The following is a 114,226-nucleotide window of genomic DNA, read 5'->3' as shown; positions in this document are numbered from 1 at the left end:
CTGTGATAATATTTTTTAAATTGCCAAAGTTGATTTGGGTGATTTAGTGAAAATTTACACACAGAGAAATATGCTGAGTAGAGAAGCCTAATTGTAAAATTACTTGTTTCTCAAACAAAATAATAAACAACACAATTCCAATCAAAATAATAGTAGAATTTGGGGAGAACATTATGAAAACATCCATAAATTCATAAGGAAGATTATCAAAGAAAAGATGGGAAAAACATCTTTTCAAAAAAAGTTATATATAAGGGGAGGCGAGTCAAAATAAATGTTAAATTATAACATAAGAGCTTTTGGCCATTAAATCCATGCCAATAAATCCAGTGAATATCTTTTGGTTCTCATCTAACATTCCTTCTGAGTATATTTCTTGAAATTTCCTTTCCTTCCACTGGATTTCACCTTACAACTTTCTGGCTTTCTCCCTTTCCTATGCTGCTTTTCAATTTCCTTTGCACTCCCATATTACACTACCCAGCAATGAAATGTTGGCATTCCACTGAGTTTAGTCTGTGGTAGCCATCTTCCAAGATGGCCCCAATGATTCCTGCCTCCTGTGTAATCCACTCCCACATCAAATCAGGGCTGACTTATGTGATCAATAAAATATGGAACAAGTGACAATGTGTGATTTCCAAGGTCATAAAAGACATTGCAGGGCTTCCCTGGTGGCGCAGTGGTTGAGAGTCCGCCTGCCGATGCAGGGGACACGGGTTCGTGCCCCGATCCCGGAAGATCCCACATGCCGCGGAGCGGCTGGGCCCGCGAGCCATGGCCGCGGAGCCTGTGTGTCCGGAGCCTGTGCTCCTCAACGGGAGAGGCCACAGCAGTGAGAGGCCCGCGTACAGCAAAAAAAAAAAAAAGACATTGCAGTTTCTGCCTTGACCTCTTGGATCACTTGCTCTAAGACGGTGCAACCACTGTGTTGTAAGGACACCCAAGCAGCTCTCATAGGTCCTCGTAGGTAGGAACTGAGGCCTCCTGCCAACCACCAGGACCAACTTCCCTAGTTGCTCTCCTTGCCTCCTCTCTGGCACCCTCCAATCACTTCTCTGCATCACAGTGCAAATATAATCATGTCAACTCTTTGCTAAAGACTTTTGAAGTTTTATACTGCTGAGGATAAAAATCAATATTGGAAATGTCCCTGCCTATCTCTCCAGCCTTATCTTGCACTGTTCTCTTCCTAAAAGCGGTGCTCCAGCAACACTGACCAACCTTTAGACACTTATGTTCCCGCTGCCTGTGATACCACCCATCCTTTTACTTTTGCCTACTTAAGTCACCTCATCCTTTAGATCCCAACTGAAGCACTGCTTCCCTAATCCCCTCAGCCCTTTGCTGAAAGCTCTCATAGAAATTTATTCATCTCCTGCTTAACTTTTAATTCACTTTTGAGCTATATAATTTGTATGATCAATTTTTTTTTTTTTTTTTTTTGCCGTAAGCGGGCCTCTCACTGTTGTGGCCTCTCCCGTTGCGGAGCACAGGCTCCGGATGCGCAGGCCCAGCGGCCATGGCTCACGGGCCCAGCCGCTCCGCGGCATATGGGATCCTCCCAGACCGGGGCACGAACCCGTATCCCCTGCATCGGCAGGCGGACTCTCAACCACTGCGCCACCAGGGAGGCCCGATCAATTGTTTTAATGTTTGCCTTTCTTCCTAAATTCTAAGCTACATTGAAAGTAGGGACAATGTTTTGGGGGTTTTGCCTATTATTGAAATCACAGCACCTATTGTGGTGTCCTCCTACATAGCAGGCACTCAAAAATATTGTTTGAATAATTTAATAATTTAAAATATAGGGCCGGCACATGAATGAGAAGCTCATTGGTGACAGTCCAAAAAAACCTTATTATCTATAAGGATTCTTATATGATAATTGAGGCATTATAAAACAATAAAGGGAAGGAGGAATTGTTCATTTAATTATACTGAAGTAATGATCAACAATTTAAAAAGTAACAGCTAACAAACAACTTAGAGTAGACACTAAAAATAAATACCAGAGAGACAAAAGATTAAATTTAAATATCTATACCTAAATACATTTATATGCCTACCCACATAAGACCAGATAAAAACTAAGAGGAAACAGAATTAAATATTTTTTACACTGATATTTATCATGTACCAAGATTTATTATGGTATCATAGTGAGAATTTAGCTTTCTAAGCCTGGAAATCACAAAGGATAAGACTGACAGATTTGACTAGTGAACATATCAAACTTCCATATATTTAACACCTAAAACAAATAAAAAGAAAAACTTTTCTAGCTAATGAAAAGAGTTAATGTCTACTATGTATATAATAAAGTAGAACATTAATATCCACACTCCTGGGCACAACTTACTATTCCATCCATAGGGAAAGAGTTAAGCACATTATAGTAACAGCAACAACCACTACCATTTACTGAGTACCTACCATGTACCTCACGTACATTGTCTCATTTAACCTCACAAATCCATCCATAAATGGAATTCTATAAAGCTATAAGAAGTATATTTTTGACATAGAATTATGTTCATAATATATGAAATGGAAAATATAAAACAGTAGGTTCCCATTTCAATGAGGAAAGAAATACATAAGTAACCTATTAAGATAAAGAGCTAACAATATAAATCCAAACAATGTGATGTAAATTTAAGACAACCCTCAGAATGGGAGAAAATATTTGCAAATGAAGCAACTGACAAAGGATTAATCTCCAAAATATACAAGCAGCTCATGCAGCTCAATGTCAAAAAAACAAACAACCCAATCCAAAAATAGGCAGAAGACCTAAATAGACATTTCTCCAAAGAAGACACAGGGAGGGGGAAGGGTAAGCTGGGACGAAGTAAGAGAGTAGCATTGACATATATACACTAGCTATCTGTTTTACATAGCTAGTGGGAAGCAGCTGCATAGCACAGGGAGATCAGCTCAGTGCTTTGTGACCACCTAGAGGGGTGGGATAGGGAGGGTGGGAGGGAGACGCAAGAGGGAGGGGATATATGTATACATGTAGCTGATTCACTTTGCTATACAGCAGAAACTAACATAACACTATAAAGCAATTATACTCCAATAAAGATGTTAAAAACCCCACAAATTTATGTAAAATATATAAATACTGGGTGATGTGTTTATAGAATGTAATTTTTTTCTTCATGTTTATCTTTATTTTCCAATTTTCTATAAGAAGTGATTTCAAATTTTATGCATGCTGCAACTTAACTAAGCTCTGTTTTCTTTTATTATTATCAACATCATCACCATTACTATCTTCAATGACTTTGAACATTTGATATTTGCAAAATATTGACTTTCTTATTTGACAAGTAATACCTTTCCACATTATAGGTTTATTGTAGGCAAATAGACAGTGACAAATACAGTTTTATGAATGTGCACATAGTAAAGGCTATAAATAAATACAACTTGTCCTAATACCCCATAAGATATCATTTTTACTATCATAAGCCAGTGAATTTGTTAAATTTGCTTGCTTATATGGAACTTTGAAAAAATTTTCCATGACAATATAGGAAATGGTCCCAAACTGAAAACCCCTAAGATGAAAGACAAAGTTCACAGGAAAACGTGTCAACTGGGTTTTTTTTTTCCCAGTACAGATGTTTTTAGACTTTCTCCATTCATATCCCAAATTCCCACTCCTAAGCCTTCCTCTACTTCCTATAAATGTTCCACCTTTCTTTAGTCCTACTTGGAAAACATGGGATCTAATCAGTTGTTAATTATTGTCTTTGCTGGTGACTCTTACATCTAAATCATTGGTCATAAAGTCTTTTCTTCTGAGTTGCTGCTCTCCCCTCAACCTCAGTATGACCATCCATTATGTCTAAAATTAATGTCTAAAACAAAACTCATTAAAGTAAAAGCTATTCCTATTTTCCAATTTCATTATTTTCATTTATTCACCAAGAGAGTACTGTGAACTGTGCTAGAAAGGATGATAAAGGCAGTCCCTAATCTCAAAGAGATCCCAATTTAAAGGTGAAGACATCTGTACATGCATAAATGTTTAGTAGCAGTAAGAACAAAGTACTATGAAAGCACAGAGAATGTAGCAATACTGTTTAGAGAAATGAAGAAAATATCAGAGAAGAGATAACATATGAGTGTCTTTAAAGGATAAAGTAGGAATTCACCAAATAGAATTGGGAGGACCTCCCAGAGCAATATAACAGAATGTCAAAGGCATGGTATATTTTTAAAATACGGAAAAGTTCATTGTTGGAGGGCACTGTGGCAAGAGAAGAAAATTTAAAAATAGGTTGGGGCCAGCCTGCAAGGGACCTTATATCCCAAGTTAGGAATTTGAATTTAATCCCAGACGCAGGAGAAAGCCAATGAAAGTTTTCAAAAAAGGAATTAACATAATCGGATTTTTTTAAAAAATAGAAGGTAACTCTGGTGACAGTGCGAAAGTTGGATTAGAGATCAGGAAAGTTGGATTGGAAACCAGATAAAAGGTTCTGCAAGAGTCTAGGAAGTGGTGATGGAGACTGCCCACAATCAGGGCAGAAGGAACAGAGAGGAGGGGCCCTTTCAGTAGGCAGTTAGGAATTCGGGACTCAGGAGTGGGGACTGAACAGACAGATCCTGGAGACAGACAGCTGCCATACAGATAACTGAAAGCAGTACTGGTGAGATTTCCTAGGGGCTGTGTCTGTAGAGAAAGCATGTGGAGTAAGAGGGTCAATGAGGGAAGCCTGAGAAACATCGTCATTTCACTGTCAAGCAAAGGAAGAGGAAAACCCAGCAAAGCAGGTGGAGAAGGAGCAGTAGGAAGGAAACCAGGAACCAACGGGGTTGTGAAAGCCAAGGGACAAAAGGGTTTGGAGAAATGGGAGGTGGTCAACAGTTTCAACAGGTAAGAGAAGTCAAATAGGATCAAGAATGAAAATGTGGGCTTCCCTGGTGGCGCAGTGGTTGAGAGTCCGCCTGCCGATGCAGGGGATACGGGTTCGTGCCCCGGTCTGGGAAGATCCCACATGCCGCGGAGAGGCTGGGCCCGTGAGCCATGGCCGCTGGGCCTGTGCGTCTGGAGCCTGTGCTCCGCAATGGGGGAGGCCACAACAGTGAGGGGCCCGCGTACAGAAAAAAAAAAAAAAAAAAAGAATGAAAATGTGCCATGGCGTATAGCAATGACTCTTCCAAGAAGTATGGTGAACTAGGATTGAAATAAGTTGGCAGCTGTAGGAAAGGTAAAATGGCAGGGAAGAGTAATTAGAAGGAGGGATGCTTGTAGGAGGAGATTCTTCCCTCAAAGAAAAGGGAGAGGTGACAGTACAGAAGAGAGGAGATGATTAGTGGAATAAGGTCCTAAAAGGGGTAGAGAAGGGAGAGAGGAACAGGATGGAAGCCACCCATACATGGCAGAAGCACAAGACAGGAGCCTGGGTCCCTGATGACAGCAGAGATGCTTTATCAGCCTTAGACAATTACCTCCAATCTTTATGTGGGAAAGAAATAAACTTCTAACTTGCTGTTTAGTGTATCTTGTCATTTGCAGACAAATGTAATCCTAACTGATATAGGAGAGAAGGGTGTTGAAAAAATAAGCAAGCACCTCTCAAAAGCATGAAATAGCACCGTATATACAGAAGACAAGACCAATCTGGCATTACTAGACTACCAAGTGGGAGAGAGGGAGGGGGAGGAAAGGAAGCCATGTTTTTAATCACTTGACCATGTTATCCTTCATGCAATTACATACAATGTATTGAAGGCCCAAGTGTGAGGAGTTGAGACTGGATCCTGTAGATAAAAAATAGCCACACAAAAGGGTGTTAAGCAAAGGAATGATATGTTCCACATTTTGGCTTTGAATAGATTCCTCGAGTATCAGACTGGAAGGGGATCATGAGAAGGCAAAACAGCATGCTGTGAGAGTGCTGAGAAACCTCTTCTATAGTCCTAGGGAGAGATTATGATGCCTGCATGGGTGCAGTGATGGTAGGGTTAATACTTAGGAATTAAACACTTAGGAATTAAATAATTCCTAAGGAATTATTAGGAAATACTTAGGAATTAAATCATTAGGAATTGGTGACTAATGACATGGGCAAGCAAATCAGGATGAAGCTTAGGTCTCTACCTTGCATTGTTTTTCTCCATCGCCACTGTTAGTGCTTCAATTCAGGCATGACATGACCTCATGTATTCATTTAACAAATATTTATTTAGTGCCTTTTATATGTCAGGTCCTGAAGATACAATGGTGAACAAGCTAGAAATGGTCTTTGTCCTTGTAGATCTTCGTTAGGGATACCAGTGCTGAAAGCTTCGTAAGTGCTATCTCATTTCATCCTCAGAGCACCCTAAGATATTAGTATTATGATTGTCTCCATTTTTCAGGTGAGGTAACCCAGTCTTATAAAGTTTAATCATTTGCTCAAGATCACATGGCTAGTCGATAAGTGGTAGTGTCAGGAATCAGAGCCAGATCCATCTTACTTCAAAGCCATGTTTTTAATCACTTCACTAGGTTATTTCTCATGCAATTACATATAATGTATTAAATAGTATGACAAGCAATACAATGGTTTGGATCATTGCAGCCTCCTAACTAGGACACTCTTTCAGCATTGGCATGTTCTGGCCAAAATAGTTTTTCTAAAATGCAAATTGGGGAGGATGATGGTGTCTTCCCTGATTAAGGGCACTCTGAGGAGGAAGATGAGGTTTTGAATGGAAGGTGATGCACTCAGGTCTTAGAAATATTGATTTTGAGATGGCTGTGAAATATCCAAATGGAGATATCCAGCAGTCATTTGATAGATGAATCTGAAGTTTAGGGGGAATCAGGTTGGAGATAAAGCACTTGGCATCACTAGTTCTTAGAAGTCAGCTGAAGTCAAGGCAATTACTGGGACTCTTTAGGGGCTCCTAGAAGTGAGAGGAGCAGCCTGCTGAGAAAAGGGCAGTTGGGTAGAGGCTAGAAGAGAATGGAGTAGATTTGAAATAATTACTTAAGAAAAAGGAGACAGACTCAGTCAAGGATAGTCAAAGGTATAGTTAAGTTGTATTTAGAGTTACGGAGAACAAATTTATAGGGATATCAATCTGAGCGGTGGGAGGATTTTCTACCATAGCAATCACTAACTCAAGAATAGGAAAACTTGCCAAAATTTCATTATTTTACTAGTTTCTTTCTTTTCTCCCAGTGTGAGTTCCTGAATTGACTTGCTAATGAACACTTGACCTGTCAGGTTCTATTTAAGTCCATCTCCCCTTTGGACTTTGAAATTTTCAAAAAGTCCTTGGAGACTTGGAAAACCTTTTTTAAAAATCGTTTTTATTCCTAGCAACTTGCAAAGCATTGTGTGTATACTTGTTTAATCTGCAGGTTGGACTATAAGGTCTCTAAGGGCAGGAACTGTCTCACGCACAGTATGTCCTCATTAAACGTTTGTGAGATTGGAAAGACTTTAATCTGTAAACCTCAATGTAGAAACTAACCAACTGTCTATTACTATCAAGCAGTGATTTTTAAGTTTTCAGACTTGGAATAAACAATCGCTCCCATCAAACTTTCATTCTCTGTTTTTCATCAAGAGGTAATTAGGATGCCTCCACCCTAGTATGTGCCATTTTGTCTTTGGAGTTTGGGTAGGCCCTGCTAGCAGCTCTTTAGGCTCTGTGACCATGGATGAGTTACTAAGCATTTCTTGGCTTCCTGAATCCTTGTTAGTAAAACTCAAGAGATTGGACCTGATGACTGCTGATGTCCCTTTTCAGTCTAAAATCCAGAGATTCCATGACCCCTGGAAGACCTTTAAACCACACCTGAGAACCACTGCCTTATAAAATGCAGTTAAAACACGGGCTCCATGTTTTACCATCGGAAAATGGGCAAATAAATCTCTCTCCCTATAAAACTGGGTTATAATCTACAACGCATATTACTTCTAAAATGAAGACACTGACACTTTATTTTTAATTATTGATTTGACCACTGGTTAGAACATTTTATCAGATGCACATTTGTGTTTCAATGTAGGTTTACCCAAAAATCAAATAAAAGGGCACTTTGGTAATAAAAAGAGAAGAAAGCTGGAAAAATATGAAACATCATCTTAGATCTCATGTGCACTTTGGTAACACTTTCCTTTTTTTTTTTTTTTTTCAGATGAGAAATCAAAGAGTGTGACTCAAGATTATAGAAGTACTAAATGGCAAGGCTGGCACTAGAAACCAAGGCTCCTAATCATATACTTTTTTTTTTTAAACAACCAAATTGGTCAAAAATCCCTGAAAGACAAAAACAGCTGAAGCTGAAATGCCAGTTGGTTGAGTTTAAACAGAGGCCCCACTTTGTTCTTTCTAGGTTCGATAATAAACAATTCTAGTGATTAGCATGAAGGGCTGGCAGATGAAACATTCTGACTCCTAAAAAAAAAAAAATTTGTATTTTTGCACCACAGTTAGTAAATCAATTGTAAAAATTAAAGTAAACAGAAAACAAGGAGAATTAGCAAACCCAGAACACAATTTTCCTTCACTCTTTTGGAAGACAGATTGAAAAAAACAAAACAAAATCCCCATGGCTCCCTTCATTAGCAGCCAGGGTGGTGAGTCCCTTTGTAAATCCCACATATAAAGGCTCAGGGCTACCTGCAGAGCCTAGGAGTACCAATCACATTAGTGAAGACACCAGATGACCAAAGGAAGCCATGAGGGTCTGGGAAAGCTAGTAAACAAAAGGCAGCATTCCAAATGAATGCCATTGCTAGAGCCTGCATTGTAAAATGCCTGGATTTAAGAACCCTAAAGCAGATTAGCTTAAGACAACAAAAGATTCAAGTAAGATACAAAGAACTCATTTTGACACATTAAGAAATTGTCTTCATTAGATCATCAGGTACTTAAGAGTAATTATTAAAAAAAATAATTCCACTTAAATTGCGTTTGAGGCAGTGAGGCCTAGAAGAACAGGGTTCAAAAAATGGTTCTTGAATACGTGTTCATGACCAAAATTCATGAACCAGACACATGGGCCTTTTCCCTTTTACTCTTCCTGACATTTTAAAGGGCTATAATGACTTTAAAATTTGTTGTACACATAATTTCAATTTTACCACTCTACTTACGAATGCTACTTTAAATACCAACTAGAAAAGCTCAAATCTCTCCAACTGTAAGTGACTTTTCTTCCATGGTGTTACCTCATTTACAAAGAAAATACGTAACAATTTTGGGGTATGAATGGTCAATAAGAAGCAAAATATTAGGCCATGGTACAATTTCCTGAATATTTTCCATCACTTTACATGCTTGTTTCACTTTTGTTGCAAAGTTTAAACTCAGATGCAATTTAGATACTTAAATTTGAAAATGTGGAAGGCAAACTTCCATGTGGAGAAGGCTGAGATTTGCTGTTATTTGTTTTCTTATTGGACAGGGGGGCAATTAAGAAATTATGTTAAATATATTTAATAACTTCCACTATTGTTTGCTATTTTATTCACTAAAGAATCCATATTGCTAAGACTAATAACACTGATGTAAAATAGAAACAATTACTTATTGAAAGTCCTGTAAAAAGACATGGCCACATATGTGTAAGATTAGACAAAATGGCCTTCCACTCAACATTTTCAGGTGTTCAGACCATCAATCAGTCTGAAATTGTACAAATGTATTTAGAGACCCCCTTTATCAGTAGCAGATAAGCAGATGGGCAAAAGTGGTTCTGATAATTTAAACAGTCCTAAAATCCTACAGCCAAAATTGAGATATAATAATGATAACTTTTCCCTGTAAATTTTATTTTTTGAAAATTAACTTCTCATCATCGGTTTTATTTGATTATAATAGTCAACCCCTCACCAAAAACAAAAACAGCTCAGCTCCCACTTTCCCACTTTCCCTTTGAGAGGCGCTCCCAGTGTTTTGTCAGACCCTAATAGGGTCATAAGCAAAGCTGCACAGACGCAGAAGGAAACAGTTTACACCTAATGGGCTGGTATCACCTGAAGCTTTTAGGCCAGGTGAAAACTTTTAACTTCATTTGTGTTCAAGTGTAAAAACATTGGAAAAGGTCCATGAGTCTGAATTCCGAAAAGCTTTTTGGCTTCCCCACTCTTCTAGGTTTAAATGTTATGTAATCATCATAATAAAATTATAGTAAGGTTTAAAATTCTTATAATATTTATACAAATAAATAATCAGCCAACCACCCTTATATGACAGAGGAAAAAAGAAGTAGGGAGATAAAGGGACTTGTGGTTGAGCCACATTGCAAGTTGGTTGTAGTAGATGAGGACCCTGTCAAGTCAGAGACAGTGTATTTTCTCAGATGGCTCCTTATTTGCTGCCTGCATACATGGAGAGTCTCCTTCATTTTCTCATCTATGCCTTCCCTCTCTCCTTGATACTCAGGAGGTAGGACCAAGAAGGCCTGACCTGTGCTGCTCCTAAAGCAATAAAGAAAGGCAGTGTGGTGAGTGATAAATCTGATTCAAATCATGCTCTGCTATAATACTTTACAATCATGTGGCTTGAGGCTAGTTATCTGCAAAATGGGAATAATATCTCCTACTTCATAGGGTTAAAACAGAGAAGATAATATATGCAAAGCACCTGGCATATATCAGGCATATAATGTTAATACCCTTCCTTATATAAATCCCTAACCATAGGAAGAATAATGCTTCAGAGTTCTTTCATGCATGTATATTATCTCAGTTAATCTCTGTATGATCACCACATTCATAAATAGCCAAATTTATGGATGCCCTCAAATGAATGTCCTCTGACTCCAGAACTAATGTTTTTTTCTATTGTGCTGCTATGTGAGGGGTTGTGCTGGTGGAGACCACATTACATTCCTTTATCATCAGCTCCTGCAGGTGGGATAAGGAGCATGGGCTGAACTGAGAGAGATCTTAGAAGCAAGCAAAGGAAGTAAAAAAAATACAATCTAACAAACCCATGCCACTTAGGGTAGTTGCCAGAAGGATATACTGCCCTTGAAGTTCATCAATAAAGTATCTTTTATTGGTAAAAAAGGCAATGAGAACAAAAGTAAAACCCAATTGTAATGTCCTAGGTTCCAGATCTTTATAAGAACGTGATTATTTTAGGTTGGCCAAAGAAAAGCTCATGAAAATAATAGACCTTGCCTAAAATCTTGCCTAGGTCTCAGGTTGAGAAAGATTTCCTAATTGTCATTAGATATAACCAACAACTAAAGTAACCAAAAATTTCTAAACAACACCTCAGAACTATACAGGGAACATGGATACACTTTACTTCATTTAATCCTCACAGTAACATTCTAAGATACATACTATATTCATTAAATACAGACTCTGAAAGATTGAGTAATTTGTTTGAGAAAATTTGCAGCCCTGAGATTCAAACCAACAACCTTTAAACCCTATATGTCATGCTCTTCAAGCTAAGTCACACTGTGTTCTCTATAGCAACAGAAGAGAATATATGAAATGGCCCAAATTGTTATCAAAATTGTTAATTAAAACTCAAGAGAGAACTAACAAATTTTAGCTGGTTAAGCATGAGCTAACTTACACAAACTGTGAAAATCCCTATTTAGAGAATTCTGAGGTTAGAATGACATCCATAAGGAATTGCTTTAGATTTTAAAACAATTTTAAAAGTTATTCCTGGTTTACTACAGAAGTCAGACTAAAATAAAAAGGGGGGGGGGATTCCCACCTCACTCTTATATGACTACACAATTAAGTACATTTTGGTTCTACTAGTTGCATTTTTTTAAACATCAAATTTTCTAATAAGATAAATTTAAAACAACCCAGAATGACAATTTTTCATCAAGGAATATGATCTTCACTCTCCCTCATAACCTTTCATTCTATTACCTACCCTGAGAAAATCTTTGTTGAGAGGTAATACATATGGAACTTCCTAATGGACTCGAGGAATGTAGAGCAATGGCCTAGCTGGAAGGCAAAGTGCTCTTTATTTTTGATATAAAGTAAAGAAACTATGGAGAATCCTAGGAAGAAAAAGCATGGAGAAAAGTGATCACAGCTATGGATGGAGGCAACCAAGAGCCAAGTGAGGTGGAATGAATCAGTCCTGCTGACCTGGGGGCCCAGAGAGGTTCTGAAGGTCATTCTGCAGGTCAGATGGTGATGGTGGTAGAATGAGAAATCAGGAGGCACAGTGAGGAAGAACAGAATGGATGTTCCCTTTTGTTTCAGCAGCTGCTGCAGCATGGGCTATACTTGACCTGAATGCAAAATAGAAAACCTAGTTGGATTGACTACTGATTTTCCTGATGAAACCAGTGTGGCCACTGAGACACCTTTAAGCTCAGAATCCTTTAGATGAGTTTTTCACAAAGTCTAGTTCAAGGACTACAACAGAATCACCTGAAGAACATGTTTACTCTGTACATTCCTTATCTTCTCCCTCTGAGATTTACAAGTCACTGGTTCTAGGGAAGGACTGAGGAATCTGAATTTGAACACCCCAGAAAGCACTGCCAAATTTAGCAAATAGGCAACCCTAACCCCACATGATTCTATGACATTTGAGTTTGAAAACAACTTATTTGAATACGAAAATAGATCAAAAGTGTGTATGACTGTTAAACAGGATGCTTACTTGTAACAGTTAGCCAAATACATTGAAAAGAAAATTTAAAACTTTGCTGCCTGATCTTAGGGCTGGATATTAGACTGCTTTGTGCTTCAATCTCCTCCTTTGGAAAATGGAAACAAATTAGTGATGGAGCCTGCTAAGCCCCTTGCCATTCTGTGGTTATGCTCAGATGAGGTACCTGAGGGCAGAAGAGAGTTAGAAAAGGCCATTTTGCCAGGACAACAAAAACTCGCCCCAGGGATAATCATCAGGTCCACCCGGCCCACCATTTCTTGGATGCCGGGGCATTTGACCTTTACCATTTCCTCTCAGGCTGGCCCTAGCAGGGAACAAGAGTATTAAAAATAAAAATTATAAACACTGTTTATCCACTAGGTTTTTAACTATAATACCTAAAAAAAAAATCAATCAATTGTAACACTGAAAACAAATAAAAGAATCCCAACAGTGTCCTGGGAAGTATTGTTCTCATAAAACTTCATAAACATCATTGGGATAAAATATTATGCTTAGGATCCAAAGGAAAAAACTCAACTCCTCTAGGTTTTGTATTCCACTTTTCCTTCCAAAATGGCTTCTAACCAAACTTTAGGTAATAACTGGATTCTGCATTAGATGAAGGGTATATTTCTAAAGAACACTGTGGAATGTTCAACTATGAAATAAGAGGCATCAAGTCTGTGGCATTCTGAGGTAAAGGAGGCTGCAAATGATACTCCTATTTCATGGAAAAGTTCAACAGAAAAATTGCAATATTATTAAATACCAATTATTAAAGTATTTCATTAGAGAAAGAAAGCCAGAAAGAAGGGGAATCCTCAGAAAGTGGTCCAGGAGCATAGGAGGGTGGAGGTGGGAATAAAAAGACATACTGGAGAGTCTGCAAAGATAAATCTTGACCACCCACAGTATCCTGGTGGTTAGTAAATGCCAGTGTGCCTCAGAAATCATGGTACTGCTGCCTGTGACATCTTGCTCGCCACAGTTGGTGTATGCCATAAAGGGAAACAAATGGAAAAATTAGTCACATTAAGTTGAGCTCATGCACACAAATAAGTATAATCTGACTCAGTGTAAGGGGTACCCAGCAGAATTTGTTTGCTTACTTGAGATTGCTGGCCGTTATCACTGTCATAAGGTCCTGTCAGTTTACTACTAACAGGTATGTGGGAGCTTGGGTCAAACAACATCTGATGTCATTCCCAGTGCTGAGGGCTTTATTTTGTTTGTTTCTATATAATGATGTTCTTGGACTGTGAGAGCAGCCAGGGTCTTTCCTTATTATAGTGACACAAGTCACTTTACAGAAGGAAGGAAGACACCTGATTGACACAACCAGGCATGGCAAAGGGAGCATGTGAACTTTCAACAAAAGAGGAAGCTTTGTACCAGATGTGAAGAAGTTAAGTTTATTTTTCCATTTAGCTTGTTTATTTAAGTAAGAAGGAAGGAGACAGTGCCTGCTTCCCATTCCAAACTGCTCATGGAATGACTTCTCTTTTTTTTTCTTAATAAATGAACAAAGTTGGCTATTGCAGTTTCCAGAGGGATCTGGAAAGAAGCCAAGTCACTAATGATTACACTTCATCTATAGCTAGTTTAACCTTTGAAACCTGCCAATCTACAGAGAAGATCAAGAGGGGAGGTCAAGGCAGCCTTGCTCATCTAGCATTCTCTGTTTAGATGGAAAACGATTTATTAACGAAATTATTTTAGGAAATGCAAAGCACATTATAGAGACTTTATTCAAGGTCTCACAAGATTCATTTGAACATCTAACAGCTGAGAAACTCTCAAGTCTTAGTCTATTATCCCTTTTAATCACTGTGTACAAGAAGCAGAGTGATAGAGCTTTTACATTTAAAACAAAATATCCAGAGAAAAACATCTTTTGTCCTTGATTCACCTATCTTTCCACAGTAATTTGGTCTGGCACATCATTTGTTTCTAAACTGAAGATCTTCTTGGTATATATGCAAAGACATGCTATCTTTTTCACAAATTGTTGAAACATTCCTCTTAATGCTGAAGTATGATATGCTACTAATAAATAATATAAAATATGCCACAAAACAATCATTAGTATTTCAATCATGTATTCATTATCAAAAAGGCCAGGCTACAAAATATTAAGTGACCTTCCTTTATTATCTGTTTACATATCCATCTTTTAAAAAGCTGACCTCCTCTCCTTCCCCCATAGTATCACCTCATCCCACTTCTGGCAGGAAAAAAAAAGAACATCATCACTAAGATTAATGGAGCATCAGTAAAGTATTTTAGGTACAAATGACCCACTTTTATGTACTGCCAGAACAACTCAGCAAGGGTTTAGGAAGGAGAAAACCTGAAGTTCTTTTCCATTGAATTTATGTAGCTGGTGGTGCTGAATTGATTGTTTTCCTTTAATGGCAGGGTCAGAAAGACAGAGAGAAACATAACTGGCTATATTTTATTAATTAGTAAAATGGTTTTTTTTTCTTCAAATGTTCTATGTCATTGAGATGAATTATCTCCAGTTTTAATTAAAGCCCTCTCAAAGGTTAACTCATCCTGCTAAAAGAGAGGGCAAGAGTGGCATAACAGAATGATTTTTCTTTCAGAAAGACAAAACACAAAATATTCTCTTTATAAAGGAAGGAGAAAAGGTATTCCATCTATTCCCCAGATTTCTATTTCTTAGAATTGTTTCTTAAACATATGTATTCAAGAAAATCATCACTTTGGTTTATCAGCTTCAAAAACTCAAACTGAAAATAGACTGGTAATACATCAAATTTTAGATCCTGCCTGAAAGTCAAGAATCCCAAATTTTGAACTTAAATCTATTCATCTAAGTATGACTATCAACTGTGAATTAAAATAAAACTCACTTAGTCTTGGCTATGAACTCTCACAAAGATCTGAATCTGGTCCTACAATTACTACAGTTACTACAAAACTTACAATTGCTAACATCAGCTAATATTTAATGCTCAGTTTAAAGATTTTTTTTTGCCATGCAATCTAGTAGTTTTTTATTTAAAACCATGGTGTAGTTACCATTTTACAGCATTAGTGTTGGGGTCCCAGGAAAGGTAGGGAAGAAGTGTCTACAGTGAGATGGTCACTGCAGATCTATTCTTAAGGCTGGGATATAACAGCCTGCCACTGGTGATACACATTCACAGAGCCTCTAAAACAATACATTATACACAGTATCAATATTTGATACAATTAGTAAGTAAACACATGCATATGTGCATGTGTATGCCTGTGTATACATGTGGGTATGTGCATGTGTGTGTACACAGTAATGCCTCCTTCCAGACATCAGACTTCTGGGAATCCTCTCCACTTAGCCTAGAACCAGTCACGTAACCAGAAATAAGAGAAAAATAAAAATTTACAGCAATGTAATGAAAGCAATGTAACTGGTTTGTATTGTAGGTACAGGCGACCCTCAGGTATAAAGTCAAAGAGCAGTTTACCAGCCACATGATGCACAGATTCCAAGGAGAAGTAATAACTTATCTGAAGGGAAGAGACTCCATATCTATTAAAAGTAGACAGTAAAAATAAAAATATGGCTGCTCAGGCCATTTAGTGTAGAGGCAAACAACCCTACACTAAACATTTCAACAGTCACTGAGGACATCATTGTATTTCAGTGCAGCACAACTGTAGGTCTTTATAATCAGGACCCTGAGTAAGTTAATGTGCATTATTTAAAAGACAGAGTATTAAGTAATGTATTTTAAGGAAGATCTTTCACTGAAACATTTTTTTTTAAGTTTAAAGCCTTCAGTTATCTGGAAAATAAAGTTATCTGAAACAATTTTACTATTGTAATATTTTATGCAATGTATTTTGTCTCTAACTTTCAAAGGTTTTTCTGAATACTGATTTGTCAGGCTCAGAGAGGTTTCAAGAAAGGTAAATATCTTAAAGAGTATCACTATTTACACTATTTAAAGAGTATCACTTATTGTATAAGTGATACAATAAGTATCACTTATTGTATAATAAGGAGTTGATTTTTTTTAAGGATACCTTTAAATAAGGAGTTGGTTTTTTTAAGGATACCTTTTCAGATTATAGAATTATTTGCCCTGTTAAAAACTGTGTTATTAATCTGTTATACAAGTTTTACATTGTACTGCAGGGTCTCTTCTACATTACTATAACAAGATGCCATTCCTAGCTTGTAATAAGTTATCACTTGTACTATTATTATGTTATTTTAAAATCTGACGCACAAACTCTGGTATTAAGGCCTCTGAAGAGATCTGCATGAGGAACAGGAGGAGTTGCTTAAAGCAGAAATTCCTGATTCATTAATTACTTGTTGAGTATCACAATGTCATGGATGTAATCCAACGGTCCTGGAGGATGCTTAGAAGGCAACAGAATAAGAAGATTTCAGAGTAGCCGAAATCTTTAACTCTCTTTCTTTGAAAATCTTCTGTCACAAGTCAGAAGGATAATGTCTCTTTTCACCCAATGAGAAAGCTGTTCTCACACGAGCATAATTAATCTTCTGACACCATAACAAAGAAATTCCTTAAAAGGATTTCTCCGATTTCCTCTCAAGACAGAAGATTGTCTTTATCCATCATCTGTTCTTCCTGATCCCTTCTTTTTGAATATCCACATCAGCAGAATTGTCCATCAGAAAGGACAGCAGGAGGGAAATCTCTGCATGATTGATAGGGCCCCAATGCTCCACAGGCCTATTTAAGTGTGAGCATCTATTGTTGCAAACTTACTTTACAGCAGTTAAACAAATATAATAGTCACCAATTCAACCATTGTGCAGCTTAGACTTGACTAAAACTAGTAAGTGAAGTTTACTAATGACAAGGCACTGATTTTGAAGCCAGATAAAACTTTGCAGTTAGCCTGATGTCTACTTACAGAAAAGAAAACTCTCAAAGTTATGCAACAGCATACATATATTAGAAAGTGTTATATACTATACTGTATGTAGATGGACATTCCCATTAAAAAACAAGAAAACTCTGATGCTTCTTATCCTAACAGTCACTCAGTACTTCTTACCTACATCATGGTTATCTGGAAAGAACTCCCCCCAAATTGCATGTGTCATCATCCAAGAAAATCAAGTGTGGCAAAGAAAAAAGTACTACAGAAAACGTCCTTAAATTTTTTTTTCAGACTCATCTCAGTAAAGTTTTTTCAAAGAGAGATGTAGGTATGTCTATGTGTTCTTACTCCCATCTGTGAAAGAAAACCAAAGGCCATTTGAGGCTCCTTGTGAGTACCTGTTACTTCCTTGAGTAGAACTAATGAACCAAAGTACCATGGGTCAGTTCCAAGTAGAGGAGGAGCAAGGCATCCTGGGCAAAGGCCCTACCAAGGACAATGCAAGCCTGGCTCCACTTACAAAGCGACCTACGTGAAATGGAAACAGATCTAGAAATCTCACTAAGCTGTAAGAGGACACCCAATATCAACAGCAGAGGTTACGGCATGCTCTGTGTTCTTTATAGATGCTGCCAAGAAAGGCCACTTAAGCCCAGACACCAGGACACACTGACACCATGTGTTCTGTTTGCACCACAGTGACCTTGACTACTCAGTTCTGGACGCACCCTGTGAAAATATTTGTTTATCCTTCCAATCCCCAAACAGTGAGGCCAGCCCATAGGCCAGGGACTCGGCTCACTGATGCTCCCCTGGGCATGGCTAGAAGGACAGGCTGCCACTGCCTGACCCACCATGAGGCTTCTTCTCCAGCTGACCTGCCTCATCCAGCGAAGGACAACAACTGACAGGTGGCCCAAAGCCAGGACCCACGTGTTCTGCAAAGAGCGGCTTAGTTTCAGTTTTTCTTAAATTATAGGGTTATGTTCAGGACTGGTTATCCTTTTGAAGATCTAGGAAAAAAGAGCTCTATCCAGGATAAAGACCTAGGAAAATCCTTGTGGATAAAGACTCTAAACAATTGGAATATAGAATGCAGCCCAGAGTCTGAATGTAGAGAAGCTGGAAGTCAACAGAGAATGAGCTGGTAGTAAAAGTCACCCAGGAGAGAGGGCCAGATTGGAAAGGCAGGCAAGCAGCCCAGAGGGGACTCTGAAACGTTCCCTCACCAGCCGAGGACCCACAGATCTCTCAAGGGCTCACATCACCAAGAGCTAGCTCCACTTTGTTGGTCAGTAGTTCTTTGGTGAACAACTTGTCTTTGCAACAAGATTGTGTGTGTTGGAGAGGAGATTGGGGGCAGGGAGGGTAGCCAAGAATCAATCCCCATCACTTTGTTTGCCAATTATATATTGTACAGAATCTTGTCAAGATCAATAAACACTAACTGGTTAGAATGGAACTTGAGTAACAGGCCATTAGTGGTGCCCAAGGCCAGGTGTGTAGGATGCAGGACCGGGACAGGAAAATCTTCCCATACACTCTGGGTGAAAAAGCAATGAGGTCCTTGAGTTTAAGTCCAAGTTCAAGATAGAGAAAACAAACTAGTGGTTACCAAAGGGTCAAGGGAAGGCACAGGGAAAATTAGGGGTAGAGAATTAAGAGATACAAACTACTATGCATAAAATAAATAAGAAATAAGGATATAGTGTATAGCACAGGGAATTTTAGCCATTATCTTGTAATAACTTTTAATGGAGTATAATCTCTAAGATACTGAATCACTATGTTGTACACCTGAAACTAATATAATATTATAAATCAACTATACTTCAATTTTTAAAAGCCCAAGTTCAATAGGAATATCCTCTTTCCTATAATGAACCTTGGAGTTAAATCCTTGATAAGAAAACCTACCAGTGTATATGGTAAATCTCTGTGCCTTCCTCTTAATTTTCCCATGAACCTAAAACTGCTCTAAAAAAATAAAGTCTTAAAAAAAAGAGTCCCAAACAAAATAAAACCCACCAGTGTTCACAAAAACTAAAGGGAAAACAAACATTTCATTCTTTTGCCCTTCAGAGATATCTTTGTAAGATGAGGATCAGTTGTAATGTGGTCCATTACAAATATTTAAGACTAACGTTCACAGAACTGCCTTTAGATTAAGACATGCATTGACTGGATCCAAGCTCTCCCACTTCCAAGGGTGCACACAATTCAGTCTCTCTTAGCCTCAGTTACCTCATCTGTAAAGTAGGAATAATAATGGTGTCTATACCTTACAGGGTGTTGTTGTGAGGATTAAATGTAAAACCTGATGCTTGGCAAACACTCAATACAAAACAATGGATTATTTTACATTCTCTGTTGCACTTTTTCTCCCCTCATTCACACAACTCTCTAGGTGGGCACACCCAGCTCTACTTCTGGGAGTTTATCTTCACACATACACACACACACACACACACACACACACACGCACACACGCGCGCGATATAGTAACCTTTAGTGCTAAGGAAGGAGCAGACCCAATAGATTGAGCTAAATGGACACTTTGGAGCTGTTGAGAGAAAGGAATGAGGAAATTAGGCAGAACAAGCAAAGAACAGAGCAGGCCAGGGTGACACGGGGGCCAGCAACAATTTCTCAGGATTCTTTTTTTTAAGAATCAATTTTATTTACTTATTTACTTTTGGTTGTGTTGGGTCTTCGTCACTGCACACAGGCTTTCTCTAGTTGAGTCCAGCGGGGGTTACTCTTTGTTGCGGTGCGTAGGCTTCTCATTGTGGTGGCTTTTCTTGTTGTGGAGCACAGGCTCTAGGCGCGCAGGCTTCAGTAGTTGTGGCGCACAGGCTTAGTTGCTCCGTGACATGTGGGATCTTCCCAGACCAGGGGTCGAACCCATGTCCCCTGAATTGGCAGGCGGATTCTTTAACCACTGTGCCACCAGGGAAGTCCCAATTTCTCAGGATTCTGAACTACTGCGGGCCTGTGTGAGCCTCATTCTGCTTTATCCAGCTCAGCTTCACCACCTGGTTTCCTGGTTATCTTGGCACTGTTTTCAGGTTGGGGTCTTACTGAGATACACAAAGCACATTCTGTACTTGTTTTTATTTCCACTCAATTCAATGAATACTTATGTTGTTCCTATTTTGTTCCTATTCATTGTTCCTAAGTTCAATTAATACTTATTTTGTTATTTTGTTCCTAGTAGTTGCCAAGCATCATGACAGATGCCGAGGATACACCTGGGAATAAAACAGTACCATCCAGCAGTTCACAGCTCAGGGTGACTGACGTGACAATTACATACAGTATTAGAGAGAACATGCATAGTTTTCGAGAAGCCTGGAGTGAGGGTGGAGGCGGCACGTGGTTAGGATTTCAAAGATGAGCAGGAGTTTGCATGACAGAGAAGGGGGGGTTTCACATAAAGGAACTGTGGGGTGAAAGAAGTAGGTGTCACATCGTATGTGTGTCCGAGTGGTGGAGCGCATGAAGGCAAAATGCCAAGAAGTTAGGCTAGAGAGTGAAGCTAGGCCAATAAAGGCAATTAGGCTTGTAAAGAAAAAACATTTAACAGATACAGGGCATCCTTAAAGATTGTAGGCAAAAGAGTGACACAGTCAAATTTGTTTTTCAAAAAGTTAATTCATGGAACCAAATGGAAGACATTGGAATGGGAACAGGAAGAGGAACAGTCAAAAAGTAGAGAGCTTGGTAAGATTAGAATGGTCTGGCAGGAGACAGTTAAGGGCTAACAAGGAGAGTGGAGATGAGATGTCATTTATTCAAGACTTATGTAGGATGCTGAATTGATCGGGTTCAGTGCCTTACTGGACACAGAACGTGAGGAGGGGAGAAGCCCTGGATAACTGGGAAATTTCTAATTTGAGCACTGGGGTAAATATCATGCCATTAATTTGGAGGGGTGGTAAAGGAAGAGTTGCCCTGTTTCTGTGTGTGTGAATTTGTAGAATAACATGCCTGAAGGCCTTTTATTTTTCTTATTTAACATCACACTGCAGATTAATTTATTGATTAGTTTTTGTTTTTGTATTTTTATGGGTTTAATGTGAATTCAGTTTTTTTAATTTTTAAAATTGTATATATTTGAAATATAACATTGTGTAAATATAAGGTGTACAATATGTTAATTTGATACCTTTATAGACTCATATGATTGCCTGAAGGCTTTTTGTTTGCCCTGTGTCACTAACACCTGGACTCCCCAGGAGAGAATTTAAGAATAGATTGAAACTTGAGGAAAATAACATTTCTCAATTTGTCATTAATAAGGTATTCCTTTACTTCTACATCCTTTCCAAGGGAATCCTATGACACCCACTATTAATTCTAATTTTAACGGTTGCCCCAGAAATTCAAAGTTTCATGGTTTATTTTATAAAATGAATGGCTCAATGGGTTTTGTGGCTAGACAAGTCTGTTAGGATGAGACAACTAGGCAAAAAAAGAAAAAAAGAAGAGCAGACATCTGCCAAAAGGCTATATGTGCCAAATGGGAAATGAGAGGACGTTTGGAGAAAGAGGAAGAAGGAACAACAGGCCAGCTGATACCTTCGTTTTACTGCTAGGGAAGTTTCTAAACTCTGATCATTGCTTAATGATCAGTTTCAGACATTAGAGGTCCAGGCCAAACATGGGTACTTTTCAGAAGGTAGCAGCAGGCTTAGCTACATCAGATTAAGAGATGATTTGTATTAACAATTAACTAAGGTGTTACAAATGTAAACAAAATGAATGACATTTTAATGAAAAGCACTTTGGTTTATTCACTACACTACAAGATTACCCAGCACATCCATTTTGATAAAAAGAATATAAAATTACTACTGAGAGTGGGGAAGGATTGTGGACCAGATGTTTGGAGCTCCAGCATTCAGATATCTTGGACCATGAGGTGTCTTTAGGAATGGAAGGCATAGTCGTAGAGCAAGAGATGGAAAGAGACTGGGACCATCTCAGGCCTAGATGATCTCCCCTGGGAGTTCCTAAAAAGTGAGAGAGAAATAAATTCTATTTTATTTAAGCCACTATTTCTTAGCTCTTTGTTGCTCATTGTCAAACCTAATTCCAGCAGAAACAACACCTTTTAACATTCTTCCTATATTATCTTAGGGGCTTTTTTTTTTTTTTGGTTTAGTTTTTGTGTATGTGTGTATAATGTCTCTCACAAAAAATTAGGTATTATATTGTACACATGGCTCTTTTAAAAATCAATTTATGATGTTACTCTAAAAAATAATCTATGACAATCTTTGAAGATTATCATAGAATTCTACCATATGAATGTACCATCATTTATACAACCATTTCTCTGTTTCAGGACATTTAGTAAGTAGTTTTACTTATCAGTGGACTCTCTCAATTTATTAAGTTTATTGAGGACCAAAAATTATATGGCTATATCTTCACCATAAGCCAGCACAATAAATATTCTCTGCCATATAGTGTTGAGCTGTGTGGCCATTATTTCACTCAATTCAATTTCTGTCTAAGTTGGATTCAAGCACAGAAGAGAGGTACAGAGAGAAATGAGGCAGATATTTAGTTATTTATCCACCAAAGATGAAGAACAGCACATACTGCTGCCAACCTATATAAACTTATGATAATATTTTATCAAAAAGTCTCAGAATAGAAGGTTCACCCCCTCAAAAACATTTTCATTATAAGCTCCTTTATGACAGCTTCCCTAGCCTAACTGGGCAGAAATAGATAAAACTTAGAACTTGTCTACTAATTAGGTGACATTAGGAAGCTCAAAAACTATAAAATTATGTCCAAACTTGACATAAAGATCAATAAAACAAACCCTTACCAATATTTTTATTCAAAATCATTCTCAAATCCCAGTGAGCGTCCTAAGAGTGATGAAAAGTTAGTCTTGTGTATTAAGTCACCAGAATCTACAACTCTACCACGATGTAGTGACAAGTGCTATTGAGAACTGTGACCCTAGGAGCCCCGAGGAGTCCTCATATGCACCAACTAGCTTCTGTCAGGTATGGTCTCCTTCTAGAGCAGGAACATGGACTAATTCCCCTTGGACACATTTTCAATAGTAAGAGCTAAAACAAAAATTTTCTTCTGGTTGATTTTTATACAAAAATTGCCAGTTACCTGGCACGAAAACAGAAATATAGATCAATGGAACAGGATAGAAAGCCCAGAGATGAACCCATGCACATGTGGTCACTTTATTTTTGATAAAGGAGGCAAGAATATACAATGGAGAAAAGACAGCCTCTTCAATAAGTGGTGCTGGGAAAAGTGGACAGCTACCTGTAAAACAGTGAAATTAGAACACTCCCTAACACCATACACAAAAGTAAACTCAAAATGGATTAAAGACCTAAATGTAAGGCTAGACACTATAAAACTCTTAGAAAAAAACATAGGCAGAACAATCCATGACATAAATCACAGCAAGATCCTTTTTGACGCATCTCCTAGAGAAGTGGAAATAAAACCAAAAATAAACAAATGGGACCTAATGAAACTTAAAAGCCTTTGCACAGCAAAGGAGAACATAAACGAGATGAAAAGACAACCCTCAGAACGGGAGAAAATATTTGCAAATGAAGCAACTGACAAAGGACTAATCTCCAAAATTTACAAGCAGCTCGTGCAGCTCCATATCAAAAAACCAAACAACCCAATCCAAAAATGGGCAGAAGACCTAAACAGACATTTCTCCAAAGAAGGTATACAGATTGCCAACAAATACATGAAAGGATGCTCAACATCACTAATCATTAGAGAAATGCAAATCACAACTACAATGAGGTATCACCTCACACCAGTCAGAATGGCCATCATCAAAAAATCTACAAACAATAAATGCTGGAGAGGGTGTGCAGAAAAGGGAACCCTCTTGCACTGTTGATGGGAATATAAATTGATACAGCCACTACGGAGAAGAGTATGGAGGTTCCTCAAAAAACTAAAAATAGAACCACAATATGTCCCAGCAATCCCACTACTGGGCATATACCCTGAGAAAACCATAATTCAAAAAGAGTCATGTACCACAATGTTCATTGCAGCTCTATTTACAATAGCCAGGACATGGAAGCAACCTAAGTGTCCATCAACAGATGAATGGATAAAGAAGATGTGGCACGTATATACAATGGAATATTACTCAGCCATAAAAAGAAATGAAATTGAGTTATTTGTAGTGAGGTGGATGGACCTAGAATCTGTCATACAGAGTGAAGTAAGTCAGAAAGAGAAAAACAAATACCGTATGCTAACGCATATACATGGAATCTAAAAAAAAAGAAAAAAAGGGAAAAAAAGGTTCTGCAGAACCTAGGGGCCGGAGAGGAATAAGGATGCAGATGTAGAGAATGGACTTGAGGACATGGGAAGGAGGAAGGGTAAGCTGGGATGAAGTGAGAGAGTGGCATGGACATATATACACTACCAAATGTGAAATAGATAGCTAGTGGGAAGCAGCCGCATAGCGCAGGGAGATCAGCTCGGTGCTTTGTGACCACATAGAGGGGTGGGATAGGGAGATGCAAGAGGGAGGGGATACTGGGATATATGTATATGTATAGCTGATTCACTTTGTTATACAGCAGAAACTAACAACACAACATTGTAAAGCAATTATACTCCAATAAAGATGTTAAAAAAATTGCCAGTTACCTAATATTTCCAGTTACCTGTTATTTTAGCATATGAATAATACCTTTCCTATTTAATCAAAATTTAACTTTCCCCTAGTACACCATGGAAATAGGGATGCATCTGCACTCAACCTCTCACAAACCAAGTTCTCTAATGAAGCTTTTACTCTTGTCCAGAATAACAGGATAATATAGTGCTTCTTCAGTTAGGTTCAGTAAACATGAACCGAACATCTGTGTGCTGAGTGTAGTCATTTCATTAAACAGTATTTGTAAGAAGCATTAAGTATGTACACACCCAAATTTTCCAACAATTCAAATACAGTAACAACTTCTCTCTCTAGGGGTCACTGACTCAGAATTACCAACTACTGGAAACACAGTCCAGTGTCTAAAAGTAAGCAAACAGGTATACAAACAGACACAACAGACAGCACAAAGTTCACATTCTGAAAGTATTTGCACTTCACTCAAGGGGAGCCACTCAGGCACTCACCCAAATTCGTTTCCTCTCATTTTAGACACAGTTGGAGGAAGTTTGCTTATATGATCCCTAGCTTTTGACAGAATAAAAGGAATGAGATGCCAGGGGCAAGGACAATGACAGTAAAACAAACAACAAAAAAAAAGTGAAGCTTTAAATCTGACACTGACAATGAAGACAAAAATAATTTTCAAAAGGAGACAAGGAGAACTTAAAATACACAACAATCTGAAGACACTTAGATGAGAAGTACATGGTTCTAGTCTATAGTTTGGCCCAAAACTAAGATGTTGAAAATAGCCAAAATAATTGATAAAGTTACACTTATTAAGCAATTAATAATCTATAATAATCTTTTGAAAGAGGTGTATAAAATTGTTACTTTTAGGGGCTTCCCTGGTAGCACAGTGGTTAAGAATCCTCCTGCCAATGGAGGGGACACGGTTCGAGCCTTGGTCCAGAAAGATCCCTCATGCCGCGGAACAACTAAGCCCGTGCGCCACAACTGTTGAGCCTGTGCTCTAGAGCCCGCAAGCCACAACTACTGGAGCCTGTGCACCTAGGGCCCGTGCTCCACAACAAGAGAAGCCACTGCAATGAGAAGCCCGTGCACTGCAATGAAGAGTAGCCCCCACTCACCGCAACTAGAGAAAGCCCGTGCTCAGCAATGAAGTCCCAACGCAGCCCAAAATAAACAACTAAAATAAATAAATTTATTTTAAAAATTGATACTTTAAAAAGTCTAAGCATCTCAGAGAATAAATTCTAAAGGTGCTTTACAACAAAAAAATTCTATACAGTCATGATTCTCTGGAAAAATCAGGAACTCTTTATTTCCCAATGATGTGGGTTATACACTTCTCTTAAAATTAAAAAAAAATACGATTTTAGTAGGCAACGTACACTCACAGTAATATATAGAGAAAGAATTAAAAGTAACTTTTCTTCCATTTAATACCTCTCCCTAGGGACAACCACTATTTATTTTTTTAAAGATAACAATGGTTTAATTTTATTCACATGTAGTTGCCATGAAAAGGTTAACTCATTCATGAAAACATTTTTGCTATTCAAACATCCTTTGCCTCTCATCATCTCTTACAAATAAATCCCCACCACAGAGCAGAAATGTTAGAAGTTATACCACAAATGGAGCACATTAAGTATTTTTAAAACCCTTAAAATATGGCTTATGAACAATTTTACATAGCAGGTTACCTATTAATATGTTACATATTAAACAGATCTCTGGTACCATTTTAGACAATCAGATTTCCTTGATATTAAAGATGGAGTTGGCATTTTTGTCAAAAAGGTATTTTAAACCTGTTAGGGAGTTTCTATAGTGTGGAATTTCACTTCTTTCTAAAGTGGCATCTTAAGTATATCATTTTTAAATCAAACAAGAAATTAGATCTATCTCTGGGAAAACACCAATTTTTATTGTATGCATCACGTAAACTCCTTGCTATTAGTGTCTATGCAGATACTCTTAACTAAGGAAAAAAAAACAGATTCTTGTTCTGGATATACAACAAAACCTAGATTATCTTTGTATAGAAACATTTATATAAAAATTTTGACAAGAACCTGATAAATGTTGCCAGAACTAAGAGCACTCGATTTGATTATAATACATCCTAGCTTTCACAGAATTTACTTCTGAGCTCACTAGACTCAAGTTCTATACGATAGAGTCTGTTTACTTTACCAATGTATATCTAGCACCTGACACAGTACATGGCACTGAGTGGGTATTCAATAAATATTTCAGTGATTGAAGAAAAGCTTTTAACAGCAAGTGAAAAAAAAAATACAACTTTGAATAACTGGAATGAGAATACCAATTGTCTCATGATGCAGCAAGAGGTACTTTCTGCGATAATTCTAGGATTACTTATAAGTAGATCAGGAATTAGGTAAAGAAACTGTCATAACGGGAAAAAAAGAAAAGCCATAACATTTTACCCTCCAAAGCTAATGTGCAAAATTTGGAATATGAGTTAGGTGAAAACTACCATGATAATAAGAAAGGCAATTCCAAAACTAAAGTGTTTTGCATATTTATTAAATAATCCATTTTCTTTCTGACAATACTCCTACACTAGATGAAAATATTTTTTAAAGGTTTTACCAGGGGCCTCCCTGGTGGCGCAGTGGTTGAGAGTCCGCCTGCCGATGCAGGGGATACGGGTTCACGCCCCGGTCTGGGAGGATCCCATATGCCGCGGAGCGGCTGAGCCTGCGCGTCCGGAGCCTGTGCTCCGCAACGGGGGAGGCCACAACAGTGAGAGGCCCGCATACCGAAAAAAAAAAAAAAAAAAAAAAGGTTTTACCAAACTCCTAATAGAATATGTCTAATTAGTTCATCCTTTTAGTCTCTGAATCCATGTTAGATAGTTGTAAATAAGGAAGAACTTTATTAGACACTCAAATCATTAAAAAAAATTACCTAAGATCTAAAAGTTATTCAATAATTAATACATTTGAAACGGTGTCATGATTTTGTCCAGATATATTTCACCCAGCATTGTCAAAATTAACCTGACAGTCAATTAAATGAAAACATCTATAAATAATTTCAAAAATGATTGTTTGAATTTTTAAAATCAATAGTCATAACAATATCATTGTGTTCTGAAATTAGAAAACTCTTAGCATATAAAAAACACATGTACCTACTTCAATTAGGTCAATGTCAGGATTTATCAAAATTCTCCATCATCAAATCTTAAAAAATCTTGAATTTTAGGTACTACAGAAAAATACTAATCAAATGAGATGTGTTTGGTCTGACCAATTCCACAAAGTTAGGAGGAAAAGGAAGGAAAAAAAGCTTGTACAGTTAAATTTCAAATCTTAAACATTTAATCTTTTACTGGCGCCTACCTCTCTAAATTTAAAGATATCAGCACTCTTGGAAACCAACTGTAAGCAATATAGAAATTTCACTGGTATGAATTCTAATTAATTTAGTCCATCCATTTTCTTACACAGTGAATATCTTTTCCATCAGAATCCAACAGAAGAATAATACAAATCTCACTTTCTTGATCACCTTTGAGCCCAAGGCCAACCAGTCTCAACAATAACCAAAAAATGTAGCCTTATGACTGGCAGTCTGTTTCCACAGTAAAACTATTTTTTCCAGTAATCAAAATTGTCATCTGAGGAAATCCTTCACTGTTCTAGAAGGACAGTTCGAAGCTCATCTTCTTTATTGATCAACATTGAAGCAATCGCTCCGTCATTAAACTCAAAGGAAGTTCCTCCATCTACAACCATGCAGGCATCCCAACAACAAGAACGAACACAAACCTTTGAGGTGAAACAACGCTGACGACTGCTTGAAAAAACTCTGTTTGCTATTGGTTCTCGAATACTGAAAAGTATTTTTGGTTCTTCTGGACTGTAGAGCAGCGATTCATTATATTCATTTGTTACTTTCTCTACAAATTCTCTGTTCAATGGAAGACTTAAATTTCCTTGTCGTTTTGCAATATTTAGAACATCTTCCACAGCCTGAGGTGCAACCCTGTTAATATTGAATGACCAGGCCTTTGATCCTGTTCCAGTACACAAATTGAGCCCTGAACTCTTCTGTTTTTCCCATGGACCGTCATCAACTGAAATCTCATAGTAGGAAGCCCTGGATGATAGACTCTCCCCAATGAAGACTTCATTTAGTGCTCTCACTGGCAAAAGCTGGGGTCCAGAAGCCTCAAACCTTTCATCATGAACTCTCTCAATGTTGAAGGCTCTACTATGCTGATTCAAACTTAGCTGCTGTTCGTGAAGGTCCACAGGAACAGGGTTGATGCCAGTCCCTTCAAGGTATAACCTGATTCGCTGCCGCCACAACCATCTGAACTCACCACGGTAGAACTTCTGTAAGGCTTCTGGGAAGGAATGTGTGTACCGAACAGGAAGACATAAATGACCCTCAGACCATTCTGGGTCAGTATTTACTCCAATAACTGGTTTAAGTCTGTCCAAGACTTTACTTGCTGCCAAAAGCATTGTGCCATCACCTCCTGCAGCTATGACAGCATCTGCCCATCGAACAGTTTCTTCATCATATTCTCTCCTCTTTACAAGACGAACCTCAATCCCCTCGTTCCGTAAACTATCAAGAATGTGCTCTACATTTTTGGTGTGAATATGATGTCGTTCAAGCAGTCCACTGTAGCTAGAGCCTTTCAATGCAAGCAACTGCTTCAGGTCCTCCTCAGAGAGCTCCGCGTAACGGTACCGCTGCTGCTCGAACTCGTACCGGGTGGTTTTGGCCACCACCACCACCCGGGACGGGCGGAAGCCACCGTCGGGGCGGCTGCCACAGCCCGCCAGCTCGCGCGGCTGCCCCTGCCCCAGGTGCCGCCGGCCGCCGCCGTCACCGCCGAGCCGCGGCCGCGCGGCGGGGCCTCCCGCCCCTGGCCCCCTCAGCGCCGCTGCCCGGCCGCCCGCCACGCGACAACAGCTGCCGACAACCACTATTATCAGTTTCTTATTTATTCTTCTGAGGGAAGATGGAATATAACTGTAATATAAATACACACATGTACATATATCATATATATATACTGTATGTATTGACACACATGGTAGCATACTACAAATACTCTTGTTGGACATCTTTACATATCAGAATATAAAGTGCTTCCATATCCTTTTCTCTGGTTGAGTAATATTCCATGATTGGTTTAACCAGTTCACTAGTGAGTATCCAATCTTTGGCTATTACCAAGAATGCTGCAATGATTAATTCTATACACAACCATTTCAAACATGTACCTCAGTAAGATAAATTCCTACAAGTGGAATTTCTGTGTATATGCACTTAAAATTTTGATAGATATTGCCAGATTGCTCTTCACAGAAATTATATTAACTTCCACCAACAATGTATAAGAGAGCCTGTTATGGTCACCATACCTTTACTCACAGAATCATAACTTTTAGAACTCTGATTATTCAATTGGAAATGGAACTGAAAAAATAGTGTTATTTCACTGGAAATTGAAATGAAAAAACAAACTGGAAAAACAATAGCTCACTGCAGTTTTAATCTGTATTCCTCTTATTATGAGTGAGGTTAAGCATTCTCTCAAGTTTAAGAACAATTTAAGCTCCTTTCTATGAAATGTGTGTTCATATTCTTTACCCATTTTTCCACTTTTTGTTGGCTGATGTAGAAACACTCTTCACAAATTAAGGGAAGTAGCCATTTTGTCTGCCACATGAGTTACAAATACTTTTCCAGTTTATCCTTTGTCTTCTTTCAGCTATATTGTTATACAATTTTTATTTCTATACAGTTGAATTTATCAGTCTTTTATTTTCAAACTTGAAAAGTCCTTCCTAATTTAGGTTAAGGGAAAAATTCCGGTGTTTACTCCTATAATTTTTATATTTATATATTTAGTTCATTTGTAATTTATTATGGTATAAGATATAGAACATGGATAATTTTCTTTTCCAATTGCATCCAATTAACTTAAGCCCATCTACTGAATAATGCAAATTTCTCACTCTGATTTGAAAGGTCTTCTTTATTATATCCTAAGTTCAAGTGTGTATTTGGGTCTCTTATAATGACTTCAATGTTATATTTGTCATAGCTTCATATATTAGTTTTAATATCTGAGATTGTCCTCCACACCACTGTTTTTTTTTAAAATAAATTTATTTATTTATTTTTGGCTGTGTTGGGTCTTCGTTGCTGTGCATGGGCTTTCTCTAGTTGTGGCGAGCAGGGGCTACTCTTCGTTGTGGTGTGCGGGCTTCTCATTGTGGTGGCTTCTCTCTTTGTGGAGCACGGGCTCTAGGTGCGTGGGCTTCAGTAGTTGCGACATGCAGGCTCAGTAGTTGTGGTTCATGGGCTCTAGAGCACAGGCTCAATAGTTGTGGCACACGGGCTTAGTTGCTCCACGGCATGTGGGATCTTCCCGGACCAGGGATTGAACCCGGGTCCCCTGCATTGGCAGGCAGTTTCTCAACCACTGCGCCACCTGAGAAGGCCACCACTACTGTTCTTACTCAAAATGTTTTTTGAATTTCTTGCTTCATTTTACATGTGAACTTTAGGATCAGCTTTCTGGTTCAAAAAAATCACTTTGTAATTTTTATTGAGATTTCATAAATTTATATATTAATTTAGGGAAATTTTATATTTTACCATTTTGGAACTTCTTATCCAAGAACATGATTAGCCTTCCTTTGTGGACCTAAGTAGCATTTCAAAGTTTTTTTCAAGTGGATCAGGGTTTCTCAACCTCAGCACTATTGACGCTGGACATTCAAAAATGTCTCTAGATATTGCCAGATGTCCCATGGGCTGGAGGCGGTGGGGGGCGGGCAAAATTTTCTAGTTTGAGAACTACTGATCTAGATCAAGCATACTTCTCTTTAAGTTTAATACCAAGTATTTTTGTTTTTTCCTTTTCTTGCTAATCTGAATGATATCTTTTCTTCTGGTATGTCATCTAGTTAGTTGCTTGCATATACATATAACCACTACTTACTACCACTTTTAAATTATATATCCAGCCACTTTCTGAATTCTCATTGTATCTAATACCTTTTCAGTTGATTCTCATAAGCTTATGAGGTAATCACATCATCTGAAAAATGATAGTTTCACCTCCTCTTTTTCTATTTTAAAAATATTTTTCCCTTTTTCTTTTCCAGCTGCATTATCTAGAGGTCCACAATGATGATAAATCAAGTTGATAATAGTGAACATCTTTATTCTGAATGCTTCTAATATTTCCCCATTAAGCATGGTGCTGGTTTGGAGTCAGACACATAGTACTATATAACATGCAAAGGAATAGTGTATCATGCAATTGAAGTATCCATCTCCTATTATTTTTTTAGGAGTATTCAAGGGCCTCTGTCGAATTTACAAATTGCCTTTTCAACATCTGTGGAGAAAATTATATGGGATTTCTCTGATGTGGAATATTTTTTTTATTTATCTAACATCTTTATTGGAGTATAATTGCTTTACTATGTTGTGTTGTTAGTTTCTGCTGTATAACAAAGTGAATCAGCTATACGTATACATATATCCCCATATCCCCTCCCTCTTGTGTCTCCCTCCTACTGTCCCTAACCCACCCCTCTAGGTGGTCAAAAAGCACTGAGCTGATCTCCCTGTGCTGTGTGGCTGCTTTCCACTAGCTATCTATTTTACATTTGGTAGTGTATATATGTCCATGCCACTCTCTCACTTCGTCCCAGCTTACCCTTCCTCCTCCCCATGTCCTCAAGTCCATTCTCTACGTCTGCGTCTTTATTCCTGTCCTGCCCCTAGGTTCTGCAGAACCTTTTTTTCTTTTTTTTTAGATTCCATATATATGCATTAGCATACGGTATTTGTTTTTCTCTTTCTTTTTTTTTTTTTTTTTTGCGGTACGCGGGCCTCTCACTGCTGTGGCCCCTCCCGCTGTGGAGCACAGGCTCCGGACGCGCAGGCCCAGTGGCCATGGCTCACGGGCCTAGCCACTCCACGGCATGTGGGACCTTCCCAGACCGGGGCACGAACCCGTGTCCCCTGCATCGGCAGGCGGACTCTCAACCACTGCACCACCAGGGAAGCCCCTGTTTTTCTCTTTCTGACTTACTTCACTCTGTATGACAGATTCTAGGTCCATCCACCTCACTACAAATAACTCAATTTCGTTTCTTTTTATGGCTGAGTAATATTCCATTGTATATATGTGCCACGTCTTCTTTATCCATTCATCTTTCAATGGAAACTTAGGTTGCTTCCACGTTCTGGCTATTGTAGATAAAGCTGCAATGAACATTGTGGTACATGATTCTTTCTGAATTATGGTTTTCTCAGGGTATATGCCCAGTAGTGGGATTGCTGGGCAGTATGGTAGTTCTATTTTTAGTTTTTTAAGGAACCTCCATACTGTTCTCCACAGTGGCTGTATCAATTTACATTCCCACCAACAGTGCAAGAGGGTTCTCTTTTCTCCACACCCTCTCCAGCATTTATTGTTTGTAGATTTTTTGATGATGGCCATTCTGACCAGTGTGAGGTGATACCTAATTGCAGTTTTGATTTGTATTTCTCTAATGATTAGTGATGTTGAGCATCCTTTCGTGTGTTTGTTGGCAATCTGTATATCTTCTTTGGAGAAATATCCATTAGAAAATTTTTTGAACAATTCTAGAATCCGTAGAATAAGCCCCACTTGGTAATATTATCTCATTCTTCTAGAATGCTTTTGAATTATCTGTAGTTGTCCATTTTGTACTATCTTTGTTGGTTTTTGATACCACTGTCATGATAGTACCATAAAAAAATAATTTTAAAGCTTTTCAGGGTTTCCCTGGTGGCACAGTGGTTGAGAGTCCGCCTGCCAATGCAGGAGACACGGGTTCATACCCTGGTCTGGGAAGATCCCACATGCCGTGGAGCAGCTGGGCCCATGAGCCATGGCCGCTGAGCCTGCGCATCCAGAGCCTGTGCTCCACAACAGAAGAGGCCACAACAGTGAGAGGCCCGCGTACGGCAAAAAAAAAAAAAAAGCTTTTCAAATAGTTCAGATGTAACTGAAATTTTTTTAATTAATTAATTTTTTAATTTTTGGCCACGTTGGGGCTTCGTAGCTGCGCGTGGGCTTTCTCTAGTTGGGGCAAGCGGGGGGCTACTCCTCATTGTGGTACGCAGGCTTCTCATTGTTTTGGCTTTTCTTGTGGCAGAGCATGGGCTCTAGGCGCGCAGGCTTCAGCAGTTGCGGCTCGTGGGCTCAGTTGTGGCTCGTGAACTCTAGAGCGCAGGCTCAGTAGTTGTGGTGCACGGGCTGAGTTGCTCCGCAGCATGTGGGATCTTCCTGGACCAGGGCTCGAACCTGTGTCCCCTGTGTTGGCAGGTGTATTCTTAACCACTGTGCCACCAGGGAAGTCCCTGAAATTTTTATTTCTTAGAAATTTAATAGAACTGTCCCATGAAAACATCTGGGAGTTGTGTTCTTTTGAAGAGCTCTTCAACACTTTTTTCTATTTTATTTATTGTGATTGGTAAGTTTACAAACTCTCTGTCTTCTGAGATCAGGTTTGATAATTATATTTGCCTATAAAGCTGTCTCTTCCATTCATATTCTCAAATTTATTTGTATAGTTGATCAACATTATCTTTTAGGATTATTTTAACCACTCTTTTTTTTGTGTGATTGTTTCCTTATTAGCATTTACTTTGTGATTTATATTTTCTTCCTCTTTTTGTACTAAATTTTTTATCACAAATCTTATTCCCCCTACCCCTGCCAAAGATCAAGTTCTTGCATTACTTTATTATTGCTGCCTTTTGTTGTTTTCTAATTTATTTATCTCTGCTTCTACCTTATTATGCATTGATATGCTTTCCTTGTGTTTATTTTGTTGTTGTTCTAACTTTAGTTGGTTGCTTAATTCACTTATTTTCATTCTATTTTGTTAACTAATTTATGCATTCTAGATAATAAATGTTTCTGTGAAAGCTGCTTTAACTGCATCTAGGGCTGTCCTGCATAGCAGTTAAGAATCCAAGCACTGGAGCTAGACTACGTGGATGCAAATCCTATCTACTTCATTTACCAGTGGTAAAATTAGGAAGCAAGTCACTATTCCTTGTTGTGGCTCTATTTTCTCATCTATAAAATGTGGAAAATAATAGTTCCTTTACTGAACAGTTATTATGAGGATTAAATGGGTCAATACTTAGAGCAATGCCTGACAAATAGTAGGGGTGTTAAAAATAGTTCTTGAATGAATTAATTACATGATGGATAGGTTTAATCTCAACTTTAAATCATCTTTTATATGATGCTTTCTATTTTTCTTGTTTCTTTTAAAAATCATCTTTTACAATGTGAGCTGTATTTGCTTTCTGTATGTATGTATGTATGTATGTTTTTTTCTGGTAATTTTGAAGTGTTTTTGTGTTTGGTTATTTATAACTTTATAGATTACATTAAATCTTCTATTTCCTTATACATTATCTACTGACTCTATACTGTAATGACAAGTTTAGTATATTTCTACTCTTTTCTTCCACTCTTTACTCTTCCATCTGGTTTTATTATAATATTTTTTTCTGAGTTTTTACCCTCATAGTTTGAATTACACTTATACCTCTATTCTTGATTTAAATCATATTTTTTGACCATTGGCTATAAAAGATGAGGAAATCAGCGTTCTTCAATTGTCTGCAACATTCCTTCCCCGTTTCCCCTGAATTTTTTTTATATTGGTTATGTTTTAAAATTTTATTTCTCTTTCCAGATATTTTAAAGTCTTATTTCCAGAGTTAAATGGGTTCAATATACTCCTTCAGTTGATCCTGTGACAGTTTATTCAATAGTCACAAAAGACTCATGGGAGCTATATTCCTGAGTTCTTGCATGTTTAAAAATGTTCACCTATTACCTTTAAAGGTTAAATGATAGTTTGCCTGAGTATGAAATTTGGGGGTAGGAAGACACAAATTTCCTGGCCGATCTATAATATGTCACCTATCTTTTAGAATTGAATACTGCTGTACAGAAGTCTCAGGCTGGCCTAATTTTCCCCTTTCTGGATGAGTTGATCCTTTTGCCTTTATCTTGAAATTCATTCAGTTCATTAGGATATGTCTTTATGCTGATTATTGTGCTTTAATTTTTTAAAATCTGGGAAATAACATTTTCAATCTGTTGATCAAAGATTTCTTTAGATTCTGATAAGGTTTCTTAAGTTATATCATTAAATATTATTTTTCATCCTTTAAAAAAAATCTTCTTTAGGGACCATAGTTATACAGTCCTGTATTAGAGTTGGCAGATGTGGAGGACATTGGTGTGAGATTTGGGAGGTGGAAATGAGGAAACAGCCATTACCAGAGTCCAGAATACTTCTAGATTTTTAGAGTCCTCCATCAATATCTTTTACAGAACTTTCACCACATCTATTTCAACAGGAATTGTTTTTGGTAACTCACCTTTACCAAGTCTGCCCAAATTGCTTAACATAGTTTTCACAGAAACAATAACTGTCTTTGTTTTTTTTAATCTATATTTCATCGGTTCTTTAATGTCTAATTAAAATGTGCATTTATAGTAACAACTGGCAAGTACATGTTTGGGAACAAATAACTCCTGAAAGGAGAAATGCATGGGCTACCGGATAACAGTCGTGATTATTCAGCTATTGGTGTGCTACCCATGGATATCTGGTAAGCACATTTTACATGTGTGATGGAGAACCCTGGTTACTCCTATGCAATTGAAAGAGTTATCACTATCATCTGAATCTGTCACATCCCACAAATCATTTTTGGAATAAATCTGTCATGTTTACTTATCATTTACTTCCTCTCTATGAAAACAGAAAATAGAATATGCACAAAAAAGTATATGAGTTTCATAATCATTAGACTTACATTATTTTGAGTTTTCTAAAGTTTAGGTATTGAAAGGTAGAGACCGATTATGACTGCGTTTTGACCCATAGATGTGGCCTTGTTAAGGTCACGCTAGTTCTTTGGAAGAATCTTGATCAGATTCTTATAAGAGGTGTGTAATTAAAAGAATGTAGAAAGGATAAGGTAGAACTTTTAAGGTCATTTTGCTGTCTATATTTGGGGAGAAAAAAAGCAAAAAACCATCCAAGACACCCTAAGGATTGTGGAGTCTTCATCTGAATTTAAGAATTAGTCCACTATTACTTTCAGTCTTAACCTTCCTTCTTTTGCTGCGGCCTGATCAAACGATAAATCTAAAGATTCTCTAAACATTGTTGAATACTTACTACATACCAAGTTCTGAAATGGCTATTTTCACAGGTACCATCTCATTTAACGCTCACACCAATCCTGGAGGACATGATTTATTCCGCTTTTTTATATGAGGAAACAGATCAGCAGGGTTGGGGACTTAACCAAGGTTACTCTGATATAAGCAGTCAAGGTGAAACTGACTCCAGGTCAGCTCAATGGCTTTTCACTTCAGAGCTGGAAAGAATATGAGTAGGAGATCATACTTCTTAGTCCCGTGAAATACAATTGCTAAACTCATATTTGTTTCACAACTACAAAATTATTGTGTAACGAGTTTGCAATTATTTTTTTAAACATTATATAACTTGGGATAGGGGGATTTAAAAAATGTATTAGGAAAAGGGTCCTATCTCAATAAACTGTCTAATTGCCAAGAAATGATAATAACAAGATAAATTTTTAAAAGTCATAGTAATAAGTGATGGAACTATAACTTTGTATTTCCATTCTCTCTTTTCAGCAACTTAAAACAACTTCTGGAGACATTGCCTGCTATCTTTCACAAGACTCCAATAGCAAGAGGTGGTTGTTACTGCCAGTTAACATGGGAGAAAGCAAGCTCAGAAAGTCCCAAGAACATAAAAGTATGTGGCTAAGGCAGGAATAATCATCTCACTGCCTGGTGTTCTGTCCATTAATACTGGCTACATCTCTTCAGCCACCATCAAAATGAGTCACTACCATTTGGCAGAGACAAAAAGATCTGGGAGACAAATTTCAGCTGTAATCTTAAGAGTATTCTAAACATCATATTGCACCTTTTCTGATTTTCTGTAATTTGAGTCAGACTTCTCTCTTAGACAATGACTGGAACAAAAGGAAATTGCTCATGTCCCAGTTTTGCTGAAGCCTTCAATAACACAAATGCTAAAGGTGGAGGATTTGCTTCTTGCTTGTCACAAATACATGCTTCCCTGGTTTACTGCAATAAGCAGGCTGTAGCTAGGAACTTACTCTACAGTAAAATTAATAGCTACATTCTCCACCCAGCCTCTCGGTGAATTTTGAAGAGATGGGTCTGGATAGAAAAGGATGTGCCTTTCTATCCAGTTAACAAAGATACCCAAGATGATGGAAACTCCAGTCATAGTCTCTGGGGAGTTCTGGGTTTAAATTTTTTGGTTTAAGTTATCTTAACATCTATGCATAAACATCAAAATAAATTATGAAACTCTCACCAGACCCAGAAAAAACGAATTGCCAACAGCTCCCACCACCTCCAAACATGTTTATCTTAGTTTTACTCTTTGTACTTAGATTTTGTTGTGATACTGTTCTCTAGCTGATCATTCTATGCTTTATGAGTTCTCTTTCCCATTAATTTGCAAACATCCCAAGAGAACAGCACTTCTATCTTTGTTCTGCTCCTAGCTCACAAGTCATAGAAAGGGGAAGAGGCTGGTACAGATAGCAAAGTAATACTGATGGCCCACTGCACACCAAGTCCTCTTCATATGCTATTACTTTGACTCCCCACAAACATCTTATGATTCAGCTATTATTTACAAAAAAGGAACTTGAGATTCAGAGGAGATGAAAGATTTCACCAATGTTACAGAGGTAGTAAACAGTCAGGATAAGATCCAAACTAAGATCTCCGCCCTCTCTTCCCACTGTCCCACACTGCCTTCCTCTACACATTTTTAAGAGGTCCTTCACGGTAAGACTTTCATCATAGAAAGGCAATGAATGCTATTTTAAAGATAAAAAGGAGAAGAAAAATAACTTTTTCCAGCCTCCTGAGAACTATGATAAAGAAAACCAGTTATTGTACAACTATGCTGCACTTATTAACACTCTTGTCAAAATTTCAGAGTGTTTTATGTTATTTTTCTCCTGGTTATCAACACAACAGCATGCTCACTGTAGGAAATAACAGGTGATCCCTGACTTACGATGGTTCCACTTATGATTTTTTGACTTTACGGTGGTGAAAAAGGGATACTCATGTGGTAGAAACCATACTTTGAATTTTGATCTTTTCCCAGGCTAGTGGTAACCCCAGGATGCTCTCTGGTGATGCTGGGCAGCGGCAGTGAGTGTAGCTCACGTCGGCCACATGATCACGAGGGTAAACCCTGATGTGCTTACAACCATTCTGCACCCAGACAACCATTCCATTTTTCACTTTCAGTACAGTATTCAATAAATTACAGGAGATAGTCAAAGTAGGAGGGTGAAACATAGTCTGGTACCTTGATTTATAGCTTTTAAATATTTAGATGTGTTATGTGAGCCTCCGTTTTTCCTCGTGCCCTAGGCTCCAAACATGTTGTGGCAAATATATTTTTTCATGGGCGTGTATCATGATACACCTAATCCTTCTCCTAATGTAGAACATTTAAGTGGTTCCTAAATTTTTATTTTAAATGACATATATTAAACACCTGTCTATATATATATATTTGCCTTCATTACTGATTGTTTCTTATGATACACTCTGAGAAGAAAAATTACTGGGTCAAAGGGTGTAAACTCTTACTATCCAATATCTTAAACTAATGGTTAGATTAATGGGAGACCTCACTGAATGCAAACCCTACCTCTCTCACTACCCTCTACCTACATACCAATTCCGCTGACTTCCATTAATGGTTACAGAGACTATGCCTATTTTTAAAGACTTTTATACATGATAATTTTGTTTCAAGATAGGATGCTGACTCGCAAAGTATCTTTTTTTTAATTGAAGAATAATTGGCAAATAATATATTACTTTCAGATGTACAACAGCATGAATTAATATTTGTACCTATTGTGGAATGATCACCACAATAAGTCTAGTTAACATCCACAAAATATCTTTTGATGTTCTTTCAAAGTCCATTAAATTTCAATCCTTTAAATCAGGAATGGGCAAACCATGGCCCTTGGGCCAAATCCAGACTGCACCCACTTTTGTAAATAAAATATCAGTGGAGCACAGCCTTGTGCATTCATTTCCATATTGTGTACATCTGCTTTCTCACTACAATGGCAGAGCTGAGTCACGGCAACAGAGACCATATATGGCTGGCCTACAACGCCTAAAATATTTCTGAGTCTTTAGAGAAAAAGTTTGCCGACCCCTGATCTCAGAATACAAACCATGAAACAGGGAATTAGAGAATACTGAGTAGTAGTAAATCTACAAGAGTTTCTTCCCCGTTTTACAAATCAGGTGCTCTGGCCTGAGCAGGCATGGCATTTTTGTTTTGGTGTTCCTGCTAACATCTTGATCAAGCTGCTGCTCTTTCCTCTGCTTCACAAACATTTATCAAGTACCTACTATGTGTCAATCAGACTTTGTACCAGGTCCTGAGGGCTCATGGAAGAATAATTCCCCATTTTGGGGTTGCAAGGAGATGACTGGTTTTCCAAGTGCATGTGTCCAAGCTTTCATAAAGCCAACGGGATCATTCTAATCTTCCTAGACCATCTCCTATCACCTTGGAGGTTCTAAGAATGAGTTGTGTAAAGAGCAAGTGTTATAAAGAAACTGTGGCAGAGAGCAGAAGCACCTTTACTGTAGCAGCTTGGAGTCTGAACTGCAATAATTAAGCCACCTTGTTGAAAAATCACTGATAGCAGACACAGGAAGAGCAGGCAAACAGGCAAAACAAACAACTCTTGTATACCAAGTAATTCCTCCTGCATAAATTCCTTTGATGTTTCTGCCTTAGCCAGTCAGGGAAAAGAACTGCCCACTTTTTGACATTAGGATGAGCAAGAGATTGATAAACTGTTATTCTGTTTTACTCAAAAAATTAAAATTCCTATTTATAAGAAAGAGCCCATACATGTGTAGTGAGGAAAGAGAGAAATAAAAGAAGCCAGCACTATTGTTTTGCTCTCCATAAAGATGGGGGCAATAACAGAGTAATTTAGCTTTGGGAAAAGACAAAAACCTGAGCCAAGTATTTCAGAAGATTCTAAGAAATGTGGTTTGGATCCAAGTTTGAGGGACGTATTTTTTGAGTTTTAATGAAAAAATAAAAGGGAGAAATTATTTACAACCCAGATACTTTCTCACTTTTTATTGGCACAATTAATTTGTCATAAAATTATATTAGAAAACTACAAACCAAAAGCAAATGTCTTGAGAGACTTCCCTGGCGGTCCAGTGGTTAGTATTCTGCGCTTCCACTGCAGGGGGCACGGGTTTGATCCCTGGTTGGGGAACTAAGATCCTACAAGCCATGTGGCATGGCCCAAAAAAAGCCAATGTCTTGAATGCTCTGTTGTCTTGGATCATCACTGGTACAGCTATCCTATATCACTGGAGTAAAAGAGAGAAGAGTCTGTGTCTGTAGACTTGCTCTCCTCTTCTGCCTCTTATTAGGTCAACCTTGCGTAAGTTTCCTCACTTCTCAGAGCCCCGTCCTCTGCAAAATTTTGATAATAACACTTACCTTGCTGAATTCTCTCAAGGACTAAGTAAGGTAACATGAGTCAGCTCATAACACAGTTACTGGCATTTATTTGCTGAATAAAATATATTTCTGTTGTAGTCATCATAATTTACAATATATGTTAAAGCCCCCAAACCAGACTTCACAGAGTTCGTGAGGTAGGCACTTGCCTCTGTGGTTTGCCTTGGCAATTACCTGCCTGGCTCCCATTTTTCTTTTTCAGTCACTAAAATTCTACTAACAGAGATGTCTTCCTTTGGCTATTGAAATCTTTTCTCCCATTGAGCCTGGTCAGCAAAAATGTGTATGCCTCCTCATGCTTGACATCTTGACATGTTATCAGCTGAGCCATCTCTGGGGATTAGGTGGTAGCTAGCTGAACATAATGTCTTCAGGATAAAGTTCCCTTGTTAAGCAGCATATGTGCCTGGAGAAGGGCAAGAAATATTTAGCAGGCAGGTGGGTGGGTGTCACTTTGGGCATAATTTATCATTTTGCCAAGGATTTATCTCCAATGGCTTATTTGGGTAAATATGCTCATTTGCCAAGAGGAATACCTATCTGCAAAAGGAGAGACCAGTCCTCTGGGTTCATGGCAATTCAGAACCATTAGAATGACTTGTTCTGACCTACTTAGAATAAACAAAGCTCCATGCAACTATTAACTATTTGCATTGCCCAACTCTGTTATAAAAAAACAGTTCTCAGAATATCTCCAAAGTCTCGGCCAAGGCCTTTGTTTTGTTTATTTTGCTCTTGTGAGAGAAGTCAGAGATAACTAATACTTGCATTACCAATTGGCTTCTGTAAAGTATCTTGATTATTACATTCTTTTTCAAGTGCTTCAAATGTCCCCTCTACCTAGTCTTTGCCTGGCCAAGAAAATCAATTATTCTCCTTCTGTCCCTCACCAAGTATTAGAGCAGTTTGTCTCGACTTCCTCCTCCTCCACCACTCCCCCCTCACTCCTTGTAAATGTTACTTATGTATTCACGGCTTTATGGATTTTGCTTTCTCAAAGTTTACCCATTCAGGCTCTCTACTCACCAAACCCAAAGGCCTCATGTCCATCTTCATCCTCTACAACAATGGGTCTCTAATAAGATGTGTGCTATGCAAGACAATACTTGGGGTGCAGAAAGAAAAAAAATTTTTAACTTTTATTTTATTTTATTTTATTTTGCGGTACGCGGGCCTCTCACTGCTGTGGCCTCTCCCGTTGCGGAGCACAGGCTACGGATGCACAGGCTCAGTGGCCATGGCTCACGGGCCCAGCCGCTCCGCGGCATGTGGGATCTTCCCGGACCGGGGCACGAACCCGTGTCCCCTGCATCGGCAGGCGGACTCTCAACCACTGTGCCACCAGGGAAGCCCCTTAACTTTTATTAACATTTAAAATTTTAACCTTAAAATTTTGACTTTGTATATTTTTTTTACAGAGACTCTTGGGAGCATCTGAGATCCTTTCAGGGCATCTGCAAGGTCAAAACTGTGTTCACAATAACACTAAGATGGAATTTAACTTTTTCACTCATTTTCTCATGAGTATAAAGTGGAGTTTTCCAGAAGCTACATGACATGGGATATTGCAACAGATTGAATGAGGAAGCAGATATGAGAACCCAGTTGTTTCTATTAAGCCAGATATTAAAAGGATTTGTAAAAATGTAAAACATTGATGTTCTTGTCACTGTTTTGTCCTGTTTTAGAAAAGTTGTTTTTCATAAAGTGTTATTTATATTAACATGTAATGAATGGTTATTGCTATATTTAAGTGAAATAAATATTTTAAAATCTTAGTTTTAAATATCAATATGGTAAATATCAATAGATATATTGATACAATGATGTGTTGGAGCTGGCTCCTACCAGTTTGCAAGAGAGCTATTCATAGCTAGAAATAGTCCATGGTGAGAGTTTACACCACAGATATCAGCAAATGCCACAAATCAAAGCTTTTGTTTTGAAGAACTGGTTTACCAGCACACCACTGGATATAACTCACTTAAAAATTCTTTGGGGGCCTCCCTGGTGGCGCAGTGGTTAAGAGTCCGCCTGCCGATGCAGGGGATACGGGTTCGTGCCCCGGTCTGGGAGGATCCCATATGCCGCGGAGCGGCTGGGCCCGTGAGCCATGGCCGCTGGGCCTGCGCATCCGGAGCCTGTGCTCCGCAACGGGAGAGGCCACAACAGTGAGAGGCCCACATACCGCAAAAAGAAAAAAAAAAAAATTCTTTGGGATCCTTAATAATTTTTAAGAATGTAAAGAGTTCCTAAGACCAAAAAAGTTGGGAACCTCTGCTCCAAAGCATCAACACTGTTAATAGCTACATTCTTGATACTCTTTCCATACCCCCACCTCCCTCTTCACACCGGGCACAGCACAGAATCCCCTTCTGCTCATCTCGTCCTTATTCTTCACTCCTCCCAGTTCCCCTCTAACCTGACAGAGCACCAGTCATTCTCCTAAATTAGTCTCTGACACGTCTCTCTGCTAAAATATATTGCTTCTCAAAGTGCAACAAAATCACTTGGGGGTGCTCGTTAAAAATGAATATTTTTAGGACAATTGTATTGACCCAAACCCACTGAAACGCAAGTCTCTGGAGAGGGTAGAGTAGTCAACTTTTTAATACCCAGGGGTGATTCTTAGGATGACCCTAAGTTTGAGAAGCCTCTAGTCCTCTCTCTAGTCGTCTCTTTGGGGATCTCACCCATTTCCATATTCTAAACAACTCTTCTTTGTTTTCTAGCCTCAGCCACTCTCTTAAGCTCCAGACATACATCTTGAAATGCTCCTATGATATCTCCATAGATTGTTTTGCCACCACTTCAAGTTCAATATGCGGTATACATAACTCCTCAACTTCCCAAGCAAATCTGCCACTCTTCTGTTGTCTTTCCTTAGTCAATGACACCACAGTTATCTCAACTACTCAGATCTGGACTATTGAAATGATGGTTACCTGTTACTTCTTCTCCACTGCTCCCACATTTAACTAGGTTCCCAGGCCTATACATTCCATCTCCGAAACATCACTTGCTTCTCTCCCGTCCATTTCCAACCTAGTCTTGGCCTTCTTAATTCTGCCCTAAGTGATTAAATCACCTTTCTCTTTTGTCAAGAAGTTCAAATTCTCAGTGATTTGAAAACCAATACCTTTTAGTGCCCCTATGGCTTCTAATGCCATCTGCTGTCAGGTAAATACTGTAAAACAGTCTTGGAAAGTTCTTTTGGAGATTGCTGTGTGGTCATTCATCATTCACTCTATCACCGGGTATAGGTGCATGGCTGCTTCCAGCACAGAAAAACCAACCTCAAGATGGACAGAAGCAGGGCTTTGGTATGGGACAGAGCCTGAGATTCTGCTGCTAGGCAGGCAGAGCAGAAATACTGAGGAGTCATCCCAAAGGGTTAAAATGCCAATACTACACATGCACTTGGGGGAAGGACAGACTGGAGTTAACAAGAGAAGGCTGAGTAACAGTGGGAGAAAAAATTACACGTAAGGCCAGTGAGAAGGGAAAAAGGTTGAGAAAAAGAGCAGACAAAGTGTGCTGGATACCTCCTGTTCATCCCTTTGATCCCACCTGTCCCCATCTCCACCCTGCTCTGTGCTGGGAGGCTGACCTGCATGCACCACATCCACTGAGGTTACCTGTGCTCTGGCTTCTGGTTGGGGTTGGCCTAGGGGAGCCCTGGAGGGAGGGAAAGTATAAGGAAGGGGGAGAGGGAAGTCAGTATTTTCCTATGAACCAGCTTACCTGTGGCTGGCTTAGTCCTCCACTGAAGGCTGCAGAACCTGCCAGGCAGCCCTGTCCTCGGCCCCCACGGTGCTGGGTCCCAGTAGTGGCTCGCTCCCTAGCACCTCGGGCCTAGGGTGGTAAGCACACCCTGTGGTTACCAGTCTTGGGGTCCTTACTGTCCCTTGCGCTGCTCTACCTCCTGCCTACACCTTTGTAAACAGTCACTCTATGAACCCCTCAAACCATTCCAATTTGAGTATACCATGTGTTTCCTGCTGGACCCTGATTGATATATGTGGGTACAGAAAAAAAATTCAGTGAAACTAAATAGAGAGCATGAGGAGGAGGAGAAGAGTTGATAACTAATTTTCTTCCAAGAAACATGCCGTTCACCTGTCTTGGCAACATTCTTCCTCCAGCAGCCTTCCCATCTTAAGTTACCTTCTTCTCCTTCCATGTTTTTCTTATCCACCTTCTTTATTACTTTATCCATCATTATCTCTTCTTTCCATATCCAATCCTTTTAATTCACTAACTTAAGCTTCTTCTTCCTCCTGGACAGTTTATCCAACTCTTTGTCCATTCTGAAATAAATATGGGGCTTCATCTGTCAACACAAGGCACCACATGGCTTTCCCTGCTTCACATAAACTTCCTGATGATGGGGCCCCTCCAAACCTTCTGTCTTCTCCACAGGAAACCAGCACTGACTTCAGTCTCATGGCTTCTTTAAAGATACCCTCCTTTTCAGATTCCTCTAAATATCCTCTAAAGTACCAAACTTTTCTGTCCATCATTTTTGTAAGCCAAGGTATTTGGACAGGGGACCCACGGTCTAGACTTGCACTGTCTAGTATGGTAGCATCTAGCTATAGCATGGCTATTAAAGTTAAAATTTAAAATTCAGTTCCACAGTTGCATTAGCCATGTTTCAAATGCTCAATAGCCACATATAGTAATAACAACTATATTGAATATTTCCATCATTACAGAAGGTTCTATTGGACAGATTAGGGTCTAGATTAGGGTTTCTCAGCCTTGGAAATATTGACATTTGGGGTCGGATAAGTCTTTGTTGAGGGGCTGGGAGGGGCCGTCCTGTGCACTGTAGGATGTTTAGCAGCATCCCTATCCTGTACCACCAATGCCAGTAGCATTCTTCCAGTTGTGACAACCAAAAATGTCTCCAGATGTTCCCAGACTCTGGTTTAGATGAAACCATTCAATTATAGATTGTGTTTTGCTCACCCACAGAGAAGGGCAAGATAAGTCAAAGAAAAAAATACGTTAAGATATACTTGGAGCAGGAGTTGAGATATACCTGGAGCAGGAGATAGAGTAAGGAAAGGAGACCAGAGAGTAGAAGATTTCCACAAAACTCTTGTGCAGTTTATTACAACTTTTTAGTAACAAGTCCGAGTCCTTCAATAAAGTGCAGTGAATTTTCTTTGGCTGCTCCCATGACACTTGGAGCACTCAAACAGGGTCATCATAAGGTACAGTGCCCCCACCCCACACCCTGAAAATATCAGGGAGAGTTTTGGATGATGTGTAGATTGATGATGTCTCCCATTGGGAGCATGAAGTGCAGGGCTGCCAAAAATCATCACATAATGATGTTAAAGATAACCAGGAGGCCTTACTAACTGGACAGGGTCACTCACACACATTCCTCCCCCCAACACAGGAAGGGAGTGTCACATCCTCCTTGACCTGCCCAATTCTGTGGCTTCTGACTTTTACAGCTCTTCAGGGTTAGCAGGCATTGAGAGCAATGTAGGGAAAAGTTACCACAGCCTGGGGTTCTACTGGCTACAACTCAACTATGCAGGTTTCCCAAAAGGTGGCCACCCATCCTAAGGGATGTCCTACAGTGAAGACACTTTTTAAAGACAATTGCCCACATTTATTTAACCATGGGCCCCTTCTTCTGAAATAACACCTATTGGATATGTTTTACCCAATGCTAACAAAAAGAAAAGAAGACCTGTATTCAACCTGAAATCTTCCATCTGCCCAGAAGGGTTTCCTTGACACTCTAAAAGATTTCCGTCTAGCAAGACGAAGGCACAAAAGAGGTCCTGTTATGGGCTCAGGAAATGGTCACGCTTGAGAATCACAGAGGTCACTGTATGGAACCAGGAGTTGGGAACTAAGAACAGAACAGGCCAGGATCAGGCATCAGGCACAACTAGATAGGCTGGTGATTTTCTGCTTTCTTATCAAGCCCTCAAGGCAGGAGACCACTGAAGATTAATAAGGTCTATAGCACCTGGGCTGTAGGGACACAGAAATCAGGCTGACACCTGTCCACTCAGTCCAGGGCCACAAAGAGCAGCGACAGAGGTTCAGGAACTGGGCATTAGAGAGGTTTAGAGAACTAGTGGGATAACTCAACAAAACAAAATAAATTACAGGCTGAAAGTCTCCTGCAGGCTCAAGCAAGGCACTGTGTGGTGTTAATACTCTAAAGATGAATAAAGCAAAGCCCATGCCTTCCATGTGCTCACAATCAGCCCCTATGGACCAATGCTGATGGTGGTGGTGATACTCTTAACCTATTGTTTAATCCTGGCAAATGTGAGGCTGGGATGGAGGGACTGCCTGGTCCAGGATCATGAATTATAGTTATCTGAACACTAGAATGTTCTGTAAATACACAGTTAAAATAAAGATATAAGAGGGCAGGGACTAAATAGTGCTCACCTGTGTTTTCGCCTCCATATACCATGTCTGGTTTACAGAAGCCATTCAATAAACATTGACTGATACTGAATGAAGTAATAAAGGTAAGGCTTGTCTATCTCACATGATACATTCCCCCAGAAGGCAGTGACTTTTTCTTTTATTTTGTGTGCGCTCCATAGATTATTCAGGTGATAGGTATACAGTAGATACTTAGACAAGAATAGTTGATAGTATCCAAAATACAAGAAATGATAACATTTGCATCAGACAGGATCCCAACAGGAAACAGATGGAACATTTAAATTAGGATAGTTTGCGGAGACTAATTTGAAAGGGACTATTTGCAAAGTTGGGGACACAGTGTTGGGGATACTGTTGAAATTCAGGATTGTAGCAGAAACACTGTTACCAATCCTGGAGGAAAGAGATTAGAGGAAGGATTAATTACAAGAACCAGAAAGGAGAAAGTCTTAGAGTGAAGAATGATGACCTTAGGTCGAGGGCCACGGGCAGCCCAAGGCAACCCCACAAGGAGGGAGCTCAGAGAATAATTAGCCTGACCTCGCTCTCCCTGCCTGGATCTCCTATGGGGACTCTCCCGTTGGTGGAAGGCAGGGGGCACAGGAGCCCTTGTGTAGTCCTCACAGGCAGCCTCCCGGGTACAGGGAGGGAGAGAAGAGAAGGGTAGAGAGCAGAACAGGAGGAGAAAAAGGAAGATTTCCTTAACAATAGGTGACTGCTATCCCTGAACTGGTGGTGTCTGGAAATGTTTAAGATGCCAATTCATGGGACTTCCCTGGTGGCGCAGTGGTTAAGAATCCGCCTGCCAATGCAGGGGACGCAGGTTCAATCCCTGGTCCAGGAAGACCCCACATGCTTCAGAGCAACTAAGCCCATGCGCCACAACTTCTGAGTCTATGTACTGCAACTACTGAAGCCTGCGTGCTCTAGGGCCCGTGTGCCGCAACTACTGAGGCTGCATACCACAACTACTGAAGCCCGCGGGCCTAAAGCCCGGGCTCCACAACAAGAGAAGCCACTGCAGTGAGAAGCCCGCGCACCACAGCAAAGAGTAGCCCTCGCTCGGCGCAACTAAAGAAAGCCCGCGTGCAGCAACAAAGACCCAACGCAGCCAAAAAAAAAAGATGTCAATTCATTATCAATTTTTCCATGATGTAATGAGAAAGAATCACTTTAAAACTCTTATTCTGTATTGATGGTCAATAACTGAGTGTTTGGAGTACCACTCTAATTTAAAAATGGGATTTCATCCAGGCCCAAAATCAAATCCCAATCAACAGGAAAGTTAAGTTCAAATAACAGAGAAATTATGAACCTTAATTCTGCCAGACCTAAAGGTCAGCCAAAAATACAGACTCTGGACTCCTGGTTAGAGGTGAAGGTGTGGTACTTCCCATCAGGAAAACTGATCAAAGGATAATATATTGCTGCATATAACTAAAGCTTCTATTGTTAGAGAATATGGCAGAACTCAGTATTTGGGGGTTTCTCAATGGAACAGGGGGAAGGAAACGTGCCCAAATCTCCTAAGGAAAAATTACTAACATGCATTAGAGAACACAGAAAGTTGAGGATTGGGAAATTCATGAAGAAAGTCAATGAGAAAAACTCTCTTACCTTGAAGGCTGCTACTTTTCCAAAGTGAGTGGAGAGGAAAACATTATCCATCAAATGACAAAAAATAACACAATGGAATACTGGAAAGAAGAGGCTAAGAAGAATTCTGATGTGGTCTCAGCAATAAAAGAAACAAAAACAAAACATCTTTATCATATTTTAACTTTGGTGAGTATATGGCCTGCAGCCTTTTGACATTTATTAGCAAACCACAGCAAGGGAAAGAAAAAGATCCTTCAGTTTTCTCCTCTCTTCTGCCTTAATCATAGGCATACAGCCAACGTATTATACTTGATTTGCAAAGATTTACAGTCACAAAATAAATATGTAAGTGTTCATTATCTATATGTTCATTAATTCCTGGAAAATCATAATATATTCAGAATCTTTACAGTTAAATTAATTGCTACTTCCCATACTCAGTCTGGAATTTGATGTTTTCTTTCTCAAGAGACATATGCATGGCTACTGCCTGTTCAGTGCAAGCTGTACTCATCATAATGAGCACTTATCAAAATTTCAGACTCATCTGCAAGGAGTACACTTTGTTCCGTTGTTCAAGCATATAACACGCACAGCAAGTTGCAAATACAAGATATGCACAACTGATAAATGATGACTAGTTTATATGCACAGACTGCAAGAGGAAAAGCCAACTGACTATAACTGGCAATCTCATTTGCCTTGCCATAAATTAATAGAACAACCAGAAGAGAAAAGTATCTTCCTTTGCCTTTGGGCCATTTAATTATCATGAACATTTGGCAGGAGTATTCTAACTAAGATACAGTCTATACTCACTTTTATGGATTCAGTAGTTTATATTCTTCATGGAACTAAATATTCTTCTTTTTTCTTTTAAACATCTTTATTGGAGTATAATTCCTTTACAATGGTGTGTTAGTTGCTGCTTTACAACAAAGTGAATCAACTATACATATACATATATCTCCATATTTCCTCCCTCTTGCATCTCACTCCCACACCCACATCCCACTCCTCTAGGTGGTCACACAAAACTGAGCTGATCTCCCCGTGCTATGCGGCTGCTTTCCACTAGCTATTTTACATTTGGTAGTGTATATATGTCCATGCCACTGTCTCACTTTGTCCCAGCTTACCCTTCACCCTCCCCATGTCCTCAAGTCCATTCTCTATGTATGCGTCTTTATTCCTATCCTGCCCCTAGGTTCTTCAGAACCACTTTTTCTTTTTTTGGATTCCATATATATGTGTTAGCATACGGTATTTGTTTTTCTCTTTCTGACTTACTTCACTCTGTATGACAGTCTCTAGGTCCAACCACCTCACTACAAATAACTCAATTTCTTTTCTTTTTATGGCGGAGTAATATTCCATTGTATATATGTGCCACATCTTCTTTATCCATTCATCTGTTGATGGACACTTAGGTTGTTTCCATGTCCTGGTTATTGTAAACAGAGTTGTAATGAACATTACGGTACATGACTCTTTTTGAATTATGGTCTTCTCAGGGTATATGCCCAGTAGTGGGATTGCTGGGTCGTACGGTAGTTCTATTTTTAGTTTTTTAAGGAACCTCCATACTGTTCTCCATAGTGGCTGTATCAATTTACATTCCCACCAACAGTGCAAGAGGGTTCCCTTTTCTGCACACCCTCTCCAGCATTTATTGTTTGTAGATTTTTTTGATGATGGCCATTCTGACTGGTGTGAGGTGATACTTCATTGTAGTTTTGATTTGCATTTCTCCAATAATTAGTGATGTTGAGCATCCTTTCGTGTGTTGTTGGCAATCTGTATATCTTCTTTGGAGAAACGGCTCTTTAGGCCTTCTGCCCATTTTTGCACTGGGTTTTTGTTTTTTTGATATTCAGCTCATGAGCTGCTTGTAAATTTTGGAGATTAATCCTTTGTCAGTTGCTTCATTTGCAAACATTTTCTCCCATTCTGAGGGTTATCTTTTCATCCTGTTTATGGTTTCCTTTGCTGTGCAAAAGCTTTTAAGTTTCATTTGGCCCTATTTGTTTATTTTTGTTTTTATTTCCATTTCTTTAGGAGGTGGCTCAAAAAGGATCTTGCTGTGATTTATGTCATAGAGTGTTCTGCCTATGTTTTCCTCTAAGAGTTTTATACTGTCTGGCTTTACATTTAGGTCTTTAATCCATTTTGAGTTTATTTTTGTATATGATGTTTGGGAGTGTTCTAATTTCATTCTTTTTCATGTAGTTTTCCAGTTTTCCCAGCACCACTTTTTGAAGAGGCTATCTTTTCTCCATTGTATATTCTTGCCTCCTTTATCAAAGATAAGGTGACCATACGTGCGTGGGTTTATCTCTGGGCTTTCTATCCTGTTCCATTGATCTATATTTCTGTTTTTCTGCCAGTGCCATAATGTCTTGATTACTGTAGCTTTGTAGTATAGTCTGAAGTTTGGGAGCCTGATTCCTCCAGCTCCACTTTTCTTTCTCAAGATTGCTTTGGCTGTTTGGGGTCTTTTGTGTTTCCATACAAATTGTGAAATTTTTTGTTCTAGTTCTGTGAATAATGCCATTGGTAGTTTGATAGGGATTACACTGAATCTGTAGATTGCTTTGGGTAGTATAGTCATTTTCACAATGTTGATTCTTCCAATCCAAGAACATGGTATATCTCTCCATCTGTTTGTATCATCTTTAATTTCTTTCATCAATGTCTTATAGTTTTCTGCATACAGGTCTTTTGTCTCCTTAGGTAGGTTTATTCCTAGGTATTTTATTCTTTTTGTTGCAATGGTAAATAGGAGTGTTTCCTTAATTTCTCCTTCAGATTTTTCATCATGAGTGTAAAGGAATGCAAGAGATTTCTGTGCATTAATTTTGTATCCTGCTACTTTGCCAAATTCATTGATTAGCTCTAGTAGTTTTCTGGTAGCATCTTTAGGATTCTCTATGTATAGTATCATGTTATCTGCAAACAGTGAGAGCTTTACTTCTTCTTTTCCAATTTGGACTCCTTTTATTTCTTTTGCTTCTCTGATTGCCGTGGCTAAAACTTCCAAAACTATGTTGAATAATAGTGGTGAGAGTGGGCAACCTTGTCTTGTTCCTGATCTTAGTAGAAATGCTTTCAGTTTTTCACCATTGAGAATGATATTGGCTGTGGGTTTGTCATATATGGCCTTTATTATGTTCAGGCAAGTTCCCTCTATGCCTACTTTCTGGAGGGTTTTTGTCATAAATAGGTGTTGAATTTTGTCGAAACCTTTTTCTCCATATATTGATTTTTTTTTTTTTTTTTTGCGGTATGCGGGCCTCTCACTGTTGTGGCCTCCCCCGTTGCGGAGCACAGGCTCCGGACGCGCAGGCTCCGGACGCGCAGGCTCAGCGGCCATGGCTCACGGGCCTAGCCGCTCCGCGGCATATGGGATCCTCCCAGACCGGGGCACGAACCCGTATCCCCTGCATCGGCAGGCGGACTCTCAACCACTTGCGCCACCAGGGAGGCCCTCTCCATATATTGAGATGATCATATGGTTTTTATCCTTCAGTTTGTTAATATGGTGTATCACATTGATTGATTTGCATATAATGAAGAATCCTTGCATCCCTGGGATAAACCTCACTTGATCATGCTGTATGATCCTTTTAATGTGCTGCTGGAGTCTGTTTGCTAGTAGTGTGTTGAGGATTTTTGCATCTATGTTCATCAGTGATAATGGCCTGTAGTTTTCTTTCTTTGTGACATCTTTGTCTGGCTTTGGTATCAGGGTGATGGTGGCCTCATAGAATGAATTGGGGAGTGTTCCTCCCTCTGAGAAGGATAGGTGTTAGCTCTTCTCTAAATGTTTGATAGAATTCGCCTGTGAAGCCATCTGGTCCTGGGTTTTTGTTTGTTGGAAGATGTTTAATCACAGTTTCAATTTCAGTGCTTGTGATTGGTCTGTTTATATTTTCTATTTCTTCCTGGTTCAGTCTCGGAAGTTTGTGCTTTTCTAAGAATTTCTCCATTTCTCCCAGGTTGCCGATTTTATTGGCAGAGTTGCTTGTAGTAATCTCTCATGATCCTTTGTATTTCTGCAGTGTCAGTTGTTACTTCTCCTTTTTCATTTCTAATTCTATTGATTTGAGTCTTCTTCCCTTTTTCCTTGATGAGTCTGGCTAATGCTTTATCAATTTTGTTTATCTTCTCAAAGAACCAGCTTTTAGTTTTATTGATCTTTGCTACTGTTTCCTTCCTTTCTTTTTCATTTATTTCTGATCGGATCTTTATAATTTCTTTCGTTCTGCTAACTTTGGGTTTTTTTGTTCTTCTTTCTCTAACTGCTTTAGGTGTAAGGTTAGGTTGTTTATTTGAGATGTTTTCTGTTTCTTGAGGTAGGTTTGTATTGCTATAAACTTTCCCCTTAGAATTGCTTTTGCTGCATCCCATAGGTTTTGGGTCATCGTGTTTTCATTGTCATATGTTTCTAGGTATTTTTTTGATTTCCTCTTTGATTTCTTCAGTGATCTCTTGGTTATTAAGTAGTGTATTTTTTAGCCTCCTTGTGTTTGTATTTTTTACAGATTTTTCCCAGTAATTGATATCTAGTCTCATAGCGTTATGGTCAGAAAAGATACTTGATACAATTTACTTTTCTTAGATTTACCAAGGCTTGATTTGTGACCCAAGATATGATCTGTCCTGGAGAATGTTCCATGAGCACTTGAGAAGAATGTGTATTCTGTTGCTTTTGGATGGAATGCCCTATAAATATCAATTAAGTCCATCTCGTTAATGTCATTTAAAGCTTGTGTTTCCTTATTTATTTTCATTGTGGATGATCTGTCCATTGGTGAAAGTGGGGTGTTAAAGTCCCCTACTATGATTGTGTTACTGTCAATTTCCCCTTTTATGGCTGATAGCATTTGCCTTAACTATTGAGGTGCTTCTATGTTGGGTGCATAAATATTTACAACTGTTATATATTCTTCTTAGATTGATCCCTTGATCATTCTGTGTTGTCCTTCTTTGTCTCTTGTGATAGTATTTATTTTAAAGTCTATTTTGTCTGATATGAGAATTGCTATTCCAGCTTTCTTTTGATTTCCATTTGCATGAAATATCTTTTTCTATCCCCTCACTTTCAGTCTGTATGTGTCCCTAGGTCTGAAGTGGGTCTCTTGTAGACAGCATATATAAGGGTCTTATATTTGTATCCATTCAGCCAGTCTATGTCTTTTGGTTGGAGCATTTAATCCATTTACATTTAAGGTAATTATTTGTATGTATGTTCCTATGACCATTTTCTTAATTGTTTTGGGTTTGTTATTGTAGGTCTTTTCCTTCTCTTGTGTTTCTTGCCTAGAGAAGTTCCTTTAGCATTTGTTGTAAAGCTGGTTTGGTGGTGCTGAATTCTCTTAGCTTTTGCTTGTCTGTAAAGGTTTTAATTTCTCCATCAAATCTGAATGAGATCCTTGCTGGGTAGAGTAATCTTGGTTGTAGGTTTTTTCCTTTCATCACTTTAATTATGTCCTGCCACTCCCTTCTGGCTTGCCGAGTTTCTGCTGAAGATCAGCTGTTAACTTTATGGGGATTCCCTTGTATGGCATTTTTTGTTTTTCCCTTTCTGCTTTTAATAATTTTTCTTTGTATTTAATTTTTGATAGTTTGATTAATATGTGTCTTGGTGTGTTTCTCCTTGGATTTATCCTGTATGGGATTCTCTGTGCTTCCTGGACTTGATTAACTATTTCCTTTCCCATATTAGGGAAGTTTTCAACTATAATCTCTTCAAATATTTTCTCAGTCCCTTTCTTTTTCTCTTCTCTGGGACCCCTATAATTTGAATGTTGGTGCACTTAATGTTGTCCCAGAGGTCTCTGAGACTGTCCTCAATTCTTTTCATTCTTTTTTCTTTATTCTGCTCTGCAGTCGTTATTTCCACTATTTTATCTTCCAGGTCACTTATCTGTTCTTCTGCCTCAGTTATCCTGCTATTGATTCCTTCTAGAGTATTTTTAATTTCATTTATTGTGTTGTTCATCATTGTTTGCTCTTGAGTTCTTCTAGGTCCCTGTTACACGTTTCTTGTATTTTCTCCATTCTATTTCCAAGATTTTGGATCATCTTTACTATCATTACTCTAAATTCTTTTTCAGTTAGACTGCCTATTTCCTCTTCATTTGTTTGGTCTGGTGGGTTTTTATCTTGCTCCTTCATCTGCTGTGTGTTTCTCTGTCTTCTCATTTTGCTTAACTTACTGTGTTTGGGGTCTCCTTTTTGCAGGCTTCAGGTTTGTAGTTTCCATTGTTTTTGGTGTCTGTCTCCAGTAGCTAAGGTTTGTTCAGTGGGTTGTGTAGGCTTCCTGGTGGAGGGGACTGGTGCCTGTGTTCTGGTGGATGAGGCTGGATCTTGTCTTTCTGGTGGGCAGGACCATGTCCAGTGGTGTGTTTTGGGGTGTCTGTGACCTTATTATGATATTAGGCCACCTCTCTGCTAATGGGTGGGGTTGTGTTCCTGTCTTGCTAGTTGTTTGGCATAGGGTGTCCAGAACTGTGCTTGCTGGTCGTTGAGTGGACCTGGGTCTTAGTGTTGAGATGGAGATCTCTGGGAGAGCTTTTGCCATTTGATATTACATGGAGCTGGGAGGCCTCTGGTGGACCAATGTTCTGAACTCAGCTCTCCCACCTCAGAGGCACAGGCCCGACACCTGGCCGGAGCACCAAGACCCTGTCAGCCACACGGCTCAGAGCCATGACCTCCAACTTTGATGTGCCACAAAAAGCCCTGGAGATGCTGTGAAGGAAGATTCTGGTTTGGTCTCTTGGACGGCGGCTGAGTCGCTGCATTTCTAACAAGCACCCATGTTACCCACACTGCCAGCCCAGGACCACACTCTGAGAAGGGAGACCTAAATATTCTTATTCACTAATTCAACCACAATTATTAATTGAGCACCTACTGCACATACCAAACAGTGTTGCAGGTACTGGAGATATATCAGCAAAGAAGATAGGCAAGGTCCCTGCCCTCATCGAGCTTACATTCTAGGGGAGATGGGGAATTATAGTAAATAGGTAAAGAAGTAAATAAGAACTTTAGATAGTGACCTTTCTTCTAAGAATAAAATAAAATAGGTAATGGGATGAAGAGAAACCGGGGAGGGAGAATTTAGGTGAAATATTCAGGGAAGGCCACTCTGAGGAGTTGACAGGTAAGGAGTTGATAGGTAAGTCTTGAACAATAGGAATAAGTCAGCCATGTGGAGCTATGGGGAAAGAGCATTTCAGACAAAGAAGAGCTAAGGTATAAGCCCTGAGGTGGGGATGAGCTGGGGACACTTGAGTAAGAAGGTCAGTAAGTTAGAGGGAAATGATAGGAGATAAGACAGCACCAGTAGCCAGATACCAGACCATGAAGTGCCTTATAGGGCAAGGAATCTGGATTTTGTTCCAGGAGTGATGGGAGGCTGCCATAGCGTTTTGGGACAGAGAGGGTATGATCTCTGTTAAAAGGATAACTCTGGCTCTGAATGGAGAAGAGATTGTAAGAGGGAGAAGGCCACTGCAGTCATTCAAGTAAGAGAAGATGGTGGTTGGAACTATGGTGGGAAAAGGGACAGACTGAGGACCTATTCTGGAGACAAACCTGCTGGCAGATTGAATGGGGATAGGCTCAAGGAGAGAAAAACTTTAAAAAATAACCCCTAGGTTTTTGACCTAAGCAACTAGGTATTGTCATTAACTGAAAGGGGGAAGAAAAGGAGAAAAGCAGATATGAGGTAGGTGGAGTGGCTATGCAGGGGATTCAAGAGTTGCATTTTACATGTATTATATTTGAGATACCTATTAGATATACAAATGGAGGTATAAAGCAGACAGTTGCACGTATGTATCTGGAGTTCTGGAGAAAGGTCAGACATACTTTTTTTCATCTAAATGAAAAATATTATTAGAAAAATAAACTCAAGAGTGGTGGGGACTGCATGTTTAAATTTACTCTGGAGGCAACTGTACCTCAAATATTGAAGTGCTGAAAAATCACAGGACAGTGTGAAGTAGTAACTATAAAACCCAAACCTGAAATATCACTTTTGATTTGTCTGCTTGATGTTCCTACCAGCTTAGCTCCAGTATTCCTCCACCAAAAGACATATGACTGACAACTCCTTGTAGCAGAGAATTACCACAGTCAGGAAAACAATAATATGGGCTTAGCTAATGAAGATTTGAAATACTGTACTGATTCAGAAGCAGATGTGTTGATTTGCTAGCTCAAGCCTGAACACAACAGTCCCTCACTGACGATAACTAGGAAGAGGCAACCTCAGGAAAGATCTGTCAGTCCTGCTACTTCAAAAGAAGAGAAAATTCTATGAGGGGCAACTGACTAAAAGGTGTTAATAATGCCTTTTTTGGGGGGTGTTGTAGATCAATAGAATTTCATAGAGATATAAACACCTTCTGACTGGTTGTTCCTCAACACAGTATCAGCTCCTGCTTGATTGGCTTTCTTACTCAACTACACATTCATCCATTCATCTTACTTAGTAGATGATTCATCATGGATTCAAAAAGGGAGAAAAGGAAGGCAAAAAGCATTTCAGCTCTTATAAGTAGAACTCTTAAAGTCCCAATAAGTATTACCTTATAAATTATACAATAAAACAGGTTCAAATAAGAAGCCAATGTGTTGAATTTAATGGACATGCAAATATCGAGAATTTTTACTTGGGCTGATTTCTTTACAGTGAGGTCTAACCCCACAAAACCCCTTTGTAAGATCAATAGGGCAGGAAGTGGCAAAGTCATAATCAGTGACCTTAGATCTTTTTGAAGTGCAAAGAAGCAGAGTAACAGCCTACAGGATAAAACTAACATCACACCTTTGAATCAGTAAGTGAAGAGAGAAGATCATTAACAGCTAACCTATTCTTTAGTGAGACTTTCAAAACCAATTAGAAAGTCTCTGAAAAATGTTATATTTATGTTTAATAGTTTAGTCCTTCTAAGAATTCCCCCCCACACCCATACATTTCAGAATTAAAAAAAAAAAACCCTCCCAAAGCATAGTAATTTTCCTTTTGGGAACTTCTTTTTCTACTTTTAGTGTAAATCTGAGAGATTACTTGGTGGTTTCTGTGCAAGTCTAATAAATGACAGTAATGGCACCCAGGGGGTAAGAATACAGTGTATATACACTTCAAGTTTTACCTTAAACGTGCCATGTGAAGATATAGACTTTAAGAACATGCTGCATTCAAAAGGTTTGGCAACATAGATTGAAAGTGATCATTAAGACCCTCTGAATATGGAATCCCGCCTCCTTCCAAAAAGTATATTACTGCAGTTCAATCCTGAGACATCCTTTGGGCAGTGTGTTATGTTTCTCCAATCTTCCAACCCCCACCCCCTCAAAAAATCTTGTGCATCTTAGATCTTAGTCTGCTTTTCCTTAGTTTCAACATATTTATACACCCATAGAGAGGACAGGAGGAAAAAAGAGAAGAAAAAAGAAGAGAGAAGGAAGAAAGCAAAAGGCCATCAATGTTCACTTTAACATGGCAGAGTTAAGAAGTGGTAAATGCTGTCAAAAAGCACATGGTCTAACAGGGCATCCATGCTCTCAGCCTCTCTTCTCAAAGTTTCCTCCTCTTCTGTCTCCCTTCCTCTGTTTTCCTCCCTTTAGCTACCTCCTCCCACCCCAGTCTCTATGCCACCAATGGACACCATGCAGAAGCAGGCCGAAAACCAAATGATGGATATGTTTCAACAGTCGTAATAAATTAGTGTAGCATATTAGAATTAGCCAGTTTAAAGAATTGGTTTGAGCCAAGCTAAGTATTCCAAATTAGTGATTCCTCATTCAACAAATTTGGGAAAAAAAACCACAACAAAACGATGTTTTGTTATTTCCAATCAGACCTCACAACAAGCAATAAAAGTCTGATAGGATTTATCTGACATGTAATCAAATCATGTCCCCTAGCTATTTCTAGTCTTTTAATAGGAAAAATGACCACAGGAGACCTAAATAATATTTCAGTTCCACCACTTCTAGGCTTTCTCCCAAAATTTCGCAAATGTTTGGGGTTCTAGAGCATGAAAAGAATGCAGGCACCTCAAATGCTTCTAATTCATGGGCCTAAAGTTCTCTGGAAACAAGTTATACAAGGATACTATTTGCTAAAAGGAGTAGTTGGGCTCCAGGGTGGGGCGGGGCGGGGGGGCGAGGAAGGAGGTGGATCTGCTAGGAACTAAGATGTTCTGAGTCAAAAGACAGCCTCTGGGAGGGAGTTTCTGCACACAGGCTTCCCTCCCAGGATACCAGCAACCAAGGATGCGCTTCCTCCTGTTAAGTTCTACAAAGCAAACAAAACTTGTCATCCTCCCTCCAACAATGCACATAGATAAGGGAGGCCAAAATTCCTTTAAGAACCAATGAAATAAATGGCAAATTATCTCAATTACACTAAATGATTCTACCACAATCTGCAAGAACATTTACATGTTCTTTTCTGAATAGCGTTCTGCCAGATATCAAACACTCTCCAAATGCCAGCAACATGAAGGGTATCACACATACTGAATTAAACACAGGCTCTACATTCCAAACACGGAGACAACACAGGAAAGACTCAAACTTCCTTTAGGCATATGCTAAGCATGGCTGGATCTTGGGTAACCCTTACAGTGCCAGAAAGGCCTCCCTGAAATTAAGCTGGAGAATAATTCTCTAAGAGTGAGAGTCTAATTGTAGGGTAGTGTGACTTTATTCAGATAGGCAGCCTTTTTCCTTCCTACTCAGAAATATTGTGTGTGTTCAGGAGGGTAGGGAATAGGGAGTATTTCAAGGTAATATTTCAAGAAAAGATGATGAGAAAGGGGAGGAAATAGCATAAAGCAAGAACATAGCAGTGAAAGAAGTTTTCCATACTAGTTTTGTATAATGCCTCGCATGTAGGTGGACATATGAGTTAAAAGTTATTCCATTCTTCCTACTTATTTGGGGCTGATTTTATAGAACAAAACAATGTAACTACATCAAAACATCTGCAAAGATAAAATCTAGGGACTTTTCAAAACCCAGAGCATGTTTGGAGAGGGGGTGGGGAAGGGGAAGAGGCAACAGAAGTTAGAGGAGGATAAAATAGTTACAAAACTGGCTTTTGAACAAAAGCAAATAGGAGCATAAAACACTTATGAGCGTTTTCATTCATACGATTTCTTCCTAAATCAATGAAAACATTTGCTTATGATAGATTTACACCACAGTGAAACTCTTGACAACTTCAAAATCAACTTCATGTTTGGGTTCCATTCTTTCAGGTGATGAATAGTGGGAAATCAGTGAAGGAATGTCACTTGAAGTCAGTCATTTATCATGAACCAAAATGGCTAAGTGCCCCATAAACTGCAATGATCCATTTCCTATTAGCATCACACAACAGAAGGCAGCCTCATCTGCATTAACAAGTCTTATGACCTCCGCTGGCAGAGAGGCTAATGTTAGGAAATAGGTTATTTTTGTTCTGTTATAAATGTTCATTATTATACCATAAAAAAATTTTAAGGATAAAAACTACTGATTGATTTATTAAGGATTTCTTTTAAAAGGTTTTCCCCATCTTAGGCTTTTTTATTATATTTTTACAAATTTAATCCTGGTAAAGTAGTTTCATTCTTTTTGGTCAAGCTCTACCTGGTTTTCTGTATGTAATACATGCTTCTTTTACCATAATGTCAAATATCAGGACAGACTACAATTAAAATAATTCCCTGCTCCCCACAAAATTTAGGTGACACTGACAGTTTTTCAATGTCCCAAGTTTCAAAATATATATCCCTTTTAAATTTGGGCAAATACTAGGTTTCCTAATTCCAAGAAAAGGTATAAAAATAGCATGTCATGATTTGAAACTAAGTAAAACTGTTAAAGCAGTTAAGTTCAATACTTTCCCATAAAACAGTCTAACAGTATAAACGTGTTAGTGGGTCACATCCATATGACTAGTGACACTCTTGCCTACAAACATGGTCAGGAGTTACCTTCCTCAAACAAATGGTATCACTTCCAAACAGAGAGAAAAAAGAAAAACAAACCCAAATGGCAAGATGAGAAAAGCAACTAAGGAAAATGGGTATCATATAAAAAGATTAGGAAAATAGGACTATTTACTAAGATACTATACATCTATAATTTTTTAAAACCTCCTCCTTTGAAATGAATCACACACAAAAAAAAGATTTTATCTGAAGGTACCATTTTGGCTTAATTTTTAACGGCAGAATATAGCTCAAAATGCCCTATGTATTTTTACTGTATCTTTGAAGATTCTTCAGCCTTCCCTCCACGCCTTCATTTTTTTCCCTCAAAAGAAACATTAACAAACTTGGAAAACAAAAAAGTATATGGCAAACTATTTTTAACCATTTACACTCAATTATGAGCACCCCGAGAACAATTTCATAGTCACAAATTCCCAGGGGGACAAAGAGGAATTAGACATGGTCCATGTCCTCAAGGTGCTTATAGTCTATTGAGGGATATAGGATACATTGATAAATAAGAAAAAAATTTAAAAAACCCTAAGTGCATTATTACAAAATAAGTATTGAAATATATTAAATATATCATAGAACTTTTCAAATATCAGGACTAAAAAAAATACTTCTTGACTCATTAAAGAGAATTTTAGGAAATAAGAGAGAAAAAGAGATAGAACAAACTATGACCTGGGGTGACGGGAAGAATTCATGGAAGGGGACAACTTAAGATTGGTGTCTAAGAATGAGCAGTTTAGCATACTGATAATTTCAACATTTTTTTTTCCAAACAAAATAATCTCCTGGAACATACAGTTTCCCATGTAAGTGTTGTCCCAACTAGAACGTATCATTCTGAGTCTCCACATCAGCCAGCCTTTCATACTTGGACTTTTAACCTCTCCATTTCCTGAAATTCTCCCTCGCTGCCCATTCACCAAATGATGACCATCACCGTTATCCTTTCTCCTTTGAAATCACTAATAACCCTCAAGTCAGATGATCCCACCCACCAAGAACTAGAGGATCCTGCAGAGTTAGGGCTGAATGTTTATCACCTTATTTATGCCAAGTAGATCTTAATCATCAGAAACTTTCCTGACTCTTTGAGAGAATGCCATACAAGGATAAACTAAAATAAAAAAATTTATAAGGTGTCTCCAAAAAGGTACAAAGATATCTGTTGTAGTTCCTTCCAAGCTTTGCCCTGGAGATTTGGGGACAGGTATTTATATGTTATACAGATTCCTAAGCATGACCATGCTCTTAACTCTTGGTCTCTCTCACCTTGTGTGAGAATTATTACAACTGCCCTCTACTATGTCTCCTAGACCCTACAATACCCCCCACCCAGTGCATTCTCTATGCTTCTGTCAGGAAAACCTTTCTAGACCACAGCATGATACACTTAACACCCTTTGATAAAAAAATCTTCAGGGGATCTCCACTACTGATATAGAGTGCAGTCCTATTCTTTAGCTGGTACTGCCCTGCCTTTTTTCCCCTCAAGGCACCCAGAGAAAATGCAAGAATATTTATGGAGCACATATAGATAACCAGAGACTTCTTGCAACAAGAAGTACAAGCATCCCTAATGGCTTGAGGGCAAAGCAGTATCACTGCCCACCTGTAATTCATTCCTAGCCCAGTAGAAGGCTGGGAAAATCTGGTTAGGTAATCTGCCCTCTTCAACCATATCTCTCATTTTTTCTCTAGAGCAAGGCTTCTCAAACTTTACTGTGAATACTGGCCACTTGGGATCTTGTGAAAATGAAAATTCTGATTCTCTAGGTCTGGGATGAGACTTGAAATTCAGCATTTCTAACAAGCTTCCAGGTGGGGCCGGCTCTCCTGGTCCGAGGACTGCACTCTAAGTAAGGAGACTATGGCAATGGTCCCCAACTGAGGCTGTACCTGAAAATCACCTGTGAAGCTTAAAAAAGCCAGCTGCCCAGGCTACAACTCAGACCAACCAGAATCTTTAGAATTGTTTTTAAATCTCTGCAGGTGACTTTAATGTGCTGTCAAAGTTGCATTTTCTACTTCAGCCAAACAAACCGTTCTCTCATTATTCCCCCTTCCCTGTATCTCTGCCCCTTCTCTGCTCAGGTAAGTCCTGCCCTCCTTGTAGGACCTGTTGCTAGTCCTCCCTCTAGGAAGATGGCTCCAACTCTGGATAATATCTGCTGGACCCTCTTAGACCCTCTATACTGCCTGTCCCGTCCTTATCCTCTGTCTGCATCAGCAGTGGAGTGTGTGCTGATCCAAACAGGTGCTGTTTATTACCCATCTTCACACTCTCAGGACCGGGCAGGTACAAATGTTAGATGTACCTTGCTATGACTTTGAGATGCACTTTTCGGGAAATTCAGCAAATAACAGCAAATGAGTTCTTTCGCATCTGAATTGAAAAACACAAAACAAAAAAGTCCTCATAGAGCACAAGTGCTTTCTCAGCCAGGAAGGGATATTTTCAGGACTTGACTGTGTCTGCCAGACAGGTGCAGAGATCTCTCAGTTAAGTTCCTCTTCGTTAAGGATAGCAGAACTTCTAACCAGTCACTTAGATTAGCTCTCAGAAAAGGGCAAAAAGGAAGAAAGAAGCCAGAGCCCAGGGTCATGACCTTTAGGGTAAGATGTGGAGAGGCTCAAATAACAGGTCATTCCCCCCATGGAGAAGCAAGAATTCTCTGGGCATTATGGTCACGGGAGCCCATTCAAATTTGGGAATGAATGCACTGGGTTCTCCAATTTAACGGACTAATTCCCTAACCACTCCATTTTTGGATATAAAAGGCTCCTAGTGCCATAAATATACAGAAAAAGAAAGGAATTGTCAATATAGGTATTTTCAAAACCTGAGTTCATGAAATGCTTAGTTAATGGAGTAGACTATCTCATATCAGTCTCTTGGCCAGAAAATATTTTCAATATGAAATCAGAAAATTAAAACAAAAACAAAAACAGGTGGACTTCTAGTGGTGAGAGTGAGTCACAGAAGACAGACCAAGGGAAATCCATCACAATTCCAAACTGAGAAAAATTTAAATTGAGAGATTGAGGGTCACTGATAAAGATATTGATCTCTGAAGTAAAATAGGCCTGGATTCAAATCCTGACTCTGTCCACTCTGTGTCCTCAGGCAAATTCCTTTGCCTTTCTAGGCCTCAGTTTTCTCTCCGTAAAATGGGGATCCTAAGGGCAACTCACGCATCTATTTTAAGTGATAAATGTGGCCATTTTTCCAACAATGTATACCACACAATAAGTGCTAAAAATGTTAAATTTGTTTTTAATCTGTTAAATTAGGCCTTTCCCACAAGAGCCATGTCACATAGTGGTAATATTACAGTGACCTACACTTAGACCCTACCAAGCCACACACATTTTCCTGAACTTGCAGACAATTTTTTTTTTTTTTTTTTTTTTTTGTGGTACGCAGGACTCTCACTGTTGTGGCCTCTCCCGTTGCGGAGCACAGGTTCCGGATGCACAGGCTCAGCGGCCATGGCTCACGGGCCTAGCCGCTCCACAGTGTGTGGGATCTTCCCGGACTGGGGTACGAACCCATGTCCCCTGCATCGGCAGGAGGACTCTCAACCACTACGTCACCAGGGAAGCCCCAGACATGTTTTTAATGCCTCAATGCTTCTGCACACTATAGCTTTGGCCTGGAATGACCCTCTCAACTTCCTCCCCTCCTCCTCTGCCAAAATAATAATAATTAATACTACTATTATTAATTATTACTACTATTATTATTATTTTGTTTTGAAGTCTCACTTCCATACAAGCTCCTCTCCTCTGGGTGTTTTCCCTGTCACCTCCACCATCAGAGGCTGTCTCCTGTGCTCCTAGAACATATCAGAGGGACCTGTATTGGAGCACACTTCACACTCTGAATTGTGAGCACCTGTGTTTCTTTCTCTTCTTTGTGAATTTCTAGAGCCATGTTGTCCAAAGTGGTCACCACTAGCCTCATGTGCCACTATTAACATTTAAATTAATTAAACATAAATTAAAACTAAAATTCAGTTCCTCAGTCTCATGAGCCACATTTCAAGTGTTCAAGAGACACATGCAGCTATGAATACTGTCTTGGGCCATCATCACAGAATATTCTGTTGAACAGCACTGTTCAACCTCTTGGGCAGTGATCATATCTTGTTTATTCCTAGTGCCTAGCACTTACTATAGTGAGTTTGTAAATGAATGACAATATCGACAAATACAGGCATGTCCATACATACTCTTTTGGCTGAATGAGAAAAGATTAATTATTCATTTATGTTTAAGCCTACAAGAGAAAATGTATATAAAATACCTAGCATAAAGGCCACCACAAGGCAGGCAATGAATAAAGGGTGCTTAATCATATGAACGAGTTTGTTGAAAAGTCGAATTCCTTGCTTTCTGATATAATTCGTAAAGGTATTCTGCCAGAAGACCATTAAGATTTTATTTTAAGGGAAGTCTCTACAATGGTTGAATGGTTAGTCCTATTTGGTAGTTTGGTTGTATCTTACTTGCCTAATCTTGCCAAGTCTACTTGCTCCTTAATCTTAGCACCAGAGTATATCCCTCCTCACGAGAGTATGAAAATCAGCTCTGTGATGTCTCCAACAGACTCAGACCAGGCAAGCAGCATGGCCAACAGAAGACATTTCTCCCGAAGCCAGATCAGGCTGCAAGACAACTCCTGTGAATCCTGCTTTCTTCCCTATGATTTCCCCAGCCTCTCTCTGTCCCTTGCCCACCCTGAACAAAGATTGCTGAGATACCCAGTTACTAAACTGCCCCAGCTTTACGATACCACCCAGACCAGTGTTGGTCATCTCTTCCCTTGTCCCTTCTAAAATCATTCAGCCAAGTCCAAACCCTATAAAAAGACCTGTATCTTGCTGGGTGTCCCACAGTCCCCCGCTGTGCCCTCTCCTCTGTTGAGTCAAGTTAATAAATTTTAACTGTGATTACGGTAGCTTTCCCGTGGTCTTTCCCCTGTGACCAAACTTCAGGACCTATCCTATAATGGCATTCATTCCATGCCATATAATTTTCCAAGCATAAAGTGACAGAATGTCTTTTGCTCATTGATCTTCTGGTCAAGAACCATGTTTCTGAATTCAGCCATAAAAATAATTGAAGCACTGATACATGCTCCAGCATGGATGAACCTTGAAAACATTATGCTCAGGGAAAGAAGCCAGACACAAAAGGCTACATACTGTGTAACTGTATGTATATGAAATGTCCAGAATAGGCAAACTCAGAGACAGAAAATATTAGTGGTTGCCAGAGGCCAGTGGGAGGCAGAAATGGGAGTGACTGCTAATGGGGATGGACTTTCTTTTTAGGGTGATGAAAATGTTCTGGAATTATATAGTAGTAATGGTTGCATAACCTTGTGGATATACTAAAACCACTGAACTCTATACTTTGAAAGAGTGAATTTTATGGTATGTGAATTATATCTCAATTTAAAAAAGAACTGTTTCTGCCTTTGACTGGGAGTACAGTTTTCTGTCCAAGTGACAGAACCATCAAGGAAAAACAGCGTCTTAAAGCAAGCTCATCAAACTATTTTGGATGGAGTTACTAATTGATCCCAGTAGTACCGAACAAGGTTTCTCAAGTAAATCATTCTATCTTGTCTTTATTCATGCTCATGCCTAGTTTGTTTCCTTCTCATTTGTTGATTCCACCTATTTCTCTAAAGCCCATCACTTCTGTCTTTGGAAATTTTACAATAAAACTGCCCCAGCAGGGCTTCCCTGGTGGTGCAGTGGTTTAGAATCTGCCTGCCAATGCAGGGGACACGGGTTCAAGCCCTGGTCCAGGAAGATCCCACATGCTGAGGGGCAACTAAGCGGCCCATGTGCCACAACTACTGAGCCTGTGCTCTAGAGGCCTCGTGCCACAACTACTGAAGCCCGCGCACCTAGAGCCCCTGCTGTGCAACAAGAGAAACCACCGCAATGAGAAGCCCCGTGCCGCAACGAAGAGTAGCCCCCGCTTGCCGCAACTAGAGAAAGCCTGCGGCACAGCAACGAAGACCCAACACAGCCAAAAAAAAAAAATAAATAAGGTTTAAAAAAAAAAACTGCCCCAGCAGATAAAACTCTTCAAATGTTGTTCTATAATTAAAACCAATGCACAGATATCGCTTTTCTGGCCCTCTTGTCTCCACCTTACCCAAAGTACACATCCCAAGATGGTGTTGGGCATAGAAGAGTTAAACAGGGATGCCCCAGAGATGCTGGTATTGGAGCAGGTCTAAGGATGCCAGACAGGACATATTCAGGTTCTATGCAATGCAAGATCTACTTTCAACTGGAATTACAAATAGGAAGTGGCACTTCCCTCAGAAATAGCTTAAAACACCCCATCTACTGCCATGCCACACAAACAACATTCATCTCACAGAGAAAAAAGGCATCTAATCAAGAGACCACTGAAAACAAAGAGGTGCAGAATGGCAGCACCATAAACTGATGACGTGGACAACCAGCACTAGGCAAAGCATATTCACAGGAAGGACAGCCTTGTACAAAAATCTAGTATGTGGAAATGGTATTTGAGCCTGCTCTGGAGCAAGTATCAATACATTAGTAAAACACAAGGACTTTTCTACTTTTCTGTGGTTTGTAATTAAGGTTCTCAAGGGGTAGGCATCCCCATACGAAAGTCGGCAATGTAGGACACAAACAGAGTTCAACCCAGATCACGGCAGAGAATGGTCCCTGGCTACGTGGTAAGAGCTATCACCAGCTTACCAGAGAGGAAGAAACTGAAAACCCATTAAAACATTTACAGTTCATATTATAGAATATTCAGAGTAAACTATGTAGAGCAGTGATTCTTACTTCACAAGTGTGCCTTCTGTTATTCTTCATAAATCTTTCAGACTTTTGGTGTCATTACATAGAGATAGATACCTGCACACATGGGTGTGCTGGTGGTTTCAGGGACCCTAGAAATTCCACAATCCACCCCTCATGCCCCAAAATAGTCTCGACTTAATTTATCCTCTTTCTTTAAGGTTTGAGTCCCCAGTGAAATGCTTGAATTTAGCCCTACAAGGAAAGCCCAGGCGACCAGTTACTTCGCCTACTTCACAGTTAAGTCCAAGATTGGCTGATGCACAATTTCAGCATGTTGTTTAATACAAAGCCATCCTGTTCACAATATCTTCAGGAAACATGGGTTCCTCTCTTCTTCCCTCCTTTAGCAGTATAAAAGAATAAAAATATGGGCTTTCTCTGACCCTATACTCATTCACCCAACACACACTGAGTACCATGTACTACACCAGGTGTCGGGAACACAAAAGAGAAAAAGCACTTACTCCGTAATGGTGAAACACGCATGTGCCCAACAGGGAAATGCCCCAGGTGTCCCTAACTCGGGGTGACAGTGAGTCAGAGAAGGCTTCACCGCAGAGGTAACACTGGAACTGACTTGAGCCAGGCTTTCCTCAGGCAAACGCATCTGAGAGAGCAGGGGCAGGGAGTGCATTCCAGGCCAGCCAAGGGGACAGTGTGTGCAAAGTCACTGAGATGTGAGAATGCTTTGTGTTTCAGAAGCAAAGGAGCAAGTCCTCAGTGTAGCTTGGGCACAGCCTGGGCAGGTGGGAGAGGAGATGAAACAGCCCGATTACGATGTGTGATCACCTGGCTGAAGAATATGGCAGAATATTGGCCTTGGAATCATTTTTAATGACATCAGTGGAATGATACAGAAAACTCCTTTAGAGAATGAATTGCTTGCCTGGAAAAACATCCTACAGTAGGACAAATATTCCTCATTGTAAAGCACTTTGAAAAAGGGAAATCTCTATCTAAACGACAGCTAATAATGTCACTTGTACAGGTCTGCTAAATGTTACACACCTTGAACCTACAATAAAGTTTCACCATAAACTTGAGATGTTCTTCTTTAAATGAGCTGAGTTTTGGGGGTTTTTTTGGGAAAATAATATCCAAATCATGATTTAGAAAGAGAAATGGAACCAGCTGCCCGGTAGTTAGGAATCAGATAAGCATTTATATAAAACGTAATTTTGGGGACTTCCCTTGTGGCGTAGTGGTTAAGAATCCACCTGCCAATGCAGGGGACACGGGTTCGATCCCTGGTCGGGGACGATCTCACATGCCACAGATCAACTAAGCCTGTGCGCCACAACTATTGAGCCTGCACTCTAGAGCCCACAAGCCACAACTACTGAGCCCGCATGCCACAACTACTGAAGCTCGCACTCCTAGAGCCCATGCTTTGCAACAAGAGAAGCCACTGCAATGAGAAGCCTGTGCACCGCAACAAAGAGTAGCCCCCCGCTCACCACAACTAGAGAAAGCCTGCGCACAGCAACGAAGACCGAACGCAGCCAAAATTAAATAAATAAATTTTTTTAATGTAATTTTTTTTAAAAAGTAACATTTTTTACATTCGAGTATTGTGATATCAAGATAAAACAAACTTAGTGGTTTAAATACCAAAAGATGAATCATCCATTTCATACAAAATACAAGCAACTTATCTGAAAAATAAAGGCTAAAAAACTTTATCCTTGGAATATGGTAAGACCATTAGAATTCACTGTAGCCTCCTCACTCTCTTTTTTGGCTACATCTGGAAGGTAATTAAAATGATCCATCTGGGAGTTGAATGAAGAAGTAGAACAGGAAACCAGGTGCTCATGCTATTATATTTTCCAACACTCCAAGGCCAAAGCCCACTTTACCTTTTACATTTCCCAGAAGCCAGGCAGCAGCACAGCATTTGTCAGCAACCATGAAGACAGAGCAGTAAGTCACTACTAAGCTCCTATAACACATCCAAGTCAGTCAATATAGCCAGTAAGCTGTTGGTTATGAATAAAGTAGCTCTGATGGGGCCCTTTTTTGCATTTTCTGCAAACACTATGCATTGTCAGCAGGAAAACCTCCTTGCCTTCATAATTCTGGAGGCAATTAGCAGCAACCAAGAATGCAGCCTGTTGCTATGGTAACGGCATACCACCGTCAGTTATCACCCATGGACAAATATATACGATTCTGATTTAACTGCTTAGATAAAGCAGAAAATAACCCAGGTTATCACAGTGACTGTACTTTTCTCATCCAGATAAACACAGACTGTTCCCCTTCCTACGCAAAATCAAGGGCAAGACTGAGTGCAAAGTAAACTTGAATCAACCGGCACAAGATAATTATTTAAGCCAGTGTCAGCAAAATGGTAGTTTACATTCTACCCAAATAGGTACATATATTAAGGACAAGACTAAAAAGCATATTTTAGTGAAGCTCCCCTCTGGTGAATCTTCACCATTGTGCCTCAGGGAACCAAAAAGAAAGAGAGATGGCTGTTAGCAGTTTCCTTTCAGTAAATCAGAGTCCCCTCAATGGGTTGGGTAGCTCAATCTCTAACTGATGGGTATAATGTGCAGTCTTCATCTTCTCGTCCTCAGCCCTAGGAGGGTGAACAAGAAAGAGAAAAAAAGTATGGTGGCCTTAAAAAATTCACGCCAGTTGTTTCAATTCCTCAGTCAAGAAGAAGTCACCATAGGCTAAGTCTACACAGAACAGTTATGGTGACCCACACGCTCAGTGATAAAAGGAGTAATTTCTAAAACCAAAGCAAGCCACTTAAATCAGGGGCCACCCCATACTCCCTGCCAGGCATGGACTTGGGAATGAAAGGAAGAAGTCTGGAAAGAAAGGTTCCCACATCCATTGCCCCCAGAAAGAACTAAGAATAACAAGAGAGGTGGGAGTGAGTGTCTTCTATTTGAAAAGTATGTCTCTCTTCTGGTGTATCTCAGACTTGCTGTTCTCCTGCTACCACATGGTCCCTCAACATCCTCATTACACCAGTCTTGAGACACACACTGTGTATGGCTATGTAAATGTGTCTTAATTAAAGGGCCTGGTTGCCATGACTATCAGTGCTGTTAACGTAACTTTCCTCATTTCAAAATGGGGAGAGTAATGTCTACCTCACATGGGTTGCTATGCAGAATAACTTAAATCACTTTATAAACTGTAAAGGATTGCCTCAAATGTTATTTCTGAGTATAATAATGCCTTCATTTCATCATTACCTTATTGGCATTATACTTTATCAACCTCCCAAAGTACATATTACAAAGTTAAATAAAACGTTTCTGTATCCCCCTGCTATTTTTCACAATTAAAAAAGAACTACATGGGATTTATTCTTGTCCATTTACATAAGTACTATAATATTTAGTGGCCAAAAAGCAGCCTCTTAATTACTATCCAAAGTTCTATTTTACAATGTAATTCCCTCTGCTAAAGTCAAGACAGGTAGAATGTCATCCAGAGAATACCAGAAAAGCAGAGGAGAGCTGTTTTTCTTAAATATAACTTCCCACGTTTCTTTGGAGTTCCAGAAGTATAGGTTATATAAAAGATATTTTTACCTCAGCTCTCAAAAATCTACTAGATGTATGCTCAGAGACAAACTATGAAAACAATAATATTTAATTAATATGAAATGAAGCCTTTTCATTTTTATTTGTTGTTGAAAAGTAAGAAATAACCCCGTTGGCATTTTTCAAAGCTGAGCTCACCACCATTCATTAATATGCAATATTGACTGGTCAGCTCAGAGGAGTGGTACTTGGTCCAAAAGCAACCATCTGGCTGCAACCCTGCAGTGACACAAATGTTTTCACTGGAGAAATGAGGAACTGTAGAACTTTGCTCCACAGACAGGCACACACCCATTCCCCCCAAGTGGAAAAAAATGACTTTTTCTGGATAGACTTTTTATCTGGGTAAAAAAAATCCTCATGGACTATTTTCAGCTAACACAACCCAAAATGTCTTATGCACAACAAACAAAAAACAAAGCAACAACAACAAAGGCAATAATATTACACTAACATAAGTTAAAATAATTTTTAATTTATTATATGCAGATACATTTAAATTGATTTTGATATTCTTTTTCTCTTACCTCAAGGCTGTTAAAACCTATTATAGACTCTTCCTCCACTTCATTAGATTTTTTTTTTTTTTTTTTTTTTTTTTTTGCGGTACGCGGGCCTCTCACTGTTGTGGCCTCTCCCATTGCGGAGCACAGGCTCCGGACGCGCAGGTTCAGCGGCCATGGCTCACGAGCCAAGGGATCTTCCTGGACCGGGGCACGAACCCGTGTCCCCTGCATCGGCAGGCAGACTCCCAACCACTGCGCCACCAGGGAAGCCCTAGATTTTTTTTTTTTTTAACATCTTTATTGGAGTATAATTGCTTTACAATGGTATGTTAGTTTCTTTTTTATAACAAAGGGAATCAGCTATACATATACATATATCCCCACACTTCATTAGATTAACACCTCTACCAAATGAAAAGATGGTAACTTTAACTCTCATGCTTGGTATAGAAATATATTCAATGGCATTGTTTCTCTAGTTAAAGGTGGGAGTGAGTCCAAAGGTACTTGGCTGTTACAGGGAACAAACATATGGGGTCTTGTTTTCTTTTAATTTTTATTGGAGTATAGTTGCTTAACAATGTTGTGTTTGTTTCTACTGTACAGCAAAGTGAATCAGTTATACATATACATATACCCACTCTCTTTTAGATTTTTCCATTTAGGTCATCACAGATCATTGAGTAGCGTTCCCTGTGCTAAACAGTAGGTTCTCATTAGTTATCTATTTTATACATAATAGTCCATATATTAAATTAAAATTTATTTTTAGTAACATGTAAGAAAAATAGATAATTTCAATTAAGCACAGATGACAGGGTTCAATCTGAATGTATGATAATAAACAATTACAAATATTAGGTTCATGTATTAGGGAATATGTATTTCAAATAGCAATGAACACTGTAGTCCATTTTAACAAAAGACTTCCTCACCTCCCCTAGGAGTTACTTTTACTGAGTACCAATAGTGTGGTGGAGTGTACAGCTCTTTAGAACAATGTGTACAAGTTCTTGTTCTAAGTTCTGGTGTGGGAAAAAATAGCATGTGTGACGAATTACACACTATTTCTTAAACAAACAAATAAAAACTCACACCCCAAAATAGTTTCACAGAATTAATCTTTTAGAGGGTAAGCTCATTTGGAAAGCCATGGCACCAACTGGACTTAACACAGCCTAGATGAAATACTTCATCCTACACAATGGAGAGACTACAGAACTACATGATTAGAATTAGATTTATAAAATGCCACTTAAAAATTGGAATTGAGAATCTCTGGCCTAGTGTTATCATCCACCCTAGGTTCAATCAACTTCGTAGGGTTAATTTGCTCCAGCCATGACTATAACCCTCAGAACTGCCTCTTGCTAAACCATTTCATCTCTTCTATTCAAGGCCAAATCTCTAAAAATTTATACAAAAAACAGCTGAAGTGTTGAAGAGAATGGCAAATGGGCTATCTGGTATCCAAGGACAGTGATAATCCTCAAGTCCATGGCTCAAAAAATGTTAAGCAAGATTTGCCAAAACCTCTATATTTAGACACTCACTTAAGAACCTAAGAAATCTGGGTTCTGCGTTACACACTCCAACCAACTGACAATCACTCCATTCATCTGAAGCGACCTTGGGGCAAGTGACTCAACCTTTTTTAGAGCCTGTTTCCTCATCTGAGAAATGAGGTTAATAGTACTACCACACAGGGTTGTTGTAAAGATGAAACGAGATAGCCTATGTAAAGAGCTTAGTACTATATTTAGTACATAATAGGTAGTCAGTAAATATTTCTGCTACTGTTCCGTCTTCACTTCTGCAGCCTCAGAATTGACCAGGTATTTATTACTCGTCTTTTGCTTAAACTCTCACGACTTAGTTCTTGAAAGTCCCACTGTGTTTCATTTTACCCCTAAAATCAATCTTAAACATGAAAATCATTTCCAAAGTTACCATTTCAATTACATCACAGACTCCCCCTTCCTGCTCAAATCTTTTCAGGCTACAGAATGAAGAATAAGCTCAATTTTCAGCCTGGTCTCACCTCAAAACACAAGCACCTTTCCTTACCACTGAGCATTCATTCTAGTCAAACAGATCTCCTAATCAATTCCGTGGACAGTTGATCCAAGTCCATGTGTGGGCACATCAGGACAGTCCACCCTTTAAACCAGTGCTATTCAAAGTGTGGTCCAGCAATTTGACTAAGTAATTTTAGTCTGTTGGATCTAATATTTTTTAAATGGAGGTTACATTTTGTATGTCTTTTTAAATTTCTTTTTTTCTAGTTATTTATGCTTGTCATATTTTACAAAATTATTAGTCTACCTGAATTGAAAAGAAATAAGCTGGTGCTTTACCACACACAGTTTGAGAAGCACTGCTTTAATGTACTGTCCTTCTCAATTAAATGCTAGCTTCCTAGGACCCTAAAGCAAAGCTAGTCTCCCTTACCCAGTATGGTGGGTTCCAGGTAATCTGACCACTGAAGGCAACAGTAAGCTCTAAAGAACCCACTCTACCTCAGGAGCAAACACAGTCGTCTACTATATACCTGTGTTAGTTGTTTTGCCCACTGGAATCTTGCTACAAGACAACTTACTATGGCATGGAATTTACTATAGGGTTAATCCATTTTGGCCCCTTCTAGCCATTCTCTAAGTTTTTTTCACTCCTTCAATGAGATGTTTCAGTTAGAAAAATATTTAAATAAGTCCTCCGACTGCATGAACCCTGAGGACAACATTATGAGGAAGGTCTAGTTGGTTTGTTCTATTATCAGTAGTGTAGCTTCATCAACATCATCCCCTTATCTGTAAGAGGACTTTTACCAATGCATTCTGCATGAATATAAACCCCAGCCCCCATATGCAGAGCCAGGTACAGAAAGCTTCTGTTGGAGATTTTTGATGATCAGGTGCACAAAAATGGCCACCTATTTAAGCGGATGTCTGGCTAAGTTCCTTCTATCTTGAGTCAGAAATTTAATTTAACAAACATATTTTTTTAACATCTTTATTGGAGTAAAATTGCTTAACAACGGTGTGTTAGTTTCTGCTGTATAAAAAAGTAAATCAGCTATACATATAAATATATCCCCATATCTCCTCCCTCTTGTGTCTCCCTCCAATCCTCCCTAACCCACCCCTCTAGCTGGACAAAAAGCACTGAGCTGATATCCCTGTGCTATGCAGCTGCTTCTCACTAGCTATCTATTTTACATTTGGTAGTGTATATATGTCCATGCCACTCTCTCACTTTGTCCCAGCTTACCCTTCCCCCTTCCCATGTCCATTCCTGTCCTGCCCCTAGGTTCTTCAGAAACTTTTTTTTCTTTTTGGATTCCAAATATATGTGTTAGCATATGGTATTTGTTTTTTCTCTTTCTGACTCACTTCACTCTGTATGACAGTCTCTAGGTCCATCCACCTCACTACAAATAACTCAATTTCATTTCTTTTTATGGCTGAGCAATATTCCATTGTATATATGTGCCACATCTTTATCCATTCACCTGTTGATGGACACTTAGGTTGCTTCCATGTCCTGGCTATTGTAAATAGAGCTGCAATGAACATTGTGGTACATGACTCTTTTTGAATTACGGTTTTCTCAGGGTACATGCCCAGTAATGGGATTGCCAGGTCATATGGTGGTTCTATTTTTAGTTTTTTGAGGAACCTCCATACTGTTCTTCATAGTGGCTGTATCAATTTATATTCCCACCAACGGTGTGAGAGCATTCCCTTTAATCCACACCCTCTCCAGCATTTATTGTTTGTAGATTTTTGATGATGGCCATTCTGACTGGTGTGAGGTGATATCTCATTGTAGTTTTGATTTGCATTTCTCTAATGATTAGTGATGTTGAGCATCCTTTCATGTGTTTGTTGGCAATCTGTATACTTTCTTTGGAGAAATGTCTGTTTAGGTCTTCTGCCCATTTTTGGATTGGGTTGTTTGTTTTTTTGATATTGAGCTGCATAAGGTGTTTGCAAATTTTGGAGATTAATCCTTTGTCAGTTGCTTCATTTGCAAATGTTTTCTCCCATTCTGAGGGTTGTCTTTGCATCCTGTTTATGGTTTCCTTTGCTGTGCAAAAGGTTTTAAGTTTCATTAGGTCCCATTTGTTTATTTTTGTTTTTATTTCCATTCCTCTAGGAGGTGGGTCAAAAGGATCTTGCTGTGATTTATGTCATAGAGTGTTCTGCCTATGTTTTCCTCTAAGAGTTTTATAGTGTCTGGCCTTACATTTAGGTCTTTAATCCATTTTGAGTTTATTTTTGTGTATGGTGTTAGGGAGTGTTCTAATGACATTCTTTTTCATGTAGCTGTCCAGTTTTCCCAGCACCACTTATTGAAGAGGCTGTCTTTTCTCCATTTTATATTCTTGCCTCCTTTATCAAAGACAAGGTGACCATACATGCGTGGGTTTAGCTCTGGGCTTTCTATCCTGTTCCATTGATCTATATTTCTATTTTTGTGCCAGTACCATACTGTCTTGATTACTGTAGCTTGTATAGTCTGAAGTCCGGGAGCCTGATTCCTCCAGCTCCATTTTTCTTTCTCAAGATTGCTTTGGTTATTCGGGGTCTTTTGTGTTTCCATACAAATTGTGAAAATTTTTCTTCTACTTCTGTGAAAAATGCCATTGGTAGTTTGATAAGGATTGCATTGAATCTGTAGATTGTTTGAGGTAGTATAGTCATTTTCACAATGTTGATTCTTCCAATCCAAGAACATGGTATATCTCTCCATCTGTTTGTATAATCTTTAAATTCTTTCATCAGTGTCTTAATTTTCTGCATACAGATCTTTTGTCTCCTTAGGTAGGTTTATTCCTAGGTGTTTTATTCTTTTTGTTACAATGGTAAATGGGAGTGTTTCCTTAATTTCTCTTTCAGATTTTTCATAAATAGTGTAAAAGAATGCAAGAGATTTCTGTGCATTAATTTTGTATCCTGCAACTTTACCAAATTCATTGATTAGCTCTAGTAGTTTTCTGGTGGCATCTTTAGGATTCTCTACGTATAGTATCATGTTATCTGCAAACAGTGACAGCTTTACTTCTTTTCTAATTTGTATTCCTTTTATTTCTTTTTCTTCTCTGATTGCCGTGGCTAGGACTTCCAAAACTATAGTGGTGAGAGTGGGCAACCTTATCTTGTTCCTGATCTTAGTGGAAATGGTTTCAGTTTTTCACCATTGAAAACGATGTTGGCTGTGGGTTTGTCATATATGGCCTTTATTATGTTGAAGTAACTTCCCTCTATGCCTTCTTTCTGGAGGGTTTTTATCATAAATGGGTGTTGAATTTTGTCAAAAGCTTTTCTGCATCTATTGAGATGATCATATGGTTTTTATCCTTCAATCTCTTAATATGGTTTATCACATTGATTGATTTGTGTATATTGAAGAATCCTTGCATTCCTGGGATAAACCCCACTTGATCATGCTGTATGATCCTTTTAATGTGTTGTTGGATTCTGTTTGCTAGTATTTTATTGAGGATTTTTGCATCTATGTTCATCAGTGATATTGGCCTGTAGTTTTCTTTTTTGTGGCATCTTTGTCTGGTTTTGGTATCAGGGTAATGGTGGCCTCATAGAATGAGTTTGGGAGTGTTCCTCCCTTTGCTATTTTTTGGAAGAGTTTGAGGATAGATGTTAGCTCTTCTCTAAATGTTTGATAGAATTCACCTGTGAAGCCATCTGGTCCTGGGCTTTTGTTTGTTGGAAGATTTTTTATCACAGTTTCAATTTCAATGCTTGTGATTGGTCTGTTTATATTTTCTATTTCTTCCTGGTTCAGTCTCAGAAGGTTGGGCTTTTCTAAGAATTTGTCCATTTCTTCCAGGTTGTCCATTTTATTGCCATAGAGTTGCTTGTAGTAATCTCTCATGATCCTTTGTATTTCTGCAGTGTCAGTTGTTACTTCTCCTTTTTCATTTCTAATTCTATTGATTTGAGTCTTCTCCCTTTTTTTCTTGATGAGTCTGGCTAATGGTTTATCAATTTTGTTTATCTTCTCAAAGAACCACCTTTTAGTTTTATTGATCTTTGGTATCATTTCCTTCATTTCTTTTTCATTTACTTCTGATCTGATCTTTATGATTTCTTTCCTTCTGCTAACTTTGGGGTTTTTTTGTTCTTCTTTCTCTAACTGCTTTAGGTGTAAGGTTAGGTTTTTTATTTGAGATGTTTCTTGTTTCTTGAGGTAGTATTGTATTGCTATAAACTTCCCTCTTAGAACTGCTTATGCTGCATCCCATAGGTTTGGGGTCATTGTGTTTTCATTGTCAATTGTTTCCAGGTATTTTTTGATTTCCTCTTTGGTTACTTCAGTGATCTCTTGGTTATTTAATAGTGTATTGTTTAGCCTCCATGTGTTTTGTTTGTTTGTTTGTTTGTTTCTTTTTGCGGTATGCGGGCCTCTCACTGCTGTGGCCTCTGTCGTTGCGGAGCACAGGCTCCGGACGCGCAGGCCCAGCGGCCATGGCTCACGGGCCCAGCCGCTCCGCGGCATGCGGGATCCCCCCCAGACCGGGGCACAAACCCACATCCCCTGCATCGGCAGGCAGACTCCCAACCACTGTGCCACCAGGGAAGCCCCCAATGTGTTTGTATTTTTTACAGTTTTTTATTTCCTGTAATTGATATCTAGTTTCATAATGTTAACAAAGATACTTAAACACCCAGCATGTCCAAAGAATTATACAAGGAGCTGAGGGTATACCAAGATTAACAATTCACAGTGTCCAGACTCAAAGCACTTACAACCTAGTTGGGGAATAATATAAGTACACAAATAACTGTCATACAAAGTGACATCTAGTCAGTGTTGTGAGAGAGTTATAAACCTCTGTTTATAAAGAAGTTCACAGAAGATCATCTCACATCTAGCTGGGAGGGTCTGGATAGGCTTTATGGAATAGGGTGCATTTGAAAGAAACTTAAGAGGATGGATAAGGCATCAACAGCTAATAGGATGAGGTGGAGAATGAAGAAATGAGCATGAGATTAGTTTTACACACACACACACTCGTTAGGTTATTGCCCATAAACATCCTCCTCAAAGTCTGTGGCAACTGTATCAAAAACTATTTTATCATTTGTAAAAGCTGTAAACTGTTAAGGAAATTCATTCTCTCATTACTGGATTATATTGTATTTTACGATTGTTAACTCAAAAAGTGAATATAATAAATCAAATTTCCAATGTTAGGAAAAGGACAGTCCGCTCAAAGAAATGTTCAGTTTACATTTATAATATTAATAAGATTCTTTAGTTATAAAGTATTAACATCAGCATCTTTAAGTGCAGAAGCCCAGAGCAACATTCTAGCATGAAAGGTGACAAGCCAGAAGACAACTTGTATCACTTAGGAATTCTCAGACACTTGAGGAGGGGGATGGACTGAGGAACAGACTTAGTTGGGTATGAAAGGAAGGAGACTCTTCCTGCAAGCTGGAGAGCATGTGACATTCAGATCACAATAAAATAAACACAGGTAATCTCTACCTGACACTTCATCTCAGCAGACTCCCAGGTTCTCCTTATATGTTAGCTCCTGACTGGCTGTAAATCAAGAGTGTCCAGTCTACCAAGACCAGGAAACTGAATTTCTTAAGGATCAAAAATACATATTCCAACAGTTGTTTCTTTACTCTCCACTTCCCTGGAGCCTAGAAATGATATTTTTTCCCATTAAAGTCTTCTTAATGGAAAACATCCTTTTTGCTACATTTCATAAATATTCCTTACTTTCCTTGTTTTAACCTATCAAGTATCTGTCAATGGAGTTGGAAGAACATGGGCTTTTGAGAATCAGATAGATGCAGGTTCTCCCACAATGCAGATCATACCTGAGACAGTAGCAGGAGATGAGACCAATGGATGAAGGACTTGGAGAATCAATCTAGATGGAAAGACACCTTGGAGTATAATTGTTATTATTATGAATAACATTTATTGAGTGCTTGCTGGGCACTTCACATGGATTCTCTCATTTAATCTTCACAACATCTTTGGACATAAAAACACTTATTAACCCCATTTTACATAAGAGGAAACTGAGGCAGAGAAAAACACACTAAATTGTTATCATTTATATGAATGCTAACATTTATATGAATTTTTCTCCTTTTCTCTCAGCACTAAGGGCAATGATAACCATGTTGACTTGGAGAAGAATAAGAAAGGCAGGTTCCTAAGATGCCATTTTGGTGCCCAAAGCAACCACACAAAACAAGGCCTGAGATCTACAAATTCAGTGCAGTCCCTATCAAAATTCCAACTAACTTTTTAGCAGAAATTGACATGCTTATCCTAAAATTCACACAGAAATTCAAGGGACCAAAAATTGCCAAAACAATCTTCCAAAAGAACAAAGTTGAAGGACTCAGCTTCCAACTTCAGAACTACAGTAATCCAAAAACTACAGTAATCAAGACTGTGTGCTACTGGCATAAAAATAGACATACAGATCAATGGAGTACAACTGAGGGTTAAGGAAAAAACCTTATCTTTATGGTCAATTGATTTTTGATAAGGGTGCCTAGTTAATTCAATCGGGAGAGAAGAATCTTTTCAACAAATGGTGCTAAAACAACTAGATATCCACATACAAAGAATGAAGTTGGACCCCAACCTTATACTATACACAAAAATTAACTCAAAATGGATCACAGACCTAAATGTAAGAGGTGAAACTATAACACTCTTAGAGGAAAACATTGGTGTAAATCTCTGACACTTGGTTTAGGCAGTGGTTTCTTAGTCATGACACCAAAAGCACAAGTGACAAAATAAAAAACAGATAAACTAGACATTATCAAAATTAGAAATTTTTATGCTTCAAAGGACACCACCAAGAAAATGAATGCTACAGCATGGGTGAAGTTTGAAAACATAAAATGAAAATATGAAGTGTCTAGAATAGGCAAATCTGTAGTGATAGCAAGTAGATTAGTGACGGCCTAGGGCTGGGGGATTTGGGAGGAAATGCGGGTAACTGCTAATGAGTAAGTGTTTCTTTTTTAGGGGTGATAAGTTTTCTAAAATTGATTGTGGTGATGGTTGCACAACTCTGTGGATATACTAAAAACCATTGGATTATACATTGTGAATGAGTGAATTTTATGACATGTGAATTATATCTCAATAAAGCTGTTTAAAAATAACAGGTCCTTGAATCAACTGGAGGGTGAAAGGCTGATGGGCACCACACACAAAGGGGAAGGAAATGGAGTACTTCCTGCCCCTCATATTGGGTTTTCCTGGCCACTCAGGGACTGAAGAGGGTAGAGAAAGAGAAGTAGCTGCCAAGGAGGGAGCTAATTTTACAACTTGGACAATCTTTAAAAATTACACTTTAAAGTGTTAGTGACAAGGTCCCAGTTGTCATGCCCTGGTTATAGCACAGAGGGAACTGCAGTGAAAGTTGCAGACAGCATGCGTTGTTTCTCAGGAACCAACTTGACTTTAGGCTTCCTGAGACCCTACCATCTAACTCATCCATTGAGCACAGTGTCTTAAAGACAGTGAATTCAGGCTGCAGGTGGCTGTTCATTTCAGAACAAAACCCTCAGCCTCCCTCCCTCCAGGGACCTGAGTATCTGCTTATGTAAAGGGTGAGGTGGATGTTGAGAACTCCTGGAGCCTGCTCCAGAATGCTGTCTCTTCTTCACTTCGCCAAGTGGTAATCCATTAATGCTAATTTTTAAAAAATTTTAACTGAGTTTTTGGTTTAAAAGAAGGCTTCTCAGCATGTATTCAGTAAAGCACAGCTACAAACCAGTGATGAGATATCCCAATACAGATAGAAATCTGAGGCTGCCCAAACTAAGATGGGTACTGTACCTCTCCATTTGGAAAATTTAAGTATAGTAAAAGCACTGTGAGGTTGCTTCTGCCTTTCTGCAAAAGAAGACAATATCTAGCTTTTTTTTTTCATAGAATTCCCGCTTTTCTTCACTTCTTCAAATCAATATATCTGACTTAAAAAGTATGTTCAGAGCTTCCCTGGTGGTGCAGTCGTTACGAATCTGCCTGCTAATACAGGGGACATGGGTTCGAGCCCTGATCCGGGAAGATCCCACATGCCGCAGAGCAACTAAGCCCGTGAGCCACGACTACTGAGCATGTGCTCTAGAGCCCGTGAACCACAACTACTGAGCCCATGTGCCACAACTACTGAAGCCCATGCACCTAGAGCCCGTGCTCCACAACAAGAGAAGCCACCTAAATGAGAGCCCTGTGCACCGCAACAAAGAGTAGCCCCCGCTGGCTGCAACTAAAAAGAAAGCCCGCGCGCAGCAACGAAGACCCAATGCAGACAGAACAACTTAAAAGGTAATAGTAACAAATGATAGGTTCCCCATATACATAATTTTCTAAAATAAACTGAAAGGGAATTATATATGTAAAAGCCAATTTGTTTTTCCCTGAAGTTATTTATGTTTACTTAAGTTCAAGAGCAGTAGAGCCTTTCTAGGAATTATCCTAAGTAAATAATTTTAAAAAGGAAAAGCTATATGCATAAATTTATGCATTATATAATTATTTTTAACAATATAAATTTTGAAACAGCTGAAATGTTCTAACATAAGGATATGGTAATTAGTGTATGACACATGTACTCTGTGGAGTATTTTGTAATTGTCAACAATAATTATGTAGCACATGGGAAAACGGTTAGGATGCTGTTTTATAATCACTGCACTAAATTGTATGTAATAATTACAACTGTGCATCAATATAAAAGTGTATGAATAAGAATGAAAAAAGGCAAAAATATATTACAAAAGTGGGATTTTACATGTTATTGTTTGCAGGATGAAGGGAGAAGAGCTGAGAGAAGTGCAATTTGTTAATTATGCACATAAAATTTCTATTTTGTAGGTCTAAATTTGTTGACGTGAAAAGTGTTCATGTTCAAATTTTTAAATGAACAAGGATGTATATGGTATGATAAAGTCATGTATTGTTTTGTTTGCTGGCCAGTAGGGAATTTTTTAAGCAAATGTATTGTTATAATTTATATACCATAATATATACCCATCAATGATTTCTTTTTAAGATTTTTTTTGATGTGGACCAATTTTTTTTTTTTTTTTTTTTTTTTTTTGCAATATGCGGGCATCTCACGGCCGTGGCCTCTCCCATTGCGGAGCACAGGCTCCGGACATGCAGGCTCAGCGGCCATGGCTCACGGGCCCAGCTGCTCTGCGGCCTGTGGGATCTTCCCGGACCGGGGCACGAACCCGTGTCCCCTGCATTGGCAGGCGGACTCTCAACCACTGCGCCACCAGGGAAGCCCGATGTGGACCATTTTTAAAGTCTTTACTGAATTTGTTACAATATTGCTTCTGTTTTATGGTTTTTGGGTTTTTTTTGGCCGCGAGGCATGTGTGATCTTAACTCCCTGATCAGGGATCGAACCCGCACCCCCTGCACTGAAAGGTAAAGTCTTAACCACTGGACTGCCAGGGAACTCCCACTCATATAAATTTAAGTAAATTTATGAAGTGATGCAATGAAAACCATTATCCAATTTTAGGACATCTCCATCACCCCCAAAACTTCCCTCATGACTGTTTCCAGCCAATCCCCACTCCCAACCCCACTGATCTGCTTTCTATCTCTATAGACATAATTTATATTTTTGATACAAACAAAATATTAATAAAAATAAATCACATGTTTATGTATTCATAAGGAAAGTCAGAATGGACATGCACCAAAATTTTATGCAGTGGTCCATTTATAGATAATGTTAATTAAACATTTAAAAAATATTTTTTTTCTTAAGTTTTAAACCAATTTACATCTATTGCCTATAGAGAAGGGTATTGGTTTTGCTTTCCTTTCAAAAAAGGATATATGAGAATTTCACATAAATATGGCAGATTATGCAAATGTATTTAGTTTCATTTCCTATCAAAACTTAACTAAAAGTATAGCCAAGGATTTTTAAAGGCATGAAATCGTAAGGACAAAAGAGAACAGAAGCAAAAGAAATAGCAACAAAAAATTTAAACTGGAAAGCAGATAGATAAGCAGATGACCTCGCAGAACTGAGAAAATTGAGTCCCATGTCAAGTTTTAGAAACAACCAGTTTACACAGTAAACCGCATACCTCCCCCAAAGGCACTGCAAGGTTAGGTTCCAGGTATGAGGATAAAGGTGAGGCTAGAAACAGGAGGATTAACTGAAATTCTCTTTTAAGAATCAGATAAGGCCCCAGAGCCCTTCCCCAAGTCCAAGCAGGTAACTCTATCTCCTGCATCTGCAGAAAGCTGGACAGGCACAGTTGCAGGGGGTGGCGGCCGGGGGCAGGGGAGCAGTACCATTCTGCAAATACAGGGATTAGGTGAACATTTTATATACTAAAAGCTGAGTCCACCTACCGCCAAACCTCTTCTCCAACTCAGCTTCCAAAAAGGTGGTATCCAGTCCTACACCATCAAGCGAGAAGGTCAGAAGATTTTTCTCCAGAGAATCTAACTAGTCCAAGAGGAAAGTCTTAACATACCAACAGCGAGCATTTCTTAGTGCAATGGCCCACAGGTGGCAGGCCTCACCATGGGATCAGAGCTTCTTATCAGCTTTATGAGGCACTGCTCTTAAGTAAGACCAGACAACCAGGATCACCAGACAACTGAGGAATATCTCAGACATAGAAGATAGTGACCAAAACAAACAAACAAATGAAAAGCAATCTAGAGAAAACAGAGACTCTATAGGGAGAAAAAGGTATTTAAACATTTGTTTCATTAATTTATTCAGAGACAGAAGAGACCACATGTCTAAAACAATAAAAGGTAGATATAAAAACATACTTTACACAATGAGTTGAAAACTTATGTCCATAAAAAAACCTGCACACAAATGTTTATGGCAGCTGTATTCATAATTGTCAAAACTAGAAGCAACCAAGATGTTCTTCAAAAGGTGACTAGGTAAACTGTGGTACATCCTTAGAGTGGAGTATTATTCAATGATAAAAGGAAACAAGCTATCGAGCTATAAAAAACATGGAGGAAATATAAACGCATATTGTTAAGCTAAAGAAGACAGTTTAAAAAGCCTTCCTACTGTATGATTCCAACTATGTTAACATTCTGGGAAAGGCAAAGCTACAGAGACAGTATAAAGATCAGTGGTTGCCAGGGGCTTATGGGGAGGAAGGATGAATAGGTGGAGCACAGATTTTTAGGGCAGTGAAGCTCTTCTGTACAACACAGTAATGGTAGATACATGACATTAAACATTTGTTAAAACCCACAGATGTGTACAACACAAAGAGTGAATCCTCATATAAACTATGAACTTCAGTTCATAATAGAGTATCAATATTCATTCATCAATAACATTCATTCATCAAACAAATATACTATACTAAGGACTTCCCTGGTTGCACAGTGGTTAAGAATCTGCCTGCCAATGCAGAGGACACAGGTTCCATCCCTGGTCAGGGAAAATCCCACATGCCCTGTAGCAACAGGGCCCATGTGCCACAACTACTGAGCCTGCATTCTAGAGCCTGTGAGCCATAACTATTGAGCCTGCGTGCCACAACTACTGAAGCCCGCACGCCTAGAGCCCATGCTCCGCAACAAGAGAAGCCACCACAATGCCCGTGCACCGCAATGAAGAGTAGCCCCCGCTCGATGCAACTACAGAAAGCCCGAGCACAGCAACAAAGACCCAACATAACCAAAAATAAATAAATAAATAGATAGATAAATAATTACCAAAAAACCCAAATATAGTACACTAATGCAAGATGTTAATAATAGGGAAAACTATGGGGAGGGGTTAGCGGGGGGATATCTGGGAGCCCTCTATACTTTCTGCTACATTTTTCTGTAAACCTAAAACTTCTCTAGAAAACAAAGTTTATATACTAAAACAAGACAAAACAACCAATAAGGTACTCATTTTAAAACAATTGCTAAATTAGCAGTGAAATTGGTACTCTTACACTTCAGGGGGAACTATTAATTGCAAGAATCCTTTGGAAAATCATTATGCTATTGTGTCTCTAAAAGTATAAATTTCAACTGAGCAATTTTACTTTTGGAAATCTACCATAAGAAAAAAAAGTACAAAGTATGGTGGGGAAAGACCCATAGTACCAAGTAAAAAGGTGGATCTCATCTAAATTACCCAGTGGGTAAATGGTTAAATAAATTATGGTACATCGTTAGATGGTATTAGGCAACGATAAAAATTATAATCATAATTATTTAGTAATGTCACAGAAAATTTTTCATGAGAGGAATACTAATTTTAAAAGCAAGATACAAAATTATATACGCAATTATAATTATTAAAAAATTTCTGCAAAATGCTGTGTGAAGTTGGTGGGATTAGAGAATTCCCTTTTTCTCTATCTCCCAAACTCTCTAAAATGTTATATTTGATTTAAACAAGGAAGGGGTTTGAAGTGATTAGACAATTTGCATTGTTGGTATTACTTTAATGTAATAGTGGATTTAGTGATGTCTTTTTAAAAATAAATTTATTTATTTTTATTTATTTTTGGCTGCGTTGGGTCTTCATTGCTGCGCGCTGGCTTTCTCTAGTTGCGGCAAGCAGGAGCCACTCTCTGTTGTGGTGCGCGGGCTTCTCATTGCGGTGGCCTCTCTTGTTGCGGAGCACGGGTTCTAGGTGCGCAGGCTTCAGTAGTTGTGGCACGCGGGCTCTAGAGCACAGGTTCAGCAGCCATGGCACACAGGCCTAGTTGCTCCGCGGCATGTGGAATCTTCCCAGACCAGAGCTCGAACCCGTGTCCCCTGCATTGGCAGGCGGATTCTTTAACCACTGAGCCACCAGGGAAGCTCCTAGTGTGTCTTAATGATACTTTTTTACCCTGTGGAAGACTTAGACCTTAAATGCTTACTTTTACAATAAATATTTGTCAGAAAAATTAGAGAGACGTGGAGTTAGTTGTAGATAATTTACTTTATAGGACATGTGTTCAGTAGTATAGGTACTATTTCTATCCTAATATGACTGTTAGGATATTCTAATGTTCATTAATTTCAAATTTCCAAAAGTCTTGAATGGACTTTAAAAAAAATAAAACATTATTATTGGCATTAAGACAATCTGAGTTTACAACATATAAATATGTTGAAACATGATCACTTTCTGGCCTGAGTGTGACATACATATCTTTTTTTATGACTTCTGATTGCCACTTTATTCATTCAAATCTAGGCTCTGAAGATCATAATTTTCCTCTACTTTATAATACAATGTGACTGGTGTTTTCTCTCTTGCCTATTTTTATAGTTGGTGTTACAAATTGCTCAAGGATTAGTACTCTGACTTAAACATTCTAAGAACACTTGATACTAGAACATTTTACACTCAGAACATTTTACACTGTGTTCTCAGTGCTGCCAAGTACCAAGAATTCAGGTACTAACTGAAACTGTGCTAAGTGCTAAATGTAAAATTTTCAATGGTTACTGCTAAACTTCATGTTTTGAGGAGAACACTGTTGTAGCCTCTGCGTCCTACAATCTACAAGCCTAAAAGGCTTCAGTACTAAATAAAAGTCATCCGTCATAGCTATTTAATCAGTTTCAACAAGTCTCATGAGTTTTTGTTGTTATATCAACAGGCCCTAGAAAAGAAGAATGTTTTTTGCACTTCATCATCCAGCCAATTTCCCATCCTCAGTTCATTTCAGAGGACAATCTACTGATTGATTAATCATGATTTCTGTCAGGAACACTTGAATCCTAAATAGGTTCCATCCTTTCTTGTTTTCACTCATCTTTCTTACTTCCACCGTCTCACACATTTATTGAGCAAACTCAGTGTACTGGACACAGAGATACAGAGATGAAACAAGTAGTCCCTGCTCTCTAGAAGCTCAGAATGGAATCGGGCAGAGAGACAAGTCACGGAGCATTATGGCACAGCGGTTCACGCAATATGACAGGGAATAGGGAGTCACAGTGTGGAATGGCATGAGGGGGATTATAGGGGGCTGAATTCTGCTGTGTTCAGTTTGCAATGATCTTAGGACATCAAGGCATGTGGATATCCTAGTAGGCACTTAACTGAGGAGTCTGGAAAAAAAAGTCCATGGTAGGGGTAGAGATTTGTGAGTCAGTAGTATAGAGGTAATGAGATTGCCTAGGAGAGAAGAGGGGCTCAAGGATGGAATTCTGTTTAAGAGGGAGGAAAATGAGTAGCAGCAGCATGCCAAGTTCTTGAGGGAGAAGAAAGAGGAAAACCAGAAGACAGCAATACCAATAAAGAAAGTGAAGCCAGTTTTAAGAATGAGGTAACAGTCAACTGTATCATAAGCTCAAATGAGTCCAATAAGACAGGGATGGGAGGGGTACACACTGTGTGGCAACTTGGCCAGGGCACCTTCATGAGCCTCAATGGGAGGTAAATCATATGACACTATGTGAGGAGACTGTGACAAGTGGGGAGTGTGTGTTCAAAAAGCTTGGCTGTGAAGGGAAAGAGAGATGTGCGGGGACAGCTGGTGAGGAGTGTAGGGTACAAAGGATCATCAAAGAGCTTCCTTTCTACCTTTCTTCTCTTCTTTCTTTATTTTCCTCTCCCCCCATCCTTCCCTTTGTCTGTATCTCATCTTTCTTTCTCTCTCTTTTTAAAAAATTTATTTATTTTATTTTTGGCTGCATTGGGTCTTTGTTGCTGCACGTGGGCTTTCTCTAGTTGCAGCGAGCGGGGGCTACTCTTCGTTGTGGTACGCGGGTTTCTCATTGCAGTGGCTTCTCTTGTTGCGGAGCATGGGCTCTAGGCAGGCGGGCTTCAGTAGTTGTGGCACGCAGGCTCAGTAGTTGTGGTGCACTGGCTTAGTTGCTCCACAGCATGTGGGATTTTCCCAGACCAGGGCTCAAACCTATGTCCCCTGCGTTGGCAGGTGGATTTTTAACCACTGTGCCACCAGGGAAGTCCCTATCTCTTATTTCTCCCTTTATTCTTTCCTTCTTTCATTTCTTGAAATAGAAGAATAGAGGTGCAGAGCACAGGGAGATCAGCTCGGTGCTTTGTGACCGCCTGGAGGGGTGGGATGGGGAGGGTGGGAGGGAGGGAGATGCATGAGGGAAGGGATGTGGGAACAGATGTATATGTATGACTGATTCACTTTGTTATAAAGCAGAAACTAATAAAAAAAAAGAAGAAGAATAGAGGTGAAATAGGTCTAAGCTACAGGAAGGAAAACAGTTTAGAGGCAAATGCTGACAATAAAGCAGGAAGAAGATACAAATGGATTCCTCGTCTGAGGAATCAGAAGAGGTTGGGAGCCAGTATTTACTGCATGAAGTTGTCTTCTTTTTTTTCCTCTGTGATTTAGAAGCAAGTTCATTTTCAGATAGCTAAAAAGGGAACAGGAGTGATAAAGTGCGAGAAGAAAGTGAAGGAGATAAGAAAGTTTAGGCGGGGCAGTCGTGAGATGTACTTGGAGAGAAGCCAACGTGGGGTCACGTAGGAATTCAGGACAGAGTTCCTAGCAGAGGTAAGAGATCATGAATGTAGTTGTATCACCTATTGACCTAGTTGTGTGAATTTCTCCAGCAAAAGTCAAAAAGATATGGATGCAAGAGCAGAGAAAAGTAGATGGTTGGAGAGTCAGGTATTGATGAAGGCCAGAGAATGTGTTTTGAAAGCACTGAAGACTCCAGGGTTTGTTTCCCATGGAAGAGGTGGGGTTGCAGAGGAAGGTAAGGTTAGAAAGACAGGTCAACAGGAGGACAGACCTAGCAGGAATCAGTGCATAAGAGAGGACAGATGTCTACAGGCATTCAACCCAAGATGAGTTCAATATAAAACAGGATGGAGGTGAAGGAGGGACCTCAAGAGGCCAACTGGACCACCTAAAGCCATTCCAAAGGGAAGAGACTCTCTCTTGTCTTTCAAGACCACCAGAAGTGGATATTCCTCCACATCAGAGGTCAGGGAACTTTTTCTGTAAAGGACCAGAGAGTAAACAGTGCAGCCTTTGATGTCACAATTATTTAACTCTGCCATTGTAGCTCAAAAGCAGCCCTGGACAATATGCATGTGAATGAGCATGGCTATACTGCAACGAAACTTTACTTTCAAAAACAGATGGTGGACTGGATTCAGTCCAGGACCAGTTTGTTGACCCTTGCCCTAAGCCATTTTCTTCTGGGGGATTCGTTCTTTTTTATTGATTCTAACAATGCTTTATATACAAAGAATATTAACACTCTATGTCTATTACATATACTACCAATCTGTTTTTCTTCTTGTTTATATTTTTCATTTGGGCTATTTGGGGGAAATGTAAAAGTTTAAATAAATATACGCTCATGTAGTCAAATCTGTCAATCCTTTCCCTTGTTTCTGACTTTATAATCATGATTAGCATGATCTTCCCTATACCAATAGTACATATATTTTTTCCCAGAACTTTAGAGGCAGTGTGTGTATGACAGATTAGAACACAGACTCTGGAGCCAGAATGCCCAGGTTTACAGTACCTGTAGCCCTACTCATTATTCTTTCTAAGCCTCCATTGCTCTAACTGTAAAATGGGGGGAAATAGCTGCTAACTTATAGGGTTGCTCCAAGGAGTGAACGAGTAAAATATGTGCAGTATAATAAAAAGTGCTCGAATCAGGGCTTGACACATAGTACTAGCTAAATAAATGTTAGCTATTGTTATTTTGGTGTCTTTAATCATCTGGAATTTCTTATTAAAAAAGTGAGTCTGAGGTCAAACCCTAGTTTCCCTCCATTTATTTAAATCCATCTCCCACCACATTTCTCTCAATCTAGCTTCCAGAATGTAACCAATATTTTCAGGGGTTTTTTTTTTTCATTGTTGCTACAAGGGTGGTATTTTTTTTAATTTACAAATAAAAATTGTACTTATTGAATGCATATCCTTGGTATTTATATATTTTATTGTTTTATGGTGGCTAAAAGGTCAGGCTAAAGGGTTTATTATATGCTGCCATCTAAAACAGCTAAGTTCTTTTTTCTCTTTTTTTGAATCACATGAGCTAACTGATTAAAGCAAAGGTCCAATGAGGTCTGTGAGGCCTGGCCGTGCCCACCTCTCAGCCTCTCCCCCTCCAACCTGATGGCCCTGGGCTTCTTTCTCAGGTCCTCCCACCCATCAAGCGCTTCCCCCAAGAACCTTCACACATTCTGAAGTGCTCTTTCTCTTCTCTAGCTTTGTCTCACTCTTCCTTTTCATCTTAACACAGACAGTACCTCCTCAGAAACATCCTTAAATTTCCAATATAAATTAAGTACTCCGTCACTCTTTGCCCTTCTAGCATTCATTCCAATTATAAATCGTACAGTTATATAATCACAGACTAGTGTGTTTATCAGTGTATTCTGTTTAAGAACTCATTGAATATTGGTTGAGTTAATAAATAGAAAATTTGAATAGTATCACAAATATTACCAGTGAAATAAAAATCTCACTAACTTGTTCTCCACAGGTGTGAAATTTAAGGTCACTCAAATTGAAATGTATTTAATCTATTTATGAAAAAATTTTAAGATCTTTGCCTCATAAACATTTGTATACAACTAGATGCTGTTACTACATACGCTAATTATTTTCGAGCAGCTCGTTCATATGATTTATGCTCATAAAGAGAAAAACATATTTTTATAAATATTCTGTAAATCAAAATTTTCATGAATTCAAAACGAGCCTTTTCTCCCTTTAGTCTGATTTGAAGTTTTACTATTTTCAATACATTCATGCATTTATCCATTTAATCATTCATTCAATTACACATTTATTGATTACCTTCTTGGCATTAAACCTTTGTGACTGAAAGGTGAATTGTACATGGTCTGCGCCCTCTGGGAGTTTACAGCCAAGTGAGATACATGCTCACTGGTTATTACAGCCAAGGGGCAGCACACACAGAATTAAAAACAGCAGGCTGCTTGCCGTCTTGAGAGGTCAGGAAGGCTTTTTGGAAATAATGTGCTTGAGACTTTAACTCTCCATATTTTAATTATCTATAAAAAGGAATATCGGGACTTCTTTGGTGGCACAATGGTTAAGAATCCACCTTCCAATGCAGGGTACACGGGTTCGATCCCTGGTCCAGGAAGATCCCACATGTCGCAGAACAACTAAGCCCGCGTGCCGCAACTACTGTGCACACACGCCGCATCTACTGAAGCCCTCGTACTCTAGAGCCCATGCTCCACAAAAAGAGAAGCCACCACAATGAGAAGCCCACACACCGAAACGAAGAGTAGCCCCCGCTCGCCACAACTAGAGAAAGCCCGTGCGCAGCAATGAAGACCCAACGCAGCCAAAAAATAAATAAAAATTTTAAAAAAAGAGGAATATCTGGTGAAATACCTTCAAGAAATATCAAAAGATAGTAAATCTCATTTATTTATTACTTCTTGTGAAACTCACAAATTTCACATTTGTAAAGAACGCCTTTATCCATTTTGTCAACTGTCTTCAATGAAAACTGGATTTCACTCAACTGTAGTGTGGCAGAAGCTGGCTAGAGGCTTACCAAACCCACTTTCTCTCCCTAGAGACACAGCCAAACATTTCCTAGTTCTCACAATGGAATGTGCCTGCCGTGGTGACCAAGACAGTTAAGTGTTGTGTGCCTTCCCTATACTCTCTCCTCCTTCTAGAGCAATCTTGGCGGCTGGAATTCGAAGATGGCTGTTGAACAAGACAGAAGGAACCTGTATCCCCGAGCAATTGTGATGACTTCACCATGATGGACTGAAGTGTCAGCAGTAATTAATTAAGCCACTGAAATTGTGAGGACGTTTGTTAAAGCGGTCAGCTCATTCAGATGAATCATTCCACTGTAAGTGTAATATGTAGACAATCAGAATTTTAAACAACACGATGATGACAGGTATTCTTAGTCCCTTTTCTAATACCCATTCCCCTTCTTTGCTAAATAGGACCCCAATTTTGTTTGGTGTGCTAATGCACACAGCTCCAGGTGAAGGATTTTGACTGGTCTAAACTCATCATGAAAATCCTGTTCCCTACTTTTCTAGCCTTCCCTTCAGTGAGGGATGGCCATGCAGCCCAGTTCAAGCTGAGGTGACCTAAGGGGAGTGGATTGCAGGGGTTTCTGGGAAAGGTTTTCCTCTCCTGATAAAAGCGGACCTATGCAGATGGCATCATACTCATCCCTTCCTTCTCCTTGACTCAAGCCGGGACCTACATTCTAAACTAACATAATAAAATGCATTCTGAACTAACAGAACGTGTCTTCCAATGCCATAAACTTGCAGGCTAATATGGGATATTCATGAAAAGAAGACTGCATACCCCATCTAAAGGCATTCAAAAATAATTTTTTATTTAAACGTTGAGATGACAAAACGAAGACCTCAGTGGACCCATAGCCACTCAGTTCATGAAATTTGACATATAAAGGTCTATTAATTTAACACTAACTCTTAATTTTTTGTCATCATCTACTGAATATGGAACAACATGTTTATTGCTCACACTTTTTTTTTAACATCCTTATTGCAGTATAATTCCTTTACAATGGTGTGTCAGTTTTTGCTTTTATAACAAAGAGAATCAGCTATACATATACATATATCCCCATATCTCCTCCTTCTTGCATCTCCCTCCCTCCTACCCTCCCTATCCCACCCCTCTAGGTGGTCACAAAGCATGGAGCTGATCTCCCTGTGCTATATGGCTGCTTCCCACTAGCTATCTGGTTTACATTTGGTAGTATATACATGTCTATGCCACTCTCTCACTTCGTCCCAGCTTACCCTTCCCACTCCCTGTGTCCTCAAGTCCATTCTCTATGTCTTTATTCCTGTCCTACCCCTAGGTTCTTCAGAACCACTTTTTTTTTTTTTTTTTTTTTAGATTCCATATTGCTCACACTTTCTTAATGTGCTTTTTTTTTTTTTGGCCTTGCGGCACGCAGGATCCTATTTCCCCAACCAGGAATCAAACCTGTGCCCCCTGCAGTGGAAGCACGAAGCCCTAACCACTGGACTGCCAGGGAATTCCCTTTAGTGTGTTTCTTTAAATCAGTATAATGCACTGGCTAAAAGCTCAGTTTTTGGAGTCAGACTGCCTGGATTCAGGTCCTGGCTCTGGCATTTACTGTGCGAACTTAAATGCAACTGAAGTTTTGTCCATTTTTTTCATTATTAAAATGGAGGTAATAATAATACATGCTTCTAAGAACGGTGATAAGGACTAAATGACCAATCATTATAAAGTTCTGAGAAGAATATTTGGCACGTAATGCTTAATAAATAAAAGCTTTTATGTTTATTACCTCCAGATTTCATCCATACAGCTTCAAGTAATGAAATAATCTATTTTCTGGGAGGGGGAGTCTCTGCTTCCTCTGGGTATAAGCGTGCTTTATGTTCAGGGCCTCCTGGTGAGCAAACTAAAGAATAATTAAGATTGTCCGACAGCCTTTGGACTTCTTGGATTTTAAGCAGGGTTAAAATAACATCACAGCTAAGTTGTTTTAAGTAAAGGATTAGAGTCAATGACTAAGAGTCAAGGGCTGGCTGAGAGAGGACAGTGGTGGCTGTACCCTCTCATCCCTGTGAACTCTTTAACCCTAGATGTGTGGACTCTGGAGCCTCACCCCAGACAAGATGACAAAGAGACAAGAGCAAGTAATAGCCACAGATGATAATCCTAACAGCGGCAGTGAGTCAAGCTCCCCTCCCACCTCTCCATTCACCTCCCCCATGCTTCTCCAAAATGGATTATTCACCATTACAAGCACACAGCCCACCTCCACATTTTCCTGCCTTCACATCTCTGCTAGTACTACTCCCTTCCTTAAAAAACCCACCAGCCTGTCAAAACCCTATTCATTTATCAGTCTAGCATAAATGCCTCCTTTTTCAAAACAGCATCTCTAGTTTTCCCCTCTCAGATAGTCTCCTTGACTTTTCTGAACCCTTGTTGAACATTCGAAATATTTTTTAGTATCTACTATGATCTTGGAATTATTCCATGTGCTGAGGGGACATGGTCTTGATGCTTTGGGAATAGTTTAACAGTTATAACAAATTTAATTTATTTGTACCTTCTCTCTCCCCCAACAAGATGTGCACTGGCTTACAATAAGAGATATACACTGTATAACAGAATAGTAAGAGAAAGTTCAGGTCTAGAAGAGAGAAGACATAAAAAATACTAACCAATAAATATACCGTTCAGCATCAAATGTAGCTCCTGGGGAACAGAGTAAATAAAAAGGGGAACACAATGCTCTTTTACCACAACATTCTCTTATCAACAGAGAAGAGGATGCATACCAATTCCTCAGGGCAAATAAAATTTATCCCTCACTCTAAAATATCATATACTTTCTCCCTTGGGATGTTACAGAGGTTTCAAATGATTACATTTCGATGTGAGAGCTGCTAAAAGAGAGGCATGTACAATTATGTCACACGATACAAGCTAGTTCACTAAATTTCAAACTCAAATAAGTGCTACATTTATTAATAACTATAAAGACAATAATACTATATTAGATGGTAACTCACCACAACACTACCGTAGACCTCTTTTTCAGAATCGAACAAGCTGAAACAGTATGCAAGGATTTAAATGACTCTCAGTCACAGTAGGACAAAACACATGCCGTAGAGATGAAATGTAATGTTTGAGTCAAATAAAAGTCTACTCATTTTTACATTTTCCTGCAGTGGTCATTACATTGCTACTAGTAAACAATTCCCTCCCACTTAAACTGAGTCTGATATGAAATTAGCTCTCCTTCTCAGGTGGGTTGATGGGGCACTCAGGAGGCAGTTGTGGACCTAAAGGCACAGCGTTGGCGATGTGGCCATCCACAGTCCTAATTTCTTTCAAGAGCTTTATTTAGTCCCACTATTTCAACTATGCGCCTTTATCTGAATCGCTCTGATCACGTCAACTTTAATCTAAAATCAAGTTCATCACCTCTGTCCCCAAAGCATCGATTTCTGTCTTCCTTATTTCTGTTAAGGGCACCATTTTTCTCCCAGGCAATGGGGCTGGAAGACATGGAGTCATCAGTCTTTCATTCCCTGCCCTTGACTCCAAAATTCAATCTGCAGTCACATATCTCTTTTCATTTTATTTATTTATTCTCTTTCTCTTTTATCGCCAACACTAACATTGAGGTCCGTTTTACCCTGACCCCATATTTATGCAACAGGATACACTCACTTTTCTAACACACCACACTGTCACGTTCCTGCTCAGAAACTTTCAGTGGGTCCTTGTCACTGCCTAAACGTAGGCTGCCCTTCAGAGCCTTGAATTCCCCTGCTCCATAACATGGTCCCAACCAACAGCTCTATTCCCTGTCAACTTCTTACTTCCCCACTTTCATACTGTCCTACCCAGTGTCCCTGTACTCACTTTCAGTGTTCCTCAGTGCCAAACTATTCTGCTTACCTCCTCCCCGTCAATCCAAACTCAATTCTTCAAGGCTTAGGTACTAGCCCATTCCCCACCCCCCACCAGACTTCTCCACCCTTCACTTAACTCATAGTACTGACTGTCATCTACCTGGCTCATTCAACAACTATTTGTATATAGAGCTCTGTGATCTCATTAATTTTGTCTTATGGAATTTTTCACACTTCCACCAATGGTGTATAGTCTTCCCAACTAAAATGTAAGATCCTTAGACTTCTTTTTTTTAATTGAAATATAGTTGACCTACGACATTATTTTAGTTCCAAGTGCACAACATACGGGTTCAATATTCCTATACATTACAAAATGATCACCATGATAAGTCTAGTTACCATCTGTCACCATACAAAATTATGACAATATTATTGATATATTCCTCATTACAATATATACAATATATTTCCCATGCTGTACATTTCATCCATCATTCATTTATTTTGTAATTGGCAGTTTGTTCCTCTTAATCTCCCTCGCCTATTTTACTCATCTCCTCCCCTCTGGCAACTACCTATTTGTTCTCTGTATCTATGAGTCAGTTTCTGTTTTGTTATGTTTGTTCGTTTCACTTTTTACAATAGATTCCACATATAAGTGAAGTCATGCGGTATTTGTCTTTCTTTGACTTATTTCACTTAGCATAATACCTTCTAGGGTACCCTCTAGGTCTATCCATATTGTCACAAATGGCAAGATTTCATTCTTTTTATGGCTAAGTAATATTCCATTGGAATGTATGTGTGTGTGTGTATATATATATATATATATATATCACATCTTCTTTATCTGTTCATTTATAGGTGGACACTTAGATTGCTTCCATATCTTGACTGTTGTAAATAATGCTGCAATGAGCATGGGGGGGTGCATATATATTTTTGAATTAGAGTTCTGGTTTTCTTCAGAAAAATATCCAGAAGTGGAATTGCTGGATCATATGGCAGTTCTATTTTTAATTCTTTGAGGAATCTCCATACTGTTTTCCATAGTGGCTGCACCAATTTACATTCCACCAACAGTGCACAAGGTTTCCTTTTCTCCACATCCTCGCCAACACTTGCTATTTGTAGTCTTTTTGATAATAGCCATTCTGACAGGTGTGAGGTGATATCTCATTGTGGTTGTGATTAGTGATATTGAGCATTTTTTTACATCTGTTGGTCATCTGTATGTCTTCTTTCAAAATGTCTGTTATACTTCTTCTTTTTTTTTTTTTTTTTTTTCTTTTTTTTGCGGTATGCGGGTCTCTCACTGTTGTGGCCTCTCCCATTGCGGAGCACAGGCTCCGGACGCGCAGGCCCAGCGGCCATGGCTCACGGGCCCAGACGCTCCGCGGCATATGGGATCCTCCCAGACCGGGGCACGAACCCGTATCCCCTGCATCGGCAGGCGGACTCTTAACCACTGCGCCACCAGGGAGGCCCTGTTATACTTCTTTTTTGATCCACAGTGCTTAGCACCTAGTAGGCACTTAAATATATCACAGAATTTGAGAAGGGAAGCTTGGAGGTCATCTATTGCCAGTGCCCACCTAGGATGGGAATCTCTTCGACATTCCTCAGAGCCAATCCTCCAGCCCTTCTTGAACACTTGAGTGACACTTCTCAGCTACATCACAAGACAGTCTGTTCCACTGCTAAAGAGCACTAGTCAGCAGAAAGGTTTTCATCAGTCTCCAAAATACAGCTAAGTGAGTGAAAGTGCAATGTACTAAAAAGTACATTCAGTATGCTTCCCTATGTGCATGTATATGCCCAGAAAATCTCAGGAAGGATATCCAAGAAGCTGGGGTTATCTTTGGACAGGGAATTTGGATGGCTGGGAGACAGAAGAAGACAATTTTCACTATTAGACTCTTTGGTATAATTAAAAATTAATAAATGAAATATGATTTAAGTTCTTTCTTATTAGATACTTAAATCTTCTTCTGTGAAACTTTCATCCTGATCCTATTTCTGATCTCTGGAGCTGCCCAGCATAACTCAACTATGTTGATGGATTGATTGACATTTTAATGAACTGTTGCTAAGAATCATGTACATCTGCACATTCAACTGAGGTTTACTAAAGGCTTCAAAAGTAGCGTATTCTCTTAAATGAGTTAAAAATTGGCTCCAGCATGCTTTTTCTAAAAATTTATTTTATTGAAGTATAGTTGATTTACAATGTTGTGTTAATTTCTGCTGTACAGCAAAGTGTCAGTTATACATATATATGTTCTTTTTCATCTTCTTTTTCATTATGGTTTATTACATGATATTGAATACAGGTCCCTGTCCAACATGCTTTAATATGCTTAAACAATACTTATTGTTTTACACACAATTTCCAAATCAGTTGCCTTAATCGTCTTAAATTTTTTACATAGGCCTTTTATTTTCACCCATATTGCATAAGAAATTTGTTGCCTAAAGCATTATGATGTTATCCTGTATATTATGTAAGCAGCTTTGTGATGTTCTTGACACCTGCAGTGCCCTCTTACTACCTGAAGCCCTAAGACATGTTTAGCAGTTTTAAGGCTATATTAACAGTTTTCAGAATTATGCATAATCCCCAAATTTCAAAACAGCCTTGAGAAGAAAGGTCATTTCTAAATATTATGAAAAATTTACAGAATGAATAAAGATATTCTCTCAGTATTATGAATAAGCATTTATCTCAGGAATCAAATAACCTATGTTCTAGTCCTGGCTCTTTAAGTAAATCTGGGCCCCCAATTTATTCTCCATCAGTATCACAGGTACAGGTATTAGACTATTTTTGAGAGCCCTTCCCTATTGAGCTTTCTGTCTGTTTATGACATCTTCACTCCAGAAGGTACTCAGGTATTACAATACACATAGTTTGGATTTATAACTACTCACCTAACAAAAGCATCCCTAGGGGTATTTCAAGGCTTCCTTAATGCTGGAATCATTACTAGCTCCAGGCATTCCCCTTGTCATTTATCAACAACAAAGTTGGACAGAGATCCTTCGCAATTCTGTTTGTATTTTCAGATGTGACCAATTTCCCCGTTTGAATTATAAGATACTGACACCATGAAACCTGTCATCCTGACACTCAGGTTGTGAGGTTGTAGAGGTATAAGTGGAGACTTTAAGCAATGATGTCAACTAACACCAGCTACGGTGTGAACTGTAACTGGTAATTGGCTGAAAGTCCCGTTAATAAAATTCAGCTCAATTAAATAAGCACTTCTTGAGTGTCTACTGGGCACAAGGCAACATGCCCTGAATTGGGGGTGGGGGGAGAACCCTGTCCTTTTCCACCCAGTACAAAGAGAAGAAATATAAAAAGCCTCCTATGAGTGAAAGGGCTTCTTGAGACGATGCTGTGTTCATCAAGCACCTGCCTGCTCCTATCAATTCTATCACGATGACTAGATTCAAATCTTGCATCTGGAAAATTTTCCTGTAATTCATACCCTCTAGTTCTAGTTCTCATAACATCAGAACCAACAGAATCATGAGGCAAAGAAAAAAAAAAAAAAAAACACACCTGAAGTCCAGAGATGTGATCCTTTTATAATGCACTCCCCTATCTGCACTTGGGATACCTGTAAATCTCATGTTGCCCTCCTACTGTGTCTCAGTTTCTCAATTTGTATGGAGAGTCATGATTTCCACATTCAAAGTTTCACCTTTTAGCACCCCCCCAACGGTGAGGGTAGGGGGCACGTAGAGAAGGGAGAGGGGAGAGGTCATGTTCACTTTTTCAGACACAGTAGTACACAATAGTATTCTGGCCTCCTGGCCAAATATATATATATATATATATATATATATATATATAAAAATGCTTATCTTAAATCTCCTTTGTCATTTCTACTATTCCTACAGGGCAGAAAGCAATAGTTAAAAAAAAAAACCCAAAAACCTTCAAATACCTTCCCTTATCACCCTTTATAATTTGAAGAGGTCATAAGGCAATCAAGCTTATGTTTCTTGCAGTTATTTCTTGTATCAACAGGTACTTACTGAGCCCCTACATCTATGCTGGGATCTGAAGAATCCAAAAGCAGTGAAGACATTGTTCCTACCCTCTGGAGTCTCATGATTTAATGGGGAGGTGGGGTTTACCCAAATAACCAGTTGAGAACAGCTAAGTGCCAAATCATCTGATACTGACAATAAAAGAAGAAATCAACCACACAATCTTAGAACTGTAGGAAACCTAGGAAGGATCCAACACAACGTTTCCCCATAAGCAGAAATCTTCCATCATCCTTGTCAGAGCCATTAAGCTTCTGACTTAACGTGGAACTCACTTTTCACAAAAGCAGTCCACTTCATTTTTCGAAGCCTCTTATTGCTGAAACATTTTATCCTACATTGAACCAAAACTCTCACCTAAACAGTAAAGCTTTTCAACACTTTATTTTTTTTAACCAGTGCAATGTGCCTTTAAAAGAAATAGTAGGCACAAGCTCAATATATAAAGCAGTTAAAAGTGGAACTCTTCTGTTGGGAGTTGCAGGGGGCCCTCAGCATGTCCACTTGGGCCCCCATCTCCTCTCTGCGGCTCCCCCTGCAGCCCAAGGCACACCACAGAATGCCTGCAGCTCTGCAGAGCAATATTTGCAAACCACTGTTTTAAAGGTAAGTAGAGCAAATCTAACTCAAGATGCATATGTCAGCCCTTGAAGATAGCTATCTTGTTTCTAAATCTTCTTGAAATAAACTTGCCCCTTTCAAACTGTCTATTCCTTTTATGTCGTTTTCCCGCATAACTCCCTCATCCTGATCACTCTCCTCCTAAAAATGCAGAAACCATATCCGAACACAATGCTTTAGAGACTGTGATCAGCTAAGGATACAGTCTCTCTCACTCCCTGGACAGTAACAGAAGTGGACGAAGGCTTAGTGGATGAGGAAGGACCTGAGCTGGACCCTGAGAAATGTAGGATTTAGATAGGTGGGGAGAAAAGAAGATAAAATTCCAAGCTGGGAAACCAGCATGAACAAAGATACAGAAATTAAAATGAGGGCCCCCTGACACACGTTGAACAGTTCTCTTCCAGACCCTTTCTGGTTCTCCATTTGGCCAGCTGTATAAAAAAAAAAAAGCCTAATGAGGGCCATGATCTAATCAGTACTAAAACTAGATCATTTCAATATTATAATTAGTGCCACAGGGAAAGAGTACCTGAAGATATTTAATAAGCCTGTAAAAAAACAAACTGTCATCTTTCAATGAATAAATATCTTGATGAGAAGATTCATAAAGGCTGTAACACTACTGAGGAACATCCCTGGGGATTCTCAAATCTAAAGCAAATCCAAAGAACACCTTGCCTCTAAGAAATTACCTTGTTTATCACTTATCATGCCACAGGTAATATATGCCCCAAATGGTCTCCTGACTATAAAAACAATAGCATTTTCATATATAGGAGTGCTAATCCACCAAGCCAAAATACCCCGTGAAAACAAATATTAAAAGGTCGATTGGGGGGGCAAATATTTTCATCAAAGTCTATCTTCTCATGTTACTTAATTTTCCCATTTACAGGTAAGAATGCAAGCACATCAGTGTTTCATATAACTTGGTCTATTATTCAAGAAGTAAGATCTTAAAGACAGAGTATTTCATATATATATCTTTTCCTCATAAAAATGTATTTGTTAGTGATTATATAAATATTTACCATTTTACATTACAGAAATGGAATTTTCACACGGACACAGCACTTACAAGCTGGGGAAATTGATTCTGTCCTAAATTTTAATGTGTTATGAATCTAAGAATTTTAAGGTGTTGAGAAAAAAAGAATGATCTTACTAGCATTCAGTGAAATTGATTCAGACGTTTTATTTCCATTATTTTTCTCTTTTCCTTCATCTCGAAAGAAGATAATCTGAATTGCTCTAATCTGAAAAACAACAATACGTGTAGCAAATACTTGACAATGAAGATGGAAAGCCTCTAAAAATCTGTTACCTTAGTAACGGCAAGAATGTGGAAGAATAAGAATACACTGTCAGGACATCATTTCAGATTCCGCAGATTTGAGGCCTAAATACAGTCAGCTTTCATTAGCTTTTTGTTTTTCCCAGCAGGTCCTTGGACTTTGAAACAAAACCTGAATGACAGCTATGAGCAATTCCAGCCTGGCTCCTGATTAGCTATGCCAAACAAAACAACTCTCTGCAGTGTAAACTTTCCAGGCATCTGCAACCAAGCCTCTGTGGAGACTATAAGTCCTCAGTGAGATTTGAAGGAGAGTCAGAGGTTGGGGGGTAAAGGGTGAACAGGAAGGGGGAGGGGGAGAAAAGGATAAGACCTTCCCCTCTACCTGGAACTAGTTCCCTGAACTAGTGTCTGATAAAGCAGGGGGGCAAATTAAGTAGAACTTGTCTTGGCGGTATTCTCACTATAGCTTTTTAATTCTGCCTATTCTACGATTTAACTAACCAGTTCTCTAAATCTGAATGTTCCATTCCAGTTAACATCCATAACATTCTCATATTCCAAACCACCCATGCTTTTACACCAAACAAGCAATTCTGAGGCCCTATTAGCATCAAATACAGCAAGCAGTTGATTAAAGAGATCTAAAAGAGAACAGGAGCAACATATATGAATAGACAGTGACCCATATGGATGCAAACTAAGATTATGTGCCATTTGTTGTTATTCACTTTCACTGCAAGCGGACCTAAAATTAATTACATCAAATGACAGTGCACTATGCTGTGTGGTCCCATCTGCTACATAATTAGATCCCAGCGGAACTAACTATTAAAAAGCTTTTTTCTTACGATCAGTCCCCTTGATTCTACCTAAAGAACATTCCTTTATCTACACAAAAGAATTACAGATTAGATCTCAAAGCAGATCAGATTTCCTTTTGGTCAGGTGCTTGATTTTAAAAGTTGTAAGTGGTTTCAGAAAAAAGTTGTCTGAAGAAAATTCTTTATTAGATTGCTTGATGGAAATGCAGCTGTAAAGAGAGGAGTTAAACTAAAAGTTTGACTTAAACTCTGCCAACAATCTCTTAAAACTTCAGAAGTTAAAAATGAGTATTTTTGTATTTCTTGGCCACAAAGCAAAATGGTAGCATTGAAATTTCCTCTTGTCTTCTGGAAAAGTGACATTTAACCACACTGTGATCTCTATTGCTTCTGAGATAACCTACAATAGCTGATGGTTGGCTTACTTATAATGCTGGGCAACAAAGGACACTGCTTCTAGTCAGTAACCATTTTTTTTTTTAACGGTCTTGTGATGATTTTATAGCATTTAAAGTAAGGAAAATAGCTCTAACACCCTAAGATGTAATTTGCAGATATATGGCAACAGATGCCACAGAAAACTTAACCATTTACATAACCACATCATAAAAGCCTAGCCTAGATTTAGGACATTAAACTTAAATCATCAAAGGTTCAAGAGGAAAATTCAACTTCAGACACAGAGAAGAGAGACTATATAAAGATTCATCAAAAATCACAATCAGGGAGAGATTAATTTTGGAAACTAAGGACAAGGAAATTTTCAGTCTTTGAGATGGGTACTATATAACCAGAAAGCTACATTCCCAATTATTTTATTTGACTTGTCTGCAATGCCACCACTTTATTAAACTTATAGAAAAGAACTTTAAGAATATTTTTATAATAAATAAAAAGTTAGTGCTGTCAGAACAGAAATCCCCTCAATGTGAGTCTATGCTTGAAATCCCAAACCAAACCTGCTGATTCAGCACAAAGTCATCAAACAGCGTTCTTATCTGAAAAAGGAACAATCCATTGTCTGGCCGAAACAAAGGGCAGTGCACAGGAAATCAGCCAAATCTGGGCCAGATGGTCACTGATTCAAGTTTCATTCTCTCCATCCCCCACCCTCCCTGGCACTACAGAAATAGATTCAGACAGCATTTTTGGTTACCAAGTAATAACCCTGAGTGTAAGGTATAAACCTCTTACAATTATCTATACCATCCCCCACCTCAACACCACCTAATTTACTGAAACTGAATGTCTTTATAAAAAGTTAAAAGAGGTACTATGCAGCAGTTATTGAAAGGAAAATACCTCTGAAAACCCGATTCCTGTTTCTTAGGCATGGCATGGAGTTTTACCAGGCGGGATGATTTAAAATATTCACACTGATTTGTTCTCATCTACTGTTTTTTCTCAAACCATGACACAAAATAGAAATGAATGCAGAGAAAACTGATTTATCACACTCATTTTCTACAGGTTGACCACTGGGCCATCACCTTGCAGAGTCTTGTGGTTTGTAACCGAGGAACACTTTTTACCAATGACAAGCTACCAACAAAAGTAATCACTGATTTTGATTATAAACCAATGTGTCTGACCTCATATCGCAGAATCTGTAAGTTAGGATACTGTTGTAAATACACATTTCACACCCCCACTGGGTACTGTAAAACTCAGTTTTAAATTCTAAAGAGCAACTATTAATTAAAGCAAAACATGCAGAATTATGTATTAAAATTTGCAAGCACTCTATGGAAACATACATATTAAAAAAAGGTATAAATAAAAATTCAGGATCTCTCAATTAAAATACTCAGAAAACACTCCTTTATGTTTCCTAATTGTGTAAAAGAAAGATACTTAGATTAAACAAAGGTCTTTTCTTTGAAGAGAACCCATGACTATTGTGGTTTCTTGGGAATTAGTTACATTTATGTGACCTAAGTAAATTTTATCAACCAACAAATAGCAATTCCTTTAATAAACTTTATCATCCTTTGACATTAATTTGGAAATGTCAATAAGTACATTTTATTGGTATGCTACAGTGCTACACTTTACAAAATTTACATATAGAAAGGTTAGGGTAGATCAAAGAGTTTTTTTGTCTATTTGTTTTTTTTACACAAGATAATCACAGGCTGGTAACGCAATGGCTAAAGAAAAAAATGACTTCAAAATATGCAGTCAACAGCAACTCACACAAATGGCCTGTTTTATTGTAGGGAAGTAGAAAAAGTGAGCACAAATAACCTCCATTAAGAGAGCATTCATGGTAGCTTACACAACGCCCGCAAGTAGGTATAAAATGAAGCCAAATAACAGAGCTTCAAATCTTGAACTTCTGTCTTAATGGGAATAGTGGTAAGTGGAAACTTTTTCAAAAACCTGTCCTCAGAAATTGTTCCTGAAAGTTGAGTTAAAATTAAAGTATCACACTAAGTTTTCAGCAGTGGTTAAAAATACAGTCTAAGTATATACATAGCACTGTATATAGATTGGTGCGTTATGTATGTGTGTGATACATACGTCAGTGTGCTTCTGCTAACTTCAATAGTTTGTTTTTAACATCTCAGATTTATTTGAAGTGTATTTCTACTATTTGTACTCCAAAATAGTGTTCAATATCATACTGGAAATTGTTGAACTATTGTTGTATGTGCTTCTATAGCATATAAATTTATTTTCTTTTAATAGGATTATATCATATTAGAAAAACTGCTAATGAGAAAAATTAATAATTCATTAAGAAGCTTTAAAAATAAGGTAGTTGAGTACTGTCTGTTTAACAAGTTCTTTTTCTTTAGTGTAAAATAGGAATTTATTTCAGTATTCATGAAAAAAGAAGTAAATGACTATTCAAATTAAAATTCTCTACCTTCTGAGCTCATCTTTAGAATCTCTAAGATAAATTTACATTTAAATGAAACACACACAAAGACAGCTGGACTATCTATCATAACCATCCCACACACATGAGTGTTCTCAGAGACTTAAATCTCTTGTTCTTAGGAGAGAGAAAATTGTGACTTACAACTATTTTTAATCAGTCAGCTTTATTTATACATTATTGCAATAGGATTTATATGCTAATGCTTTAATCTAATATAAGAAAAGTATCTCAACAGTTAGTTCAAAACAGAATTCTACCAACAAAAGTCGACTCTGAACAGACTTCTCATGCACATAAGTTTCTGGAAAGCTAACTTTTAAATAAGATAAAAACAAAAACTATATCAACAACAATAAATGTAACATGTTAGAATTCAACAGACTAAATTATGATCTTGTTCTTTAATAAGCCCTAATATAAAGGAGTAATATTAATGTGTAAGTACTAAGTTCCAGTTATCCTTTAAGTCTTTTTTTTTTTCTTTCCTTAACGTATATCTTCCTTTTTCTGGTGGCCCACAAATCAGGTAGAAAATTTAATTCCATTCAATTCAAAGAAAACTTGTAAAAAGACAACATATTTATAATAAATATGGCACTGATTAGTCTTATTTTTTTATTACTGTACATAATAAGAAACATATATCAAGGGCCAAATTAGAATGTGTATATCTTTCGCTGATGAAAAATTGACAAGAAACCAAATTTCTAAAGAGTGAATTGTATTTATAAGAAAATGCTTTATGATTGATGCTTTAAATGTTTATTTCTCAATATAATCTATATATGCATTAGTAAAATAGTAGTGTATTAATCGTATGACTGTAAATGTGCTTTAAACATAGACTGAAGGTCAAAATAAGCTTTCACTCATTTTCTTTCTCGATAATTTCTCATACCTTATATTTACTATATAAAGAACATCTCAAAGGGAGCTTATTTAATAAAATTAATTTATGTTCTACCAAAAACAGAAAAAAAAAGGATATTAGTTGAATACTTAATGTCCATGAAGTTTTACTAACAAACTTAACGCTCATACCAGGATTTCCTTAACATCACCAGCACTGTTTCAAATTTTACATTGTGCCTCATGAACAGTTTAAAATGTCTTCTAGTTTAAAAAATGAAGTGGACACTAAATTTCCACTAGGTATCAGTTCAACTGAATTCTTTTTGTAATTTTGCTATTTAGCAACAGAATAAATAACATGCTTATATATTATGTTGTATAAATCTTTTACTATATGAGTTATGATTTGAGAAACATAGTTTAAACAAAATTAGATCTAAATCTACCAAACCACAAGTCACATAACTGTTTTAACTAGACTGTAGGCTTCCCAAGGTCAGGGATAGCTCTTTATTTTCCTTTCTCTCTCTCCAAGGCACCATTCCAACTATAGGTACTTGATAAAGACTTATTAAGTTGACTTTTATTGTTAATTTCCTGCCCAATGGAGAATTCTTTTATCCCCACTGGATATAAACTTCTAGCTCAGTAGGAAAACTGTGAAGAGAAAAATCATTTTTAAGGAAGTAACAAATGTATTTGATGCAGTAATTACTTTTTATCCAAACGAAAACTGAGAGGCAGTTTGATATTACAACTGCTGCTGCCAATTATTACTTCAAAGCCTTAAAAAAATCAGTACAGGTTAAACACAAACTTTACTCTAAGACAGAATTATGGTGTCTGTTTGCAATACGTGAACTTTAGCTTCCCAAGGGTAAACACCATACAGCTATCTTGTAATCTCCCATGTAACGGTATCTAAAGTAAGTCCATGCTATTTTGATTTTGGAAGACTTATCAATTTAAAATCAAATGAGCAAAATGAATTGTAATATTTAAACAGTACAAAAAATTTGTCCCATTTTCCAAAACACTTTTTCCAGACTACCAATTCCATGGTTCTCTTCCACTATGCAGTATTATCCTGGAAACATATGGCTTTCAATTATTTTTATTAACTAGGACATTTATTGACAAATTTAAAGCCCATATTACCTAAATTATGTATGTAAATTTGTAAATAAGTAAATATAATGATAAACTGAACATGCATGAAGGATTACAAAGACATCATCATTTAGTAAAACTCAAAAAGAAGAGAAAATAAAAATGCATTTCCTTTCATCTCTACCACAGTATTGTTTTGGATTTATTTTTTCTTATTAGCATCCTTTATGCAAAAGATAATGCTACTAGCTTCTGAAGGGCCTGGGCCTCATCTTGGTATTTCCAGTAGAGGTGATAAGCTTATCTTGTTCCATCTGCCCTCCCTTCTCCCAGCTCTACTGGAGTCAGTGGCTTAGATATGAAAGAAGCTTGGCTCAGGTTAAGGATGGATTCCACAGCCATAGAAGAAAGCTAACAGGTCCCTACAGAGGTCATTCATTCATTTGTTGACAAATATTTATTGAGGGGCAACTATGTGCTTGTTCTAGGTGTGGAGATATAGTAGTGAGCAAAAGAAACAAAGCACTTCCAGTCATGGAGATTTCACTCAAGTTTGGTGAGTAAATCCAAGAGACCTCCATTACACTCCTCACCAACCAAGATACAGCCTTGGTACAGTCTGTTTCTCAAAAATTAGGTACTAAATGATCCCTTGGTGGCCTGAAAGAGTTAATATGCCCCTTAGCACCTATGTATGCCATCTTCAGCAAGAGCAGCAACATTTTCCTTAAGATACAATTCCTGATATCTAGATCTTACCTTCTAGTTGAGTCACAAGACAGGTACCCAAGAATATGACACGGAGGAAAGAACAAAGGTTTGGAATTAGCCAGCCCATAGGTTTGAATTCTGACTTTTCTACTTACTACCTATGGGAGCTTATGAAATTTACTTAAACCTTTCAGAGGCTTGGTTTTCTTAGCTATAAAAATGAGGATCATGATGCATACTTTACAAGGCTGTTGTGAAGATTAGAAATAATATGTATACAACGCCTGATGTAATGTACATTAATTTTTATTAATTTATTGGGTTAAATTATTAATTCCTGCTATAAATTAAATTATTAAATAGCAGAAAAGGACTAGGCAGGGCTTCCCTGGTGGCGCAGTGGTTGAGAGTCCCCCTGCCGATGCAGGGAACACAGGTTCGTGCCCTGGTCAGGGAAGATCCCACATGCCGCGGAGCGGCTGGGACCGTGAGCCATGGCCGCTGAGCCTGCGCGTCCGGAGCCTGTGCTCCACAACGGGAGAGGCCACAACAGTGAGAGGCCTGCGTACCGCAAAAAAAAAAAAAGAAAAAAAGGACTAGGCAGAGAAGCATATATGGGTCATAAAGACCTTTATGGCTGTTTTTTAGTAAAGGTTATGTTTTGTGCCTACACATATTCTCCGACATACACACATACTTTCTCTCTGATGTTCCAGATACATAACTACGGGATGTATTACACTGTTCTGTCACATTTCCTGTTCTGGAGGCAGAAGTTGAGATAAGGCATACCACTGACTCACCAGTCTTTATGATGGTAAAAAACCTCAAACATTTAGAATATGTGAAATACCATAACCCAGACACTATACTTCCAGACTCCGAAAGATCTTTAGCTTTAGCTTTAGATTGTGCATTTATACCTGTCAATATCAAACAACTCTTATACATCTTTTGACCAAAATACCATGAAAATATTACCCCTAATATTAGATTATTCCATTTATATGAATGAGGGGGAGAAAGGTGATTTTTACATGGTCTAACTTTTCTAGGAAAAGAAGAACTCAGTGATATTAGTTGGGAGGCAAAACATTTAATGCTAATTGCTACTCTCTGATGAAGTCTGAGGCCTGTCATTCAGCAAGTATGGTGAGGAAAAAGAACTGACATTTCCTGAGGGACGATTTTGTACTAGGCATCCTGCTTGGTGTATTGATCCATTATCTCAGCAACGTGACTGTTTTGGAATCCAATTATAAGTCAACTGTCTTAACATCAAAAATATATCAAGAGTCTCAGTGGAAAATAGTTATTTTTTCAATAAAGATTTTATTTCTTAAAAAATAAATTAGATTCGTTTTGTATTACAAGGTAATGAGCCTACCAGAAAATGTTGTCGTTTGTTTTCATGTCAACCCATAGACTGATACAATCTGTGAAATTATGCACAAGAGAATATAAGAGAAACATCCCTTACATTAGTCCTAAGTAAGATGCTGCTGCTCATGACTACCATTACTAGTAATATTACTATTACTAATATTAGTTACATTATTAGTCTAACTTGATCCTTCACTGTGCTGCAACTTGTGAAGATACAGGTCTAGTCATTCTCTAATATACCAAGACCTTAACCTCCTGCTCCAACAATTCTCAAGTGATTATTAAATAATCAAAGTAGAGGAGAACAGTTACTGGATTCTCTAGATAGGAGGTGAACCCTGATCCACATGGGGAGTTCAGTTGCAATAGGAAGTTTCTCTATCAGCTATGGATCTGGAGGTTTGATTAGCTTATGTTGCACAAGAGAACCAAGGGATCAGAGCACTTTTAAAATAGCCATTTTTAAAAATGCTGCAAATCCAAACCTTATAGGGAACATCATCATATAATATTTGTTAAAAATCTAACCAGAAAATTTTCAGGTTTATTTCTAACAAACGAAATTGAGGAAAAATATTGTGGAAATACCCTTACCATCATCCGTCTTCTATCACCAATACTGCAGACAGTATTATGACTTTTCAAAGAATTGCCAACTAAATATAGACTGTACACAGTAAATTCTGTAGAATGTAATTAATCAGTCAATACTTTGTATTATTATGTACCCAACATTGTATTAGACACTTTGGAGAATGCCATAGTACATCCTCTCAAGGGGCTTAGAGTCTAACATTCAGAAAAAAAATGCTTTCTGGAAGAGAGATTATAAATATCTATAACGAAAATCTAAAAATGTGATACATAAACTACAAATGCTATAGAAGTTTAGAGTAGAAGAAAATTAATGATAACTCCAATATTTAGTATATTTCCATAAAGGAAATAAACTAATAAATAGACTTAAATAATAAACTAATAAATAAACTAATAAATAGACCTCATAGTGGTTCTTCAACTTTTTGGGGCATAAAAGTGGCTCGGGGCCAACACTTAGAGCTTGGTATCTGCATTTAAACAGCATTTTCATGTATCCAATAAGTAGTTAATATCCAAAATATACAAAGAACTCATACAACTCAACATTATAAAAAAAAAAAAACCTGATTTAAAAATGGGCAGAGGATCTGAATAGACATTTTTCCAGAGAAGACCTACAGATGGCCAACAGGCACATGAAAAGATGCTAAACATCACTAATCATCAGAGAAATGCAAATCAAAACCAAAATGAGATATTACATCACACCAGTTAGGATGGCTATCATCAAAAAAGACCGCAAATAACAAATGTGGGGGGAGCATGTGGAGAAAAGAGAACCCTTGTACAATGCTCGTGGGAATGTAAATTGGTGTACAGCCACTATGTAAAACAGTACAGAGATTCCTCAAAAAACTAAAAATAGAGCTACCATACAATCCAGCAATTCCACTTCTGGGTATTTTTCTGAAGAAAACAAAAACACTAATTGAAAAAGATACATGCACATTTATGTTCACTACAGCATTATTTGCAACATCCAAGATGGATGGAAGCAGTCTAAGTGTCCATCAACAGAAGATGGATAAAGAAGATGTGGGAGATTATATATATATAATGGAACATTACTCCGACATAAAAAAGAATGAAATTTTGCCATTTGCAAACATGGATGGACAAAGAGGGTACTACACTAAGTGAAAAATCCAAACAGAGAAAGACAAAACTGTATGATTTCACTTACATGTGGAATATAAAAAACAAAACAAATGAACAAACATAGCAAAACAGAAAGACTCATAGATACAGAGAACAAACAAGAGGTTGCCTAAGGAGGGGGGGGGAGGAGAGAAATAAGTGAGCGAGATTAAGAGGCATAAACTTCCAGTTGCAAAATAAATGAATCACAAATATGAAATGTACAGTGTTGGGAATATAGTCGATAACTATATAATATCTTTATATAGTGACTGAGGGTAACAAGATTTATTGTGGTGATCATTTTGAAATGTATAGAAATATCGAATCACTACGCTCTATAACAGGAACTAACATAGTGTTATAGGTCAATTATACTTCAGAAACAAACCAACAAATAAACTCATAGAAAGAGAGATCAGATTTGTGGTTACCAGAGGTGTGGGGAGAGGGGAGGGGGAATTGGATGAAGGCAGTCAAAAGGTACTAACTTCCAGTTATAAGACAAAGAAGTACTAAGGATATGATGTACAACGTGATAAATATAATTAACACTTCTATATGTTATGAGAGTTCTTAAGAAAGTAAATACTGAGAATTCTCATCACAAGGAAATAAATTTTTTTCTTTAATTTTGTATCTATATGAGATGATGGATGTCCCCTAAACTTTCTGTGGTAATCATTTCATGATATATATGTCAAATCATTATACTGTACACCTTAAACTATACAGTGCTGTGTGTCAATTATAGCTCAATAAAACTGGGAGAAAAAAATAAAACATCTCTAGCTGATTCTGATATAGGTGGCCTATAGTTTGGCAAAAACGGTTTAAATAATAGGCATGATTTGCAAGAATCTCTACAGTAGTGTTGTCCAACAGAACTTTCTGCAGTGGTGGAAATATTCTATACCTGTGCTATCCAATACAATAGCCACTAGCCGCATGTGGCCATTAAGCTCCTGAAGTGCAATTAGTATGCCTCAAGAACTGAATTTTTCATTTTATTTAACTTTAATTAATTTTAATTTAAATAGCCACAGCCAGCTCTAGGGAATAGGAAGAGATTTCTAAGAGAAACATGAGCCAAGCCATAGGTAGGAATGCACATGAGAAAGACAAGAAAGACAACTGATTGGCTTGCCTAAAATAGAGGTTTTATATTAGATTATCATTAGGTCAGATTATAAAGAGCTTTGCAGGCAACTGAAGAAATTGGATTTCATGGCACACACTGCTAGTTGTCTAATCGAACCATCTCCTGATCTTCTTCAACATTAACAACCCCTGGGTTTTACATGCTCATCTCAGAGAGTGGACCTTTCCTCAGGCTCTGTGGTGAATCTTGATTATTCTACACCAATCATGGTATTTCTATTTTCCTTGTCAGCGACTGGCTCACACATGAACACGTGGTAAATTCTAACCAATGGGATTTGGGACATCTATGTATGTGGGTAAACTCTTTAAAAAGTATTTAGCTTGAAG

General features: G+C 38.6%; 1 protein-coding gene across 1 annotated transcript; it reads right to left on the bottom strand.

Moving 5' to 3' along the window:
• Positions 1–28,613: 28,613 nt before the first annotated feature.
• On the bottom strand, positions 28,614–69,407 carry LOC132502485 (NAD kinase 2, mitochondrial-like). The gene is made up of 2 exons (XM_060118361.1): positions 69,238–69,407; positions 28,614–30,148 (listed from the first exon to the last, which is right to left on the bottom strand). Exons 1-2 carry the CDS (start codon positions 69,405–69,407, stop codon positions 28,813–28,815), a joined length of 1,506 nt encoding a protein of 501 aa, XP_059974344.1. The 3' UTR covers positions 28,614–28,812.
• Between the last annotated feature and the right edge of the window lie 44,819 nt (positions 69,408–114,226).

The sequence above is a fragment of the Mesoplodon densirostris genome, chromosome 15 (assembly GCF_025265405.1).
Source record: "Mesoplodon densirostris isolate mMesDen1 chromosome 15, mMesDen1 primary haplotype, whole genome shotgun sequence".
NCBI lineage: Eukaryota > Metazoa > Chordata > Mammalia > Artiodactyla > Ziphiidae > Mesoplodon > Mesoplodon densirostris.
Note: the sequence above shows the minus strand (reverse complement) of the source record. Positions and strands in the feature narration are given on the sequence as shown.

Coding starts and splice junctions, on each gene's coding strand:
- LOC132502485 (XM_060118361.1), bottom strand. CDS start 69,407: ATGCACTCCCTGCCCCTGCTCTCTCAGATGCGTTTGCCTGAGGAAAGC. Junction 30,149..69,237: donor GCGTGTTTCACCATTACGGA/GTAAGTGCTTTT, acceptor ATCTTCCCTCAG/AAGAATAAATAAGAAACTGA.